We start from the raw sequence: 144,179 nt of genomic DNA, 5'->3' as shown, positions 1-144,179 counted from the left end.
GCTGAGCCTGCGCGTCTGGAGCCTGTGCTCCGCAACAAGTGAGGCCACAATAGTGAGAGGCCTGCGCACTGCGATGAAGAGTGGCTCCCGCTTGCCACAACTAGAGAAAGCCCTCGCACAGAAATGAAGACCCAATACAGCAAATAAATAAATAAAGAGAATGTGCATTCTTCGATGAGCACACATGGCATATTCATAAAAGGGGTCATTCTCTAAATGCTGGCACAGCTGAGGGTCACCTCCATCCCACCTCCTCCTGTGTGGTCTCCTCTCCTGAGCGACTTCACCCGGTTCTGGTTGTCTTTAAATACCAGGCATTTGCTGATGCTGTTCAGGTTGGGAGGATCTCTCCTAAACTCCAGATCTTGTACACCTGTTGCCAATTTAATATTTAAAAGACATTCTTGGACTCGGCATGTCCCCAAACCAAACATCTCCTTTTCCGCACTACCCCTAATTGACAACCCCATCCTTCCAATTCTGCAGGCAAAAAGGAAAACAAAATAAAGCATAAAACAAGCAAACGTAAACCTCTTTACCTTATGTGCCCTACTAAATGCTGTTGGCCCTCACTTCAAATTATCAATGGCATACTGGGGTTTGACAACCAAAGTGGATTTTTTTTCTTTTTAACATCCCTATTGATCTTGTATCCTGCATCTGTGCCAAACTTAATTACTAGTTCTAGTTGTGTAAATTTGTTGGAATTTTCTATGTGGCCAATCATGTTGCCTGTAAACAGAGACATTTTTTGTTATTTCTTTTCCTGTTATTATGACTTCTTTCCCCCTTTTTCTTGTCTTACTGCACTGGTTAGTTCTTCCAGTAAGATGTTGAATAAAGTGGTGAGAGGGAATATCCATGTCTTCTTAACTGTGGTAGGGATAAAGCATTCATGTTTTTACTAAATGATGTTAGCTACAGGTTTTATGTAGATGCCTTTTACTAGATTAAGAAAGATCTCTTCTACTCCTAGTTTGCTGAAAGTTTTTATCCTGAATTAATGTTGAAACTTATCCAGTGCTGTGTCTACATCAGTTGAGATAAGCATTTGTATTTCCTTCTTTAGTCTGTTAATATGGTGAATTCCTTTGATTTTTGAATGTGGAAGCAGCCTCGCATTCTTGGGATAAACTCACTTGTTAGATATATATTATCCTTTTTATATTTTTCTGGGTTTGATTAGCTAATACTTTATAGGAGATATTTGTATCTTTGTACATGAGGAATACTGTTCCTCTTCTTAGTTTTCTCTTCTTATAATGACACTGTCTCATTTTAATATTAGGGTAATGCTGACCTCATAAGATGCGTTTGGAAGTGTAGTCTTCCTTACCATTTTCTAGAAGAGATTTTGTAGAATTGGTATCATTTTTCTTAAAGTTCTGGTAGAACTCATCTGTGACAAAGGTTTTCTTTGTTGGAAGGTTTAACTGTGAATTTAATATTTTTATAGATATGTGCTATTCCAGTTATCTACTTATTTCTTGAGCAAGTATTGGCATTTTGTGTTTTTCAAGGAGTTGGCTTGTTCCTTCCAGGTTCTTGAGTTTATGAGCATAGAGTTGTTTATAGTAGTCCCACATCATTCTTTTAATAACCCTGTGGGATCTGTATAATAGTCTTCACCTTTCATTTCTGATATTAGTAATTTGTTTCTTCTCTCAGTTTCTTGGTTAGTCTGACTAGAGTTTTATTAATTTTTTGATTTTTTTTAAGAAAAGGAACAGCTTTTAGTTTCACTGATTTTTCTCTATTGCTTTTCTATCTCCAGTTTCACTGATTTCTGCTTTTTATTATTTCCTTCTGTTTGCTTGCTAAGGTTTAATTTAATCATTTCCTAGTCTCTTGAAGAAGAAGATTACTTATTTGTGACATTTATTCTTCTTTAAAATAAAAATTTATGCTAAAAATTTCTCTCCAAGCACTGCTTAAGTTTTATACAATAAGCTTTGATAGGTTTAATATTTATTTTCTGAGTTAAAAATATTTTCAATTTTCATAAAATACCATCTTTGACTTATGGGTTATGAAGAACTGTCTTTGTTAAATTTTTACATATATTTAAGGACTTTCCAGATAGCTTTCTGTTACTGATTCATAGTATAATTGAATTATTTTCCAAGAACTTAATTTTGTATGATTTCTATTCTTTCAAATCTGTTAAGATGTAGAATATGGTCTATCTTGATGAATGTTTCATGTATACTTGAAAATAATGTTCCGTCTGCTATTGTTGGCTTGACTGTTCTATAAATATCAATTAGATCAAACTGGTTTCTAGACTTAATCAGCTCCTCTATATCTTAGTGATTTTCTGTCTACTTGTTCCATCAATTACTAAAAGTGTTACAGTATCTCATTATTATTGAGAGTTTGTGTACTTCTACTTTCAAATCCAGAAATTTTTGCCTCATACACTTTGAAACTTTGTAGTTAGTTGAAACTCTGTTGCATGCACTAGTATGGAATTATATTTCACAGATTGATTTCTTTATAATTCTTAATGTTTGTACTGGATAACCCTCCTGGTTCTGAAGTACACTTTGTGTGATACTAATATAGCCACTTCAGCTTTCATTTGATTTATGTTTGCATGGTTTAACTTTCCCCATAATTTTACTTTTAACCTGTCTATATATTTATATTTAAAGTGGATTTCTTGTAGATGGTATATAGTTGAAACTTTCCTTTTTACCCAATCTGACAATCTCTTAATTTATATGTTTAAACTAGTCATATTTAATGTAATTATTGATATAATTGGTTTAAAATATATCTTCTTGGTAGCTGTTATCAATTTGTTACATCTGCTCTTTTTCCCCCTATTTTTCTGCCTTCTCTCTTGGGTTAAACATTTATTGTTATTCTATTTTATTCCAAATCTTAACTTATTATCTATACCTCTTGTTAAATTTTTTAGTGGTTGCTGTAGGGTTTACAGGATATAACTTTAACCAGAGTCTACTTTCAAATACTACTATACTACTTAATGTTTAGTTAAGGACTTTAAGAAACTTAAACAGTAGATTCCCAATTCCTCCTTCTCAGACTTTGAGCTATTGATGTCACACATGTTAGATTTATCTTTGCTGTAAACACACAATACATTGCAACCATTTTTGCTCTAAACAATGACTTATCTTTTAGAGCTATCAAAAAATAAGAAAAAAGAATTTTATTTTACTTTCGTTTATTCCATTTCTAGTCCTATTCATTTCCTTATGTAGATTCAAGTTTCTATTTGATTTCATATTCCTTCTAACTAAAGAACTTCCTTTACCATTCCTTTTATTTTTATTTTATTTATTTATTTTTTTTGCGGTACATGGGCCTCTCACTGTTGTGGCCTCTCCTGTTGCGGAGCACAGCCTCCGGACGCGCAGGCTCAGCGGCCATGGCTCACGGGCCCAGCCACTCCATGGCATGTGGGATCTTCCCGGACCGGGGCACGAACCCGTGTCCCCTGCATCGGCAGGCGGACTCTCAACCACTGCGCCACCAGGGAAGCCCTACCATTCCTTTTAGAGTAAGTTTGCTAGTAATGAATTCTTTCAGTATTTGTCTGAGAAAGTATTTCTCTTTCATTTTTTTTCTACTTCATTAAAAGTATTTTTTCACTGATGTAGATCCTGGGTAAACTTATTCTTAGTAAGTAAACCATTTTTCTTTCAGTACCCTAAAAATATCCCTTTATTATATTGTAGTTTGCATGGTTTCTGGCAGGAAATGGCTCTTAATTCTCATCTGTGTTTTGTATGTGTAACCCCCCCCCAACCATGTCTGTATTAGGATCTTCTCTTTATCTTTTGTCTTCAGAAGTTGACTAATATTCTTATATGTGATTTTTACATATTTATTTTGCTTGATATTCTCTGATACTCTTTGATCTGTGGCTTAGCATCAGTTATTCTAGAATATTCTAAGCCGTTATTTCAACAAAATTTTGTCTTGCCCCGTTATCTCTGTCTTATCCTTGTTAGACTAGTGTGCTATTTGATACCATTCCACAGTTCTTGAATGCTCTGTCCTGTTTATTTATTTAATTTTTAATTGAAGTATAGTTGATTTACAATGTTGTGTTAATTTCTGCTGTACAGCAAAGTGAATTAGTTATATATATATATATATATATATATATATTCAAGATAAAGAAGGATACTATATAATGATCAAATGATCAGTCATGTTTTATTTTCACACTATATTTTTGGCTTCAGTTTGGATAATTTCTAATGACTTGTCTTCCACTTTACTGATTCTGTCTTAGTGTATGTCAACCCTACTCATGAACCCACTGATATCATTCATCTGTTAGTGCGTTTTTCATTTCTAGTATTTCCATTTAATGATTTCTTATAGTTTTTGAGTCTATACTGAAATTTCCCATCTGATCATGCAGGTATTACTCCTCTTATATTAGATCCTTTAGCTTACTAATCAAAATTAATCAGAATTAATATTAATCATTTTATTTGACATATTAATCATAACATTTAAATTACCACTAATTTCCAACATCAGTGTCATATCTGTCTGATTGCTTTGTCTTTCAGCTGTATGTTGTTTTGTCTTGCCTTTTTTTACATCTCATGATTTTTTGTCAAAAATGAGACATCATGTGTTGGATAATAGCAACCGAGTTTTTACGCTTAAAAAAGGACATGATGCCTTTCCTTTTGCTAGGTCGTTTTACCCCCTGCTAATTCTTTTTTTTTTTTTTGTGGTACACGGGCCTCTCACTGTTGTGGCCTCTCCTGTTGTGGAGCACAGGCTCCGGACGCGCAGGCTCAGCGGCCATGGCTCACGGGCCCAGCCACTCCACGGCATGTGGGATCTTCCCGGACTGGGGCACGAACCCGTGTCCCCTGCATCAGCAGGCGGACTCTCAACCACTGCACCACCAGGGAAGCCCCCCACCTGCTAATTCTTTAATGTGCATGTTTAAATTAATCCAGCCAAGAGTTAGAAAGTTTTCCAGGTTTGCTATTACTATCTTTACCCTCAATGCCCCACAGGCTTTAAATTCCTTTGATGATACTTTATCTTTCAGGTGGGGGCTGGTTTGCCAGGAGGTTTTACTTAATATCTGCTTCATCCTCCAGCTTTAGGTCTTTCCTTTGCACTGTACCTCAGATAATGCCTGTTTCCATACTCTTTCAATTATTCTAGAAGTACTCTATTGTTACTTTTACAATTTATGCTTGTTGGCCTGGTATTCTGACTGTGTCTCAGTCATAGTCAGGTGCTGTGTCTGTTGGTCTCAGGTACAACCTTCCCAGTACTTTGCTCCATCCCTCAACTGTGGTTCTAGATCCAGCACACATTCCTTATCTTTCCCCAAAGATAGAGGGTTTTTTTTTTTTTCTTTCCAGGCTGCAACACCACTGCCCTCAGGGTGAGAGTGTTGGATGTCTTTCACTAGAGAGATTATAGATTTTTTTCCCCCCCACAGGAGAGACAAGGGAGAAGATTTGGGTTGGATCTGAGTTTCTCCCACAGTGGCTGCTATTTGACTCTCCTCAGCCTGCACCATGAGGGATGCTTTCTTGGGACTGTCACTGGTCATTTTTTCTGAGAGCATGATGGAGTCTGTGGAGGAGAGTTTGAAAAGGAAGCTTGAAATTTTCTATATCTTCATCTTCTATGGCTCCACAGTCTCTCACCAGCCCCTATTCAGCCTCCACCGGTTTATTTACTATACTAGCTGAATTATTCTTACCAGTGTCAGACTTCATCTGCTCCAGGTGAACAAGTATTCAAGTCCCATCTCTTCCTACATGCATCTGTCTCCTTAGATTTTAGCTGGTTGGTTTCTAGCAACATCTGCTTTCTGATGTGTTCAAGAAAACTTATCAACTTGCAGTTTGTATGGCTTTTTTTTATTATTATTATTGTGGTTGTAAGCTTGGGAGTACCACTCTCCCCAGATTTCTACATCCCAAGTGGAAACTAGAAGTTTCTTGACTCTTTCAAGATAATTTCTAAAATTAGATTTCAACTGGGAAAATAGAATTTTCAGCTGTTGAAGAAGAATTAGGTTCTACAGAGCTAGAAGGTTAGTGCTACTAGTATTTTTTTTAAATAAGGTTTTTCCACAGGCAAATGTTCTTCTTTTGTCCTTCAAATATAAAGGGCTATAAGACATATTCCATTGCACCATGACAAGACAAAGTAAGACTAATCAATGCTTTTTCTTGGCACAAGAAAGCAGAGAAAAATTCCTTGAAGAAGTGAATACCGTTCCTTATCTAAAAAGATGTCAAATGTTGAAATTCCTCTGATTTTGCCTTGCACCCATTATTCTTTACATTCTCTTGAATGAGCCAATCACATCAAAATTATTATTGAGTAATGTAAAATTTTTTGTTGATTTTATAGGGGAGAAAGAGAGGGTTTTCATTACACGTTGCAAGTATAGTTATATTATATTGCTCATAGTCTTCATAAATCCATTAGACAGCTGTCTTCATGGTCCCTCTTGTTTCCTGCATTTTCTTTAAGTAATGTTAGGATATTCCCTATTAGGTGGAGCAATTCAGCTCTGCTCTCATATGTGTGAGTCCCACTGACCCCTGTGCTCAAGGATCAAAATGCCCTTTAGTTGTATTTTCCTCTCCCTACCTCTTAGAAGATATTTAAGATATCTTGTTGATGTATGTTGCCTCTAGTATGCCTTTTGGGTCTTTCCTCAACCTTAAGTAATTTAGTAAAAGATCTTTTCCAAATACACACTGTATTTTTCCCAGGAATAATTCTGGGAAATAATTTTATCCATATTATTACAGATACATGCCAAGAAATAGGAATTTTAGAAGAAAAAAAATGACCTCTTTTATTATCCCCTGGGATCTGGCTTACAGAAATGAAGTGGAAGAAATATCCCCTCTCACATGGTGTGCACATACTGACAGCTGGCTCAGTAGTAATGTCTCCTGTTGGGAGTATAAGGACCTGATCTGTGTGTGAGGGTTTGGTAAGTGTCACAGATTTATCCATGAATTATAGCACCTGACAGATGGGGCAGTCTAGTTTAAAATTTATCCTCATTGTCATCATGATAGGGGATAATTAACTGAAAAAAAATTTATATTGTTGCACAGCTGCCCCCCACCCATATCGCACCTTCTCTCACAGTTTTGGAATATTGGGGGCCCTTGGTACTCTTTTGTACAAAGTCCTTTGTGCTCTTTAGATGAAAAATGTTACAAATACACAAGGTAAAAATAGCTTGGTAAAATGTAACAATTGACATTCAAGGTTTAACAGCCTTTCCTTCCTCTAATGTCTTGCAAAAGATATAACACTGCATCATTGGCCTGATGACATACCCCAAAGCATTTGAATTTTTTAAAGAAGGTCCTGGGATAAAAGAAAGTCATTCTGCATCATCACTTGGGATTGTGATATTTAAAGGTCATTAGAAAAGCATCTTCCTGACACATAACATCAATGGCAACCTCTTGGCATATGAGCTGATGGTATGTTGTTAAAAGCGTTGTGTGACAAATGGAAATAAGAATGTTTGTGTCAAATATTTTCTGCTGCTTGTACCAATAGAAAAGATAAGGTTCATGGTATTTATTCTTCTGTCTCCTAGTATATGTGAACATTCCTATCAGAGTTTTATCTTTATAGTGGTATCTCCAGTAGAGATATAATAACCTTGAATGGAGTTTTTAACCACTGGAAAGGTAAATTTTACTGTTTGTGGCCAATGTCAGAAATAATAATGATATATACATCTGGCACTAGAGTGACAAAAAATTTTTAAATAAAAAAAAAGTAGCTGCATGGGATCATATGAAATTATGTCTCCCCATGGGCCTCTGGATGATATGGCATTGCCTTTATTAAAAAGTAGCTGCATGGGATCATATGAAATTATGTCTCCCCATGGGCCTCTGGATGATATGGCATTGCCTTTATTAAAATCATCTGTAAGTAGTTTTATTTTTATGAAATGATAAATGATAAGAAATTTTAGGTGATTTTTAAATCTAAGAATGTCAGAAATATATCAAAGGAAAGGGGAAATTGCTATAGAAATTAGGATAAGTTGAAAGGTAAACAGTTTCAGTGTGTCTTCCCTGAGCAAAATTTTACTTTTTGTAGGTTCTACTTTACATATAATATAGTCTATTTCTCCAGATAAAATTGGGTTTGAATGGAAGTTTGTGAGAGCTCAGATTCCACAAGGACCATCAGACAGGGACAAATTAAAATAGAGTTTATCTCCCTGATGCAAAATTTCCCAATAAATAAGTCATATAACCTCCTGTATTGAAAATAATTTGCAATATGAATTTGCATTTAGATTAGGTTTTGATTGTTAAGGACAGTTCTGGTTTTGAAAACTTTGCAGTTCAATTAGAATCCAAAATATTGTTAAATATCTCATGATTCTATACTAGGTATCAAGCTATTTGACACTTTCCTTAATATATTATTTTTTCTATTATTCATTATTCTGTCAATATAGATTTTGAAACTGACTGAAATCGTCTAGGTCCTGTGTAGTACACTCAAAAAGTTTAATTGAATAAAATTAAATGAAGGAACTATTTTGAGGGGTATGAGCAGTGTTAGGGAAACAATTGATTGAGAACCTTGTGCAAAGCTACTGCCACTTCTAGGCTGGAAGGCACAGCCATGAGGGAGAGAGCTTGGAGCTGTGGAAGAGGGACATCCCTTCCATCAGGAGCTGTAAGCCTGGTGTTCAGCCACTGCCAGAGCCACAGTCAGGAAGAGATGGGGAAGGGGGATAATTTCTCCAACTTTGATTTCCCCTCCACTTTCCCTTGGTCCAGACCAATTGAAAGCCACAGAACTAGGGAGCCTGAGTAATGTAATCCATAGAGATCAACCACCACAAGGCAGAGGTGGTGGGAAGCAGATATGAAGGAGGATGGAAATGGATGTTTAAATATATTATCCACATATGAATGATATCTCGTATGTGCATGCTCTCGTGAGTGTGCATGATCATTCTTTTTGTGGTCAACTTGATCTCTCTGGACTTTGACCTCCTCGTTTCTGATCCTTTGCTCTGCCGCACTTATCCCCCACTCCCAGCGTCATACCCAAGGACTTGTCTTATCCTAACTGCAGGCATTCCAATGCTTAACCACCCTCTCCTACATTTCCAATTTGTTTATTGTAATATGTGCACTGCAAGAGTTCTCTGACCTCATGAAGACCTAAGATCACATATGACCCCCCCCCCACCATGTTCTCTTTCCTCTTCACTTTGCTTAGATTTTATGATCCTCATTATAATCATTTTTTTAAACACCGGAACTCCCTTGATTACTTTTTCCTTTATTATGATCACCTGGTAAAACCCCAGCCTTTGTTGAACCCAAGGTTCTCCATTACTTACATCTAAACTGACTCATCTGAACACTGCTGAAAAAAATATCACAACCCATGTGACTGGTTTCAATTTATGGAAGTGATTATAAAATTCAAATAGACACTCAAATAACAAGAAATAACAGCAAAATAAAACCATCAATTATGTATAGAAAGAGTCACACTTTTCTCATATACTGAGGCATCCAGCGGCTGGCAGTTGTAGGCTAATTCCAGAATCAAAAATGTCAAGGTGCTAGGTTAAGGTCTCTTGGTCTTTCCAACAGAGTTTTAAGGTGGCGGCAGCAACTTCAAGCACCACAGTACAGTTGACGCATTCACAGGCCAGCCACAGGAGGTTCTGTTGCAAAGAGCACTTCTCACGTAACCCTTCTCTTATTAGAAAGAAAATTCTTTCGCAGAAGATACCCCCTTATAACACATGAGCTCATGCCCATCCCTAGATCAGGGTCCACCTTCCCAGAAATCAAGTCTTCTCTGCCTGACTCCCAAACATAATGGCGTGTTCTGTTAGTGAGGGTGAAGCGTGTGGGAATGACTTGTGTGGGGAAACACGTAGTCAGGCAAATACCTTCTGGTGTAAATATATCATAGTCCTTTCCTTGTGGTACTGACACACATATGCACCCTCATATTCAGGCCCACAGTGGCTAAGTTTTGGTCGTGTGTAATAGCTGTAGCAAGAAGTGAGACTAAGGAATTCTGAGAAATCGTGACAGTCATTATTTAATCAGCACCCACTTTTTGTTCTAGGTGCCGTAGAAGAGAAGGAAAATGTCTTGCATAGTTAGGATTTGACTCCAGAATCGTCTTTCAGTGTGGTCTTACAGTTTATAAATCTAAATATTGCTTGAGCATATATGAAATTCATTTGCTGATAAATACTATTGATTTTTAATGAGGTTTGGCTAGTTCATTTAAAGTACAATTAGTAGATGTATATGCAAAAGTTTCAAATTGAACCTCCATGAATGCATTTACTAATTGTTAGTGCCTGCTATAGAGAATAGCTAGCATCTAATTACTTGCTACAATGTATGTACATGTTATTTTATCTATCTAGTATAATAAGACTGTGAGTTACTTTGTTAAAATTGATGATATTTGAAGAGGACCCAGAATCTCTTTAAATTTCAGTGGTGAGAATTACTCATCCATGTTTAGTGGCAAGTGAATTTCACTGGCATAAGTCTTTGCTAAATATCTCCAATGCCACCACCTGTTATGGATTTGAAGCTAAGTCCAAAGAAAATGCTAATTTCCTCAAAGGAGCCTCAGTCAAGGGGAACAGATCAGGTACTAGTACAGTACCAAAGTGGTATCAAAATTCAAATTTGTTTTGAATTCTCACAGTAAGTGAATATCAAATAAATGTTACTTCCTCTCTTGGCAAAGATTTGTAACCCATAATTACATTGATACATGTGCTGTGTCAGTGGCAGCAGTGAAATTCATAGTATTTTTATGTGAAATGCACTGTTATATTGCATTAATTCACATTTAATGTGTACACAGTAATAACCATAAAATATGATAACCAAAGTTATATATTTTCTTCAAATCATTCATTTAGAGAGCTTTCAAAAGAGTCTGAGGAAATTAAAATATCAGTCAGTTTACCTGCAGGATATAGAGCAAAAGCAGAAAGCAGTATCATATCTTTTATAAGCCACCCGTTCCTCCCCATATAATGTTCTTACTTCTGGCTGATAAAATACAATAGTCATAACTCTGTACATATTTTTTTAACTAGGGTACACAAAACAAAGGTTTCTGGAGAGAAGGAAAATATACCTCCATCAGTAAAATTGCATTACTCCCATGATTACAAGTCGAGGGTTGAAGGTAAGAGAAAGCAGTAAAGGTCCCAAAGCCCTTTCTTGGTAATGAGCTGCAGAAAGATGGCAGGAGAAGTGGAGGCCCAGGGGATGTTGAGAAATTACAAATGAGCAGGTACCCAGAAAACAGAACAAGAATGAAAAACCTTCGTCATACCGAGGACCAAAACAATAAGACACCGAGGACCAAAACAATAAGACACAGCAGGATATAATGTTCCAAAATCTGTGAAAGAGGAAACAAAGAAATGGCCAATTTAAACTTGGTGAACACAAGCGATACAGGAGGCTGCTCATACCTTTTTCTTCTTAATCTTCTCAGACTTGAACATTCTTGCTGTTCACTACTCTGCTCTAGTATACATATAAAAGTTGTTACAAATTAAGGCATACTTCAAGACCCAATATACTGTATCCTTCAAGAAGGCACTCATGACAACTACAACACCTACTGTTTCTTAGTTGAATTCTTATTGCCTCCATATCATTTACACAGTTTTTTTCATTAATTCATACTTCATTCATTCAACATTTAGGAAGCACTTTCCATGGGTTGAACGTGGCTATAGTTTATCACTGTATCATGTTCTAATTAAGACGTGTAATAGTAACATATCTACAATTGGATATTTTTGTCATTGCTTAAAGTCATTTTTAAAAATACAAATCATACACACATCATTAAAAAAAAATTTAACCAAAAAGAAAGGTTCAACACAAAGTGTAAAGCCTCTTTCCTTGCTACAGCTTTAATCGCCCTCACCAAAATATTCGCTTATTTTCTTGAGAGTTCACTAAGAAAAACAAAATACACATATTGGCATATGCTGTTGTAAAAGTATATTTAAAAATCTAAAGAGATGGAATCTATACACATACATAGGCACACACATAATGTATATACATACACATACACACACATGCAGAGGCTGCTCTGTACATTGCATTTTCCTCTTAACTCTGTCTTGAAAGGTGACTGCATTAAAGCATCATGGTCTTGAGTTGGTCTCCATCACCAGTCCAAGTCCCCTCCTTCCTAGGTTCATAGCCAGACTACATTTCCAACACTTGCTAACAGTTAGGTGTGACCTAACCAGAGTGAGTTCTAACCAGTGTATGGGAGTGGTAGGGATGTGTGCCCCTCCCATATTTAGTCCATAAAAATATCCATGCCTGATTCTTTCCCCATTTTCTGTCTGCCACCTGGATGCTAATGACCAAGGTGACCAGGAAAGCCAGGTGTTGAGAGCAGCAGAGCCTCTATCAGTCTGGATGTCTGAAAGAATGCAAGGAACAATCTCCCCCCAGCCTCCTTCCTTGACCCTGACCAGTGCACTCACACTGGGCTATAACATGAGCAAGAAATAAATTTCATTATGTTAAGACACTGAAATTCTGAGATCATAGTCAGCAGTTAGCGTTGCCACAAACCTATACACACAGGCAGGAATAACTAGTTGTTGTTGTTTTTTTAAATAAATTTATTTATTTTTGGCTGCATTGGGTCTTTGTTGCTGCTTGTGGGCTTTCTCTAGTTGCGGTGAGCGGGGGCTACTCTTCATTGCGGTGCGCGGGCTTCTCATTGCGGTGGCTTCTCTTGTTGCAGAGCACGGACTCTAGGTGCGTGGGCTTCAGTAGCTGTGGCACGTGGGCTCAGTAGTTGTGGCTCGTGGGCTCCAGAGCGCAGGCTCAGTAGTTGTGGTGCACGGGCTTAGTTGTGCCGCAGCATGTGGGATCTTCCCGGACCAGGGTTTGAACCCGTGTCCCCTGCATTGCAGGCGGATTCTTAACCACTGCGCCACCAGGGAAGCCCTAACTAGTTTTGTTTTACTGTCCAAGGAGCATAGTTCATTTTTGCAAGAACCATTATTCATTTAAGCAACCCCTTTTTGATAGGCATTTAAATTGCTAGTGGTGCTTGTTATTAATGATATCATGAATAATCTTGTACATACGTCCTTGTTTCTGAGTATCTCCATAGGGTAGTAGATCAAAGGCACTTTTAAAAACTTTGGTACTGTGGAAGCTATACTAACTTTTCCTTCAAATTGTTTCCTTTAGTAGTATTTGAGCATACTTCCTTCTTCACATCTTCATGGACACTTAGGTATTTCAAAAGTGTTAATTCTTTTTCAGTCTAGTTGGTGAAAAATAAGTTTCATAACTTGAAACATTGTAAATCAGCTATACTTCAGTTTTATTTATTTATTTTAAAAATTTTATTGGAGTAGAGTTGACTTACAATGTTGTGTTAGTTTCAGGTGTACAGCAAAGTGACTCAGTTACACATATACATATATTTATTCTTTTTCACATTCTTTTCTCATATAGGTTATCATATACTTCAGTTTTAAAAAAGAAAAAAAGAAAAACATTTCAGTGTTTGGATTCTAAAATTTTAAGTGTGATTGTGTGTCTTTTGGTATGATTTTGGCCACTCCATTTCTTTTTCTACACCTTGAATGCTCATGCCCTTTGCAGATTTCTCTAAAGGGCGATTTGTTTTTCTTGTATTGATGTATAACAGAACTATAAGCTGCTTGAGAGATCTCATCAGATATTTATTGGCTTAACTCTCAGTACAGGTGATAAACACATTTGAGCAGTTTTTGCATAATTAGAAATATTTACAGTCCTGCATTTCCTGCCATAGCTGTGTCAACCTCTGTGTTCAATGGAAGAAGAAATAGAGGCTAAAGGAGTTAAATGGCTTGCCAATGTCAAATAACCACTAGGTGGTGGAGCTGGATAAGGACCCAGAATCTCCAGCATGAGATCCTGTGCTTTTTCTAGAACATCATTGACTTTTATAGAATGTTTTTTCTGTATGCACCTACTAGATTTCTAAACCCAAAGTGCCCCATATAATCATCATCATCATCATCATCATCATTATCCATCATCTATCACTCATCATCAATTGTCAACAAATATCCATAGGAGAATGGTGCTAGCAACCAAGTAAAATGGCTGACAAGGGCATTCTTTACAGGTACCTATGGAAGACACTTTTTTGAAAAACATCCTTATTGCATTATAATTGCTTTACAATGTTGTGTTAGTTTCTGCTGTATAAGAAAGTGAATCAGCTATTTGTATACATATATCCCCATATCCCCTGCCTCTGGCGTCTCCCTCCCACCCTCCCTATCCCACTCCTCTAGGTGGTCACCAAGCACCGAGCTGATCTCCCTGTGCTATGCAACTGCTTCCCACTAGCTATCTATTTTAAATTTGGTGGTGTATATGTGTCCATGCCACTCTCTCACTTGGTCCCAGCTTACCCTTACCCCTCCCAGTGTCCTCAAGTCCATTCTCTACATCTCTGTCTTTATTCCTGTCCTGCCCCTAGGTTCAACAGAACCTTTTTTTTTTTTTTAGATTCCATATATATGTGTTAGCATACGGTATTTGTTTTTCTCTTTCTGACTTACTTGACTCTGTATGACAGACTCTAGGTCCATCCACCTCACAACAAATTACTCAATTTTGTATCTTTTTAAGGCTGAGTAACGTTCCTTTCCATATATATGCCACATCTTCTTTATCCATTCATCTGTTGATGGACGCTTAGGTTGCTTTCATGTCCTGGCTATTGTAAATAGTGCTGCAATGAATATTGTGGTACATGACTCTTTTTGAACTATGCTTTTCTCAGGGTATATGCCCAGTAGTGGGATTGCTGGGTCATATGGTAGTTCTATTTTTAACTTTTTAAGGAACCTCCATACTGTTCTCCATAGTGGCTGTATCAATTTACATTCCCACCAGCAGTGCAAGAGGGTTCCCTTTTCTTCACACCCTCTCCAGTATTTATTGTTGTAGATTTTTTGGTGATGGCCATTCTGACCAGTATGAGGTGATACCTCATTGTAGTTTGGATTTGCATTTCTCTAATGATGAGTGATGTTGAGCATCCTTTCATGTGTTTGTTGGCAATCTGTATATCTTTTCTGGAGAAATGTCTATTTAGGTCTTCTGCCCATTTTTGGATGGGGTTGTTTCTTTTTTTGATATTGAGCTGCATGAGCTGCTTGAATATTTTGGAGAATAATCCTTTGTCAGCTGCTTCGTGTGCAAATAAGTTCTTCCATTCTGAGGGTTGTCTTTTCATCTTGTTTATGGTTTCCTTGGCTGTGCAAAAGCTTTTAAGTTTCATTAGGTCCCATTTGTTTATTTTTGTTTTTATTTCCATTTCTCTAGGGGGTGGGTCAAAAAGGATCTTGCTGTAATTTACATCACTGAGTGTTCTGCCTATGTTTTCCTTAAGAGTTTTATAGTGTCTGGCCTTACATTTAGGTCTTTAATTCATTTTGTTTCTGCATCATGTTAAGGAGTGCTCTAATTTCATTCTTTTACATGTAACTGTCCAGTTTTCCCAGCACCACTTACTGAAGAGGTTCTCTTTTCTCCATTGTATATTCTTGCTTCCTTTATCAAAGATAAGGTGACCACATGTGCGTGGGTTTGTCTCTGGGCTTTCTAACCTGTTCCACTGATCTATATTTCTCTTTTTGTGAGAGTACCATACTGTCTTCATTACTGTAGCTTTGTAGTATAGTCTGAAGTCAGTGAGCCTGATTCCTCCAGCTCTGTTTTTCTTTCTCAATATTGCTTTGGCTATTCAGGGTCTTTTGTGTTTCCATACAAATTGTGAAATTTTTTGTTCTAGTTCTGTGAAAAATGCCAGTGGTAGTTTGGTAAGGATTGCATTGAATCTGTAGATTGCTTTGGGTAGTATAGTCATTTACACAATGTTGATTCTTCCACTCCAAGAACATGGTATATCTCTCCATCTGTTTGTATCATCTTAAATTTTTTCATCAGTGTCTTATAGTTTTCTGCATACAGGTCTTTTGTCTCCCTAGGTGGGTTTATTCCTAGGTATTTTATTCTTTTTGTTGCAATGGTAAATGAGAGTGTTACCTTAATTTCTCTTTCAGATTTTTCATCATTAGTGTATAGGAATGTAAGATATTTCTGTGCATTAATTTTCTATCCTTTAGTTTTCTGGTAGCATCTTTAGGATTCTCTATGTATAGTATCATGTCATCTGCAAACAGTGGCAGTTTTACTTCTTTTCCGATTAAGATTCCTTTTATTTCTTTTTCTTCTCTGATTGCTGTGGCTAAAACTTCCAAAACTATGTTGAATAATAGTGGTGAGAGTGGACATCCTTGTCTTGTTCCTGATCTTAGAGGAAATGGTTTCAATTTTTCACCACTGAGAATGATGTTGGCTGTGGTTTTGTCATATATGGCCTTTATTATGTTGAGGTAAGTTCACTCTATGCCTACTTTTTGGAAAGTTTTTTATCATAAGTGGGTGTTGAATTTTGTCAAAAGTTTGTCTGCATCTATTGAGAATATCATATGGGTTTTATCCTTCAATTTGTTAAAATGGTATATCACATTGATTGTTTTGCATATATTGAAGAATCCTTGCATTCCTGGGATAAACCCCACTTGATCATGGTGTATGATCCTTCTAATGTTTTGTTGGATTCCGTTTGCTAGTATTTTGTTGAGGAATTTTGCATCTATGTTCATCAGTGATACTGGCCTGTAGTTTTCTTTTTTTGTGACATCTTTGTCTGGTTTTGGTATCAGGGTGATGGTGGCCTTGTAGAATGAGTTTGGGAGTGTGCCTTCCCTTGCTATATTTTGGAAGAGTTTGAGAAGGACATATGTTAGCCCTTCTCTAAATGTTTGATAGAATTCGCCTGTGAAGCCATCTGGTCCTGGGCTTTTGTTTGTTGGAAGATTTTTAATCACAGTTTCAACTTCAGTGCTTGTGATTGGTCTGTTTATATTTTCTATTTCTTCCTGGTTCAGTCTCAGAAGGTTGTGCTTTTCTAAAAATATGTCCATTTCTTCCAGGTTGTCCATTTTATTGCCATATAGCTGCTTGTAGTAATCTCTCATGATCCTTTGTATTCCTGCAGTGTCAGTTGTTGCTTCTCCTTTTTCATTTCTAATTCTATTGATTTGAGTCTTCTCCCTTTTTTTCCTGATGGGTCTGGCTAATGGTTTATCAATTTTGTTTATCTTCTCAAAGAACCAGCTTTTAGTTTTATTGAACTTTGCAATTGTTTCCTTAATTTCTTTTTCATTTGTTTCTGATTTGATCTTTATGATTTTTTTCCTTCTGCTAACTTTGGGGTTTTTTTGTTCTTCTTTCTCTAATTGCTTTAGATGTAAGTTTAAGTTGTTTATTTGAGATTTTTTCTTGTTTCTTGAGGTAGTATTGTATTGCTATAACCTTCCCTCTTAGAACTGCTTTTGCTGCATCCCATAGATTTTGGGTCATCGTGTTTTCATTGTCATTTGTTTCTAGGCATTTTTGATTTCCTCTTTGATTTCTTCAGCAAGCTCTTGGTTATTTAGTAGTGTATTGTTTAACCTTCTTGTGTTTGTATTTTTTACAGTATTTTTTCATGTAATTGATATCTAGAGTTGTGGTCAGAAAATATACTTGATACGATTTCAATTTTCTTAAATTTACCAAGGCTTGATTTGTGACCCAAGATATGATCTATCCAGGAGAATGTTCCATGAGCACTTGAGAAGAAAGTATATTCTGTTGTTGTTGAATGGAATGTCCTATAAATATCAATTAAGTCCATCTTGTTTAATATATCATTTAAAGCTTGTGTTTCCTTGTTTATTTTCAGTTTTGATGATCTATCCATTGGTGAAAGTGGGGTGCTAAAGTCCCCTACTATGATTGTGTTACTGTCGATTTCCCCTTTTATCACTGTTAGCATTTGCCTTATGTATTGGGGTGCTTCTATGTTGGGTGCATAAATATTTACAATTGTTATATCTTCTTCTTGGATTGATCCCTTTATCATTATGTAGTGTCCTTCTTTGTCTCTTGTAATAGTCTTTATTTTAAAGTCTATTTTGTCTGATATGAGAATTGCTACTCTAGCTTTCTTTTGATTTCCATTTGCATGGAATATCTTTTTCCATCCCCTCACTTTCAGTCTGTATGTGTCCCTAGTTCTGAATTGGTGCTCTTGTACACAGCGTGTACACAGGTCTTGTTTTTGTATCCATTCAGCCAGTCTATGGCTTGGTTGGAGCATTTAATCCATTTACATTTAAGGTAATTATCAATATGTATGTTTCTAGTACCATTTTCTTAATTGCTTTTGGTTTGTTATTGTAGGTCTTTTCCTCTGTTGTGTTCCTGCCTAGAGAAGTTCCTTTAGCATTTGTTGTAAAGCTGGTTTGGTGGTGCTTAATTCTCTTAGCTTTTGCGTGTCTGTAAAGGTTTTAATTTCTCTACCAAATCTGAATGAGATCCTTGCTGGGTACAGTAATCTTGGTTGTAGGTTTTTCCCTTTCATTATTTTAAATGTGTCCTGCCACACCCTTCTGGCTTGCAGAGTTTCTGCTGAAAGATCAGCTGTTAACCTTATGGGGATTCCCTTGTATGTTATTTGTTGCTTTTCCCTTGTTGCTTTTAATATTTTTTCTTTGTATTTAATTTTTGATAGGTTGATTAATATGTGTCTTGGCGTGTTTCTCCTTGGATTTATCCTGTATGGGACTCTCTGCACTTCCTGGACTTGATTGACTATTTCCTTTCCCATGTTAGGGATGTTTTCAACTCTAATCTCTTCAAATATTTTCTCAGCTCCCTTCTTTTTCTCTTCTTCTTCTGGAACCCCTATAATTCGAATGTTGGTGTTTAATGTTGTCCCAGAGGTCTCTGAGACTGTCCTCAATTATTTTCATTCTTTTTTCTTTATTTTGCTCTGCAGTAGTTATTTCTACTATTTTATCTTCCAGGTCACTTATCCATTCTTCTGCCTCAGTTATTCTGCTATTGATTCCTTGTAGAGAATTTTTCATTTCATTTATTGTGTTGTTCATCATAGTTTGTTTGCTCTTTAGTTCTTCTAGGTCCTTGTTAAACGTTTCATGTATTTTCTCCATTCTGTTTCCGAGATTTGGATCATCTTTACTATCATTACTTTGAATTCTTTTTCAGGTAGACTGCCTATTTCCTCTTTGTTTGGTCTGGTGGGTTTTTACCTTGCACTTTCATCTGCTGCATATTTCTCTGTCTTGTCATTTTGCTTAATGTACTGTGTTTGGGGTCTCCTTTTTGCAGGCTGTAGGTTCGTAGTTCCCGTTGTTTTTGGTGTCTGCCCCCAGTGGGTGAGGTTTGTTCAGTGGCTTTTGTAGGCTTCCTGGTGGAGGGGACTGGTGCCTGTGTTCTGGTGGGTGGGGCTGGATCTTGTCTTTTTGGTGGGCAGTGGTGTGTTGGGGTGTCTGTGAACTTAGTATGATTTTAGGCAGCCTCTATGCTAATGGGTGGGGTTGTGTTCCTGTCTTAGTAGTTGCTTGGCATGGGGCTTCCAGCCATGGAGTTTGCTGGCCATTGGGTGGAGCTGGGTCTTAATGTTGAGATTGAGAACTCTGGGAGAGTTTTCTCCATTTGATGTTACATGGAGCTGGGAGGGCTCTGATGGTCCAGTGTCCTGAACTTGGCTTTCCCACCTCAGATGCTCAGGCCTGACACTCGGCTGGAGCACCAAGACCCTGCCAGCCACACAGCTCAGAAGAAAAGGGAGAAAAAAAGAAAGAAAAAATAAATTTAAAAAATTACAAATTAAAAGAATTATTAAAATTAAAAAAAATTAATAATAATAATAAAAAGAAGAGAGCAACCCAAACCAATAAACAAATCCACCAATGATAACAAGCACTAAAAACTAAACTAAGATAAACAAAACATAAAAATCAGAAACAAATCAGTCACAGACAGCAAACCCCAAGTCTATATTTGCTACCAAGGTCCACCACCTCAATTTTGGGATAATTTCTTGTCTATTCAGGCATTCCACAGATGCAGGGTACATCAAGTTGATTGTGGAGATTTAATCCACTGCTCCTGAGGCTGCTGGGAGAGATTTCCCTTTCTCTTCTTTTTCTCACAGCTCCTGGGGTTCAGCTTTGGATTTGGTCCCACCTCTGAGTGTCACCCTGAAGCATCTGTTCCCGCCCAGACAGGATGGGATTAGAGCAGTGGCTGATTAGGGGACTCTGGCTCACTCAGGCCAGGGGGAGGGAGGGGTACGGTAGTCATAATTGGGAAGTGGGGCGAGCCTGCGGTGGCAGAAGCTGCCATGATGTTGCAGCAGCAACATCACGACGTGTGTTCTCCCAGGGAAGTTGTCCCTGGATCACGGGACCGTTTCAGTGGCCGGATGTACAGGAGGGGAGGTGTGGATATTGACCTGTGCTTGCTCACAGGCTTCTTGGTGGCGGCAGCAGCAGTGTTAGTGATTCATGCCCATCTCTGGGATCCGAGTGATAGCTGTGGCTCACGCCCATCTCTGGAGCTCGTTTAAGCGGTGCTGTGAATCCCCTCTCCTCCCGCACCCCGAAACAATGGTCTCTTGCCTGTTAGGCAGTTCCAGACTTTTTCCCGGACTCCCTCCCAGCTAGCTGTAGTGCACTAGCCCCCTTCAGGCTGTGTTCATGCCGCCAACCCCAGTCCTCTCCCTGGAGTCTGCCCTCCGAAGCCCAAGCCTCAGCTCCCAGCCCCCACCCATCCCGGCAGGTGAGCAGACAAGCCTCTCGGGCTGGTGAGTGCTGTTCGGCACTGATCCTCTGTGTGGGAATCTCTCTGCTTTGCCCTCTGCACCCCTGTTGCTGCGCTCTCCTTTGTGGCTGTGAAGCTTCCCCCCAACCCACCCCCCATCTCCACCAGTGAAGGGGCTCCTAGTGTGTGGAAACCTTTCCTCCTTCACAGCTCCCTCCCACTGGTGCAGGTCCCGTCTGTATTCTTTTGTCTCTGTTTATTCTTTTTTCTTTTGCCCTACCCAGGTACGTGGGGAGTTTCTTGCCTTTTGGGAGGTCTGAGGTCTTCTGCCAGCGTTCAGTAGGTGTTCTGTAGGAGTTGTTCCACATGTAGATGTATTTCTGATGTATTTGTGGAGAGAAAGGTGATCTCCATGTCTTACTCCTCTGCCATCTTGAAGGTCCCCCCCAAGATATTTAAATGTACAACACTTTCTAAGAAAATGTCCAGCACAGAGATCTAGGTGAATTTCTAACAGTGCTCACTGGTTGATTCCAGATGTTATAAATGTACTTTGTATAAAATGTACTTTGTGTATATTTTATGGTAGGTGCTTGTCCTGGAGAAGCTTACATTTTTTTCTGAAGAAAATATGAAGCAAAATTGTGACTAAAATACAATCCAGAACTCCTTTTCTGTAGTTCTTTACAGGGTAACATGAAAACACTCAGAAAGGAGTCAATAATTGCATTTGGAATTTCTGAGCAGGTATACCTGAGAGATGACATTTGATCTGGGTGTTGGCAGTTGAGTAGGTTTCCTGCATAGGAAACTTTAGGTTCTTTGCTGAAAACCGAGGCATCATTTAGATCATTAGTAATCACCTATATCAGACGAAATGTACTGAGACACGTGAAGATAAATATGGTATGGCCACAGTGTCAGATACCACTTGGCCATATTAGTTCCCAGCATTTAGAATTTAGGAGATGACAGAGTTTTCTATTTATGATTTCCAGGGTGTGCAGCATAGAATAGACTCAATAAAAATTTGTTGAATTGAATTATACTGAATTGAATGGCTTTCTGAGATTCATGTGCACCATTCTTGGGGCTAACTAGAACTTAGCATGATAAGGAGTGCTATGTCATTAGGTACATCTTCTGATGGAACAGAATCAATTTAGAAGGAAAAAACTAAAAGCAAGGATGACATCACAAACCTCCCAGTGGCACTTGTTCTTTTTAGTGGCTCTCAGGAAGTAAGAGTGTCCCCTAACCCTAACTGTTTAACTCCTGTGCCAGGAAATAGATGTTCACCAATGATTTACATTCTCCCTACTTCCCCATTGCCTGTAACGTAAAGTTGTCATGAAAAGGCTCCCCAGCCAGGGGCTACATATCCCAGGCCCCTCTGCATCCAGATGGGGCCATATGGTGAGTTCTCAGCAGTGAAATGTGACTGGAATTGGTGTGTGTCACTGGCCCTCCTTACACTCACATACACATTGGTCCAACTGCCAACTGCCAGCACCTGCATTTCTTTTCCTGAAGACTTTGTCCTCCAGGGATTGCTTTGGCCACTCACACAAGCAGGTTGGAAATGCCTGGGAATTACCATCCCCTGGCAAACAGCTTTAAACAAATGATTGACAACATGGATATAAACCAATCTTCCTCATCCTTCAAGTGAGAAAACTCTGAGACATTGCAATTTACACTGGGTCCCAGAATTTCCCCAGCAGGATCAACCTCTGGTTGCCCATAGTGGCACCTTGCTTGATAATATACTCTTTATTTGTTTTCTTCCCCTTTTCACTTCCTGCATTGCCCTACCAGCATTCAAACCCATGTCTCAGAGTCAGATTCTGGACAATGCAAACTAAGATTATACATTTTCTCCTAGACCCCACGTTTCTTTCTCTTGTTTTACTCTTTTGATTTATTGGAGTACAACCTCTACTAGCTTTCTAGAAAAGATCAGTAGAAGGAACAATTTTTGATTTTGATCTCGTGTGTCAAAATATAGCCTTCACAATGGATTTTAAACTCAGTTATATGCATTAAGAGATAAATATTATATATAATAATTAGATAAAATTATAGTAATTTTCAAAATTATTTCCCTTCAACTTTGGAATGTATTAGTGCACTGTTTCTCAGATTCTAGTGTTGTTCTTGAGAAGGCCAATATCATTAAAATCTCTCCTCTTTTGTATGTGATTATATTCTCTTTCTGAAAGATTTCAGGATCTTCTCTCTATCCAGATTTCCTACAGTTTAATGATTAAGTGCCTTAGTGTTGTTTATATGGTTGTTTTTCCATTCATTGATCTGGGCTCTCAAGGAATTCTTACAAACTGGAAACTCCTGTCCTTCAGATCTGCAAATGTGTCTTATTATTTCTGTATAATTTCCTCCCCTTTGTTTTCTTGTTCTTTTTCCCTGAAACTCATTATTTGGATGTTTGAACTCCTGAATAGTTCTCAAATTATCTTTATTTTGTAAAAAAATTTCATCATTCTTTTATTAAATTTTATGGAACAACTCCTCAACTCTATTTGCTTATCTTTCTATTATTTTCTTTTAGATATATCATATGTTTGATTTCAAAAATCTGCCATTATAAGCAGAAGACCTGGAATCATATCTAAATATGTACAGTTTTTAGAGGAGGGTTATTAAGGGGGAAAGAACAAAAATATGGTTTCAGGTACTTACCTCCTATGGACACATCCAGTAGTCACTGCTACTCTCCTTGCTCACCTGGCTCCCAGCCTGAAAAAATTGTTACTGTCAATAATAACGATAATGGTATTGATACCTGTCAGTCTAGTTAGGAAGATGGAAATGCCTCTAGTTATTTCAAATGAAATTTAACCAAGGGAATTGTTTAGAAAAGCGTTGGAAGGACCAGGGAATCAAGAAAGAAAAGGACAAGATGTTACTCAGAGATTAGTACCTGAGAGGTGCTAGTACACCCCTAGAGCTGCAGGGACGAAAGGGACGGTGGTGGTTTGTGGAATCCACATGGGTTGTGCTGCTGAGGGTATTGGGCTGTCATTAGCAACACAGCTGTTAGCAATCCCCCACCACTGCTGCTCTGCAGGAAGTCAAGAGCCTGCCCTCCTGCTGAGTCTGCAGGGGCCCTGGAGCCCAGTCTTGCTGAAGCTGTTGGAATTGCTGCTGAGACTTTAGAACCCATAGTTGTTTGTTTCTGCTGCTACAGCTGCCATAACCATGCTTCTAGGGCAGCACCTGGCAGTCACCTGCATTTGCTTGCCACTGTCACTGCTGCTGCAGCTGCTGCAGGCAGAGGCCAGGAGCTCACGTTTCTGAAGTTTTGGGCGTTCTGCCTCTGTCACTTCTAGAGACAGAAGCAAAGGAAGGAAAATGGCTTATCTTTTCTACTGCCTTTTACTCCACCAATATCTCCCAGTGGTTAGCAGAGGATAATCAGAAACTGGCAAGGGAGTCTGGGGCATACTGCTTTGAGGTAGGAAGGTTGGAAATGGAGCTGAGAGTCAAAAGGCAAATAACCAACATCCACACTTCTTATGCACTAAATAGGTACCAGGACTATATCTACATCATCTCATTTAATCCTCACAACAAACCACTGAAGATGGCTACAGTTGCTACCCACATTGTAGAGATAAGGAAACTCAGATGTTTATGTAGCTGGGAAGATGGCAGATTCAGGATTCTAATGCAGGTCACTCTCCAGTAAGTCGTGGGCTCTTCATCACTTTGCTTCCTACAGATCTTCAGTGAAGTACCCTTCGTGCCTCATGGCTGCCCTGGGCACTGCTGTCATCCTCTGTATTAGTGATTGCTGTTGGTCTTCTCCCCTTCAGGCCAAGAAACGCCCCTTCTGCTTTTTTATGAGCAGCTTTTCACATAGTAAAGCTTTATCCTAAGTGACCCAGCAGCCTTCTTTTTTTTTTTTTAATATTTTGCGTGTATTTGTTTATATTTCACCTCCAGAAATTGATTGGTTTTAGGTGCTTCTGTTTTTTTTTTTTTTAAGATGTTGGGGGTAGGAGTTTATTGCTGTGTTGGATCTTCGTTTCTGTGCGGGGGCTATCTCCAGTTGTGGCAAGCGGGGGCCACTCTTCATTGCGGTGCGCGGGCCTCTCACTATCATGGCCTCTCTTGAGTAGCACCAGGCTCCAGACGCTCAGGCTCAGTAGTTGTGGCTCATGGGCCTAGTCGCTCCACGGCATGTGGGATCCTCCCAGACCAGGGCTCGAACCCGCATCCCCCGCAGTAGCAGGCAGACTCTCAACCACTGCACCACCAGGGAAGCCCCCAGCAGCCTTCTTGACCCTTGCCACTCCAAGTGGATCCTGTGTGCCAGCAGAACTGGCATCACCTGGGAGAAGTTAAAGTGCTGAATTTCAGTCCCCATCTACCCACCCTGTACTCTTGAATCAAAATCTGCATTTTCACAAGAGTGTCAGTTGATTTTCACGTTCCCTAGAGTTTGAGAAAAGGTGCTGTCTACCTCATCTCTCTCCTGCCCAGAGCATGTCCGTATATTCTGGGAGGGGGGGAAAGATGGTGGGGAGCATGTCACAGTATCACACCGTACTTGTAAATTCCCTTGTAAATTCTGCCTTGACCTTTAGATTGATCCACTTTGCCAAAGTTTTTCTTCATTTTGCTGATTCTTTTTCAGTTACCACAATGTCTCTGTTGTTGATCTGGCATGTTTGGGGAATCCCATTCCATCAGATGGTCTGACTCCAAGTGTTCCCTAGTCCAAGGTTTCTTTTATATATACATCCCTGAACCTTATATAGACCCACCCAGGTGTCTGCAGATATGATTCAATGCTTCTAGAAATGCCATGATAGAAAAGAATCCCACCCTCCAGCACTCTAAGATAGCAGGCAGCTTATTTTACCATGATCATATTAGAACACGCTCTAATTCCCACTCTAATTGCACTATTCATTCCCTATAGACGGGAAACAGGTGGTTGTGTAGCAGCAAGCAGAGAGAAATGAGAGAACATATCCTCAACAGCTCATATTCACTCCTGTTTCTTGTTCTTTTGTCTGCTCTATGTGTAATGCCAGCCCCTCCACCACGGGTGACAGAATTTATATATTCTACTTGTGTGATTAACTTCCCTCCATTTCCGGGAGCTGCTACCAAAATCCAGACATCTAGAGAGCATGATATGAATAGACTTTTCAGGGAAACCACAGTCATATTTTCAAGCAATACATCAATGTTTATTCTGCTTCTTGAACAGCTTCTTAATTCTCATTGGAGTTTATTAGTCACCCTTGTTCTCAGTTGATTAAATTTGTTTGTAGTTGCCTCCAATATTATATTGACAGATATTCCTCCTTACAATTTAATAACAACATTTTTGCAGGTGACAGAGTAAGACAAATAGAAAAAGTGAATGCACCACACTGTATAGCTCTGATTCGTCTTTCTTCCTGTCTCCTTATTTGTTTTTGCCATGATTGGGAGCCAAATGAACAGAGTGACGCTGGGTTTTAGTAACATAACTCTATTATTTTTGATTTATGGTTTCATATTTTTGAAAGCCAATACAATAAAAGTAAAGATGAAAGTTAGCTGGTGTAGTTTGTACAGTTACTATATTTTATGAGTTAGTTGTTTTAGAGTACATTATGACCGGCACAAATTAAAACAATATGGAGGAAAAAATATAAGGTATTTAAAAACTCTATTCTGGTTACAGTTAACTGGTTCTCTTTAAATACGGACACTTCCAAGGAGTAGGAAGTGCATATGACATGCAGCATGAGAGTGGCTGGTCTGTTGAGCAATTTTTATTTAATTTACACAATATAGTATATGTGTCTACTATATGCCCATTACTGGATTGGGGATAATTTTTGTAAGGTTGCAAGGAAGAGACAAAACCAAATAACCTTTTGTGGAATAATAGAAAAAAAAAGGCTGTCCTTTGTGGTCTTATAGTCACTTCGAATCACAGTTCTCCAAGATTAGTTGCAGATTGAGCCACGTGGAGAACCAGGTCATCAACTCAGCTACACTGTCTGCCATGACTTTCCCTTTGTTCTAGCAGGTGGATGCCCACAGTACTTATATGAATGAGCTGATTTCCTAATAAACACCACGAGTACCCCTAAAGGATGGAGCTAGTAGACACAGTTGGCCTCTTGGGCATTTTGCCTTTCTCTGGGGTTCTGGTCTGGTGCCCACATAAGCAGAGTTGCTGCCTCTGCTTGGCCCAAGTTACCAGCCATGGCAGCTTTGCTCGGAGAGCCCCAAATGTGTGATCATGAGCAACAGGCACTTATGCCTTTATGGATTCTTCTCCATCCAGGGATCAAGGAATCCATTTCCCTCCAAAGTCGAAGAATTTAAATAATTTTTTAATAAGCTGCCATTTGGGTGTTGTGTGAATCACACAGCATAAGTTCCAGAGGGGCATTGTTTTATCCACTGCTGTATCCTCAGTGCCTAGAGCGCCATCGGGTCATAATGGGCCCTCCATAAACATCTGTGGAAGAAATGTATACAGTTGGCGCAATGGTTATGTTTAACATTGTTGGCTAAAAGGTAGGGTCAGGATGTATGAGGTTACCTCAGTAAACTGGAGAGTCTATGTTCTGCCTTTTTTAGTATCTAGGATGAGGAGCGTTTATACCTGCCTGCCTCCTAGTTGTGCTGAGAGGATTATTTAGGTGGTGCAGTTAAGTACTACAGGGTTAGAGAATGCTCCACTCAATTGAATTCTGCTTAATTAGTGCTTATTGTGTTTGCTAAGTTCTTAGGGGTGTGAAGAAATGCAAACCCTTCTCAATGCCCTTTATAATCCCATTATTATTCTGATAGATGTAGCCCTAAGCTCACTCCTTCCCCAGTGCTTCACTCTTCCCTCTGTTCTCTCTTGTGGGGCCAGAGCAAGATGGTAAGAGTGCCATCCTGATTGGCTTGTGTGTGCTGGGGGACTGCAGGGGAAGGCGGAGGTGGTGAGTCCCAGGCTGTGTCAAATAGGCTTAACTATTGCCGTAGTGGACAGCCCAGAACCTGGAAATATGATGTGATGGTCTGTATGCTGAGCAAAAATAAAATAGGAGAATAGGAGAATAAGCTTAAGATCAATATCTGGGATGTCCCAAGAAGGGCAGATGTAATTACTGGAAATGGTCCGAACACAGTGGTCAGAAGTCAAGTTTTTAATAGAGGGCATTGGCTGATATTTAGGGACAAGGATGAGGGCTTCAAGTTGCCACTCACGGTGGACACTGTTAAGTGCTCACACACTTACAGTTTGGCTTCTTTTCCCATCAATGCAAACTCTTCTCCCATGGGCTTCCACTAACATTCCCGACGCAATGACATGTGCTCTCTCTCTCTCTTTTTTTTTTTTTATATTGGGGTATAGTTGATTAACAATGTTGTGTTAGTTTCAGGGGTACAGCAAAGTGATTCAGTTATACATATACATGTACCTATTTTTTTTCAAATTCTTCTCCCATTTATGTTATTACAGAATATTGAGCAGAATTCCCTGTGCTCTACAGTAGAACTGTTGGTTATCTATTTTAAATATAGTAGTGTGCACATGACATGTTCTCTTTTGCTCCAGTCCCTTATTTCAGAAAACCTTTAAAATATTTTCTCCTCAGTTCCTCCCACCAATACATAAAGATCCTATCTCAGATGACACCCAACTTTTCTTTGCTTAAAAATTAGTTCTTGGGCTTCTGGGTAAAGGTGATTCATTAGAAAGTGCATTTACATCCCTTCATATTAAGTTTACAGTAAAGGTATAAACCTGAGACACACTCACAAGAGCAAAGAGGTTGAGAGGAATGCCATAGCAGATAACACACCTGTATATTTCTGTAATTCAAAACTGCAAGGGTGACAACAAATGAAACTGAGCAGAGGAAGCCTCAGCCTAGAATACACACCATGGCGCTCCGAAGTGGTGTAGAATCCCAGAGAAGATTCACCGTATGGAGCAGAAATGTGATATGTGGCTAAAATGAGGGAAAATAATTAAAAGTCTGAACAGGCAGTCCCCACCTCCCTCTCCAACCTGCAGAGGTGAGGCACAGGTATCCTAGCAATTGGCCCCAGATCAAAGGATCGGGGGAATGTTCTCCTTAAAGGAAATCAGAATGAACCCTAAAATGAGTGGAAGTACCATAGATGAAAGCCCTTCCCACTCTGGCACATGGGATGGGCTCCAGTCATAACAGGTGCCTCCCCACCTGATCGTTCTGAGAAGCCTGCCTTTGACAAGCCCCTCAGGCTCACACAGCTGCCAGCCAGGCTTCGACCCATGACTGGATGCCCAGGGCCACCGAATATTTGAGGAAAGCCTAGATCATGGAAGAGAAAAGACCAGAATAAAGAGACTTGCAACCTGACCCCAGAAAAGTTATTTATAATTTCATTAATGTTCTCCAAGTGGATTTAAGAAGGTAGTGCACCTGTAAAACAGGAATAGACTTATCTTTAAAAGTCAATAAACTTATCTTTAACAGTCAAGCTTCCAGAAATTAAAACAAGGATTAAAGAAATTTTTTAAAAATCAAAATTCAGTTAAGGTTTTGAATGAGAAAATTTATAATATCCCTGAATATAGTTATCCATATAAAACTGAATTCCTACTTGCTACCATATACGATAATAAATTACATATGGGTTAAAGACTGAAAAGTAGGGCTTCCCTGGTGACGCGGTGGTTGAGAGTCCGCCTGCCGATGCAGGGGACACGGGTTCGTGCCCCGGTCCAGGAAGATTCCACATGCCGCGGAGCGGCTGGGCCCGTGAGCCATGGCCGCTGAGCCTGCACGTCCGGAGCCTGTGCTCCACAACAGGAGATGCCACAACAGTGAGAGGCCCGCGTACTGCAAAAAAAATAAAAAAAGAAAAAAAAAAGACTGAAAAGTAAAATCAAAAAATAGTTCAATTGTTTGAAGGCAATTTAGGAGAAAATCTTTGTGACTTGGAGAAGAGGTGGATTTCTTAAACTAGAAACCCCTATTCTCAGTATCTCTATGCCAAAGTAAACACAATGAACAGTTTACCTGTATGTGTGTGTGTATTTCTAGATTTTCATATTCATGCAATGTATTTGTATGTAGATACACACATTTGAACCCACACCTCCCTCATATATGTGTGTGTGTGTGTATATATATATTATATATATATATCATTCACTTTATTCAAACTATAGCACACTAGATGCATGTTGAGAACCTTGTTTTTATGTTTTGTTTTTTACTTAATATCATGATTTAGTAATTTTTTTCATGTTAATGTGTATTGATGAACCTCATTATTTTCAATGACTAAATAGTGTTCCATCACTTAATGTGTCATATTTACGTAACTAGCTTCTTATTGACTCACATTTATGTTGTTTCCAGTTCTCAGTGTTACAAATCACTCTTCAATGAACATCTTCATAAATGTTTAACAGTACATTTTTAAAAGTATATTCCCAGTTGTAGAATTGCTTTCATTTTATCATTCTAAAATACCATATTCCATACTATATTCCTGCTCAAGAATTTCAGAGGCCCTGTAAGATCTAGAATGAAATATATAAACTCTAAAAGCTGGCCAACCACAAACCACCTCAGTTTACTTTTCTATGTGTACTTCCCTTTACGAACCCCCCATGAACGCTCAGTTTGATCAGGTACCTCAGGAACTCTCATCTGGTCACATCATGCCCATTTCTGTCTCTGGGCCCCATCTAGGACTTCTCAGTTATTTTCCAGCCAGTCCAAATCTTCTAAGCAGCAGAATGCTGGGAGCTTGGCATCAAATAGACCAGGCCTGGTCCTGACTATCACCCCAGCCACTGGACCCTGGGCAAGTTACTTGGCTGCACCTTAAATCTATAAGATGGAGATAATAATGATTAATAATGCTGAATGAGATTATGCTTATAAAGGCTGGCATATAGTGCTTAATGAATCCTAATTTGCCTTCTCTGTGTATTCCTTTGGATTGAGAATAAATTCCCCCTTAGCTGTAAAAATCACTCCCTACCTCCCATCCTCATTTTAGACCATGTTACTTTCTCCACGTTTGTGACCTTGGGCACTTCTTGTCAGGTATATTCATTTCCTTTAAGTTAAAAAGGAATATCGAGCTCTATGAGATGGCAAAACTCATGTAAAGTGCTTCACACAAGACTCGACACATAGTAAGTGCTCTATAAATATTTCTTCAGCTGCTGCTATCGCAAAGGCAATGGTCACCCATGCCCCAGCGGTAACAGCACTTCCACTGATGACTTGTTTGTTCACAGAGAGAAAGACAGGCAAGTGAAAGTCATGGTGAAGTGCATACCCTCTGGACCCACTGCCTGGATTAGAATCCTAGCTAGACTATTTCCAGCTGTGTGACCTCTGGTTTCCTTCACCTCGCTTCTTTAGGATGCCCATAATAGTTATCCACCCTTAGAGTTGTTTTCAGGATCAAATGAATCAAACAATAAAAAGAATGTAAATACCTGACACATAAAAATACTTTGTATGCTTTCACTGGTGCTGATTTATTTTTAACCTTTTCAGTCCTGGCCGCCCCACCCCCTACCCCACCCCACCGCCGAGTATTTTCAAAGCTCCTAAGGACAGCAATGTATATTTATACCTATCTTATCACTTCATAAGGGAAAAATAAAACAACAGATGGAATAGGGTAGGCCTAGTACCATGCCTGGAGCACTGTAAAGGCTCTGTAATAGCTGGTTTCCTTCCCCTTATCTGATCTACCACACCTAGTAAGTAGTTCTAGGAATTGCTCTTTAAGCATTTTTGGAAGGGAATGAATGAATATCGATTTTTCCTATATGCCAAGGAACACCATTAAATATAGAGCATTATAATTCAAAAGACTGCCTGTTATTCCATGAAATTCTGGTTTGGTATAGTTATGCCCTTTTTTTTAACTTACATCATTTGCTATATCCTGACTTCCCCAAAGCTTCTTGACTTATTTTGTTCAAAGCCCTGAGTTGCAATGTAATGTTTAAATCAGTCATTGTCTTAATTTTCTTTTAGCTTCACCTTCATTTCCTTCCCTGTTTTCTCTGTTCCTTTCCTTCTCTCTCTGACCTACTTACATTCATATTTAAATCACTGAACTGTCACTAAATGGCAAAATAACTTTTCTTTACAAAAGACTAGCTAGAATTGTTCTCGATTGCTTCTATCTGCAACATTTTCAACATTTCAACATTTCACGGGTGAAGCTATGAAATCAACACAGGGGGAAGCAACCATCAAAATGCCTTTGATCTTGAAGTCATCTTGAGTTTGACAAGTATAATGTAAAGTTAACCCCTGAATAAATCTGAAAGGTAATAACATATAGGATGACCAAGACACAGATTGTTAGGTTGACTCCATAATCTTTTTGCCCCTAGCATTATTGAGATATAATTGGCATATAGCATATGTAAGTTTAAGGTGTACAGCATGATGATTTGATGCAACTATATATTACAAAATGTTTAACACAATAAGGTTAGTTAACACATTCATCACCTTACATAATTACCAATTGTGTGTGTGTGTGTGTGGTGATAACCTTTAAGGTCTATACTCTTAGCTGGTTTCAGGTATATAATAAGGTATTGTTCACTGTAGTCATCATGCTATACATTAGATTCCCAGAACTTATTCATCTTATAACTAGAACTTTATACTCTTTGACCAATACCTCCCTGTTTCCCCCAACTCCTAGGCCCTGGAAGCTATATTTTTATTCTCTATTTCTGTGAATCTGGCTTTTGTAGATTCCACATCTAAATAAAAACATTCAGCATCTCTCTTTCTCTACCTGACTTTTTTTCAGTTAGCACGACACCTTCAAGTTTCATCCATGTTGTCACAAATGTCGAGTTTGTATTTTTTTTCCTTTTTATGGCTGAAAAATATTCCATTGTGTGTATGGAATTACACATTGTATATATGGGGTTAGGGTTAGGAATACATATATATATATATATATATATATATATATATATATATATATATATATATATATATATATATCTCACTTCTTTTTTATCTATTCATCCTTTGGTAGACACTCAGGTTGTTTCCATGTCTTGGCTATTGCTAATAGTGCTGAAATGAATATGGAGGTGCAGTTATTTCTTCAAGATAATGATTTTATTTCCTTTGGGTATATACCCAAGTGTGGGATTGCTGGATCATATGGTAGTTCTATTTTTAATTTTTTGAGGAACCTCCATACTGGCTTCTGTAGTGGCTAAACCAATTTACATTCCCACCAATAGTGCTTGAGGAATGCCTTTTCTCCACATTCTCACCAACAGTTGTTATTTCTTATCGTCTGAATAATAGCCATTCTAACACGTATGAGGTGGTATCTCATGTGGTTTTCATTTGTATTTCCTTGGTGATTAGAATAGCTTTTCACTTACCTGTTGGTCATTTTTATATCTTCATTGGAAAAAATGTCTATTCAAGTGCTCCACCCATTTTTTACTCAGATTATTTGTTTTTTGTTGTTGTTAATCAGTTGCCTGAGTTCTTTATCTATTTTGGATACCAATTCCTTATCAGATAGATGGTTTGCAAGTATTTCCTCTCATTCCACAGGTTGCCTTTTCATTTTATTGTTTGCTACTTTTCCTGTGCAGAAGCTTTTTAGTTTGATGTAGTCCTACTTGTTATTTTTGCTTTCATTGCTTACACTTTTGGTGTCATATCCAGAAAATCATTGTCAAGACCAATGTCAATATCAAAAAGCTTTTCCCATATATTTTCTAGGAGTCTATGGTTTTGGGTCTTTAATCCATTTTGTCCTTTAATCCATTTTGAGTTAATCTTTGTGAGTCATATATAGTAGAGTTCCAGTGAAACTGGAACCTATGTTTCTCCAATTTTCCCAACACTATTTATTGAAGAAACTATTCTTGGCTCCATTGTGAAATATTAGTTGACCATGTATGCATGAGTTTATTTCTGAGCCCTCTATTCTGTTCCACTGATCTATATATCTGTTTTTCTGCCAGTACCATACTAGTATATAGTTTTGATTACTATAGCTTTGTAATAAAGATTGAAATCAGGAAGTGTGATGCCTCCAGTTTTGTTCTTCTTTCTCAGACTTGCTTTGGCTATTCAAGGTATTTTGTGGTTCCATATGCATTTTATGATTGTTTTTCTACTTCTGTGAAGAATGCAATTGGAATTTTGATAGAGATTGCATTGAATCTATAGATGACTTTGGATAGTCTGGACATGTTAACAATATCAATTCTTCCAATTTATGAACATGGGATATTTTTCCATTTGTGTCTTCTTCAACTTCATTCATCAATGGCTTGCAATTTTCAATTTACAGATTTTTCACCTTCTTGGTTAAATTTCCTCAATATCTTATTATCTTTGATGCTATTTTAAATGGAATTATTTTACTTCTTTTTCAGATAGCTCATTGTTAGTGTATAGAAAGAGAACTGATTTTTCTGTGTTGATTGTTGTATCCTACAACTTTACTAAATTTATTAGTTCTGACAATTTTTTAGTGGAGTCTTTAGGATTTTCTATATATAAGACCATATCATCTGGAAACAAAGATAATTTTACTCCTTCCTTTCTAATTTGATGCCTTTTATTTCTTTTTCTTGCTTAATTGGTCTGGCTAGGACTTCCAATACTGTGTTGAATAGGAGCAGTGAAAGTGGGCACCCTGATGATATAGAGGAAAAGCTTTCAACCTTTCAGTGTTGAGTATGATGTTACCTGTGGGTTTGTCATATATGGCCTTTATTATGTTGAGATATGTTCCTTCTATAACTAATTTGTTGAGAGTGTTTATAATCAAAGGGTGTTGAAGTTTGTCAAATGCTTTTTCTCCATCTATTTAAATGATCATATAATTTTTTCTTTAATTTTATTAATGTGGTGTGTCACATTTATTGATTTGTATATTTACACCATCCTTGCATCCCAGAGAGAAATCCCACTTGATCATGGTGTATGATCCTTTTAATATGCTGTTGAATTCACTTTTCTAGTATTTTATTGAAATTTTTTGCATCTACATTCATCAGATATCGGCCTATAATTTTCTTCCCTTGTAATATCCTTTTCTGGTTTTGGGGTGAGGGTGATGCTGGCTTTGTAAGATGAATTTGGAAACGTCCCCTCCTCTTCAGTTTTTTTGAAGGGATTGAGAAGAATTGGTATCAATTTTTCTTTAAATGTTTAGTAGAATTTACCAGTGGAACCATCTGGTCCTGGGCTTTTCTTTGTTAGGTGATTTTTTTTTATTACTGCTTCAATCTCCTTACTTGTTATTTGTTCAGATTTTCTATTTCTTCATGATTCTGTCTTAGTAGACTGTTTCTAGGAATTCATCCATTTCTTCGAGGTTATCCAATTTGTTGGCATAAAATTGTTTATAGTAGTCTCTAGTGGTCCTTTGTATTTCCATGGTGTCAGTTGTAATGTCTCCTCTTTCATTTCTGATATTATTTAGTTGAGTCTTTTTCTTTTTTTCTTAGTCTGGCTGAAGGTTTGTTAATTTTATTTATCTTTAAAAAAAACAGATCTTTGTTTTGTTGATATTTTATACCGTTTTTCTGGTCTTTATTTCATTTATTTCTTCCCTGATCTTTGTTATTTCCTTCCTTCTGCTAACTTTGAGCTTAGTTTGTTCTTTTTTTTTAATTCCTTGATGTGTAAAGTTGGGTTGTTTATTTGTGATCTTACTTTCCTTAATGTAGGCATTTGTTGCATAAACTTCCTTCTTAGAACTACTTTTGCTACATCTCCCAAATTTTGGTATGTTGTGTTTTCACTTTTATTTGTTTCAAGATATTTTTAATTTCCTTTTTGATTTCTTCCTTGACCCATGGGTTATTCAGGAGTGTGTTGTTTAATTTCCATTCATTTGTGAATTCTCTAGTTTCCCTCTTGTTACTGATTTCTAGTTTCACACCACTGTTTGTGGTCAGAAAAGATACTTGGTATTATTTCAGTCTTCTTAATTTGCTAAGGCTTGTTTTGTGACCTAACATATGATCTATCATGGAGAATGTTCCATGTGCTCTGGGAAGAATGTGTGTTGTGCTGCTGTTGGATGCAATGTTTTGTGTATGTTGGTTAGATCCATTGTTTCTGAGGTATAGTCTAAGTCCAGTGTTTCCTTATTGAATGTCTGAATGATCTAGCCATTGTTGAAAGTGGGGTACTGAAGTTCCCTACTATTGTTGCATTGTTGTCTATTTCAGATCTGTTAGAATTTGCTTAATATAGTTAGGTGCTCTGATGTTGAGTACATATATATTTACAATGTTACATTCTCTTGGTGAATTGACCCCCTTATCATTATATAATAACCTATTTGTACCTTGTTACAATTTTTGACTTAAAGTTTATTTTGCCTGATATAAATATAAATACCGCTGCTCTCTTGGTTTCCATTTGCATGGAATATCTTTTCCAGCCCTTCACTTTAAGCCACATGTATCCTTAAAGCTGAAGTAAGCCTCTTATAGGCAGGGTTTTGTTTTTTAATCCTTTCAGCCACTTGATGCCTTTTGATTGGAGAATTTAATCCATTTACATTTAAAGTAATTATTGGCAGGTAAGGACTTACTAATGACATCTTATTGTTTTCAGGCCTGTTAATAGATTCTTTTTCCCTTTCTTCCTTTTTTACTCTTACTTTGTGAATTGATAATTGGAATGCTTTGTGTCTTTTCTCTTATATTTTGTGTATCTGCTGTAAGTTTTTGCTTTGTGATTGCCATAAGTCTTATATAAAACATCTCGTACATATAACACTATTTTAAGATGATAACAACTTAACTTTGATTACATACAAAATCTCTACCTTTTACTCCCCCCATCATATTTTATGTTTTTCATGTCACAATTTACATCTCTTTATAGTTTGTATCTATTAACAAACTATTGTAGCTATAATCAGTTTTAATACTTTTGTCCTTTAACCTTTGTACTAGAGTTAGATGATTAACAAATCACTATACTACAGTATTAGAGCATTCTGATTTTGACTACATACTCCCCTTCACCACTATGTTTTATATTTTCATGTTACTAATTAGCAGTCTTTCATTTCATCTTGAAGAACTCTTTTCAGCATTTCTTATAAGGAAGGTCTAGTGGTGATGAATTCTTCCAGCTTCTGTTTATTGGGAAATTCTTTTCTCTTCTTCTTCACTTCTGAAAGACAACTTTATAAAGTATTCTTGGTTGGAAATTTTTTTTTCTTTCAACTCTTTGAATATATTATCCCACTTTCTCCTGACCTGCAAGGATTCTTTTGTGACGTCCACCAATTGTCTTATGGGTGTTCTTTTGTATGTATGGGACGTTTTTTTATCTTGCCACTTTAAAAATTGTCTCCATCTTTGATTTTATTATAATGTGTGTCTTAGAGATATCATTTTGGGTTGAAATTTTGTGGTGACCTATTAGCTTCATAAACTTAGACATCAAATTCCTCCCCAGATTTGAGAAGTTCTCAGCCATTATCTCTTTGAGTAAGTTTTCTTCTTCTTTCTCCCTCTCTTTTCCTTCTTGGATTCCTGTAATTCACAGATTTTTTTTTTCTTTTAATGGTGTGCCATAATTCACATAGGCTTTTTTTCATTCTTTTTTCTTTTTGCTCCTCTAACCCAGTGATTTCAAATTACCTGTCTTCTATTTCACTAATTCTTTCTTCTGCTTCATAGACTCTACTGGTGAAGCTTTCTGTGTAACTCTTCTGAGCATTCATTTTACTCTTCAATTGTAGAATTTCCTTTTTTTAAATGATCTCTACTTCTTTGTTGAACTTCTCATGTTGTTCATGCATTATTTTCTCCATTTATTTAGTTTTCTGTGTTTTCTTGCAGATCACTGAATTTTTAAAAGAGGATTATTCTGAATTCTTTGTTGAACAGTTCATAGATCTCCATTCTTTTTGGCCCAGTCATTGGAGCTTTATTAATTTTTTTTGGTGGTGTCATGTTTTCTTGATTATTCATGATCCTTGTGGCCTGTGTTGGTGCCTGCACATTTGAAGAATAGGCACCTCCTCCAGGCTTTACTGACTGGCTTCAGCAGGCAAAGGCCTTCACCAGTCAGCCTATCCAGAGATTTTGAGTGAACTGCCTTGTGCTGTCCATGGGTGGCCTTGCTGCTGGAGTCTGTGAGTGGGCAGATTTGGTTTCTGGGTCAGCAGGTCATCATGTCTTGTGTTTGGTTCTGTGGGGACCATTCTTGTGCCTGAGTTTGCAGTGATAGGCCTGGTACTTGGGACCTTCCATAGGACCTCACCTGAAGCCTGGGTCCTCAGGGGCTAGATTGACAGGTATAATTTAAACTCCTGAATGAATGTGAATGGTGATAATGTATAGGATGACTAAGATACAAGTTATTAGGTTGAATCCATAATCTTTTATATTAGCAGAAATAAAAAAGGCAGCGTTCAAATTATGTTCAAACCCTTGGTTTGCCACTTGCAAACTGTATATTTAAGGTCAAATGACTGAACCTCTTAGATTGCATTGATACATCTGTGAAATGAGGACAATAATATTCCTTACTGCACACAGTCATTGTGGGAATTAACTAACACTATATGCATTTATAATATACATAAAATACTTAATACATTGGTTGTGACATTGAAGGAGCTATACAAAAGAACTCATTCTAGTGCAGTGGATTTTCAGTTAGGTTAGTTTCCCTGAAACACAGAGTCTAAGATGGAGGTTTGCCTGCTAAAATTTTATTATGGAATCATTTGGAGATAACACCTATGAGGGAGTGAAGGAAATAAGTTTGGATAAAGTTGGGCTGTAATTAAGTCTCAATAAAGACTTCAGCTGATTGCATAGGGTTCTCCAGAACTGGGATGACCCTTGAACGAGGTCCCCATTGAGGCAAGAGGGCTGGTCCTTTATACCCCCGAATAGACCAGATCTGAATGTGAGCTATCCCCAGAAGGGGTCTGTTCTTGGGTGAGATAATTCTCTGCTGCTGAGGGCAAGCACTAGAGACAGATTGAGCTCACTGCTTTCAGCCACCAAAACTCAAAGCCCTTGGGGAAACGAGTGTCACAGTCTTGAAGGGGGATTGGGTTGTGCACCATAGCATCCAGGATGGGTTCCTAATTATAAATGTATAATAATTGTATATGACACATCACTTTATTTTACTACTTTTTCTAGACAATATGTTCCTATTGGGTAAGAGCTATGCCCTTCTTATCTGCCTGGTACATAGGAGGAACTCAAGAAATATGTCTTAAATAAATGGAATTATTTATAAAAACTTTTACAAAAACATACCCTATCCTACCTTTAAGGAATTAGAAAATCTATCCTCAGACATGCAGAAATTACTGATATTTTTATACTGTGCTGTCGATTTTCTTTATAATTTAACAAGGACACAAAATTCTGTGAACAAAACAGCACTCTAATTCCCCTTATTTTGGATATGTAAAGGCAAAAGGTAAACTGAATCTTCCCAAACAATTTATTACCATGTTTGTTAATTTGATCCAATTTATAATATTGTTTACTAAGATCCTTATCTTCTGAATTAATAGTTAAGTAGAGAGATGGGATGAATACTAATGTGATGTAGTGAAATATTGTTTGTAGAATCTAGAAAGTGCCCTTGTAGGTGATCAATACATTATTTTTTTCATCTTTTGCACATTTGAAAATTTTTATAATAGAATTTTGCAGAAAAATAACTTTTTTCATTAAGCTGGCTATATGTTTGCGAAAATATTGAACTGGGTTAGTCCTTAAGTGAAATAAGAGACAGAGCACTAGTGTAAGCCAAGCATTTTGGTATGTAGAGAGTTGTAACAAGTTAAGAACACCTCTGTTTGAACAGTGTCCACTATGTGTTCCTAACAAAAAATGCATAATAACTTTATTATGACACAATACTTTATTAATTTTTCTAGACAATATGTTCATGATGGGTAAGAGCTATGTCTGTCCTGACTGCCTAGCACATAGGAGAAATTCAATAAATATATCTTAAACAAATGAAATTGTTTATTAAAAAAAACCCTCCTTAAAAAAACATTCCTGAGTTTTTATTAGTTGTTCCTTTTAGAGGTAGTATATGAAGGACATCTTGTAACAGTGACAGGTATATTATGGAAGGAGACAGCAAAAGATTTAATTATTGAATACATTTGTTGGTTTATCCATTCATGTGGTTATTTCAGATTTACGACTTCAGATATCCTGAACTTCAGTATGTTACCCTCATGAGTCGGTGATATTTTTTTCTTTGTCACCTATTTGTACAAATTGAAAAATTCAAGGAAAAAGAAAGAAATATGCATAAATAAAAATGCATGCCCATTCTTTTAAATAAAATAATTTTGTTTAGTATTTTTACAAAGCATTAGGAGCTGTGCTTTTACCAAACTCAGTAAAATTTTGACCATTATTCTTTAAATATTTTTTGCTGCCATTATACTCTCTCCTCCTCTTCCTCTCCTTTTCTAACTTCTCTCCTCTTCTTCTAGAACTCCAATCATGTTTGTGTTATAACTTTTGATATTGTTCCATAGGTCCTAAGCTGTTCATTTTTTTAAATCTTATTTTCTTTCTGTTCTTCAAAGTGCATAATTGCATATTGGTATTTCATTGAATTCAGTGATTTTTTTAGGGTGCCAATCTGTGATTAAGGCTATCAAGTGACTTTTCTTCAAATATTATACTTTTCAATTCAGTTTGGTGCATTTTTATAGTTTCCATTCCTATTTTGAGATACCCTATCTGTTCATTCATCATGACTGTGTTGTCCTTTAAAATATTTATAAAAGCTTCTTTAAAGTCCCTGTCTGCTAATTTCAACATCTGGACCTTTGGTATTGATTTATACAGACTGCTTTTTCCCTCAAATATGAGTCACACGTTTTTGTTTTCTTACTTCTAGTAACTTTTGGTTATATGCTGAACATTATGAATCATAAATTAAAGGGAATCTGGATTATGCTGCCTCCCTTAAACAATGTTGACTTTTTATGGCTGACAGATAAATCACTTGTGGATACTTTTGTTCTCATCAGGCTTGGATTTACTCTTTATTAAAGCTTTATTTATATTTAATTTAAAACTTCATTCTAGGGCATGTCCTTACACTAGATCAGGGTCCTTACACTTAAGAGATCATTTCCATTAAGTCTCAACTGAATGACAAATTAGGTCACTTCACTTTGGCTAAGCTGGGACTCCAATAAACTCCAGTACTGTATGCCCTCTAGTATTACTGTCTAGCTCTCAGCCCTGAAAACACAATCTTTGCTAGGCCTTATGGGGTCTCACTCTGCACACATGCTGCCCAGCCATTGGCTAAGCACCCACAGTCCACCCCCACAAACACTGCTGGGTCCCTCATTAGTATAGCTCCTTTTCTCACATAACATGCCTTATAGGTTCCAGATGTCTCAGCAGCCTGGATCACCAATCTCTTCTTCTTCAGATCAGTGAGACCACCCTCCTGTTAGCTCTACTTTCCTGCCACTGAGAAAGCTGAGGTGATTGTGGGGTGATCATGATCATGCTCACGACTTCACTTTCTCTTCCTTCAAGGATCACAGTCTTATCCAGACTATTGCTTAATTTCTGAAACAATGACTTTACATATTTTCCAATTTTATAGCTCTTTTTGCAAAGAAGGTATGTCTGTTATGAGCTATTTTGTCAGGGTTAAAAATTGAATTTACTTTCAGGGACTTCCCTGGCAGTCCAGTGGTTAATACTCTGAGCTTCCACTACAGGGGGCACGGATTCAATCCCTGGTTGGGGAAACTAAGATCCCACATGCTGCGCAGCGAGGCCAAAAAAAAGAAAAAAAAAGTTGAAGTTGCTTTCAATACATATTTTATTTTTTATTTTTAATTAATTTTTATTGGAGTATAGTTGATTTATAATGATTTATAATGTTAGTTTCTGCTGCACAGCAAAGGAAATCAGTTATACCATATACATGTATCCACTCTTTTTTAGATTCTTTTCTCATATGGGTCATTACAGAGTATTGAGTAGAGTTCCCTGTGCTATACAGTAGGTCCTTGTTGGTTATCTATTCTATATACAGTAGTGAGTACATGTCAATCCAATCTCCCAATTTATCCCTTCCCCCCAAATAGATATTTTAAACCAGTTTCCTCTAACATTTCTGAACTTAACAGTAAAATCAGATAGCATGTTAGGATGTTTTAAATAACCCTCCAAAGAAACAAACAAAATCTAATAACCCCTAGTACACATACACATGCCCTATACCTTATCAAAATAGAGAATTCCTTCAGAATTTTTGTATAACATGGATTAAATGTATCTTTTTTTTTTTGGTTAAGGAAATTTTATTTATGTATGCAAATCCATTCAACTAAGAATTTGGATCTCTTTGGTTAATTTTATTTTTCTAATAATTATCTCACCTAACTGCTGACAATTTTTTTTAACATCTTTATTGGAGTATAATTGCTTTACAGTGTTGGGTTACTTGCTGCTGTATAACAAAGTGAATCAGCTATATGTATACATATATTCCCATATCTACTCCCCCTTGCATTTCCCTCCCACCCATCTAGGAGGACACAAAGCACTGAGCTCATCTCCCTGTGCTATGCGGCTGCTTCCCACTAGCTATCTGTTTTACATTTGGTATTGTGTATATGTCCATGCCACTCTCTCACTTGGTCCCAGCTTACCCTTCCCCCTCCCCGTGTCCTCAAGTCCATTCTGTATGTCTGCATCTTTTCTCCTGCCCTACACCTAGGTTCTTCAGAACCTTTTTTTTTTTTTAGATTCCATATATATGTGTTAGCATACGGTATTTGTTTTTCTCTTTCTGACTTACTTTACTCTGTATGACAATCTCTAGATCCATCCACCTAATTACAAATAACTCAATTTTGCTTCTTTTTATGGCTGAGTAATATTCCATTGTATATATGTGCCACATCTTCTTTATCCATTCGTCTGTCAGTGGACACTTAGGTTGCTTCCATGTCCTGGCTATTGTAAATAGAGCTGCAATGTACAGTGTGGTACATGGCTCTTTTTGAATTATGCTTTTCTCAGGGTATATGCCCAGTAGTGGGATTGCTGGGTCGTATGGTAGTTCTGTTTTTAGTTTCTTAAGGAACCTCCATACTGTTCTCCATAGTGGCTGTACCAATTCACATTACCACCAACAGTGCAAGAGGGTTCCCTTTTCTCCACACCCTCTCCAGCATTTATTGTTTGTAGATTTTTTGTTGATGGCCATTCTGACTGGTGTGAGTTGATAATCTCATTGTAGTTTTAATTTGCATTTCTCTAATGATTTGTGATGTTGAGCATCCTTTCATGTGTTTGTTGGCAATCTGTATATCTTCTTTGGAGAATTGTCTGTTTTGGTCTTCTGCCCATTTTTGGATTTGGTTTTGATATTTTTTTTGATATTAAGCTGCATGAGCTGCTTGTATATTTTGGAGAATAATCCTTTTTCAGTTGCTTCATTTGCAAATATTTTCTCCCATTCTGAGGGTTGTCTTCTCCTCTTGTTTATGGTTTCCTTGGCTGTTCAAAAGCTTTTAAGTGTCATTAAGTCCCATTTGTTTATTTTTATTTTTATTTTCATTTCTCTAGGGGATGGGTCAAAAAGGATCTTGCTGTAATTTACATCAATGAGTGTTCTGCCTATGTTTTCCTTAAGAGTTTTATAGTGTCTGGCCTTACATTTAGGTCTTTAATCCATTTTGTTTGTGCATGGTGTTAAGTAGTGCTCTAATTTCATTCTTTTACATGTAGCTGTCCAGTTTTCCCAGCACCACTTACTGAAGATGCTCTCTTTTCTCCATTGTATATTCTCACCTCCTTTATCAAAGATAAGGTGACCATACATATGTGGGTTTGTCTCTGGGCTTTCTAACCTGTTCCACTGATCTATATTTCTGTTTTTGTGTGAGTACCATACTGTCTTGATTACTGTAGCTTTGTAGTATAGTCTGAAGTCAGGGAGCCTGATTCCTCCAGCTCTGTTTTTCTTTCTCAAGATTGCTTTGGCTCTTTGGGGTCTTTTGTGTTTGCATACAGGTTGTGAAATTTTTTGTTCTAGTTCTGTAAAAAATGCCATTGGTGGGCTTCCCTGGTGGCAGAGTGGTTGAGAGTCCGCCTGCCAATGCAGGGGACACGGGTTCGTGCCCCGGTCCGGGAAGATCCCACATGCCGTGGAGCGGCTGGGCCCGTGATCCATGGCCACTGAGCCTACACATCTGGAGCCTGTGCTCCGCAATGGGAGAGGCCACAACAGTGAGAGGCCCGCGTACCGCAAAAAAAAAAAAAAAAAAAAATGCCATTGGTAGTTTGATAGGGATTGAATTGAATCTGTAGATTGCTTTGGGTGGTATAGTAATTTTCACAATGTTACTTCTTCCAACCCAAGAACATAGTATAGCTCTCCATTTGTTTGTATCATCTTTAATTTTTTTCATCAGTGTCTTATGGTTTTCTGCATACAGGTCTTTTGTCTCTTTAGGTAGGTTTATTCTTAGGTATTTTATTCTTCTTGTTGCAGTGGTTAATGGGAGTGTTTCCTTAAATTCTCTTTCATATTTTTCATCATTAGTGTATAGGAATACAAGAGATTTCTGTGCATTAATTTTGTATCCTGCTACTTTACCAAATTCATGGATTACCTCTAGTAGTTTTCTGGTAGCATCTTTAGGATTCTCTATGCATAGTATCATGTCATCTGCAAACAGTGACAGTTTTACTTCTTCTTTTCCAATTTGGCTTCCTTTTATTTCTTTTTCTTCTCTGATTGCCATGGCTAGGACTTCCAAAACTATGTTGAATAATAGTGGCGAGAGTGGACATCCTTGTCTTGTTCCTGATCTTAGTGTAAATGCTTTCAGTTTTTCACCATTGAGAACGATGTTGGCTGTGAGTTTGTCATATATGGCCTTTATTATGTTGAGGTAAGTTCCCTCTATGCCTACTTTCTGCAGGATTTTTATCATAAATGGGTGTTGAATTTTGTTGAAAGCTTTTTCTGTATATATTGAGATGAGCATATGGTTTTCATCCTTCAATTCGTTAATATGGTTTATCACATTAATTGATTTTCATTTATGGAAGAATCCTTGCATTCCTGGGATAAACCCCACTTGATCATGGTGTATGATCCTTTTAATGTACTGTTGGATTCTGTTTGCTAGTATTCTGTTGAGGATTTTTGCATCTATGTTCATCAGTGATATTGGCCTGTCATTTTCTTTTTATGTGACATCTTTGTCGGGTTTTGGTTTCAGGGTGATGTTGGCCTCATAGAATGAGTTTGCGAGTGTCCCTCCCTCTGCTATATTTTGGAAGAGTTTGAGAAGGAGAGGTGTTAGCTCTTCTCTAATTGTTTGATAGAATTCATCTGTGAAGCCATCTGATCCTGGGCTTTTGTTTCTTGGAAGATTTTTAATCACAGTTTCAATTTCAGTGCTTGTGATTGGTCTGTTTATATTTTCTATTTCTTCCTGGTTGAGTCTCAGAAGGTGTGCTTTTCTAAGAATATGTCCATTTCTAAGACATTTCTAAGAATATGTCCATTTCTTCCAGGTTGTCCATTTTATTGGCATAGAGTTGTTTGTAGTAATCTCTCATGATCCTTTGCATTTCTGTAGTGTCAGTTGTTACTTCTCCTTTTTCATTTCTAATTCTATTGAGTCTTCGCCCTTTTTTTCCTGATGAGTCTAATGGTTTTTCAGTTTTGTTTATCTTCTCAAAGAGCAAGCTTTTAGTTTTATTGATCTTTGCAACTGTTGCCTTCATATCTTTTTCATTTATTTCTGATCTGACCTTTATGATTTCTTTCCTTCTACTGACTTTGGGGTTTTTTTTGTTGTTCTTCTTCTTCTTTCTCTAATTGCTTTAGGTGTATGGTTAGGTTGTTTATTTGAGATGTTTCTTGTTTTTTGAGGTTGGATTGTATTGCTTTTAACTTCCCTCTTAGAACTGCTTTTGCTCCATTCCATAGGTTTTGGGCCGTCGTGTTTTCATTGTCATTTGTTTCTAGGTATTTTTTGATTTCCTCTTTGATTTCTGTAGTGACTACTTGGTTATTTAGTAGCGTATTGTTTAACCTCCAGGTGTTTGTATTTTTTACAGATTTTTTCCCGTAATCATATCTAGTCTCCTAGCATTGTGGTTGGAAAAGATACTTGATATGATTTCAAGTTTCTTAAATTTACCAAGGCTTGATTTGCAACCCAAGATATGATCTATCCTGGAGAATTTTACATGAGCACTTAAGAAGAAAGTGTATTCTGTTGTTTTTGGATGAAATGTCCTATAAATATCAATCAAGTCCCTCTTGTTTAATATATCATTTAAAGCTTGTGTTTATTTATTTTCATTTTGGATGTTCTGTCAATTGGTGAAAGTGGGGTGTTTAAGTCCCCTACTATTATTGTGTCACTGATGATTTCCTCTTTTATGGCTGTTAGCATTTGCCTTATGTATTGAGGTGCTCCTATGTTGGGTGCATAAATATGTACAATTGTTATATCTTCTTCTTGGATTGATCCCTTGATCATTATGTAGTGTCCCTCTTTGTCTCTTGTAATAGTCTTTTTTTTTAAGTCTATTTTTCTCATATGAGAATTGGTATTCCAGCTTTCTTTTTATTTCCATTTGCATGGAATATCTTTTTCCATCCCCTCACTTTCAGTCTGTATGTGTCCCTAGGCTGAAGTGGGTCTCTTGTAGACAGCATATATACAGGTCTTGTTTTTCTATCCATTCATCCAGTCTGTGTCTTTTGGTTGAAGAATTTAATCCATTTACATTTAAGGTAGTCGTCGATATGTATGTTCCTATTACTCTTTTCTTTTTTCATTTTTTGTTTTTAGAATCATCTCTTCATGTTGTTAAATCAGTTCAAGTTAAAGTAGGTACAAACTGAACAATGGCTAGGGATGTCAAATGTTTTAAAAGTCAACCAAGATATTCATGATCTTTAATTCAATGGACATACTCTAAAATATTCGCTCATATAACGGAAAGTCTCTTAAGCGAGGACTGGAGAGAGGGCATCAGATCCATGTTGCTGCTGGTGTGGGGACTGAGTGCAGTCTTGATTTTCATATAGAAAGAGAGAGTCCACTCTTAGCTTTTACTAGGGTAGCTGTTCTTCTAGCAGGCTCACCAGCTCGACTTCAGGGAGATCTTCATTAGAGCACACATCAGGGCTCACACAGTACAGGGAGTCAGATATAGACAAGGAACAGCACCCAAGGCAGATTTTGATAATGCAATAGGAGACCAGTGATGCTCTCTGAGTCTCTGTGATTGATATTTATGAGGTTTTCTTCACCCATCAGTGATGTAGAAGTGGCATTCTAGGATTGACTCATGCAAGATCCTTTCTTGTTTTGGTTGAGCAGGCAGCTTTGGTTTGAATCAGAGTAAAGGAAATCCATCAAGCCATTCAATAAAAAAGGTTCTGGTCAAATGGATATTTTCTTTTCAACAGATTTTTTTTTGATGGTCAATTGACATCTGGAGCAATGAGTGCTCTCATGTGATTATCACTCCTTGGATGGTCATGACAGAGCATGCCAAGATGTAGGCATAAGGATGCCCATAAAGTATTTTCTTTTTTTAAAGCACACGTACAGAAAGGAATGGTCTGGCGTCCTCCGTTCTTCGCATGCGCTTGCTCAGGGAGAAGCCTCTAAAGCAGCAGCAGTCTGAGAGGAGCAGCAGAAGCAGCCACCGCTGCCAGTAACTGCCCCGGCATGGCAGGGATGGACGAGCGATTTCACATCATCATTCGGCAACTTTGGTTTTGCAGCTATTCCAGGTCAGTGACAGCCCCCACACATTTGGGGAAGAGAGAAGGAAACCCATTCTCCCAGCAGCCTGCAAGGCACCAGCCCCATTTTCTTAATTGTTTTGGGTTTGTTATTGTAGGTCTTTTCCTTCTCTTGTGTTCCTGCCTAGAGAAGCTCCTTTAGCATTTGTTGTAAAGCTGGTTTGGTGGTGCTGAATTGTCTTAGCTTTTGCTTATCTGTAAAGGTTTTAATTTCTCTGTCGAATATGAATGAGATCCTTGCTGGGTAGAGTGATCTTGGTTGTAGGTTTTCACTTTCATCACTTTAAATATGTCCTGCCACTCCCTTCTTGCTTGCAGAGTTTCTGCTGAAAGATCAGCTGCTAACCTTACGGGGATTCCCTTGTATGTTATTTGTTGCTTTTCCCTTGCTGCTTTTAATATTTTTCTTTGTATTTAATTTTTGATAGTTTGATTAATATGTTTCTTGGCATGTTTCTCTTTGAATTTATCCTGTATGGGACTCTGCACTTCCTGGACTTTATTGAGTATTTCCTTTCCCATATTAGGGAAGTTTTCAACTATAATCTCTTCAAATATATTCTCAGTCACTTTTTGTTTCTCTTCTTCTTCTGAGACCACTATAATTCGAATGTTGGTGTATTTAATGTTGTCCCAGAGGTCTCTGAGACTGACCTCAATTCTTTTCATTCTTTTTTCTTTATTCTGCTCTGTGGTAGTTATTTCCTCTATTTTACCTTTCAGGTCACTTATTCATTCTTTTGCCTCAGTTATTTTGCTATTGATTCCTTCTAGAGAATTTTTAATTTCATTTATTGTGTTGTTCATCATTGTTTATTTGCTCCTTAGTTCTTCTAAGTCCTTGTTAAATGTTTCTTATACTTTCTCCATTCTATTTCCAAGATTTTGGATCATCTTTACTATCATTACTCTGAATCCTTTTTCAGGTAGACTACCTATTTCCTCTTCATTTGTTTGGTCTGGTGGGTTTTTACCTTGCTCCTTCATCTGCTGTGTGTTTCTCTGTCTTGTCATTTTGCTTAACTTACTGTGTTTGGGGTCTCCTTTTTTTTTTTTTTTTTTTTTTGCGGTACGCGGGCTTCTCACTGTTGTGGCCTCTCCTGTTGCGGAACACAGGCTCCGGATGCACAGGCTCAGCGGCCATGACTCACAGGCCCAGCCGCTCCGTGGCATGTGGGATCTTCCCAGACCGGGGCACGAACCCGTGTCCCCTGCATCGGTAGGTGGACTCTCAACCACTGCGCCACCAGGGAAGCCCTGGGGTCTCCTTTTTTCAGGCTGCACATTCATAGTTCCTCTTGTTTTTGGTGTCTGCCCCCAGTGGCTAAGGTTGGTTCAGTGGGTTGTGGAGGCTTGCTGGTGGAGGGGACTAGTGCCTGTGTTCTGGTGGATGAGGCTGGATCTTGTCTTTCTGGTGGGCAGGACTGCATCCGGAAGTGTGTTTTGGGGTGTCTGTGACATTATTATGATTTTAAGCAGCCCTTCTGCTAATGGGTGGGGTTGTGTTCCTGTCTTGTTAGTTGCTTGGCATAGGGTGTGAAGCAGTGGAGCTTGCTGGTTGTTGAGTGGAGCTCATCTCAGCGTTGGGATGGAGATCTCTGGGATAGCTCTTGCCATTTGATATTATGTAGAGCTTGGAGGTCTCTGGGGGACCAGTGTTCTGAATGTGGCTCTCCCACCTCAGAAGCTCAGGCCTGACACCCGGCTGGATCACCAAGACCCTGTCAGCCACATGGATTGGAAGAAAAGGGAGAAAGAGAAGAAAAAAGAAAAGAAAAGGAAAGGGAAAGGGAAAGGAAAGAAAAGAAAGAAAGAAGGAAGAAATTAAATTAAATTTATTTAAAAAATTATTAAAATAGAAAAATAAAAAGCTAATAAGAAAAAAGAAAGAAGAGAGCAAGCAAGCCAAAAAACAAATCTGCCAATGAAAACAAGCGCTACGAACTATACAAAAAAAAAACCCAAAAAACAACAGACAGAACCCTAGGACAAATGATAAAAGCAAAGCTATACAGACAAAATCCCACAAAGAAGCATACACAATAATGTTGTAATAAATAAATAAATAAAAATAAAAAATAAAAAAGAAGCATACACATGCACACTCACAGAAAGAGAAAAAATATATATATATATATAAAAGGAAGAGAGCAACCAAATCAATAAACAAATCTACCAGTGATAATAAGCTCTAAACACTAAACTAAGATAAACATAAAACCAGAAACAAATTAGATGCAGAAAGCAAACCTCAAGTCTACAGTTGCTCCCAAAGTCACCGCCTCAATTTTGGGATGATTCATTGTCTATTCAGCTATTCCAGAGATGCAGGGTACCTCATGTTGATTGTGGAGATTTAATCCGCTCCTCCTGAGGCTGCTGGGAGAGATTTCCCTTTCTCTTCTTTGCTCGCACAGCTCCTGGGGTTCGGCTTTGGGTTTGGCCCCGCCTCTGCATGTAGGTCACCTGAGGGCAACTGTTTCCACTCAGACAGGGTTAAAGGAGCAGCTGATTTGGGGGCTATGGCTCACTCAGGCCAGGGGGAGGGAGGAGTACGGAATGTGGGGCGAGCCTGTAGTGATAGAGGCCAGCATGACATTGCAACAGCCTGAGGTGTGCCGTGTGTGTTCTCCCAGGGAAGCTGTCGCTGGATCACGGGACCCTGGCAGTGGTGGGTGGGAAGGTGTGGACAGTGATCTGTGCTTGCACTCAGGCTCCTTGGTGGCTGCAGCAGCTGCCTTAGCATTTCATGCCTGTCTCTGGGGTCCACGCTGATAGCCACGCTCACGCCCGTCTCTGGAGCTCATTTAGGCAGCACTCTGAATCTCCTCTCCTCACGCACCCCGAAACAGTAGTCTCTTGCCTCTTAGGCAGTTCCAGACTTTTTCCCAGACTCCCTCCCAGCTAGCTGTGGTGCACTAGCCCCCTTCAGGCTGTGTTCATGCAGCCCACCCCTGTCCTCTCCCTGGGATCTTACCTCCGAAGTCTGAGCCTTAGGTCCCAGCCCCCGCCCACCCCGGCGGGTGAGCAGACAAGCCTCTCGGGCTGGTGAGTGCTGGTCGGCACTGATCCTCTGTGTGGGAATCTCTCTGCTTTGCCCTCTGCATCCTGTTGCTGTGCTCTCCTCCGTGGCTCTGAAGCTTCCCCCCCATCCAGCCCCACCCCCGTCTCCACCAGTGAAGTGGCTTCCTAGTGTGTGGAAACCTTTCCTCCTCACAGCTCCCTCCCAGAGGGGCAGGTCCCATCCCTAATGTTTTGTCTCTGTTTTTTCTTTTTTGTTTTGCCCTGCCTGGGTACATGGGGAATTTCTTCCCTTTTGGGAAGTCTGAGGTCTTCTTCCAGCATTCAGTAGGTGTTCTGTAGGAGTTGTTCCACATGTAAATGTATTTTTGATGTATTAGTGGGGAGGAAGGTGATCTCCATGTCTTACTCCTCTGCCATCTTGAAGGTCTAAATATATCTTAATAAAAATAGGTTAACCTATAAATTGCTTCACAATTGATTAGTGTCAAGGGCATGGGAAGCTTATATATTTATATTTATGTCCCAAATTAAGCATTATATTTTAAAATATTATATCATTTTTTAGGGAAGAAGACCTCAATTATTTTGATATTTCAGCAAATCACCACTACTTAGAGTCTACAAATTATGCTTTATTTTGGTAAAGTACTTTGTCTCTTAAAGACAGGGTTCAACTTACCAAATGAATTTCCAACAGGACCTGTACTCTCAGTGGAGAAAAACTCAATAAATGATTCTGTCATTAAGCTTTTTTATTTCTATAATATAGTAACAGTCTACTAAAATTTTAAATGGATACCAAAAAGACAGAATGTGGTACCTCAGATATTTAAGCTAAAATTTTAGTCAGAACACCCCTTGAAGAGGTTTTGAAAGTATTTACAATATATTTTACAGATTGTTGCTAAGAGCTTTGCACAATTCATCTTCCAGATGTAGACACATTAATGAATTTAAGTGTATTAATTTTCCTCTAGCATTCACAATTTATTATTGGCTTGCCTTGTCAGTGAGATGTTAAAAGGGGTTCAGGGTCCAAGTGAAATGATTTTTAAGTGCATTGTGAATGATGAGTTATATTCATTTTAACATCACCACGTCCTTTTAAAGGCTTTATGTTGTCAATGTTAAGGTTTTTAAATCAGAATTTCCTTTGATAAATGCCTCACTGAAACACAGAAAAGACTAAGATAGGCATTTAACAAACAAGGAAATACTTTAGACCAATAAACTGATGAAAATTCAGTGTTTTAAACATCCCCATAAATAACCAGGGAGATGCAAAGTGAAACTACAATGAAGTATCATTGTATGCCTGACAGATTGGCAAAAATTTTTTAAAGTTTGATAATACCAAATGTTAGAAAAGATGTGAAGCAACAGAAAACGCTCATACGTTTCATCAGAGAGTATAAATTGGTATAATCACCATGGAAAGTGATTGGACATTTTTCTATTAAAATTAACTGTATGCAGTTTACCCAACCACCCTTCAAACCCACTTAAAGTACATACATACCCTTGGAAAGGCGGTGGGATATTAACATCAGGATGGATATACAAGAACAGTCATAGCAGCATTGCTTGCAAGGCAAACCTAGGAGCAGTTCATTATCCATCCACAGCATAGTGGATAAGGAAATTGTGTTATTTCTATACATTGGAATACTGTACTGAAAAGCAATGAAAGAATTAGCTGCAACTATGGACAAATCTCACAAAACATAATATGATGTGAAAAAAGCAGTCAAAATAATACATACATTTTTATAATCAGATAAAATTCCAAAGAGTTAAATCAAACTACATTGTTTAAGGATGCATGTGTAAGTGGAAAAATTATAGAGAAAATCAAAAAAGTGATTGTTGTGGACATCAGGAGAGTGGTTATTGCCAAGGGGAAGGACAAGTGTTGTAGCTGGCGAGTGGGAAGTGGAGGAGACTGGGTAGCTGGCTATGTTTTCTTTCTTTTTTTAATTGAAGTATAGTTGATGTGCACTATTATGTTAGTTTCAGATATACATCATAGTGATTAGATCTTTAAATACATTATGAAATGATCACCACGGTAAGTCTAGTAACCATCTGTCACCATAAACGTTACTACAGTGTTATTGACTACATTCCTTATGCTGTATATTATATCCCTATGACTTATTTGTTGTATAACTGGAAGTCTGAACCTCTTACTCTTTCACCTGTTTAGCCCAGTCTTCTACCACCCTCCCCTCTGGCAACTACCCATCTGTTCTCTGTATCTATTTGTCTGTTTCTGTTTTGTTTTAGTTGTTCATTTGTTTTGTTGTTTCGATTCCAAATGTAAGTGAAATCATATGGCATTTGTCTTTTTCTGTCTGATATTTCACTTAGCCTACCTTCTAGATCCATCCATGTTGTTGTAAATGGCAAGATTTCATTATTTTTATGGCTGAGTAATATCCCAATTTGTGTGTGTGTGTGTGTGTGCATGTGTATATATATATATATACCACATCTTCTTTATCCATTCATCTACCGATGGGCACTTAGGTTGCTTCCATATCTTAGCTATTGTAAACAATGCTGCAATGAATATAAGGGTGATCATCTTTTTGAGTTAGTATTTTTGTTTTCCTTGGGCAAATACCCAGAAGTGGAATTGCTGGATCATATGATAGTTCTATTTTTAATTTTTTGAAGAAACTCCATACTGTTTTCCATAGTTGCTGCACCAATTTACACCCCACCAACAACGTACTAGTGTTCCCTTTTCTCCACATCCTCACTAACACTTGTTATTTCTTGCCTTTTGATAAAAGCCATTATGACAGGTATGAGGTAATATATGATTATGGTTTTAATTTGCCTTTCCCTGATGTTTAGTTGAGCATCTTTTCATATGCCTGTTGGCATTCTGTACTTTTCCTTTAAAAAATGTCTATTCGTATCCTCTGCCCATTTTCCAATCAGATTGTTTGTGGGTTTTTTTTTTTTTTGATATTGAACCATATAAGTTCCTGTTTTCTTTCCTGACCAAAGTAGTGTTCATAGTAATGTTTGCTTTATAACAATTCATTGTAGTCTACATTTCACATTTTTTAATCAATTTCTGAAAACGTTATCTTTCATAATAAAAAAATTTAATCATATCCAGAAGAGTCTATATAAATGATTAGAACCAGAGGGAAAAAAGAGGTTAGATAAAATAGCATTAAAAATGTGTTATAATGCTTTTGTCTGTAAGTAGAGTAAAACAACTCAAAATAATTGAAATAACTTGAATCATCTTATAAAACAAGAAGTTTAAAATAAAATGGCTCTAAGTTAGATAATATAGGGGCCCAACAATGTCATCAAGGTTTCTTTCATCTTTCCACCCTGCAGTTTCTGTCATATTACACTATCTGATTGTTATAGGATGCTTGTCCCCCAAAGAGAACAAACTGTGTATCCCTCTTTTTATTAGTAGAGAACTTTTTCCATGTGCCTACACACATACACATACACATAAACAGACTTTTCCTCTTGATTCATTGATTGAATTGCATCCTATACTCCTGCCCCCAAAGCAAGGAAAGGGCCCCCATGATTGACTTAGACCAATTATGTTTTACTCTCTTACTTTCCTTAAACACATTTGTGGGAAGGAGTACAGATAACTGAATCAAATCAAGGTTCTGTTAGATAGGAGGAAGAAGTGTGAATGTTGTCTGTTACACATTAAAAAATATAGAAAATTTCCCTGAAAATTTTGAGCCTTGGATGGAAGCACTCTTAGAGTACTAATCAACACATTACTGAAAATGGCCCATTATCAAGCATTTCCTAATGTACCTTTTTAATTTCAAGAATTAAATTACCAGTAGGTAGACACCATATTACCCAAAGAGGAAACACAGTCAGGTTATATCAAAATCCAAATGCTACAAAAGGGGAACATCTACAGACGCTTTAGGGGAAATACTCTTTGTTTCTGATCATATTTATTCCTGGTTAGGCTACTGTTTATGGTAAAGGACAACAAAAATACACTGTCAGACAGGTAATAAATGTTACCACCCCAAGAAACTTGCTGGAAAAAAAAAGGCCTGAAAAGGCTCTTCCTGATTTTTTTTTTTTCTGGTATGCGGGCCTCTCACTGTTGTGGCCTCTCCCATTGCGGAGCACAGGCTCCGGACGCGCAGGCTCAGTGGCCATGGCTCACGGGCCTAGCTGCTCTGCGGCATGTGGGATCTTCGCGGACTGGGGCACGAACCCGCGTCCCCTGCATTGGCAGGCGGACTCCCAACCACTGCGCTACCAGGGAAGCCCCTGATTTGTTAATCATGAAGAAATAACTTTCGATTTACAGAAAAGCTACAGTAGTACAAATTTTCCTGTATATACTCAGATTCTCCAAGAATTAATATTTCACTATTTTTGCTTTATCATTTTACACACACACACACACACGTACATTCACACATACTTATATAAACATTTGAGAGTAAGGTACACACATGATCCTCCTCTATCCCCAAATACACAGCATGTGTTTCCTAAAAACAAGGACAATTTCTTTCACAACTGCAGTACAATGATAAAAACCAAGAAAGCAACAATGATACTACTATTTAATCAGTAGGTCTAATTATTTCATTGCTTGTTTTAAGAAAACAGAAGGAAAAAGGCTAGTCCCAAATCAATGTTATGCACTCAGTTTTCATTGATAGTTAATACAAGGATAGTCAGGAAAAATTGTTTCTTTATTAGCTATAAAGCTATTATGGAAAACACAGTCTACTAAATTTTTAATATTTCCTTGCTAAGAACCCAGTGATAAGTTGCTTTTAGAGCTTAGTAAAAGGAAGATATTTGTATCTCTTAAAAAGTTTATACTTCAGTGTATGGGGAGGTTTCCCTCTAGGCCCTGTCAAAAGCTCAGAACTAACTTTGTGGCTTAATAACCACAACAATATTAGCTATCTATGCATTCTGTTGTGAGCCTATCTCCAGTGCAAATAGAAACAAATATAACAAATAATAATATATAAAAAAATTAATAATATGACAAATGATAAAGCCTCCCAGACTCTATATATACTTATTGTTCTTTAAGTTAGAAAAATACTAAATTCCAAGGATATTTTTGCATTGTAAAGATCTTTCTTAAAATTTATCAGGATTTGAAGTTAGTATAGAAGTCACTTAAAAAATAAACATCTACAAAAGTGGTCAATTTAATGAACGGACTATACTATTTATCAACTGCTGCATAGCAAATTACTCCAAAACTTATTAGCTGAAAATAAAAAATATTTATTATCTCACATCATTTCTGAGGGTTAGGAATCCAGGGAAGATGGGTAGTTCTGGCTTAGGTTGCAGCCGAAGCCACAGTGACCTCGAGAAGCCCAGGACCAGAGCGTTCATGCCCAAGTTTACTCAGGTGGTGTAGACTGCTCAGCTCCTCCCCACAGGGTCTCTCCAGAGGGCAGCTACTTCCAGCACAGAGAGAGAGAAAGAGAGCCCAAGACAGAAACCTCATCATGGAAGTGTCATATTGTATGCCAACATTTTCATCACCCAGAAAAGAAACCCTGAAAAACTTTTGCTCTGTAAAAGACACTGTCCAGAGAATAAACAGACAAGCCACAGGCTGAAAGAAACATTTTCAAGAGACACATCTGGTATTCAAAACATATAAAGAACACTTAAAACTAACTAACAAGAAAATGAATTAAAAAATGAGCAAAAGATCTGAACAGATACCTCACCAAAGAATATATACATATGCAAATGAGCATATGAAAAGATGCTCCACATCATATGTCCACAGGGAAATGCAAATTAAAACAATGAGATACCACTATACATCTTTATTTATTTATTTATTTATTTATTTATTTATTTATTTATGGCTGTGTTGGGTCTTCCTTGCTGCGCACAGGCTTTCTCTAGTTGTGGCGAGTGGGGTCTACTCTTCATTGCGGTGCGTGGGCTTCTCATTGCAGTGGCTTCTCTTGTTGCAGAGCATGGGCTTTAGGCATGCGGGCTTCAGTAGCTGTGGCACGTGGGCTCAGTAGTTGTAGCTCGCAGGCTCTAGAGCGCACGCTCAGTAGTTGTGTTGCATGGGCTTAGTTGCTCTGCAGCATGTGGGATCTTCCCGGACCAGGACTCGAACCTGTGTCCCCTGCATTGGCAGGCAGATTCTTAACCACTGTGCCACCAGGGAAGTCCCCACCACTACACATCTATTAGAATTCCCCAAATCTGAAACACTGGCAACACCAACTCCTGGCAAGGACGTGGAGCAAATGGAGTTCTCATTCATTGCTGGTGGGAATGCAAGATGGTGCAGCCACTTTAGAAGGCAGTTTGGCAATTTCTTACGAAACTAAACATACTCTTAAGATACCTTCCAGCAATCTTGCTTTGTGGTATTTACCCAAAGAAGTTGAAATTTTAGTCTACACAGAAAGCTGCACATGGACATTTATAGCAGTTTTTTTCATAATTGCCAAAACTTCGAAGCAACCAAGATGTCTTTCAGTAGGTGAATGGATAAATAACCCATGGTTCATTCAGACAATGAAATAGTATTCAGGGCTAAAAAAAATGAGCTATCAAGTCATAAAAAGGCATGGAGGAAACTTAAATGTATATTTCTCAATGAAAGAAGCCAACCTGAAAAGGCTATATATATATCCTAACTATATGACATTCTGGAAAAGGCAAAACTGTGGAGACAGTGAAGCGATCAGTGGTTGCCAGGGGTTACAGGGGCAGAGGGAGCACAAAGACTTTTAGGGCAGTGAACCTACTATATGGTGGATATGTGTTATTATACATTTGTCCAATCCCATAGAATGTACAACAGCCAGAGTAAACACTAAAGTATGGACTTGGGTAATTATGATGTGTCAATATAGGCTCATCAGTTGTAACAAATGTACCACACTGGTGGGGGATTTTGATAGTGGGGTAGGCCATGCCTATGTGGGCAAGAGGTATATGGGAGATCTCCATGCCTTTTCCTCAATTTTGCTGTGAACCTAAAACTGCTTTAAAGATAGTGTATTTAAAAACAAACAAGAAAGAGAAAGAAAGAGAGGTGGGGGAGGGAGGGAGGGAGGGAGAGAGAGAGAGAAAGAAAGAAAGAAAGAAAGAGGGAGGGAGGGAGGAAGGGAGGAAGGGAAGGGAAGGGAAAAAGAATGAGAAATCCCTGTATCTATTAGCCATCACTCACCCTTCATAACCTGCTACCACCAGCCCCTGGTAACCACTAATTTACTTTCTGTCTCCAGGGATTTGCCTATACTGAGCCATTCATACGTGCTGAACCATACACTATGAGCCCTCTCTGTCTTCTTTCTTTAACTTATCATAACGTTTTGAAAGTTCATCCATGTTATAGCATGTAGCAGTACTTTATTTTTATGGCTGAATATTGTTCTGTTGTATGGAAAGACCACATTTTGTTTTCCACTCCTCAGTTTATGGACGTTTGTAATGTTTCCACTTTTTGGTTAGTATGAATAATGCATCCCCAAACACTTATGTACACATTTTTGTGTGAGTATGTTTTCTATCCTCTTGTGTATATATCTAGGAATAAAATTGCTGGGTCATTTGGTAACTCAATGTTCAAGTTTTGAGGACTTTCCAAACTGTTTTTGGAAGTTGGCTGCACCATTTTATATCCCCATCAGCAATGTATAAAGGATTCCAATTTCTCCACATCCTCACCAGCACTTGCTATTGTCTGTCTTTTAAAAATTTATTATTATACCTATTTTAGTGGATGTAAACTGGCATCTCATTGTGGTTTTTTGGTTTTTTTTTTTTTTTTGCGGTACGTGGGCCTCACACTGTTGTGGCCTCTCCCGTTGCGGAGTACAGGCTCCGGACGCGCAGGCTCAACAGCTATGGCTCATGGGCCCAGCTATTCCGCGGCATGTGGGATCTTCCCGGACTGGGGCACGAACCCCTGTCCCCTGAATCGGCAGGCGGACTCTCAACCACTGTGCCACCAGGGAAGCCCTCATTGTGGTTTTGGTTTGAATTTCCCTGATAACTGACGATGCTGAGCATCTTTTCATGTGCTAATTGCGTATTTGCATATTCTTTGGAAAAACATCTACTCAGAACTTTTGCCAATTTTAAAATTTGGTTATCTTTTTTTTTTCTGTTGAGTTGTAGGAGTTATTTATATCTTCTTGATACAAGACCTTATTAGATATACTATTTGCAAATATCTTCCCCATTCTATGGCTTGCCTTTTAAAGTTTTGATAGTGTTCCTTGATGCTTGAAAGTATTCCATTTTGATGAAGTCCAATTTATCTATTTATTCTTTTGTCACTTGTGCTTTTAGTGTCATATTTAGGAAACCACTGCCTAATCGAAACTAAAAAATATTTACTCTTGTGTTTTCTACTAACAGTTCTGTAGCTTTATCACTTGTATTTAGGTCTGTGATCCATTTTGAGTTAATTTTTGTGTATGGTATGTAGTAGGGGTCCAACTTCATTCTTCTGCAAATGATTACCTAGTTGTCGGATTATCATTTGCTTAAAAAATTATTCTTTCCCCATTGAATGGTCTTGGCACTCATATCAAAAATCATTGAACATGAATATATGAATTTATTACTGGACTTTTTTTTCTAAACCATTAATCTGTGTATCTATCCTTATGCTAGTACTACATAGTCTTAATTATTGTAGATTTGTAGCAAGTTATAGTGGAAGTCCCCTAACTTTTTCTTCTTGCTCAAGATTGTGTTAACTGTTCTGGATACTTTGCATTTCTGTATTAATTTTAGGATCAGCTTGTCAATTTTGGCAAAAAAAAAGAAAAGAAAAAGCCAGTTGGAAGAGTCTGCACTCTGAACCACTGAACCATTATTGAAGATTATTTAGTACCACAGAAAAATGCCTACTGTGGTCCTTGAATATAAGATTGTATTATTCTCTGGTAGACATAGATACAAATTAAAAGTTAAAGTAAGGTGATTGTTATTAGGAAGATGAGATCATGCATTGTCTTCTTTTTCCTTTCATAATTTTTTGTTTTAATGCTATTTTATAATAAGGAAAATGTGTGTTATGTTCTTGAGGGAAGGATTTATTTCTAAACTCCTTAAAGTACCTGGCATATTGTATTGTACATAGTAGGCACTCAGTAAATATTTCTTGGAATGAGCTTTGCATGGCTCATTTGCAGATCGAAAAAAAGTGACTTCTTTTGTATTGCATGTAGCTCAAAGTTGCTCTTACAAAACAACTATTCAATCCAGCTAAATTCAACAAGAAAAGAAACTTTATGCCTACAAATGTCCTTGAGTCAATTGTATTAGAGATATAGTAGACCCTTCATAAATACTGATTTTTCTCAATAGATTCACAATCCACCCCCCATCAATATTATCAGTTCCCTTAAAACTGAGCCTTTAAGAAATAATTTTTGAAGTATCAGGAAAGAATTCTTTTTTCAAGTGGGCAGTGTGAGCTAGATCTTAAGATATTTTCCAAAAAAAATCTAATCTTTGGGAGATTAGTAATTGAACTCCCTTCTGAAGTGTCAAAGTCTAAGGCTGTGGTTAGTGAATAAACTTTGGCAACCTATTAATTTATTCTTGGAAAGCTTTACTTGGATAACAAGATGACACTAATTGACGCCCTCAAAAGTTATATCAGTAGGGGGAAAAGGATAATTGTAAGTTACTCACAGGTAGTGAATTGCTCTTAGCTTCATTACGGAGAGCAGGTGAGGGTTAGTGGGGGAGCAAGAGGGAGTGGAGAAAACCTATCTCCATGGCATCCCAGGAATACCACAAACCACTCCGCTTTTGCTTCCATGATTGATGATGCCACTAAAAACCTCCATGGGACCTCTGCACTTTCTTGAATCTCAAACTGTAGACCATTCATTATGCTCTATATTTTCTACCCTGACCTGATATTGACGTACGCTGTGTTTAATGAATCATATTTATCACGCACTGTTACAGCACAGAAAGTACTGTGTATCTTATCTTAGAGGCATGATCTAAGTGGTAAATGGAGCAAGTGAGGAATGGGAATAGAATCAGATGAGAAGGCAGGTCAGGGAGCTCAGGACAGAAAGGGGGAAGAGAGGGAACACCTGACCTGGACTCTACAGCTGCGACAACACAGAGCATTCGAAACATGGGTGGAAACCCACAGTGGCCTCCTGCCATCTGTGTGGTGGCAAAGTGGCAACATCAGCAAAACCAGACCCTCCCAGCTTCGGATTCTCATCCGAATCGTTTTCTAGCTGATGCTTGGAACAGTTTCCCCAAGTACTGAACTCACGTGTGTGTAACCAGAGCCAAATATTCTAACCAAAATAAACCAAGGTAATATTCATATAAATATTTTAAAGAAAAATGAAAAGGAGAGGAAACCAGCCTATGCATATTTCTAACTAGTGCTTTTCCTTAAAAGAAAGCAAAAGAAGTAGACTTATACATGGTGCTGAGCCACGTGTACTTTTATTTTGTTTTGCGGTACGCTTGCCTCTCACTGTTGTGGCCTCTCCCATTGCGGAGCACAGGCTCTGGATGCGCAGTCTCAGCGGCCATGGCTCACGGGCCCAGCTGCTCCATGGCATGTGGGATCTTCCCGTACCGGGGCACGAACCCGTGTCCCCTGCATCGTCAGGCGGACTCTCAACCACTGTACCACCAGGGAAGCCCCCACGTGTACTTTTATTGTAGCTTTTCCTTTGTGCCTTGCTTTGCTAATGTCCCCAACATTTCAGAGCACATGGTAATTGGGCAGGACGTGTCCCCAGCCAGTGCACCAGCCTTGCCAGGCCACAGCCATTGCAGTAAACACTGGTGTGGAGGCTCCCCTAAGGTAGAGGGAGTTACCTGAGGACACATCACAGGAGGCAGCCAGGAGAAGTAAACAATTCCAAATATAACCAATTGATTGTACAAACGTAAACATAAACATGAAATTACATTTTTCTCAAACCACTGGCCCCAAATGCATATGCCAAATCTCTCTCCTAACCAGGTAGAAGACCCCTTAATAAGACCCTGGGCAGATTCCATAACTTCTGGGTCACTTCAGTTATTCACTTTCACTTCTTAGAAACCTGTCAAATTTCAATTTCCAGTTTCTTCTCCAACTCAGAGTTCTCTCCCTGATCACAGGCCTGTGCGTCTAAGGAGCCTCAACTGGGAGGGGCCGTAGCCTGTGCTTACTTCTCTTCTCAAAACAGCATCCAGGGACTTCCCTCGTGGCACAGTGGTTAAGAATCCGCCTGCCAGTGCAGAGGACACGGGTTCAAGCCCTGGTCCGGGAAGATCCCACATGCCACGGAGCAACTAAGCCCGTGCACCACAACTGCTGAAGCCCGTGCGCCTAGAGCCTGTGAGCCACAACTGCTGAAGCCTGCCCGCCTAGAGCCCATGCTCCGCAACAAGAGAAGCCACTGCGATGAGAAGCCCACACACCGCAGCAAAGAGTAGCCCCCGCTCGCCGCAACTAGAGAAAGCCTGCGTGCAGCAACAAAGACCCAACGCAGCCAAAAATAAATAATTTAATTAATTAAAAACAAAGAACAAAAAAACAGCATCCAGGACTTCCCTGGTGGCGCAGTGGTTGGGAGTCCGCCTGCCGATGCAGGGAACACGGGTTTGTGCCCCGGTCCGGGAGGATCCCACGTGCCTTGGAGCAGCTGGGCCCGTGAGCCATGGCCGCTGAGCCTGCGCATCCATCCGGAGCCTGTGCTCCGCAGCGGGAGAGGCCACAACAGTGAGAGGCCCGTGTACTGGGGAAAAAAAAAAAGAAAAAAAACAAAAACCAGCATCCAGAATTCCAGGGGAATCAACGTTTGGTTTCAGGGTTTCTCTTTTCCTTCCGTTTTCAAGGCAAAACTCCTTTCTCCTCTGCTATTAGGGGCTGGGAGGGGAGGTGAGGAGGATGGGCAGATTCTCTCTATCACACTGCCTTTGTGTGGGCTGTCACTACTTCTCTGGCTAAGATGAGCTGGTCATCCATGCATTGTCATCCCAGGCGCCCAAACGCTGGGCTCTTACCAGTGACAGCATTATGAGGACAGTGCCAAGCTAGCCTAGAGCTCTGGTCCCTGCTGTGACTCAATGCCCTCAATGCCCCTACTACCTGACCCCATAGGACATCCCATAGAAGCTCGCTGGTGAGCTTCCTATTCTCAGTGTGGACCCGTCTGCGTGGGTCAGGGGCGGGGGTTCAGCCACTCAGCTCATGTCTGGTGTTTGAGCTGGGAAAACTCACATATTGAAACAAAGTCAGGACTCAGTTCAGATACTCTCAAATCTTTTCTCCTGTTTTTGCGGGATATCCCACCTCCTCCAAATTTCTGAGTTCCATTGGTTTCAAGAGCTAGCACCCTTGACTTTTCTTTGAAGGACGGCCCTCAAGCTACTGGAGCCAATGCAAGGGCCAAGGAGTTTATTCCCCTTGGGAGGTTGTTAACCAATAAACTGTCCAGCAAAGGAATATGAATGTCCAGCTTTCTTAACTCAGTTTGGGACAATTTCGAGTCTTAACTGAAATTCCAGAGCTTCCCTGCAGAATGAGGCCAAGGCCAGTTCGCTGTGGGACTTCTGGACCCTTGACTGGCTTTCTTCTTTTCCCTGTGCTGCTCACCCTAGTTCCCTTAGTGGTTTCCCCTGGAACTGCTTTCTTAATAAATCTCTGGTCCATAACTCCTCACTCAGAGCCTGCTCTTTGGGAACCTGACATGGCCTTGGGTAAGAATGGAGCTCGGCCACCGTGTTGCCCTTGTGATAATTTTATGAGTCAACTTGACCGGCTCACTGGATGCCCAGATTTCTGATTAGACATGACTTCTGTGTGTGTCTGTGAAGGTGTTTCTGGAAGAGAGTAGCATTTGAATTGGAGGACTGAGTAAAGCAGAAGGCTCTCCCAAAAGTGAGTGGGAATCCTCCAATCCCTTGAGAGCCTGAATAGAACAAAAAGGTGGGAGAATAGAGAATTTGTCCTTTCTCCTCCTGAGTGCTTGAGCAGGGACTTCCATCTTCTCCTGCCCCCGGGCTCCTAGTTTTTAGGCCTGCAGACACTGAGTAGAATCCAAGCCATCAGTTGTCCAGCTCCCAGGCCTTTGAACTACAGCACTGGCTCTTCTGGACCTCTGGCTTGCAGACAGGAGATGGTGGGACTTCTCAGCGTCCACAATGATGTGAGCCAGTACCTGATAATAATCTCATTCTGTACATCTGTATCTACAATATATCTGTGTCTGCACCTTATATATCTCCTATGGGTTCTGTTTCTCTGGTGACCCCGACTTAAAGCTCCTCCCCTCTTTACCCTGCCATCTCTTTCCAATTTTCTTTTTGATCAGTTTCTAAGGCCTGAGTAGCAGCTAAAGTTCCTTCCCTCCCTCCCTCTCCTCTTCCCTTCCTTTCTCGCTTCATTCTTTCTTTGTCTTTCTTTTCCCTTCATCTTTTATCTCTCATCTAGAATAAGCCCTGTGATACCAGATTTCTAGTCCTTTCTCTCACATCACTCTTGGAATCTGGGGGTAAGCTAAACTGTTTTGGATTCTTTAATGGACTAATTCTCTTAATAATAATTCTCCCGCTTTCATTACTGTACTAAAAATGGTAATGCCATTAGTGCTGAGCGCAGGTTGTCGTTTTTTATGAAAAAGGAACAGGAACAGGGCAGAGAAGAGGGCTCTTGAAGGCCCCCTTGCTCTGGGTACCACTGTCGAGTCTTCCTTGAGGACCAGACTTCCAGCTTCCAAATCTACCCAAAATAAGGGTGCAAAGCCAGAATAAGTCCCTGGAGAAGCCCCATATGTTCTCCCCTGGCAAACAATCATCAGTTCCTCTGGTGCTTAGTAATAGCTGAAGCTCTGGAAAATACAGAAAAGGATTAGGGCTCACTACCAATATAACTGTGAGGTGACTTCCATTTGGTGCTTAGAGTTTGAGTATAGTGGTGCCTTGGGAAGTTGAAACCAGAAGCCTGGACAACAGCTGTATAATTAAAATGGCTACGTGGACAGGGGTGGTCCCCCGTCTCTGATACACAGCACTCATGAATGGAAGTGCTCAGCATCCCAGTGGCACTCCTGAACTGACTCATCCATTACTGGGGTAATGATTTTCCGTCTGACCAACAGCAAAGCCAAAGGCCTATTACACAGGCAACATAAAGTTAAAAAGACATTATGAATAAAACGTTGGCTCTGGCAGGCTTTTGCCAACTCTTCTCCAGAGAAGATTGCCTGATGCCGACACGTGTTTATTACACTTAACAATGTTTACATAAGTCTTCCTTGAGCTCATTAGAGCTGTCAGATCAGAAGTAAATGTGCTCCCCCCTCGGTTTATCTTTAAAGACTTTGCAGTTAATAAAGCAAGATGAATGGCATCCAGGGCACAGACAACGTACTCTCTCCGGCTTTGCAAACACTGTGAAGTTAAACCCCTCGGTCCGGTTGGGCTCTTGGGTCTTAGACCTGCATCTGGTCAGTCCCTTCGTTCTTGAGCAAGAGAGCAGTGCTTCTCCAACGTTAAGGGGCTTGGAATCACCACAAGAGCTTGTTAAAATACTGCTACCTTCATCCCAGGTGATTCTGCATCAGTGGATCTGGGGTGGGGCTGAGAAACATGAATTTCTAGCAAGCTCTCAGGTGCTCTTCAAGTGCATTGGCCCTTACTCACCCTGTTCTAGGGGTCATTTGCCATCATCTCGTTTGTTGGGGTCAGGGGTGCCCCTTGACAATTCGGGGCATCCTGGCCTATGGCATGCAACAGCAGCAGCAGCGGCGGCCACGCAGCGACGGCCGCAGCGACTGGGCAGCAGCGGGAGGAGCAGCAGCCGCGCGGGTTGCCGCGGCTCGCGGGCAAACCCTCCTGGGCTCGCGTGGGTCCGCGCGGGGCCTCGGCCTGCGTGGAGGGGCGGGGCCTGGGGTCGGGGGCGTGGCCTGGCGCACGGGGGCGGGGCGCGGCGTGCGGGGCTCGCACTTCTGCTCTCGGAGGCGGCGGCAGGGGTTGAGGGCACGGCCAGCGGGCGGCGCGCCGCGGAGTCCCAGGCAGTCCGCCGAAAGGTAAAGCCAGGAGAGCGCGCTGGCGGGTCTTCTTGCCTGACCGCCGCATAAGCCCCGGAGCGTCCGGCCCCCAAACTAGGTTTGGGCGCCCAGGGCATTTGCCTAACATCCAGGGACCGGCTGCTGAGCTGGGGGTTTGCATGTACGGCGCCGCCGGGGCCCAGGCGGGGGTTTCGGGGTCTGCAGCTGGAGCCTGCGGCCATCCCGGGACATCCGGACTCGGAGACAACTTTGCGCAGCAGCGGTCCTACTCTAAGTTCCCTTTATTGCTATTGTCTTAGCGCCTCTGGTCCGACAGTCTTCCCGGACTCCAGCTTTGTTCTCAACAGGCCAAACCCGCGGTCCCCTAGGGCTTGAACCCGGGAATCGCTGGCAAGTTGCACCTGCCTGCCGGGTCCTCCCAGGCTCCCTTCTCGGCCCTGCGAGGTCCAGCACGGTCCTATGCCCACCAAGGCTGGGCACCTAGAGACCTGGCGCCCACGGGGCCAGCGGTTTTCGCCAGTTTCCCTGTGGTCCGGGATCAAGGGCAGAGGCGTCAGACCTCCGGGGTGCGCGTGATTTGAGGCTGGAGAGAGGGCAAGAAAAAGTTTGGAAGCTCGGCTAGTGCTGGAGAGCCGGCAGCGCCCAGCTGCCCATGGCGCGAGTTGGAGAGAGTGCTACGGGCTTGTCGCCGGGCAGAGGGACTCTGGGTACCTAGACGCCAGGTGCAGAGAGGGAACCTCCAGGGCAAGAGGCTCCAAGCTTGGACTATCGGCAGAGATGAGATGCTTGTTGTGTGCACTCATTGGCAAGAAAAGGCTGTGTGTTATTGCAAAGAAGATGGGCGAAAAAGAGAGAGGAAGAGGGAGGGACTAGGGATACACACACACACACACACACACATAATTGCATTGTACCCAGTGTACACTTTTTCTCCCTCCAGATATTTTGGGAAACCTATGCACGGGATGCCTTCTTGTACCCGAACTCCCAGAGGTGGGGGTGGAGGTGGGGGAAGGGATAAGTTTTCCCCAGTGCTGGAGCTCGTTTTGAAAGCGAACAGGTGACAGAAGCCTTCTTGGGGTGTGTGTGTGTGAGTGAGTGAGTGTGTGTGTGTGTGTGTGTGTGTGTGCGCGCGCGCGCGCAGCGGCGAGGGATGCTGGGCCGCCCATGGAACCTCCTCCCCTCCGGTCCCCCGTCCCTCTTCCCACTTCGAGCTCGCGACAGCGGTGTGAGTTTTCCTGCCACTCCTGGCCTAAGGCTGGCAGGCGAGAGGCGAAGTGATGGTCGCGGAGTGGAGCAGACAAAGGGTGCACTTGGACGACCCTCCGAGGGCGAGGCGGCTGGTGTGTGTGTGGGGGGGGAGGGGCTCCCTTTCCTGCCAGCTAGGGAGAAAGCATTGGTAGCAGAGGGATGAGGTAGAAGTGGGAGAAAGGTGAGGTGGGGCGGAGGGGAAGAAACCCTGCGGGAGGAAGAAGAGAGCAGAGATTTAAAACCACCTTGCATGATTGGCTGTAAAATTATAAGTTAATTTTAAAAAGAGTTGGGGGCGGGTGCTGAACTAAAATTTTAGAGGATAGGGACACAGTTTGATTAATAAAAGTATTTTAGCGAGTGATGTTAAAGTCTGAAACCTTCGCCCAAGTTTATTGCTTGTTTTAGATAATCTCCTTTGACATATCTTTCCAGCACCTACTCCGGAAGTATCTTTTCACTGTCTTAAAGAAGTAAAAGACATATATACACAAATAAAATGCAGCTAAAATGAAGTTTAAATGAAGCTTTGAGCAGGATTAAATGGCTTGTGTAACTGCTGAATGTTGCTAAAGTACTGTCAGGACTATAAAATAGCCAGACAAAAATAAAGGAAAAAAAATAATTGTAACAAGAAAACGAAGGCTTTACAAGAACTTCAGTGATTAACACATAACAATTGGTGGTATGACGCAGTAATTATTTTCGTATTTACGCCATTAACGATTGTCTTTTAACGTTAATGTCCTGATATTTTATTCCTTCTCATTTGCAGGCAAAAGCGCATCTGAGACTGCATCAGGGAGTAATTTGGTTATATAAAGTCATGAATAGAAAACACTAAACCATGCTCAGAACTCTGACAACACAGAGCCTGAGACATAACAACCTCATTTGCTGTTTATTATCTGTCTTTATAATTCTGTTTACCATCATTTGCATAAATGAATAGCTAAATTGTATAGTATATCCCTTTTAGGAAAATAAATACTTGATGCTTATAGAGAGACTGGGAGGGAGAGGAGGGCTAGCAGGTAATTCTTACATCAAGCACGAAAAAGATTTTTTTAAAACTTTGTGGGATTAGAAGCCTTCTGGAAATAATCAGAATGTAAATTCAGCCTACTTTAGGCATCCTTGATTTATTTAACTTGGTTCAAGTACTTTTTAACTATATATGTAATTCGTCAATGGGCAGATTCTAAACTTCTTTCCTAGCTAATCTTAACAAAACAAAACAAAACAAAGTACTCTATCTTACATCATAAAGCAATTTTTGTTAACATGAAAAACTTTTTTTTTCTATTTAGACTTTCAAAGGGTAAATTTTCTGAAATGAAGGAAGAGTTTTTTTCTGAAGGAAGCTCAAAACAAAATTCTTTCAGCAGAAATTTAAATTAATAACATTTCAAGACAAACATCAGAGGTCACACATTTTAAAACTATTGTTAATTATTTTAACCGTCGGATCTTTGCTAAAATTGTCTTACTCATATGATAAAGGGAACAACTAATAACTGTATTAAAAGAGCTCTGAAGTAACTTGCCAGCCAAACAGCTGAGCAAAACATGTAGTTGTTGGGGGGAATCAGTCAATCCCATGAATGTTTAAAAAAATCTATTTATTCTTGCCAGGCACACAAAATATCATGATGATTGAATGCACCATTTCCTGCCCATACAAATATGCTGGTCTCATGTGGAACAGCACAATGAAATCAGTATTACCTGAGAATGGATTCCGTGTGGGAGTAAGAACCTTGTATATATTTTAAGTGCAGGGGGAAGAAAAGAATAAGTGACAAGCAAGCTGTTCATTATAGTGGAGGCTGGTGTAAGATTGTGTAAGATCGGGGCAAGTTCTTACAGTTTCGCTGGTTACAAACTTGGGAAATGTAATCATGTGAATAAAGTACATTTTGAATACAGGTTTATTTATTATGTTCATTCTTAAAGCCACTACTCCTGTTATCACGTTTATATTCCAAACGTTTCAAAGGCTGCCCAATATCTCTATATTTCTATTGTTCTTTATATCATTGTTCTGTAGGAAAGTTGTCTATTTTTCTTTTTTTTAAAGGCTAAAATCTGACTTCTGGTTAAATGATATATTTCTGTGACATACATTTACTAAGTACCCATTATTAACTACCAGATACTGCACTAGGTGCTAGGGATTCAAAGATGAGTTAGACTCAGTCCTTGTACTTAGAAAGTGAGGGAGACAGTTATGTGGATAAACAAGTGCAGTAGAACGTAATCCGTGGCAGTCTGTCCTAAGGCTCTGGAATGACATAGATTGAGTTCAGGGCTTCCCTGGTGGCGCAGTGGTTGAGAGTCCGCCTGCCGATGCAGGGGACACGGGTTCGTGCCCCAGTCCGGGAGGATCCCACATGCCGTGGAGTGGCTGGGCCCGTGAGCCATGGCTGCTGAGCCTGCGCGTCCGGAGCCTGTGCTCCACAACGGGAGAGGCCGCAGCAGTGAGAGGCCCGCGTACCGCAAAAATAAAAATAAAAAAATAAAAAAAGATTGGGTTCAGCTTTCAGCTCTGCCTCTTACTAGCTGTGAGACCTTGATCCAATTTGATAACCTTTCTGAGCGTCCGTTTTCTTTTCTGGTCAATGGGGGAAGTAATACCATTCAGATCACAGAGCTGTAAAGATGACATGTCAACATATTTTAATGTCTTACATCTTAAAAACATACCCTGGATCCCGTAGTTCTGAGCACCCCTCACGTCATTTCTCTGCTCCATGCTGCCGTCAGATTTCTGAGGATGCTGTATCTTCACATCCTCTCTCCTTTACTGTTCATCCTACACTTGTGTGGCTTCTGCCACTACCACTTATGGAAACAACGTCTGTTGAGATCAGCAGTGACCTCTATGTGGTCAGACCCAGGGACCTACATGCTTCCTCAACTTCTTGGAGCATTTGAAAGGGTTGATTGGTTCCTTTTAATTCATAAGCTATTCTCTCGGCATCAATGACTTGGGTGGCTTCTGTGACACTAGACATCTCCAGTTTTCCTCATTAGGCTTTTATTATTTCTCAGCTGGCTCCTCGTTCATTATTTGTCTCTAAATGAAGGTTGGATCTTTTTTCCAACCTTGTGGCTTCATCCTAGCCCTCTTATAGCTCCATCCCACATCCAGATGAAGGTCCACCACTACAGAAAGTAAGTTTAAGTAATCGCCATTTGGAATGGTCTGCTTTTTCTCTTGGCCAACAGAGTACATTTAATCAAAGGCTAATCTAGACATATAATTAAGAGACTGAGTATCAAGCATGCTGAATGTTGGCATACAGAAATTTTGACAAATACTAGAAACTAAAGCACAGTAACCAGAGTGAGGTATACCATCGGGGCCGGCCCCAGGACCATTGGCTTTCCCGTCACCCCCCTTTGGTCTGGGAGGCTGCGTTCTTAGCACTGTGAGCACCCTTGAGTTCACTTCACTGTGCAATGGCCGCATTTGCGAGTTACAAGGATTTACTTCAAGAAGGTAGCAGTGATGTCCATGTAACTGCGTCAGCAAGACTCGGTGACGTTATTGGAACTCAAAGATCAAGCATAGTCTAAGCTTCAGTTTTCTGAAGATAGAGGCATTTTCTTTCACAAAAGAGGCACAGAAATGCAAGAATTGGTTCCATTGTAAGCATTCTCTATATTCTCTGGAAGCTGCTGGTGCTGACCTTGGCTTTTCCCTGGATGACAGCGGGCTGTAGACTCAGCCTCTTAGTGGTCCCCCTTTCTCCCTGTCTTCGCTCTTCCTCGTCCTTCCTTCCACTGTTTAGTTCCTTCCTTCCCCTTCTTCAGGGCTTCCTTTTTATTTCTTCAGTTTCTCTTATTCCTTTCCTTTCTTTCTCCCCTTCTCCTGTCCCTCATCCTTTTTATCGTCTTCTTTCATCGTTCTTATGTAAGCAGAAACAAAATAGAAAGATCTACATGAGCTTTTGCCCAGCTGTTACCACCATCAGAGGATTGAGTCTACCACATGGCCTCTGCCTTTTCTACTTGGTGGTCTTTGCATCCATCACTTGAAACTTGAAGAACCTTAAAATTCTTGCCTCAGTTTTCCCTACGTCAACAAATAAACATAGAAGAGGTGGAAGCAAGGGATTAGAAAAATTGGTTTGTGGATCCGTGCTTCAGAATGACATTTTCCAAGAAGGAGTCTTTACCACCAGGTGATGTATATAAAGGTGGCCTCCCTGCTTCCTGAGCTTGGGTACTGTTTATGTCCATCTTCGCAGTGATGACGACACCTAGAATAATGGTTTAAATGATGATAACTAATGTTTTGGAGTGCTTGCTACGTGCCAGATTCTGTGCTACACGTTTGATACATGTTTTATTTATTCCTCATGCCCAGTGGGCCCATATTAGAGGTGAGGAAACGGACCAAACAAGGTTCAATTGCTTGAGCAAAGGTGGCAGGACTCAAAGTATGGGAGTAGCAACTCAGCTCTTCTTAGCTGCCGTGCTCCATGCTGCAGCGACGCTGGGGTTCTTTGACTACGTTCGTATTGATGGTGAGCCGCAGGAATGCCCTGAAGCCGTAGTCTCTGATCTAATAACACTGCAAAGTAACGATGGGTGGGGAGACTGGCATTCATTGGCCCGTGGGCTCAACTTGTAGAGGAGGTCAGTTGGGTACCTCGTAGGATGAGAGCCTTTATAGGAAAGCGTGGTAAGGGCAGCTCATCATTGTCTCTCTCTCTCTCCAGTGTGGCTACTGGGGAAGCCTGAAAACTAAGGGGGTTTTCAGATGGGATGACCTAAGCACCACAGCTTTGGGAGAGCCTTAAGAGACTTCAGTGGCTTCTTGCTCTTCTTTCTAAGGCAACGCACTGTTTAATTTTTGAAAGAAAAACATGCTGTAGTTTGTCTTCAGTGCGAATGAATGGTACAAAACACGGTTGGAGCACAGGAGAAGCAGGATGGCCTTGTGTGGGTGAAGTGAGCCTTGGCCAAGGGATAAGCACAGAGGGACCTCCTCTTCTGCAAGTGAGGGTGGTATCTCTGATTCTTTGCAGAGGCAATGCCCAGGAGGCCGTAGATGCTGTACGTGGAGAACTGCATGTGAAGGAGACGGCAGCTGGCAGCCAGTGCTGACTGTCTTAGAAGGGCTTCCAAGATGTATCTTGTGCTCTGACAGAGTTCCTTCCAGCACCTAGTTAGAGCTGTATGAGAACATGGGCAGTCAAAAACAGGAGTCTTCCAACAGCTCCCTGACTGGTGACCTTGTTTCTACCTTTGCCTCACAAGATGGGCCTCATTCAGATGTTAATCGGAATAAGAAACTTCCTGAGTGATGGGCCACCCACGGCTTCCCACCTCTCTCTCTTCCTAAAAATCCAAGACCTCGCAGGGGCCTAGGAGTCTCTGCGTGCTCTGCCCCTGGTTATCCTTCTGACCCCCTCCACTGGCCTTCTTTGTTGAGTAAATGGATGACTCTTGAGTGAACCAGGGATCATCCAAGGTGCTCAATAGTGTCTTTTTAACAAATAAAGGAGAGACTTCCTGTTTCAACAGCGACACTAGAGAAATTAGGGTTAGAAACGAAAGGCATGGGGACAGTTTAGTGAGTGGACGAATGAGGGTAAATGCAGTCTCTCAGAACTGCTGGATGCTAACCTAGAATTGTCATCATCTATTTGTTCATTCATTTCACAAGAATTTATTGAGAATCTACCATGTACCAGGCACCAGTCTAAAGGCTGGCTGTCCATCAATGAACGAGCAGGCAAAGTCACTGGCCTCTTGTGGCTGACATTCTATTAGGAGAAATATATTACAACAAAGTAGACAAAATGATAATTTCAGGTAACAGTACATCCTGTGAAGAAAACTTCAGCACAGAGTTGCAGGAGGATAAGTTTAATTGCAGATCCCACACCTTCCTGGTTTTAAACTCTGTCCCCCTTTCTCCTGTGCTGAAAATGGTACTGATCTCAAAGATGAGTACGGTTTAAATGGTCTCGCATAGTGCGAATATATTGTCTTGTCTTCCTTAAGGTTTGTCCACTAGGCAAATAAGGCTTACTTTACAGATATTATTTGAAAAACAAACAGTTTGGCAAAAGAAGGCCCCAGAGTGGTGGCTTCTGTGAATCTGTTCTTTATTTAATCTTAAAACTCTAGTGAATGTTTCACGGGTACAAATGGCAATTTTAGGATTGTTTTGATAAACAATTTCATAAAGAAGTCAAACGTGGAGTAGAAGCTTTTCCTTGCCTTCACACGTTAATACATTCAACATTATACTTAAAAGAGATCATTCTGAAAAATTTAAATTGAAGAGGTTCAATTTCCATGTGATTTATCATTACTTACTTAATTTTCTCAGTACCGATTTTGGCCCCTTTATTTTCTGGTTAGTGTTAATTTGTTATGGCAGTGATAGAAAATAAATAACAGGCTCCAAATCAATAGGATTAGCTTAGAAACATAAATGATTAACAGCAAAGTTAATGGTTAACAACAAAGAAATAATGATTGCTATGGATGAAGCATTCAGAGCCTTTCTGATACTACCCACTGGGGTTACTAGTGACCATGGGGCCTTGGTTCATTTTCTATCACTGCCTTAATAAATTGACACAAACTAGTTGGCTTAAAACATTACAAATTTATTATCTCACAGCCTCCTTAGGTGAGAAGTCCAGGCAGGTCTGGCTGGATACTCTGCTGAGGGTCTCACAAGGCCCAAAATCAAGGGATGGCCAGCCTGAGCTTTCATTGGAAGTTCTGGGAAATAATTTGCTTCCAGGCTCATTCATGTTGTTGGGAGAATTCATTTCCATGTGGCTGTGAGACTGAGGCCCTCACTTCCTTGTTGGCTGTCAACTGGGGATCATTCTCCACTTCCGGAGGCGTTTCTCGGCTCGTGGACCCTCCCATCTTCCAAACCAGCACCAGTGGGCTCAGTCCTCCTCATGCATCAGACCTCTCTGACCTCGTTTTCCCACATCGCTCCTCCCTCCAGCCAGAGAAAGTGCTGTGCTTCAGAAGGGCCCCTGTGCTTAGACTGGGCTCGCCCAGATAATCCAGGATAACTCCCTATTTTAAGGTCAACTGATGAGTAATCTTTTTTCTTTTTTCAATTTTTAAAAACTGAAGTATAGTTAGTTTACAATGTTGTGTTAGCTTCAAGTGCACAGCAAAGTGGTTTAGTTATACATGCATATATATATATATACACATATATATGTATATATATATTATTTTCAGTCTTTTCCATTATAGGTTATTACAAGATACTGTGTATACCTGTAGTGCCCTGTGCTCTACAGTAATCTTGATTACATCTGCAAAATCCCTTTTCCCAAGTAAGGCAACATATTCACAGGAAAGACATCAGAGAGTGGGAGATATGGGGGCACACATTTTGTCTACCTGAGAAACAGCCTTGTCAACTGAGACAGACCAGATAACCTGACATGGAGATGGATTTGAAACCTATACACTTTCGGTGAAGGAGGAAGTGGTGTTCTTTAAGTAGATCTTCTATCCGAGCCATTGCAGATTAAAGACACCCTCGGTGTTAAAACAACAAAACAGAACTCGCTTATTTAGTAATGTGAGACGTGGCCATTGAAGAGCAAGCTTAAGTAAACGAGGAAATGCTCTTGTCCTGTGGTACAACGAGTCTGGATCAGAAGGCAGGCAGCAGGATGTGTGAGAACTCGAGAGAAGGCAGCCCAACTCCAGGTACTTGCTTTGCTCTGGAGCAATTTCAGCCTCTTAATGACAAATGTCTGACTTGAAATGATGGTTTAGAAATCTGGATTTTTCTGTGAGCCTGGAGCTCTGTGTAAAATCTCCAGGGTTTTTTTTTTTTTTTTTCAATGCCAACTAAATCAAAATTAAAAATAATGGGAGCACCCAGACTTAATATATTTGGTGCCTAAATTTGGCTCGTGGGCTGCCAGTTTATGTTTGAGTATTTAATATGATAGAAAATACTCGAATTTTCTATCGAACGTTGAGGAATACTCGAGGAATTGGCTTGGACAAAGATGTCAAAGTACTCCAATACAGTAAGACTAGGAAATGTTTGGCTTTGGCTTCCAGATGTGAGAGTGTGCCTTAAGGATGTACTTTTGTTTTCTTTGCCAAGCAAACAAACAAAAAACCAAGGAAGATAATTAAAGCTCTAGTGCTATTTCCTGAGGGTTTAGCCTTACACAAGTGTTTAGAATGCCACTTTTTCTTGGGTGATACTCCTCAAGTTTGCAAAAGCAAAAGGGACCAGGGAAAAGTGTGATGAATTACCCACGGAATTTGAAAGAGTGTGAAGGAACAGTTTGGATAATCCAAGTATAGCTCCCAATCTGCAGTAAATGACATTTGTCTTCAGAGATTGGGAGAATGTCCTTTAAAAACACTGATTTAAAAGAATAATTTATTTTACAATGTATCAAAGTGTACAAGGAGGCCCAGAAAGCTTGTTCTACAGATTGAGTTTCAGGTTCATAAGGTTTTTATAATTGTCTCCCACTGCATGGAAGCAGGGGTAAAAAGATGGTGTGGTTGTTAAGAGAATAGCTCTGAGTCAGACTAATTGAACTTTGAATTAGGGCTCTGACACTCACCAGATGTGTGACCCTTGGCAAGGTTATTTCACTTCTCTGAGACTCAGTTTCCTCACCTGCAAAATGGGATCATTAACACCTAACTCAGTGGTGGTTGTGAAGATTAAATGGACTGATGGGCTTAAAGCACTTGGGTTCTTATTACATGATTCTAGATTGGGACACCCAGCATTTTATCAACCACCATCACTTCTCATGCTGTGGATTTAAAAATGACAGAACGTGGAACTGCCCATATCAGACCAGTGTTTATCTGTTCCTTATTAAGTGAAGCAGTGAGGACATAAAGGAATGGTATAGTTAGAATTCGAATCTTGGGTTGAAGCTTCATCTCTTCTTGGCCTGTTGCTGCCTTAGTTGAGGTGGATGGAATTCCAGAAATCCCCAGCATGGAATGTTGCTTTTGGAATTTTGTGCCTAACAACCTGGATCCAAGCATCGCTTTTACAACATTCCAGCCTAGCTGTAGGAATATGGGAAAGACACACTGTATGAGCTCTAGATTCCCTTTGTATGAAATACAAAACCAAGGTTTCTTACTCACAATGGGTTTGAAAAGAATGGTTGAGACAACGTATATATAAATACTATTTATGGATTTGGAATCTAAATGGTTAGCATGTGCTCCTATACCTACTGGGCCATTTTCTTTGGTCTTGCATGAGTAAGAGAAAAGCAAAATGTGAAAATGACTTGAAGCACAAATGTGAAGATGACACCCAGCACAGCCACTAGTGAATCACTTAATAAATATTTATTGAGCATCTATCCTGTTTCAGCTATATGAGGTGTCCAGGATAAAAACAAAACACACACAAACCAATGACACAGCGCCTAACCTCTTGGAAGTCAGGTTCTAGCTGGGAAGATAAACATCATAATGCACTGTGATACACACGCTGATTCAGGTTCTTCAAAGTATTGGGCTGGCGAAAAAGTTTGTTCGGAAAACCTGAACGAACTTTTTGGCCACCCCAATAGTTTGGAGAGCAATGGGGCAATAGATTCCAGGAAGACATTTTAAATGAAAACCATTACAGTATTTTCCCTTGAGGTCAGTATCCATGAGATGCTCTAAAAGACGGAAAACAGTCAACAAAACAAAACCAGATGCTTGCCTATTGTTTTCTTGAACTTATTGTATATTCAAGTGAGCAATTCTATGGGTATTTCCCTAGTTTTTCCATTTAAGGTCATCTTTCTAAAAATATTACATAAGATTTCAAAATATAATTAGAAAAAAAAGAAATTTACCTGCCATAGCCCTAGAGGTGACATCAACATTGATTGTATACAAAAAGACATACAGAAACCCAGCTCTTCGGCCACAGCACATGGCCACGTGCTTGTAATTGGTCAGAACTGATGCCTAGGTGAGGGTTACCAAAACCTTCTCAAACTGCTGTCGTGAGTCAGAAAGTCCTTACTTAATTTAAGATATTACAGGGCTTCCCTGGTGGCGCAGTGGTTAAGAACCCGCCTGCAATGCAGGGGACACAGGTTCGATCCCTGGTCAGGGAAGATCCCACATGCCACAGAGCAACTTGGTCAAGGAAGATCCCACATGCCGCAGAGCAACTAAGTCCATGCTCCACAACTACTGAGCCTGCGCTCTAGAGCCCGCGAGCCACATCTACTGAGCCCATGAGCCACAACTACTGAAGCCCACGCACGTAGAGCCCATGCTCCACAACAAAAGCCACAACAATGAGAAGCCCATGCACTGCAACGAAGCCCACTCACCACAACTAGAGAAAGCCCGCACACAGCAACGAAGACCCAATACAGCCAAAAATAAAAACAAATAAATAAATATATATATTTTTTAAAAAGATATTTCAGAAGGTGTGTTGCAGTTTTGATGACTTATGAAATACCATAAAGTATTTTAGTAAGGTCAAGCTTAGAACTAGGTTTCAAAGAAAAAAAATTAAATTTATAGTAAGCTGTTAAATCAAAATTAAATGCTATTGTGTCTTCACCTTTTAGATGAGTAGAAAAATTAGACCAACAGCAGGCAAGTTAATTACATAATTCTAATACTAATAGTCTTTTATAATATAACAAAGAACAACTAATAAAATAATTTACTATCAATGAGATCATTAGCAAACATTTTATAGTTTTATAACTATTAATGATAATGGATTGCAATAGGTTTAGAAATAATTGAAATATAGACATTTTAGAAATTATTTAATATTTATTTATTAATGCATATTTTGGGGGGCTTTATATCTATTGCCTTTTATATTATTACATGGAGCTACTACATATAATTATACGTGAAAGAGTCGACTGAAAAATTGTTTCTTTTGAGTTTTAATAATCTGAAGACAGAAAATATTCTCCTGGACCCTTGTCTTTAATTGATGTCTCCTATTTTCATGCTCCAAAGGCCTAATGATGCATTAAGAGTTCTCCATTTTTGTTGGTTCGATTTTCTATTGAGCAACATTCCTGAGAGTAATAGAATGAAGTAGGGAGGGGAAAGATTGAGAACCACCCAAGACTGGCTGCAGTTATGGAAATAAGCAAATGATGGGAAATAATTCAGGTCATTTTCATTTTTAGTTCTTATCAGAGATTCATTGTATTTAGATATAAAACACATAAACTATCCCATTATAAATTCAAAGCTATAGTTAAATCAGCATATTAAGAACTACCTCAAAATGGAATTATTTTATCATTTTGACGTATTTCCCTTATAGAAGAAGAAATGCCAATTGGGCTGCAAATTATAGAGGATTATCTTCTCTCCTTAGAAGAGTTAATGATATTAATATTATTTTGTGAGGAATTTGATTTGGGGGTTCAGAGTGATCTTATTAACACCAGACTCCCTTGGCTAATAATCTCCTGACTATGGGATCTATATTAAATCCTTTTCTATTTATATTCCTTGGCAGGCTGTTATTCATTGCTATTGTGGAGATTTTGTTAAGTAATAGTTCTCTTGAGAAATCATGGGTGCTTTTTGAGGTCACGATCTCCCGTGAGCTTAAAGAGAGAGCTATACGTTCTCTCTGCAGTTAAGAATCCACTCCGTACCCATTTTCTTTAACACATACTTGATTTGTAAGGTTCCTGACACTCCTTTCTTCCAAGAACTGAAGAATGATCTATCACTCTTTATTTCGTGAAGTAAAATTGATAAGAGGAAACAATAAACATAATTCTTTAAGCATGAAACCCAATATATTTTGAATACTTGGCTGAGCTGCCATAGCAATCCTCGTGTGTTCTTTCTCTGGAGACTTGCTGGGCTGTGCCACAGGCCTCCTGGTAAACAGTCCTCACAGTATTTCTTTTAATGCTGGAAGGAATTTCACCCTTGGCCTTTGTTGTTATTGTTTTGCTCCGACATGACAAAAATCCATCACCTTCCAGATATTGATACCTGTACATTGCTGTCAGGTCATTGCCAGAAGGGGAAAACCTACCAATTCGGTGTTGTTGCTGTTCTTTAACATCCATATAGAGGCTTTAATGATAGCCATGGTTTTAAAAAATTGGATTAATTGAGCAGTGCTGGCGAGCGGAGAGCCACATATTAGATTTTACTGGGCTTCGAGGGCCATCTGAAAGGCAACTCCCATTTCGAAATCTGTGGACTTCAAGCCATCTATTTTGAGACAGAAGTCAGCCTAAATGGATGAGGGGACAGTATAGGAGGGTCAGTAAAATGTGGATTTTAAAAGGTATCTAGACTTCATTTCAAATCTTACCTTTACTACTAACTAGCTGTGAGGCTGGAGACAGGTTACTCCGTTACTCTGAATTTACACTTTCTCACCTGGGAAAGGGATGTAACGGCACCTACCCATGAGAATTTGTTGAATTTACATCAGCAGGGTACCTGGCATCTTACAGAGGCGTCATACAAAGTGAGTTCCCTACACTCGTTTCCATATGGGCACGTGTAGATTTGTATCAAATATATCCCCCCTACCTGCCCGCACAACAGCCAACTCCACTCTCAGAGCAGCATGAAGACCAGGTAAGCCTCACACTCCTCTAGGTCAGGTCCTCAGATGAACGGCATTGGCGTCACCTGGGAGCTGGTGAGAAAGGCAGAGTTTGGGGCCGGACCCCAGACCTGCGGAGTCAGAGACTGCATTTGAACCAGGTGACTGTGTGCACGTTGAAGTTTGAGGAGTGCTGGCATTTCTCTCCTGACCAAGTCCATCCCCTGTGCTCTGCGTTGTTGGTGTCTTTTTGGTGTTTCTTTGCCACTCATCTGTTGTTGGGTGATGCTGGGGGGATGGACACCTGCGGGTGGTGCCGAGGAGTGCAGCTCACGTCCCTACACGTCCAGAGAACAGCCCTCAGCTCCAGGCCTGGCACGAGGAGAACCTCAATAAATGTTTATGGAGTGAAATGGAGCTGCCAACAGGCAGACAAGCAGGCTCTCCCATCTGTTCTGCAGACACACGGCAGACCTCGATGGGCCTGGAGAGAGATGGATGTGCCCGAAGTCTTTGCCAGGAGGCATTACCCATGCCCGGCGGGGAGGAGGGCCTTGCCCACTGCCGCTCCTGCAGGGAGATCTGAAGAGCTTCGGGGAGCCTGGCAGATGTGTGCAGCCAGAGCAAAAGCCAGGGAGCGCCCTCTCTTCCTTCCGTGCCCTGCCTGGCAAAGGCGGGTGCCACCATGCTTCAGGGAGCAGTTTTCTTATGGTGATTGTCTTTCTTGCTCGTAAGGAACAGAGGAATGTGCCCAATGGCAGTACACCAGTGTCGTATTTTTCCACATCTGTGACTGACTGGCCTGTGTCTCAACTCTATTCTCTATTGGTGTCAAATTTCCAGTTTGCTGGTTCACAGGCTGGCACAGGGTATGGATGTGGGCACAGCACAGCGGGAATGGGAAGCTGATATTACCCCGAGGACGATGAAGTGGTGGGCAGAGCTTGCTGCCTTGGGCTCAGGGAGAAACAGGAAACTAGGATCCTAAAGGTTTGGGGAATGAATTGTATTGCATGATCTCAGGCAAATCACATGTGTCCCTTTCCTAATCTGTAAAATCATGATAAATATACTTAAGCCACGCTTCATCAACCTATACCGAGAGTATATTTCAGTGAAGTTTACTCCAAGGTCACTGGACCCTAGAGACCCAGAACCTGCCTCCCCAGTGGGTCAGTGCTCTAAAGCTCCTCTTCCCCTTGCTCTCAAGGCCAGTCTCGGCAACACCGTCAAGTCAGGAGACATCCTTCCTCACTCTCTGACTCTGCTCTCGCCTAAAGAATCTGCTGAACTCGGAATGGCCAAGTTCTTCTCTTCAGCAAACTCCTCCTCCATCCTTGCTGTACCATCTCCTCCTGGTCTGGTATCCCTCAGTCAGAACTCTCGTTTACCGACCTGGCCGATCTCAGCTGGGAGTCAGGAGGAAAACAGTCAGATGAGCACACATACAAAGTAGAATCTCCCCTAATTCTTGGAAGGACATATTTTCTTTCTAGATGGAACCTTTATTTACAGAAACATGCAACAATCTGAGTGACATTTAAAGTGGCACTCTAGTTAATGTTATTCATGCTGAAGTATTAAGGGAGAAATGTACTGATGTCTTCAATTTACTTTGAAACACATAAAACAATAAGATGGATTCATGAATGGGTAAAGGGATAGATGGATAGATAGATAGATAAATTTGTGAAATATCAAGGATAGTAAAATGTTAATTGTAGGATATGGATGGTGTAAAAATCTTTTAACCTTTCTGTATATTTGAAAATTTTTCATAATAAAATGTTGAGGGGGGTGTATACCAAACTTAAAGTTTCTAAGTCTTGGATATAAACAATTGATTTCTGAAGTGTAATTCTGCTTGATAATTATCCCATGGCAATTTATCGAACAGAGCTTGAAAAATTGATCTAAGTAAGGCCTTGAGGCACCAGCTCAAATACTTCCATGTTTATTCCAAAAATGCTTTTTGAGTTCCCATTATATGCTAGGCACTGGGACATAATGGTAAAAAGACAGACATGGAATTTGCAGTCTAATGGGAAAGAAAAACTAGCCAATCCTTGGTGAGTTTGAAATTCTCTAGCACCTACTGTCTGTACTACCCATTAAGCACTTAATGTTTACCATGATGTATCTGAGCCTCCTTTCTCACGGAGATTGCGAAATCCTTGAAACACAGGGATTCATGCATTGAGCTTAATGCCTTGTACATGGTATCCAACAAAAGCCTGCTGCCGTGTCTGTTCATAAATGAGGGCTCTGGATACTGGTATACGAGAAGGTGTTGCCAAGGTGATGATATGTCTCCATTCATATGAAGGGCAGACCTCTACTATCATGCTCCCAGCAGTTGTGCAATGGCTGAAGCAAATACCTTTACCCCTCTATGTGAGTAGAATCAATGAATCCTTGTCCTTTCATAGACTACACAGAGCCAGCAATCAAGAGTATGGTCATCTACAAATACCATATGATATCACTTCTGTGTGGAATCTAAAATACGACACATGGGCCTCCCTGGTGGCGCAGTGGTTGAGAGTCCGCCTGCCGATGCAGGGGATACGGGTTCGTGCCCCGGTCTGGGAGGATCCCATATGCCGCGGAGCGGCTGGGCCCGTGAGCCATGGCCGCTGAGCCTGTGCGTCCGGAGCCTGTGCTCCGCAACGGGAGAGGCCACAACAGTGAGAGGCCCGCGTACAGCAAAAAAAAAAAAAAAAAAATAAAAAAAATAAAATAAAATAAAATACGACACAAATGAACTTATCTATGAAACAGAAACAGACTCACAGACATAGAAAACAGACTTGTCGTTGCCAAGTGGGAAGGCGGGTGGGGGAAGGATGGATTGGGAGTTTGGGATTAGCAGATGCAAACTATTACATATAGAATGATAAAGAACAAGGTCCTACTGTTTAGCACGGGGAACTATATTCAATATCCTGTGATAAAGCATAATGGAAAAGAATATGAAAAGAATATATATATATGGGCTTCCCTGGTGGCGCAGTGGTTGAGAATCCGCCTGCCGATGCAGGGAACACGGGTTCGTGCCCTGGTCCGGGAAGATCCCACATGCCACGGAGCGGCTGGGCCCGTGAGCCATGGCCGCTGAGCCTGCGCGTCCGGAGCCTGTGCTCCGCAGCGGGAGAGGCCACCACAGTGAGAGGCCCGCATACGGAAAAAAAAAAAAGAATATATATATGTATAACTGAGCTACTTTGCTGTACAGCAGAAAGGTGAAGTTTCTGTGGTTTTGTGAGTACTTAATGCCTGGCTTAGTTTAGAGGGGTTAAAGTGTGGAATAAGAATAACCCCTAAGTTTTGAACCTTGAACCAGGAAAGTTTTGTTGGAACACAGCTGCACCCATTCACTTATGTAGTTTTTAAGGGTGCATTCATACTATCACCATAGAGTTGAATAATTCTGAGAGAGACTGTATGGCCTACAAAGCCCAAAATGTTTACTATCTGGACATGTACAGAATAAATCTGCTGATCCCTGTTGTAAAAAAATTAAAAATTATTATGCAGGCTGGGAGGAATCTGGAAATTAGAAGAATGATAATTCTAAAAAAATTTTGTCAGAGTTGGAGAACAGGACGATGTAAGTGCTAGAGAATTCAGATTTAAGTGTACCTTTCAATAATATTCATCCCTCTAGATATGCTCTTTCGTATTTTTTCTTTAAATGAAAAAGGGAAAAACAATAGTGATTCGATGTGTATCAGTCCGCTTATGCTAAAGCATGCTGTAACAAATGGACCCCAAGTCTCTGTGGCTTTCAACAGCAAATCTGTCTGCCCTCTGTAGGTCACCTTTGGTTCAGGTCCATGTTGTCTTCTCTGGACTCTAGTTGACAGAGCCTCCTCCATCTGGGCCATTGCCAGTCTTGTGATAGCGGAGAGAGAGAGGACAAAGCATCAACTGAATTGAGAGCTTCTGCCCAGAAATGACACATATCACCTTTGCTTACATTTCCATGGCCAGAGGTCATATAGGCAAACCCAGGTTCCACAGGATGGGGCTGTTTAATACTCTTACAGAGAGAGGAAGCAGATCAGTGTGAACAATAGTGCACTCTTCCTCATAGGGGTCACAGGGTTAAGAGATTTCTGTTGTTGTTGAAAAGAGAGTGACTTTAGTATGTTTGGAGACAGAGGGAAGAAACCTATGCAGAGAGAAGGAAATGCTTCTGCTGTTACTCTTGCTAGGGGTAGATTTTCAGCTGGGTCATGTGAGGTTCTGGGTCTGTGGGTTAGACCTGGAAGTCCATACTAGCTAAAGTTAATGATCTAACACATAGGAATCACCTGGGGAGATTGTTAAAAGGCAGATTCTGATCGGTAGGTTAGGGATGAGGCTTGAAATTCTGCATTTCTAACAGGTCCCCAGGGGATGCTGATGGAGGCCACTTTGAATAGCAACGATATGCATCACCAGATATTCTAAAACAGAAGAGGGAAACAGGCATTCATTTGCAAACCATGTGAGTCAAACAGGCCAAATAATGAATGCAAAGGGAATAAAGGTGTTCTGAAGAGTTGGGCGTTTCTAGTTCAGAGCATCCCCAAGGCAGAGAAGAGCTAGGCTTTGAGACAGCAGAATGGCCTTTTGAATGGCAGTGAACAGATCAGAGGGATTCATGATTGGTGATCCCAGAGTGGGTAGATCAAGAGAGTGGGTAGCCAGAGAAGAGTGAGTGAAGGTTTTGAGCTGGAGCAGTTCCCTCCAGCGGCTTTGGCCGTCACCGTCTGCCAGCAGCCTGCTTGAGATGGAGTGGGAGCCAGATGGGACACCAGTACTCTTCAATCACAGCCAGGGCTTCGGGAACTGCACTAAATGTTTTGTGAGCACTCAGACACGAACAGCAGTTGTCAGAATTCCCATCTTTAGGTAGTAGCACGTGATTCAGTACAGTTAATGAAAACCAGTCGGCAATTTCATGGCCACGAAGTGTTTCATTCGAGTTTTGAGTGTCCTAAATATCTTGCTAGTTAAATCCTGAATCACAACTACAACTATGGGATTTGACATTTGAAGAGAGAATTTTGAAGTGAAATTATTCTCTAGAATTTCAGTCTAATTTCTTTTTTTTAAAAATAAATTTATTTATTTAATTATTTTTTGCTGTGTTGGATCTTCGTTGCTGCGCGCGGGCTTTCTCTAGTTGTGGCGAGCGGGGGCTACTCTTTGTTGAGGTGTGCAGGCTTCTCCTTGTGATGGCTTCTCGTTGTGGAGCATGGGCTCTAGGCACGCAGGCTCAGTAGTTGTGCATGCGGGTTCAGTAGTAATGGCTCACGAGCTCTAGAGCACAGGCCCAGTAGTTGTGGCACACAGGCTTAGTTGCTCCGTGGCATGTGGGATCTTTCCTGACCAGGGATCAAACCTGTGTCCCCTGCATTGCAGGCGGATTCTTAATCACTGCGCCACCAAGGAAGTCCCCTCAGTATAATTTCTGAAAATTATAAGAAAATCTGGGGCTTCCCTGGTGGCGCAGTGGTTGAGAGTCCGCCTGCCGATGCAGGGGACACGGGTTCGTGCCCCGGTCTGGGAGGGTCCCACATGCCACAGAGCGGCTAGGCCCGTGAGCCATGGCCGCTGAGCCTGCGTGTCTGGAGCCTGTGCTCCACAACCGGAGAGGCCACAGCGGTGAGAGGCCCGCGTACTGCAAAAAAAAAAAAAAAAAAAGAAAATCTGTAGTTATTATATATGTATATGTATAACTAAATCACTTTGCTGTATACCTGAAACTGACACAACAATGTAAATCAACTATACTCCAATAAAAAATTTTTTTTTAAAAAGGAAAATCCACAGTTATTAGAAACAGTTGAATTTATTGTTTGTTGAGCCCTCTCTTTAATGACGTTAAGTGTCTTGGCCATATTATATTTCAAATATGTCTTGACTTCTGCGTGAATAACTCTTGTAGTCAACTTTTGTGTCACACACATCTGGCATTGAATTCAGATCCTGCCACCTGCTTCCTGGGATTCCATAGGTAACTGTTTAACTTTTCTGAGCCTCGTTTCTTTATCTGTAAACTATTGATAATAACTTGCTGACATAAAAAAAATGTACAACGTGAGAGTTGCGAGTTAAGCTTTATTTGGGGCAAAATGAGGAGTGCAGCCCAAGAGATAGCATTTCAGATAGCTCTGAGAAACTGCTCCCAAGAGGTAGGGGGAAGGTAAGTGTATAGTGATTTTGGTGAAGGGGGAGTACATGCAGTCAAGCCCATATTTTTGCAGAAGGTTTCTGCTGGTCACGAGGAGCAGACGTCACCATGAAGGAATTTAATGCTTTTCTAGATATGAGGAGATGCAAGAATTGAGCTCATAAAATCAGCTCCTGAAAATATCTATCTGAAGACCTGTTCTGCCAGTTTTTCCAGAACACAGAGTGCCTCATTTCTGCTCTGAGCCCTGAAGTCCCTTCAGGGTGTGTTGAAGTTCAGCAGCTGCAACAGCACCTGATTTAATCCTTGTAGAGGTAGATGGCAAGTGCCCATGGCAAGTGCCAATTTGTAGTTGACAATCTCATTGTGTTAATGATGGGTTAACAGTAATATATATAAAGAACATTACATAGAGTAGTCCCTCAATAAATGTTAGGTGTATTTTTATATTTGTGGTACAAATTTGAAATCACTCTTGTTTCAGCATTTAGAGTGAACCAAAGATGGGCAGTAACAAGTGTTGGAGAGTATGTGGAGAGACTGGAACCCTCATACATCACTGGTGGGGTTTTAATATGACGCAGCCACTTTGGAAAACAGTTTGGCATTTTCTTAAAATGTTAAAGATAGATTTACCATATGACCCAGAAAGTCTACTTTTAGGAATCTACCCAAGGGAAATGAAAATATGTCCCCATAAAGGCTTGTACACAAATGTTCATAACAGCATTATTCGTAGTAGCCAAAACAAAACAAAAGTCCATCAACTGGTGAATGAATAAACAAATTATAATATATCTAGAAACTGTTTGGCAATAAGAAGGAATGAAGTACTGATACATGCTACAGCATGGATGAACCTCAAAAACAATATTCTAGGTGAAAGGAGCTGGGCACAAAAGACCACATATTATATGATTCCATTTATATGGAATTCCCATAAAAGGCAAATCTGTAGAGACAACAAGTGGATTAGGAGTAGAGTGGGGCTGGTGGTGGGTGACTGCAGATGGGCATGAGGTGTCTCTTTGGGATGATGGCAGTAGTCTACAATTAGATAGTGATAGCTGCACAGCTTTGTAAACTTACCCAAAATCATTGCACTGTACACTTTAACAGGTGAATTTGAAACCGAGTCCCAGTAAAGCTGAATTTCTCTGCCTAGTTTATGATTAACCTCTTGATCCAAAACTTTATTCCCTTTCTTTTCCCACACTTGTTCCCCCTCAAGATTGAGGAGCATCAAAGAAAAGGGGAGATTGAAATAGAGCTGGACCCTGCAGGGCCCTCCCAGGTTCAAAAGTGTTTCCCTGCCCCTGTTTTTTGTTTGTAGGCCTTCCCTAAGTTCCAAAGGGGAGATTCAGACATCTGAATTAGGGAAGTGAGGGAATGCAGAAACAAAGGAAAAGCAGTCAAGAAACTGTAGTGCAGTAATGGTCAGAGTCCTAGTTCCTCCTCAAGGGATGCATATAACAGTATGATACACAGCTCTGAGTTCTTCTGTAGGAACTAAGGTCCCCACCCAGGTGGAGGATGGTCACTACATGCTGAGCACAAGCACTAGACCCCAGACTGGTTGGAACCAGAAGGCTGATGCTTGAGATTCCTGGAACCCTGTTACCTCCCACCAACCAATCAGAGAAAGGTCACACACCCTGCAGCCCTCCCCACCAAATTTGCTTTTGAAAACCCTTCCCTGACAGCCACTGGGGAGTTCTGGTCTTTTGAGCATGAGCCACCCATACTCCTTGCTCAGCCCAGCAATAAATCTTTCTCTGCTCCAGACTCAGAAGTTTCGGTTTGTTTGGACTCACAGTGCATCAGGCACGCGAACATGGGTTTTTCAACAAATTCCATAGCATGTAAATGACAACTCAGTAATGCTGTTTTTCAAAATAGTGAACTGTGTTCATTTTTAAGATGTTGATTATTTCTGTGTAGATTCTCATTGTTGTACGATGAAGACAATCAATGAAATACTTTTTCACTTTCTGAAATGTGTTGGATTCTCCAAGCCATCATGAATGCCTCAGCTTTCTCAATTCAGTGGACAGGCTTCACCCTGAAACTAATAGCCTGTGGGCACTGGCTGAGGATCCTAACATCTGAAAACAATAGAAAGTTCAGTCCTTAAATGCAAATCAATAGTGCTGGCTGATGATTCCACATGAGTGAAAAGAGATTTGTAAGATGGAGTGTCTTCACTTTAGCCATTAAACTTCTCATTCACCAGTTCTTCATTAAATGCCTGTCTTAAGCAGGGCAATTGAATCTGAGATATCAGACAATTTTGAATTATGGGGATCAACGGCTCCTCCACTGCTGGCCTTGGGCACAGGTTAAAAAGAACTGAATTTAATATTCCCCAGAACATGATGTAAGGAGAGGTAGTAGGCAGCACCTGGAAGATACCATCTTAGAACTGTTGCCATAGATGAGGTTATAGAAGCACGGGTGTATTCGAGAAGATGCCCCAAGTCCCATGTGTTAAAATGCTGTGGACCTCACTCAAGCATCAAATTTGAGAACTAAGTGTATGTGTGTTTATGCATGTCTCTGTGTGTGTATGTGTGTGTGTGTGTATGTGTGTGAATACTCTGGCCTTACTTTTTGTTTGTTTGTTTTTTTTGGCCGCACCGTGAGGCTTGCGGGATCTTAGTTTCCTGACCAGGGATGGAACCCAGGTCCCTGGCAGTGAGAGCCCCAAGTCCTAACCACTGGATGGCCAGGGAATTCTCCCTGGCCTTACTTTTTGAAAATAGGAATTGCTTGACAAGTGGTTATAGGACCATGTCGTACCATCATAAAGAAATAAATAGCAAATGCAGGGACTTGCATTTGGCTGATTTTTTGGAAGCTCTCGCTGTGGAGATGTACCCTGCACACCCTCTGGGCAGACAGGGGTGGCTGGGCTCACACGTGCACTCCCCTCAGACTTCTTTGAAGACCTGAGGAGTCAATGGGAAGAGAAGGGGTCTCAAAGTTGCTTCCGAAACAACAACAGTCAAAAAGAACTCTTGTTTCTCAGTGTCTATGACAAGGATCATTGGTATAAAAATCAGTGTATGGTTGAGGGGGGGCTAGGATAGGGGTCTTTTACTAAAAAATTAGAAACTTGAGTGACTCTGCCACACTGTTGCTGGGGAAACAACAGTGAGTAAAAGAGACCAAGATCCCTGCTTCATGGAGTTTTCCTGCTACTAAACTCTTCTCCAAGAGCAGGCCCTGGACCAATAGCGTCTCCGTTACTTGAGTAGTTAGCAGAAATGTACATTTTTAGACCTCCACAGCGGACCAACTTAAAAATCAGAAACTTTGGGGATGCAGTCTGACAATACAAATTTTAACAATCCTAGGTGTTGATGCATTGATAGTGTTTGAGCAGCACTCTTCACCAGCAGGGTTTCTTAGCCTTGGCACTACTGACATTTGGGGCTGGATAATTCTTTGACATTTGGAGGCTGTCCTGTGCACAGTAGGCTTTTTAGCATACAGGATGCCAAGTAGCTCCCTTACCCCAGTTCTGACAATAAAAAAAAATGTCTTCAGATAGTGGGTACAGTTCCCTGTAGGGCAGGAGAATCCTGGATGAGAAGCCTTAGGGCAAGGCTGTTCAAATGGCGGGCTGAGCATCCCTTCCATCAAATCTCTGGGGCATGAATGAAGAATCTATGTTCTAAAAAGTCCTTCTGGTAATTCTGATGCTGTTCAGTTTTGAGAACCACCTGGAGACATAGGCCATAAACAATTATGTGTATACACACATGTAAATCACTCAGAGTGCTTGGTGTCCTGCACCTAGCATTTGTAAGATGGAGTGTCTTCACTTTGTCCATTCCATGCCGTGCTTTGGAAGGACAGGAAAGACAAGGAAGGAGGCCAGGGTGTTCTAGGGGAGGGGAAGGGTATCATTTTAAAAAATATGGTTGTGAAAGGTCTCACTGAGAAGGTGATACTTGATCAAAGGCTGAAGGAAGTGAAGGAGTACATCCAGCGATGATGGGGAAGAACCCTTCGGGCATAGAGAAGAGAAACGGCAAAGGTCCTGGGGCAGGTGGTATATGTCTAGTAGGTTCAGAGGACAGTAAGTAGCCTGGAGTGACGGTAGAGGGGACTAGGACTAAAGCAGTTAGGAAAAAGGTGAGAGTAATGATGAATGAGTGAATGATGAACTTTCCTGTTTCTGGACTTGACTTCTGCACATACTAGTGAGTGTTTTTGAGTATATTCTGCAGTCTTTTATTTTTTTTTAATACATTTATTTATTTATTTATTTAGCTGCGTTGGGTCTTTGTTGTGGTGCGTGGGCTTCTCATCGTGGTGTCTTTTGTTGCAGATCACCAGCTCTAGGCATGTGGGCTTCAGTAACTGTGGCATGTGAGCTTAGTAGTTGTGGCTCTTGGGCTCTAGAGCGCAGGCTCAGTAGTTGTGGCGCACGGGCTTAGTTGTTCCACAGCATGTGGGATCTTCCCTGACCAGGGCTCGAAGCCACGTCCCCTGCATTGGCAGGCAGATTCTTAACCACTGTGCCACCAGGGAAGTCCCCTGTATGTCTTTGGAGAAATGTGTCTTTAGATCTTCTGCCCATCAAATAATTCTTGAATATGTACAATATATTGAGAATCTTCATTCTTACATATTTATTTGTATCCCAGTCCCCATTTAACTACTTGAAATGCCCTATCAGCAGAATTTTCCAGGTATGAAAATGAACACATGAGGTTCCAAAGGCCTTCCCAAGGGGGAGGCCAGGTGGTAGACCTACTATGGGATGCTCAGGGAATTATATTGAGGGGCTTTTAACTTCATGGTGGGGCTTCTTGGGTTGAACATTCAGGAGACACTACTCAGAGGGAACTAATTCCTTTTCCTTTTTGGTTTGTTCAAACCAATCAGTAATGTTAAGGCATAGAAACACTTTTTGATCCATTCTGTGATGAAAGTAACTCTGAGGTAAGTAAGGTCTTATGTCCCCCATGGTGTCCTTGAAGTTGGTTAAAGTCATCCAAGGCAAAATATTCCTTGATTCCTTGTACCCAGTTATCTAAGGGTTCTTTTGTTTGTTTGTTTGTTTTTGCACTGAACTCACTTCTCTCTGAAGATGACCTATGTCATTGTGCTTTGGTAACTTAATATGAGAACCTTGAACTTCTGTAGCTTCTTCCCTCCTATATGCTCTGTGTTTAGGGCCATTTTCAGTCCTTAAAAATAGATCATTCTTCAACATGTTATTTGGTTAACATGTTGGTTATTTGGTTATTTATAATAACATCTGGTTATTTTGCTCAACCTTATTTGCCTTAGGGAACCTCAGAGATTAAATCTTACCAAGTCTTGACAGGGCAGTGGTTTAAGCAGCTAGGTTTTTTTGCCTTAATTTCCCCTCTGTGAGTTCAAGAGGTCAGACATGGTCTGCGGCAACACTTAAGGAGTCTGTATCTTGAGAAAGCAATAGGATTAGTTGGTTTGAATCCCCTTCTTTTTTCTTCCTACATTGAAATGATGTGGCGGGCGAGTGTCAAGATGAGTTTTAAATTGATTTATTTGGTTGAGAAAAAAGCACCAAGGCTGAAGAAGAAAACGCCTTCTCGTTATTTAGTTGCTGCGCTAGACCGAATGGTTCATGATGATGGCCAAGAGTGGAAATGAATGCCCCCAAACAGTTTTTCCACTCAGTTCACTTCTATATTATAAGTATTATAAATTAATTACACTAATCAGTAAGATATGCATACAAGCAATTTAAGGATGTCAAAAAATCAAGGATGTTTATCTTATAATGGGGTTGTCATTACTTTTAATTACTTCTCAGAGCAGACCCATGAAACATTTACATACCCCTCCCCACATTTCACAGGTCAGAGGAATGAGGATTAAAGGTATTTGGGTCTGGTTCGAACCAAACCTGGTCACCATCCAGGAGCAGGCTCAACGTAGGTGCCAAATTTTCCCCACTACTTGTCCACTAAGAAGCATCTTGAATTAAACTTGTCCTAGGATTGTCAGAAAAATTACAGAATGCCCAGTTAAATTTGAATTTCAGATACTCAACAAATACATATTTAGTGTACATATATTCCATGCACCGTTTGGGATATACTTATATTTGGGGACATATTTATGCTAAAAATATATTTGTTGCTTATCAGAAATTCAAATTTAACCAGGCGTCCTGTGTTTATTTGTTAAATCTGACAGCCCTAGTTGCTTCTGTCTGGACTAATGCCGCTGGATTTTAGGAATGTCCAGTCGTGATCATTAAACCTCAAACCAAGAGTATCTCGGAGAAAGTTGTTTGCCTTTTCTACCAGAAGAACATTAAGAAAACTGAATTATATTCTTTAAATGAAAGATTATATGGAACCTAGGACTTTTTTTTTTGGAAAAGCTATGATTGGAAGCCACTGTCATGTTTCCCTAAGATGACAAGGCAGTAATTTTGGGTATTTCTCAGTAGACCCTAGGGCTTTTCTATTGTGTAAAAAATGAAGAAACCCAAAAGATCACCACATGTCTCCTTTTCTTCTTTAAATCTTCATGGGTCTGAATTATAGCAGAACTTCTATCCGGCCTCCTTTCACTTTGCTCTTGGGTCAAAGGTCCATCCTAGTGATGAACCTTTTGCCTGCCTGAGAACCTTAGCTCACACCAGTTCACAGAAAGCTCAGTGCAAGAGGCCTGCACCCCATCACTCCGTTTCCTCCCTGTTGATGGTCACACCTTCAGTGGAGGTGTTTCAGGTTTGCTTAAGATTTAGCAAAGGAGCTTGTTGGTTCCTCTTCATTGTGAGAAGGATAAACATCCACATCATGGAAAGAAGGAGGTATTGGGAAGAAGCAGGCAAAAACTCTGAATAATCAAATTTAATTTCTTTTTCTGCACTGTGCTGCTTAAGACTGCTAGATGAAGCTATTTGCTATTGCAGGATCCTGAATAGCATCATAAATATGAACTGAATTTCTCTTACAACTGCCATGCAGTCGGAATAAACAGTTAAACATTGGAATGACTTCAGGCGTCCTCTTATCGTCCTCACCTGGGAGGTAAACAGAACGTCCTAGAGCAGGTCTCTCACATTAGAGCATTTTGGTCTCCAACCACTGTATTCTGGCCATTCTAAGCAGGATTTAGAATTCTAAATCTTTCTGGTTTACAAAATCCTAAATTCAACTAATATCAGTATGCTTTGCTATATCATTAAACTTTCCCAGGGTGAAATAGGCACAGATATTAGAATTATAAACATGAACTTTATATACTTTGTGCTGGGGATAGGGGACTCAGAAGTATAGATCAGATATTTGTAAACATTTTCTGTAAGGGACTAGATAGTAAATATTTTAGGTTTTGAGGGTCATATGGTCTCTGTCATACTAAGCTCTGCCACAGTAGAAGCAAATCAGCTCAAGACAATATGTAAATGAATGAGTGTGTCATGTTCCAATAACACTTTATTTATGGACATACTGAAATCCGAAGTCTATATTTTCAGGTGTCATGAAATATTTCCTCCCTCCCTCCCTCCCTCCCTCTCTCTCCCTCTCTCTCTCTCTCTCTCTCTTTCTTTTCCCAGCTCAAAGCCTGGGAATACCAACAAAAACAAACAGGTAGAGCTCTGAATTTGCGACCCAGCAATCCCACTACTGGGCATATACCCTGAACAAACCATAATTCAAAAAGAGTCATGTACCAATATGTTCATTGAAGCTCTATTTACAATAGCCAGGACATGGAAGCAACCTAAGTGTCCATCAACAGATGAATGGATAAAGAAGATGTGGTGCATATATACAATGGAATATTACTCAGCCATAAAAAGAAACGAAATTGAGTTATTTGTAGTGAGGTGGATGGACCTAGAGTCTGTCATACAGAGTGAAGTAAGTCAGAAAGAGAAAAACAAATACCGTATGCTAACACATATATATGGAATCTAAGAAGAAGAAAAAAAAAGGTCATGAAGAACCTAGGGTAAGACGGGAATAAAGACACAGACCTACTAGAGAATGGACTTGAGGATATGGGGAGGGGGAAGTGTAAGCTGTGACAAAGTGAGAGAGTGGCATGGACATATATACACTACCAAACGTAAAATAGATAGCTAGTGGGAAGCAGCCACATAGCACAGGGAGATCAGCTCGGTGCTTTGTGTCCACCTAGAGGGGTGGGATAGGGAGGGTGGGAGGGAGGGAGATGCAAGAGGGAAGAGATATGGGGATATATGTACATGTATAGCTGATTCACTTTGTTATAAAGCATAAACTAACACACCATTGTAAAGCAATTATACTCCAATAAAGGTGTTTAAAAAAAAAAAGAAGCAAAGCAAGTTCTCCTGCGAATCTCTACTGAGTTTGTACTCACTAACACTGCAGAGACCTTATATTCTGCTCCTGTCATAGTAATGGTTTCCCAAAGAGAACTGGGCTCACATCAGGGGAGTGAGGGGCTCAGAGGGTCAGACAACACATCCTCACCCTACCTGTGGGAGAAGGAAGGGGTGTCAGATATGGCACACACCCAGTGCATGCATCCTGGGTGCTGGTTCTGTGTGATCCAGGACAAACCTTGAGCACCTGAGCCATCTCCTTCCCAGCCAGTAGCCTTTCACCCGCTTCCTCCCTCTTGCAGCCTTTTTTGAGCTTGTTAACTAGTTAGCAGGACTTGAGGGAGTTTTAAGACTGGTGGCTGCTCTTCAGCAGGTCATGTGGCAGAGGGTTCTTTATATTCTGTGTCTACTGCTTTTCTGTGATTAAAGCATTTCGTTTCAAACACTTGGCAAGGAGTGTTTGAACATGGATGTGCCCCAGTGTAGGCAAATCCAAGTGTAAGAAACAAACAAACCCATGCATCCCCGTCCCTTGATTCTCTACACATACCTACATAAATACACAAATAAGTTGGGGCATGAGCATTGAAAAACTAATTATTTTTTTAATTTATTTTTTTGGCTGTGTTGGGTCTTTGTTGCTGTGTGTGGGCTTTCTCTAGTTGCAGTGAGCGGGGACTGCTCTTCACTGCGGTCCGTAGGCTTCTTTCTCATTGTGGTGGCTTCTCTTGTTGAGGAGCACGGGCTCTAGGAGCATGGGCTCAGTAGTTGTGGCTCAGTAGTTGTGGCTCGTGGGCTCTAGAGCACAGGCTCAGTAGTTGTGGCGCACGGGCTTAGTTGTTCCGCGGCATGTGGGATCTTCCCGGACCAGGGCTTGATCCCGTGTCCCCTGTATTGGCAGGCAGATTCTTAACCACTGCGCCACCAGGGAAGTCCCGAAAAAATAATTCTTTATGAAAGAAATAATTGCAAGTGATCCTTAACTAATGTTTCCTTAAAATTGTTCCAAGCTTTCTCTATTATTTTGTTATGACAGCCTTCAAAACTCATATGCATGGGATTATAAGGGACGTGTGTAGGGGACTCCATCCCTGAACTGACTTCCTGAAGCAGAGGTCACAGTGTGAGCATGGTCCCCTCCTTTCTCCTTGCTGCCCCTAACTCAGGGTCAGGAGGATTTGGTGGGAGTGGATCTGAGAGCAGGGCTTGCATTTTCTGGATGCTTATCGCCATCCTTTGGAAAATGCTCAGTGTTCCAGACCTTAATAAGAGACAGAGTCATCTTCTGTTGTGGGTATATTTTTCATGCCTTATCCAGAATTCATAGTCAAATTTATTTCTTGCATTTGACAGATATTTATCTCATACCTTTACTGATACAGAGAGGTAGTTCCCAAATGTTTTATTCTTCTATGCTCTTAAAAGTTATTGAGGATCTCAGAGTTCTTTTGGATGGGGATTATAGCTATTGATATTTACATTATTAGAAACAAAAAACCAAAAAGCACATATTAGAGATATGTGCTTCTTGCTTTATTTAAAATATAAGCCTATTACATGGTAACACAAATAACACTTTTTTTTTTTTTTTTTTTTTCTTTTTGCGGTATGCGGGCCTCTCACTGTTGTGGCCTCTCCCGTTGCGGAGCACAGGCTCCGGACGCGCCGGCCCAGCGGCCGTGGCTCACGGGCCCAGCCGCTCCGCGGCATATGGGATCCTCCCAGACCGGGGCACGAATCCGTATCCCCTGCATCGGCAGGCGGACGCTCAACCACTGCGCCACCAGGGAGGCCCAAATAACACTTTTTTAATGAAAAATGATAGGCAAAAAGACTAGTAGAAGTATAGCATTTTCCTACATTTTTGCAAGTCTCCTTAATGTCTGGCTTACTAGAAGATAGCTAGATTTGCACGTCTACTTCTGCGTTCAAGTTGTTGTGATATCACATGTCATGACAGGCTCTGGAAACTTCAGTGTATACATATGTGAGCACAAGAGTGAGAAGGCCAGTGGGGTCTTAATATTACTAAGAGATTAGTCTTGACTTCATGGATGTCCTGCAGGGGTCCCCACCAGGACTTGCTAGATTACAGTTTGAGCACTTCTGATACAGCAGGACACCCCCCCAAAAAAGGTCTTTATCATTCCTTCAGTAAAACTTAATCACTGTCCTGTTGACCAGACATAAACTTCTCATTGTGATTGTGTTTTTGAAGTTGTGGCCTAAAGATGGTTGTCACCTGAACACTTTTATAAATGTAAGTGAATGTGTCAAAATTAGCACCACTACCTATGTATGACCTACATTGCTCTTCATAACTTAAAAAGGGTTGGCTGAAATTAAGAGAAATAAAGGAGAAGAAGAATTGTTGCTGGTGACCCACATTGCCCATTAGGTTTGGGGTTTGTGTGTTTTGGGTTTTTTTTTTTTTTTTTGCACTCTGGTTATAGATTTGTCTTTATTCAGTCATCAAGTGTTTCTTGAGTGCTACTAAAGACCGAAGTGATTGAACAGTCTAAGGCAGAAAATTACAGTCTTGTGGCTTTTCATCTTTCAAATGAGGAAATGAAGGTGCATAAAGGTTAGAGGTTAGCAAGGAGTACTGCCCTTGAAATAGAAAAAAAATCTCCTTTTAATATGATATTGTGTTTTACCTGTGTTACCTGCCCTTGGGCAGCTTAGAGTCTCAAACCGAATATAATTGTGAACTAAACCGTGGAATAGAGATTCCAAAGGTGTTCTTTCATCTCCAGGGAGACTCATGAAGGCTGGAATCAGCTGAGAAAAATACTGGGTGGGACTGGAGTAAAATTGAGGCACCCTTTGAAAGGCAGAGAGGGATTGGACTGGAGCAGGATAATCACAGTGGGAGGATGAACTTGGGAAAAGGAACAGAGGCCGGGAAGGAGAAGAGCTTCGTGAATAGGAAGGGATCTCTCTGAAAAAGGAGAGAGGAGGCTGCTGGATGGGGTGGTGGCCGCCACACCCTCTCCGAATCCGAGCCTCCTTTGTGGGACGTCTCATCTCACGGGGGCTTCAGATAAATGGCTTATCAACAGAGCCACACTAACAGAGCTTTACAAGGCTCCCACCTAAGACTCTGGTCATTTCACTTCACGGATGAACCAACCCAGCTAACCAGCCACAGATGTTTTGTTTATAACCGGAGGAATTCATGTGAGCTCGGTGATGACATTTCCTTGTCCATAAAATGCTGAGAGTTAAACAGCGATACTGTGTGAAACACGTGGAGTCTTTATCTGGAGAGGCAGTTCTTAAGTGGAATGGTTTAATAGTCATTTAGCACGATGGGCCTTCAGAGTGTAATATCATTTGCCTGCCAGTTAAAATGTACCCTTCTTGGTGGGAAGTCAAAGATCATGTCAGGGCTTCCCTGGTGGTGCAGTGGTTGAGAGTCCGCCTGCCGATGCAGGGGATACGGGTTCGTGCCCCGGTCTGGGAGGATCCCACATGCCGCGGAGCGGCTGGGCCCGTGAGCCATGGCCGCTGAGCCTGTGCGTCCGGAGCCTGTGCTCCACAACGGGAGGGGCCACAACAGTGGGAGGCCTGCGTACCATAAAAAAAACAAAACAAAACAAACAAACAAAAAAGATCATGTCAGCGTAACTTAGGTTAGGTGAAAGAAAGCATCAAGAAGTGAAAGCCAGAATAGAGGTTGGGGAATAGAATCTCCTGTGCACTTCGCCTGTTCATAAATACGGTGTTGTTAGAGAACACCACTAATTCTGACTAATCAGGGGAAATACACTCTGAATTGGTGAAAAGTTTGATTCATTTTTAAAGAACTGTGGCTTTGTTTTCCTCATAATATCTTTCTTTTTTTTCTGTTTTCTTTTTTTTAATTGAAGTATAGTGGATTTACAATGTTGTGTTCATTTCAGGTGTACAGCAAAGTGATTCAGTTTGCTGAATAAATATATATATATATATATATATATATATATATCCTTTTTCGTAATCTTTTCCCCTACAGGTTATTACGAACTATTGAATATAGTACCCTGTGCTATATGGTAGGTCCTTGTTGTTTATCTACTTGATATATAGCAGTGTATATCTGTTAATCCCAAATTTCCATTTTATCTCCCCCTCCCCTTTCCCCTTTGGTAGCAGAGATAGACCCGCAGACATAGAATACCTTTCTAATCTTACTTGAGAGCTCTACTTCCTGCTTTGTTGATAAAATTGAAATGATCAAAAATAAAACAGCTGAGCATCTTGCCCATCCTGCGGCCTCTGTCTCCGTCCTTCCTGCAGGTGCGTGGGGAAGGGGGCTCTTCTTCCTGCTTTGGGCAGCCCCTCCGCCGAGGCTCTGGGTGCCACCCTTTCCCATTCCTCACGGACCTCGATCCTTCCAGGGCTCCCCTTTCTCCCATTCTCCTCCCTCTGTCTCGGCTCGGGATTGTTCGTCTTCTCTTAGAAGGGGGAACCGTTTCATCAGGTTTTGCTCCCCTCTCCTCCTTTTACGGCTGCCACTTTGATGGTATTCACTGCCCCCTGCCCTCCCCCCTCCCCCCACGCCCCGGTGCTTACCTGTGAGTTGCGCACGTGATGCCCGCAGGCATGATGGCGTCTCAGCAATGCTTACACCGTTGCGAGGGCTGGGACCCATCATCGCCACCTTCTCTCCTCCTATGACATCAGGCCCCTATCCTTCCTGGTGTTTTCTCTTCCTATACTGTCCGGTGATGGAGGTCCTCTGGATGCCGTCGTGGCATCTTCCCTGCTCGTGCCTCACGTGCTTCGTGGGCAGTGTCCTTTGCACCCACCTTTTAAATAAGCCTCCTACCCTGACTTTTAAATCTGTATCTTAAAGCTGTTTCCTTCAAGCTCCAGAACCAGCTTACAAATTGCTCATTACTGCCCCAAGCTCACCATCTCAAACCCAGACTTAGTTTACCCTTCAGCCTTGTTCCTTCTTATTGAGTGCCTCAGCCACTGGCATCAGTATCCCCGAGCAAGGGTCCACAAACTATGGCCAGTTGGCCAAATCCAGCCTGCATGTGGTTTTGTAAATGATGATTTATTGGAATACGGCCATGCCCTTTCGAGATGTGTTTTGAAAGGGACCCTGTGGCCTGCAAAACCTAAAATATTTACTGTCTGACCCTTTATAGGAGTTTATCAACTCCTGTGCCAGAGCCGCAACATCATTTGAAGGGCTTGTGAAAGCGGATTGCTGGGTTCTACCTCCAGAGTTTTTGATTCAGGGACCTGAGAATTTGCATTTCTAACAAGTTCCCAAGGAATGCTGGTCCATGAACCACGCTTTGAAGAGACTCATAGAACAGTGTTCTCAATCACTGTCATTCACTTCTATCTCCTAAATAGGTATTAAATCTCGCCTTTCCTGTCCATCACGTCTATTCGATGAAAAGATTTTTCAGAAATACACATCTATCTGTAACATGACAAGTTCTTAGAGCCGTCTGCCTACCTACAGATATGTTTCATCAACTTGAGTAAGTTATCGATCCCAAGAAAATGACAACGATGACGACCACATAACATCAGTATGAGCCATTTCTATTTTGTGCCAAGCACTTCAGCATGAACTCACTGAATTCTCACAATGACCCGGTGTGGTAGGAACTTTGATGGTCCCCATTTTCCAGATGAGCAAACTGAGTTTCAATGACAATGTCATACAGCAGGAAGGTGATAGAATGAGAATTTGAACCCAAGCAGTCTGTCTGCAGAGCCCATGCTACACTGAGGCTCTCATAGCCCTACTCTCTCCACCACCCCCTCCCTGGTTGATTTTATTTTAATCATACATTACGTTAATACATACAATTGTAAACCTAGATATATTCTCCTGTGCAACTATAAAATCAAATCAGAGTGAATACAAGATACAACTCCTATAAAATCTAAGTTCACATAAAATTGGTATGATACGTGATTATACTGAGTATTAAATTGTCTCTTGCAACATGAATTGGTATTGGTTTGCCTTCTTGTGAGGTTCTTGTGAGTTTGGTCTGACTTGTGTAGCCTGAGGCAGTTTCTATCTATTACGCTTCTCTTTTTGAAACTCCTGTGAAACCTTCCGTTTTATACCTGAATGGGCCAAATGTTAAGATGACCTCTTTTCCCCTCCTTGAACTATTTCTAGATAGTATAACTTGCCACTAACACACTCAAAAGAAAAACATTGGTCCTGAGTTCCATAGGGACTCTGGGTTTTCAGGTGGTTAGCAGACCCCAACTGGAGGAACACTGTCCCCTAGGATGAAGTCTTATTCCTGTGCGATGTTCAAGGCCCTTCATGCCAGATCCCCGCCTACCTCTCCTCTTTTCATCCCCTTCTATTTTCTCATACTTCACATTTCATCAATACTCAACTGCCTGTAAGTCCAGGTACTCAATGAACTGTTTCGGTCCTTAGGCCTTTGTATGAAATTTTCTACTGAATGACTCACTCTTCCAATTCTTAAGTCCACCCCTCAAATCCACTCTACCCCAACTCCTATTCATTCTTTAAAACCCACTCCAACATAGCCACCTTGTAAACCATCAATCTGATGTGTGTATAGGGAAACCAGCTCATGACTCATTGTGATGGCAGTCAAGGCCCTTGTGAGCTGCCTCTTCTTCCGCATCGTGCTTCAAGATGAATTCCACAATGTCCCCCAGTGTGGCTTCAGAAATAGAGATTGTGGGGAAAGATAGAACTTGCAGAGTAGCAAGAGGAAGGGCCATGTGGGATCCCGACCTCCCTCACCCACCCAGATGTGCTGTGGGTCACAGTTCTGTTCCAATGCAGAGTGTTCTTCCCTGTTGTGCTTCCTTTTCCAGAGGAAGCTGACAGACAACCTTCTCAGTGAAGAATAACCAGAAAAGCTGAGCACCAGGCAGACTGGATTTGGGGGCAGCAGCTATTCAGAGTGGTCTTGGAAAGCCAGCTGCCCACAGCCTGGAAACCCTAAAGCCCCAGGGAAGCTGCTTATTCCTCCAGTGTACAGGGAAGGGAGCATGACAAGGTCAGGCCAGTGGTCTCACTGGAAGCTGATTTGGGGTGCACTCCCCTTCCTGGCACCAGGGGAGCTGGCTCAGTGTCCAGGCAACTCAGAACAGGGCCTCAGGGTCCTTTTCAGATGTGTTTGCTCACAGTGTTTGGGTCCTGCTATGTCTTTAGGGGTTCATTAAGTTGAAAAATCAACTTTGAGAATTCTCTCAAGAAAAATCTACAGAAAGACCAAGTGAATGAGTTTAGACTTGGGACACTTCCATTGACCGCCATTACAATCAACTCTACCACTGGGCAAATTTCCAAGTCAAGTGTCAAATAAGGATTCCCATTGGGATCAAAGTACTCACTGTGAGAGTACATACAGGTGCCTGTTAAAGTGATCTGTGTTTGAGACAATTCATCTCTACTGAGGAAAATGCAATTCCCTATCTCTGGATGGGTTGCAGAGAAAATGGGATTGGTATCTGTGTTGTAAGAACTATCAAATTACAATAATTTTGAAGGGCTGAGTTAGCACTCAAAATCCAATCTCTTCAATGATGATTCACTGAAGCAGTATAAAATGCATGTGTTACATGTGGATGTTAGCCTTTTTTAAGATATATCCTGACGATATTGTCTAGATGTGGAAAATCTAGGTTTTTGAGATCAAAAGAATTCATTTAATACACAACAAGAACAGAAGACACTTCAGAAACACATCTATAACAAATGATGCTAAACTTAGTTTAATCCATTTATAAGGCTAATAAGGCTTTTAACAAGTGAATCATTGTCAAAATACTTCCTATGTTAACTCCATTTGTGGCTACTTTCCATTTCTATGAAGCAAGAAATCAACACTTCATGTTATATTTCCCTTTTGTCCAAGAAATGGAATGATTCTTAATTAGATATAGCCCTTTATTCACTCATGTAAATGTTCTTTTAAATGTCTTACATTAAATATACATTTAAAAGTGCAAATTTTTGCAATTATTTGCATATGTGAGTTTTTTTATAATATTGTTTCCTGGGTTGTTTTAGAAATCTGATGAACTTTGTCATCTGTGTGAAGTATTGGAAAAGTGAAAATGTTGGAAAAATATGTTGATCTTAACAGGAGGTGCAAAGTACATGTTTAGAGTTTAGAATACATGGCTTTTGCACAAATAAGAAATGTACTTAAACCAGCTAAAATCATGCTTCACAATCCTTAGAAATTTGAGTTTAACCCTTATTTTCTTTTGATTAAGTAATTATAATGTGTCCAAATGTTAAACATTTAGAGAATAGAGAAAAAAATATAAAGGAGAAGACAAATCACTCACAAAACATTCCAGCTTTCTAAAATATACACATACTTGTTAATGTATTCCTTCCTCTAAATTAGAATCATACTGCAAGTCAACAGTTCTCTAAGCAAGAACGTTTCCTGTCATTGAATATTCTTTGAAATTGTGATTTTTTAAAAAAAAATGTCTGCATAATATTCTATCATATAGAAGTACAGTAACACAGAGGCTTTCCAGGCAGGGTGGGTGGGAACTACTCTCAGCCTCGGCTCTGAATTAATTCCCCTGACCTGGGCGGTAGCACAGGAACTCTCCACATGGTTCTGGCTTTTCTCGGGAGGCTGTCAGCCCTGCCCACCCACCTCTCAGCTCCTGTGCTGTTGGCCATGCAGCTTCCAGGTGTCAGCTCCTCTGGTGAGACGGGGCTGGGAGATGCTGTCCTCAACTCCCTGCCTGGGTGGACAAGTCAGGTTCTAGGGCTGTCAGAAATCCTCGTCTGAGGGTCCCACCGAGTTCCCCGGTCAGAGTGCTACAGCTGAGTGGAGCAGCTGCTTGGGACTACTGCTCAGGTGCTGCAGAAAGCCTTCTTGGAATCTGACATGTTATCACTTTGGGACAATTGGCCAGCTGCTCCTGACTGGCCACATGAAGGCTCAGACTGTCCCAGTCTCTGAACTGAAGAGAACCAACACTATTAGCATATCTCTTACCACCATGAATGCAAGGTATTTCAATGAAGAGTATGAGGAGGACATCTACAAATCCCAGACTAGCATGTGCAAGTTCTGAGAAATGGTGGAATAACCCAGAGTATCTGGGTGACCTTTGGCGACAGCTGAGACAGAACTACAACAGGGCAGTGGCTGACACCCAACCCATAGCCTATCTTCTCCAGCCGTTGGCTGACAGGGTCTTGGTGCTCTGGCCAGCTCTCAGTCCTGAGCCTCTGAGGTGAGAGAGCCGAATTCAGGACATTGGTCCACCAGGGACCTCCCGGACCCACGTAATGTCAGTTGGTGAGAGCTCTCCGAGAGATCTCTATCTCAACGCTAAGACCCAGCTCCAGTCAATGACAAGCAAGCTCCAGTACTGGACATCCCATGCCAAACAACTAGCAAGACAGGAAGACAACCACACCCGTTAGCAGAGAGGCTGCCTAAAATCATACTAAGTTCACAGACACACCAAAACACACCACCGAACACGGTCCTGCCCACCAGAAAGACAAGATCCAGCCTCATCCACCAGAACACGGGCACCAGTCTCCTCCACCAGGAAGTGTACACAACCAACTGAACCAACCTTACCCATGGGGACAGACACCAAAAACAATGGGAACTATGAACCTGCAGCCTGCAAAGAGGAGACCCCAAACACAGTAAGGTAAGCAAAAGGAGAAGACAGAGAAATACACAGCAGATGAAGGAGCAAGGTAAAAACTCACCAGACCAAACAAATGAAGAGGAAATAGGCAGTCTACCTGAAAAAGGCATTCAGAGTAATGATAGTAAAGATGATCCAAAATCTCGGAAATAGAATGGAGAAAATACAAGAAACTTTTAACAAGGACCTAGAAGAACTAAAGAGCAAACGAAGAATGATGAACAACACAATAAATGAAATTAAAAATTCTGTAGAAGGAATCAATAGCAGTATAACTAAGGCAGAAAAACGGATAAGTGACCTGGAAGATAAAACAGTGGAAATAACTACCACAGAGCAAATAAAGAAAAAAGAATGAAAAGAATTGAGGACAGTCTCAGAGACCTCTGGGACAACATTAAATGCACCAACATCTGAATTATAAGGGTCCCAGAAGAAGAAGAGAAAAAGAAAGGGACTGAGAAAATATCTGAAGAGATTATAGTTGAAAACTTCCCTAATATGGGAGAGGAAACAGTCAATCAAGTCCAGGAGGCACAGAGAGTCCCATACAGGATAAATCCAAGGAGAAACATGCCAAGACACATATTAATCAAACTAGCAAGAATTAAATACAAAGAAAAAATATTAAAAGCAGCAAGGGAAAAGCAACAAATAACATACAAGGGAATCCCCATAAGGTTAACAGTTGATCTTTCAGCAGAAACTCTGCAAGCCAGAAGGGTGTGGCAGGACATATTTAAAGTGATGAAAGGGAAAAAACCACAACCAAGATTACTGTACCCAGCAAGGATCTCCTTTAGATTTGACGGAGAAATTAAAACCTTTACAGACAAGCAAAAGCTGAGGGAATTCAGCACCACCAAACCAGCTTTACAACAAATGCTAAAGGAACTTCTCTAGGCAAGAAACACAAGAGAAGGAAAAGACCTACATTAACCCAAAACAATTAAGAAAATGGTAATAGGAGCATACATATCGATAATCACCTTACATGTAAATGGATTAAATACTCCAACCAAAAGACATAGACTGGCTGAATGGATACAAAAACAAAACCCGTATATATGCTGTCTACAAGAGAGCCACTTCAGACCTAGGGTCACATACTGAAAGTGAGGGGATGGAAAAAGACATTCCATGCAAATGGATATCAAAAGAACGCTGGAGAGGCAATTCCCATATCAGACAAAATAGACTTTAAAATAAAGACTATTATAGGAGACAAAAAAGGACACTATATAGTGATCAAGGGATCAATCCAAGAAGAAGATCTAACAATTGTACATATTTATGCACCCAACACAGGAGCACCTCAATACATAAGGCAAATGCTAACAGCCATAAAAGGGGAAATCGACAGTAACACAATAGTAGTAGGGGATTTTAACACCCCACTTTCACCAATGGGCAGAACATCCAAAGTAAAAATAAATAAGGAAACACAAGCTTTAAAAGACACATTGAACAAGATGGACTTAATTGATATTTATAGGACATTTCATCCAAATACAACAGAATAAAGTTTCTTCTCAAGTGCTCATGGAACATTCTCCAAGGTAGATCATATCTTGGGTCACAAATCAAGCCTTGGTAAATTTAAGAAAATTAAAATCATACCAAGTATCTCTTCTTACCAGAACACTATAAGACTAGATATCAGTTACAGGAAAAAAACTGTGAAAAGTACAAACACATGGAGGTTAAACAATACACTACTAAATAACCAAGAGATCACTGAAGAAATCAAAGAGGAAATCAAAAATACCTAGAAATAAAAGACAATGAAAACACAATGACCCAAAACATCTGGGACGCAGCAAAAGCCATTCTAAGAGGGAAGTTTATAGCAGTAAAATCCTACCTCAATAAACAAGAAAAGTCTGAAATAAACAACCTAACCTTACACCTAAAGCAATTAGAGAAAAAAGAACCAAAAACACCCCAAAGTTGGCAGAAGGAAAGAAATCATAAAGATCAGATCAGAAATAAATGAAAAAGAAATGAAAGAAACAATAGCAAAGATCAATAAAACTAAAAGCTGGTTCTTTGAGAAGATAAACAAAATTGATAAAACATTAGCTACACTCATCAAGAAAAAAAGGGAGAAGACTCAAGTCAATAGAATTAGAAATGAAAAAGCAGAAGTAACAACTGACACTGCAGAAATGCAAAGAATCATGACAGATTACTACAAGCAACTCTATGCCAATAAAATGGACAGCCTCGAAAAAAATGGACAAATTCTTAGAAAAGCACACCTTCTGAGAATGAACCAGGAGTAAATAGAAAATATAAACAGACCAATCATAAGCACTGTAATTGAAACTGTGTTTAAAAATCTTCCAACAAACAAAAGCCCAGGACCAGATGGCTTCACATGTGAATTCTATCAAACATTTAGAGAAGAGCTAATACCTACTATCCTTCTCAACTCTTCCAAAAGATACCAGAGGGAGGAACAAGCCAAACTCATTCTATGAGGCCACCATCACCCTGATATCAAAACCAGACAGAGATGTCACAAAAAAAGATAACTGCAGGCCAATATCACTGATGAAAATAGATGCAAAAATCCTCAACAAAATACTAGCAAACAGAATCCAACAACACATTAAAAGGATCATACACCATGATCAAGTGGGGTTATCTCATGAATGCAAGGATTCTTCAATATACTCAAATCAATCAATGTGATACACCATATTAACAAATTGAAGGAGAAAAACCATATAATAATCTCAATAGATGCAAAATAGGCTTTTGACAAAATTCAACACCCATTTATGGTAAAAAACCTCCAGAAAGTAGGCACAGAGGGAACTTACCTCAACATAATTAAGGCCATATATGACAAACCCACAGGAGAAATCATTCTCAATGGTGAAAAACTGAAAGTGTTTCCTCTAAGATCAGGAACAAGACAAGGATGTCCACTCTCGCCACTATTATTCAACATAGTTTTGGAAGTCCTAGCCATGGCAATCGGAGAAGAAAAAGAAATAAAAGGAATCCTAATCGGAAAAGAATAAGTAAAACTGTCACTGTTTGCAGATGACATGATACTATACATAGAGAATCCTATAGATGCTACCAGAAAACTACTAGAGCTAATCCATGAATTTCGTAAAGTAGTAGGATACAAAATTAATGCACAGAAATCTCTTGCATCCTTATACACTAACGATGAAAAATCTGAAAGAGAAATTAGGGAAACACTCCCATTTACCACTGCAACAAAAAGAATAAAATACCTAGGAATAAACCTACCTAAGGAAACAAAATACCTGTATGCAGAAAACTATAAGACACTGATGAAAGAAATTAAAGATGATACAAATAGATGAAGAGATGTAGCATTTTCTTGGATTGCAAGAATGAGCATTGTGAAAGTGACTATACTACCCAAAGCAGTCTGCAGATTCAATGCAGTCGCTATCAAACTACTAATGGCATTTTTCACAGAACTGGAACAAAAAATTTCACAATTTGTATGGATACACAAAAGACCCCGAATAGTCAAAGCAATCTTGAGAAAGAAAAACAGAGCTGGAAGAATCAGGCTCCCTGACTTCAGGCTATACTACAAAGCTACAGGAATCAAGAAAGTATGGTACTGGAACAAAAACAGAAATTTAGATCAGTGGAACAGGATGGAATGCCCATAGATAAACCCATGCACATATGGTCACCTTATCTTTGATAAAGGAGGCAAGAATACACAATGGAGAAAAGACAGTCTTTTCAGTAAGTGGTGCTGGGAAAACTGGACAGCTACATGTAAAAGAATGAAATTAGAACACTTCCTAACACCATCCACAAAAATAAACTCAAAATGGATTAAAGACCTAAATGTAAGGCCAGACACTATAAAATGCTTAGAGGAAAACATAGGCAGAACACTCCATGATTTAAATCACAGCAAGATCCTTTTTGACCTACCTCCTAGAGAAATGGAAATAAAAACCAAAATAAACAAATGGGACCTAATCAAACTTAAAAGCGGTTGCACAGCAAAGGAAACCATAAACAAGACAAAAAGACAACCATCCAAATGGGAGAAAATATTTGCCAATGAAGCAACTGACAAAGGATTAATGTCCAAACTATACACACAACTCCGGCAGCTCAATATCCAAAAAACAAACAACCCAATCCAGAAATGGGCAGAAGACCTAAACAGACATTTCTCCAAAGAAGATATACAGGTTGCCAACAAACACATGAAAGGATGCTCACCATCACTAATCATTAGAGAAATGCAAATCCAAACTACAATGAGGTATCACCTCACACTGGTCAGAATGGCCATCATCAAAAAGTCTACAAACAATAAGTGCTGGAGGAGGGTGTGGAGAAAAGGGAACCCTCTTGCACTGTTAGTGGGAATGTAAGCTGATACAGCACTATGGACAACAGTATGGAGGTTCCTTCAAAAACGAAAAATAAAACTACCATACGACCCAGCAATCCCACTACTGGGCATATACCCTGAGAAAACCATAATTCAAAAAGAGTCATGTAACACAATGTTCATTGCAGCTCTATTTACAATAGCCAGGACTTGGAAGCAACTGAAGTGTCCATTGACAGATGAATGGATAAAGAGGATATGGCACATATATATAATGGAATATTAACCATAGAAAGAAATGAAATTGAGTTATTTGTAGTGAGGTGGATGAATCTAGAGTCTGTCATACAGGTGAAGGAAGTCAGAAAGAGAAAAACAAGTACCATATGCTAACACATATATATGGAATGTAAAAAAAAAAAAGTTTCTGAAGAACCTAGGAGCAAGACAGGAATAAAGATGCAGACGTGGAGAGTGGACTTGAGGACACGGGGAGGGGGAGGGGTGGGCTGGGATGAGGTGAGAGAGTGGCATGGACATATATACACCACCAAATGTAAAATAGCTAGTGGGAAGCAGCTGCATAGCACAGGGAGATCATCTCGGTGCTTTGTGAGCACCTAGAGGGGTGGGATAGGCAGGGTGGGAGGGAGATGGAAGAGGGAGGAGATATGGGGATATATATATATGTATGGTTGATTAACTTGTTATCCAGCAGAAGCTAATGCACCATTGTAGAGCAATTTTATGCCAATAAAAATGTTGGGGGAAAAAAAGATGTACAGTAGCACATATTAACCATTCCTTTTTGTGGGCATAAAGATATTTCTAATTTTCATATTTCATAAATAAACAATAAGCATAGTTGTATTTATAGTGATTATTCCTTTAAGATGTCTTCTTAAAAATGGAACCACTGGATCGCCAAGTCAAAAAAGGAGCTTCCTTCATACTGACAGAATAGTTTCCAGATGAGGTAGACAAATTTACATTGCTATCAGTGATGTATGGAAGTACCTATTTTACTTCTTCTTTGCTGGTATAAAATCTTATTTTATTTATTTATTTTTTTTTTGTGGTATGCGGGCCTCTCACTGTTGTGGCCTCTCCTGCTGTGGAGCACAGGCTCCGGACATGCAGGCTCAGTGGCCATGGCTCACGGGCCCAGCCGCTCTGCGGCATGTGGGATCTTCCCGGACCAGGGCATGAACCCGCATCCCCTGCATCGGCAGGCAGGCTCCCAACCACGGCGCCACCAGGGAAGCCCTAAAATCTTATTTTTAAATCTCTCATTTGGCAAACCATCTTTTGCCAACTGTTGTGAGATACTGTAATCCAGCAGTCCCCAACCTTTTTTGGCACCAGGAACCGTTTTTTTGGAAGACAATTTTTCCATGGACAATGGGGGCAGGGGGGCAGGGGGAATGGTTCAGGCGGTAATGTGAGCGATGGGGAGCGGCAGATGAAGCTTCGCTTGCTCACCTGCCACTCAGCTCCTGCTGTGTGGCCCAGTTCCTAGCAGCCCACGGACAGGTACCAGTCCACGGCCTGGTGGTTGGGGACCCCTGGTCTTATCTGTGTCTATTTCTGGTTTCTCTAATTTGGTTCCATAGGTGTGTCTGTTGATTCATTAATTACTATAACTTTATAATAATACTTTAAAAATTGCAAGTGTCTGTCCCTCTTATTACTTTTTGTTGGTTTCAGCATTTTCCTGGCTATTCACACCTGCCTATTTTTTTCCTTACTTGAAGATCTGAATCAAATTTGAGTTACAATTATAGTTCAGGAAGAATTGTCATCATTGCAGTAATTAAATTTCCAAACCAGAATATATTTGTCTTTATATTCATCCCTGTGGTGGCCTATCAATTTTTTGTTTTGCCTTTGAAACCTGGTGACTTTACCAAGATAGCCATAGTGTTGATTATTTGTTCCATATCACTCCCCCCGCTCCCCCCACTATACCCTTTTCATTTCTTGGTTCAGACCTTCCCTATTTCAGAAAAAAATTCCTTTGAATATTGCTCACTTTATTAAGGGTATAATGTATGCATTTCTTGTATAAACTTGATCTGACTTAGACATCAGTAATCTTTTTCTCCATTTTAATACCTTAATTTTCTTTTGCTCAGTTTCTCTCAGCCTGTTTTTCAAGTTGCTGACTATTTTTTACTCTGCCTGTCTGGTTGATTTAGTGTAATTTCATTTCTGTAATAGTTTTTTCTTTCACTTCCATTCTTTCCAGAGCTAGGCTAGCTAAATTTTCATCTCTTTCTATTGCCTTATGGTTTTTTTTTTTGAAATCTTGCATTCCATCTTTGTATTCTTGTTTCAGAGAGTTCATTTGTTCTTTAACTGCTTTGAGATAATGAAGAGTTTTAGCTGAGAATTTCATTCTGCTTTGTGGGTTAAATTTCCATTGTTTACTTTTTCAGGGCAATTTATACTCATGAAGCTTAATATATGGAAGAATGTATATAAAAGATAATAAAATAGTGAATAAAGTATTTGAAAATAGACCACATAACAAATGCAAATAAGTATTTCTTTACTATAGAAATATAAAAAATATACTCAATGACCAAATAATGAAACAAACAATATAATGAAGTAATTGGTAATAAAATAAAATTAAATTAATAAAATAATAAAAACTAGAGTAATCAATAATAAAATAATCCAGGAGCAAAATATATAATAATACATACAACAAAACCTCCATTATCCACACTCAGTTTAAGAAACAGAATGTTGTCATCACCTTTGAAGCCCTAGTGTACCTTTTTACTATCTCTGCCACTTTTTGTAACACAGCCTTAGCACTCCCTGAGATTTGTGTTAATTATTCCCTTGTTTTTGTGTATGTCAAAATAGTATATTGTGTATATGAGTATTTCAGTTGTTTTATATATTCGTCAACACTTTGTATTGCTAAACTTTATTTTACCACACTTGCTTGGTGTGGAAAAATATCTCATGGCTTTAGTTGGCATTTACCTAATTTACTAATGAGGTTGTGTATCTTTTCATGTTCAATGAACATTTGTGCTTTACCTTTTATGAAACACCTGTGATATTTTCTATTGATTTCTAAAAGTTCTTCTATATCCCGTAGACGAATTCCTTATTAATGATATGTTTTATAAATATATACTCCCAGTTTTAAACATATCTTACTATCTTTGTGGTGTCTTTTGGTGAACACAGCTTATTAATTTTAATATATTCTAATTTTATTTTATTTTATGACCTCACTCAAAGAAATGAAAGTATTTTATTTTCTTATAAACATCTTAGTTTTGCCTTTCACATCATTTATTTGGAACTGATTTCTGTAACCGGTGTGAGGTAGGGATCTATTTTATTTCCTAATATGGAAACCACTTGCTCCAACACTGTTTATTTCATAGTCTATCCTTATCTCAGTGATTAATATCTTTTCTGTCATAAATAGAATTTCCATGTGTGTGTGTCCTTCTGGGTCCTTACTTCTGTCTCTTTGTTTATAAGTTTACTCTATATTAGTACTGCTTTGTTTAATTACTATTCTTTTACACTAAGTCTTGATTTCTTATAGGTTAAGCCTCCAACCTTGTACTTCTTTTTTTTTTTCTTTTCTTTTTCTACTTTGTACTTCTTAGGAACATTTTGATTTATCTCTGCTTTTCCTAATAATTTTCTGAAATAGCTCATCAAGTTCTATGAAAAACTCCATAGGGATTTTGGTTGGAATAGTTTTGCCTATATGGATCAATCTTGGCAGACATAATTCATGAATATTGGTATTACTCATTTATTTGACTTTTAATGTATTTCAAAAACTTTTATATTCTTCTTCATGGAAGTGACATAAATTCTGCTTGGCTTACTGTAGATACATTATTTTTATTAATATTTCAACAACAGCTTTTTAAAAATCACATTTTCTGCTTGTCCAGAGCATATAAATATGATTGATTTTTTATATACAGAGAAGTTTAGAAACTCATATTAATTTTTAAAATTTTCAGCTTCTTGGGATCATATTATATGTGATTCTTGTTCTTCTTCCATCATTTTGCCCTGTATGAATATGTTGGAAGAGGTGGAGAAGGGTGGATGAGTGCATCTTACTGCACTAAGACCTCTAGTAACATTTTCAACAGAACTCTGTTGTGTTTCTAACTTTTAAGGGAACATTTTAAATCAGTGAGTCAGAAGTTTTTGTATAAAAAAACCCTTATTAGGTTAAGGAAATTTGCTTATATTCTTCACTTTCTAATAATCCTTATTATGGTAGCTGATTTTTATACAATGTTTCTTTTCTTTTTTTTTAACATCTATTAGGACAATAATGTAGTTTTCTTTTTAAATCTTTTGGTGTTGAACCGAATGGTCAGTGTTCACCCTTTGCGTTATTTTATCTATCAGCCTGTAAGTCGTTCAGGCCCTCTTTCTTGATACACTTCTCGTGTTTGGCTTTTTAGGCCCCCCCTCACCACCACCTCTCTCCTGGGTTTCCTCCTTACTCCATTTCAGGTAGCTTTCTAGTTCTTCTCTTTTATCTTTATCTCTATCTTTGTTCTTCTCAAACTTTATTTTCTTGGTGATCTCTGGGTTTTTATGCCTACATCTCCAAATTTATATTTTCTGCCCTGACCCCTCTCCAAAAGGCCAGACTTGGATATCCAACTGCAGCTTAGCCCCTCTACCTAGATGCCTAGCAGATATCTCAAATCTAACAGGTGTAAAACTGAGTTCTGATCTCTCTCCCCCACTCACCAGAGCTACTCCACACATACATGGTTTCTTCACTTCTGCTGTTTGTGACTTTTTTCCTTGAAACAATCAGACAAAACCCTGGGAATTTTCTACTTACAGGAAGGTTGCAAAGATATTTCAGGGAGTTCCTATATATCTTTACAACAACTTGCCCTGATATTAATACTTTACATAACCATAGCACAATTACGAAAACCAGGAAAATAACATTAAGCAGTACTATTAAGTAAATTTCAGACCTTGCTCAGATTCTATCAGTTGTCCTTTTGCTGTTCCAGAGCACAACCCAGGATCCTACACTGCAGTTCTGTTGACGTGTGGTCTTAGTCTCCTCCCATCTGTGACGGTTCCTCAATCTTCCCTTAACACTTTTGAAGAGTACTAGTCAGTTATTTTCTAGAACATCTTTCAATCTGGAGCTGTCTGACAACTTGAGATTGGATTGAGGTTACATATTTTGACTAGAATACCATAGAAGTGATGTTTTTAGTGCATCATATCAGGGGTACATGATGCCAATATGTCTTATTACTGATGATGATGCTGTTAACTTGGAGCACTTGGTTAGGTGGTGTCTGATGTGTTTCTCCACTATAAAGTTACACTTTTCCCTTTGTGATTAATGAGTAGCTTGGGCTATGCAAATATCCTGTTTCTCCTCAAACTTTCAACTACTAATTTTAGCATCCACTTATTGATGGATCTTGCCTGAAAACCCCCGTTATTAGAGTGTTTGCTTAATGGTGATTTTTCTATGTTTAGTAATTCAAATTTTTTCCTAAAAGGAAGACCTGTCTTTCTCATTTATTTAATTCAATTATTATGGGTTATATTCCAATAAAAATAAATTACAGTAACAATGTGACTGTTGTGAAGGAGAGAACTACAAACAGCTCAGAATCATGAAGTATATCCAACATTAATCAAATCTGAAATGTTTGAATCTGTGAACATATTACTTAGCAAGCATTTAACACTTGATTTTTTAACCCATAATACACTGGAGCTGTAGATCTTCTCAACTGTACAAGCCTTATTTCTCAAACATCTCATGTAGTATAAACCAAAGTCTTAATTCTATTGCAATTTTTAAAATGTGTATCTTTAAGAATCCACTGCTAGAAGTTTTTAGCTTTTGGAAACATAAAACTAGCCAAGTTATATTTTACCAAAACACAGTACACATGAGAAAACAACATTTTCTCATGAATAGAAACAGTGCCAATTAGAAAAATGAAATTTAGACAGTAGTATTTTATTTATCAAGTATTTATTGCTCTGGGTTGATGTAAGAATTACAATGTATAATCTCATTCTCAGGCATAAGCATATTCAGAAGCAAAGTTTACATAAATTTATCATAAAATAGTAAGTAGCAAGAGAAATATAATTTTATTAATCCTGAGGCTATCTGGGAATATTAATAAGAATATTTAGGACTGAGAGCTAATGGTACAAATTGGAATGACAATATATGTCTCTACTAAATGCAAATGCATTTGTTCTATCATATGCCTTTCCTCTAATTTTATGAGCAGTGCCCTGAGTTGGAAGAATGTTTAATAGTTAGATGTGCTATGTAAAAGTAACACCTATACAATTTTTTGAAAGCTGTTTGTTTCAGTTTAAAAGGAAACATTCCTTAGCTGCACAGTGATTCTTAGCACCCTCCTTTTAACCATTTATCTCAAAAAGGATAAATACATTAAACTGGAAAGTTTTGATACATTTCCTTGTAACATCTGAAATTAGTCATAATAAATTTTATCTGATTTAGTCATTTTTTTCAAAGAAAGTAACTTTGCTTTTTAAATATATAAATTCACATAATCTTTCTAAAATTCTAGAAAGACTTAGGAAAGTCCCAGGAACCTTCACATAATCTTTCTAAAATTCTAGAAAGACACAGAAAGTCCCAGGAACCTTTAAAAAGTGGAGTGCAGATGTGGCTGAAATAAGAAGATTTACTGAAAGTCTGTAAAAGGAACAATTACAATGACTTCAACCTCCCCTGCAAAATCCTAAAGGTCCACTGGTAAAGATGTTGATCCAATGAGACCACAAGACTGCAGCCAAAATGCCAAGTACAGCTAGGGTTGAAAGAAGACTTATAGGTAGTGATGATTGAGGGCCTGTTAATGGGAAATCTCCCTTTCTGCAGGCCTCCAAGATGCATGTGGACTCTCTAATCAGCTTTTAAAGATATCATCAGATTTTTCTTTTTATTTAATTTTCAAAATATATCATATACTAGGTATTTTTACAACACAGACACACATTCAGAATGAGAGGGAAAATGGCCCAATTTACCACCCAGACAGCCCCCTGCTGACATAAAAGGAAAATAAAAGTAGTATATGTGCAAGGTTTCAGAATGAGAACAGTAAAGAAAGGCACAAAATGAGTGCTTTGAGGCTATGTTGTGAGCTGCATACATGTTTAGAATTGTTATTTTGTCCTGGTGAATGAAGTCTTTTATCATTTCGTAATAACTACTCAAGTCAAACTTTTGTCCTTATGTCTCCCTTTGTGTATATTAATATAGCTAGACCAATTCTCTTTTTTTTTGGTAGTTTCCTGCTATGTCTTTTCCCACCATTTTTAAAATGTTTCTGTGCTTTATGTATGTCCCTCATACATAGCACATAGTTGGATTTTGTTTTCAAAATTTTCTTCTTCCTGCCTGACATATTTCCTTCACGTTGCCCTTTTTGTTCTCTCTGTTTGCTTTCTTCTCTACTTTCTATTTTCAGTGCTTTCCTTGCATACATGGTAAAAGCCTTGGTTGACTGTTTTATGAGTTATAGTGGGAAACAGGCAGACTGGAAGCTCTGAAAGGGTAGTCGGGCATATCAATGGTGAGGATTGCTTTAAGTCAGAAGTTCTCAATGCCAGCACTATTACATTTGGAGCCACATAATTCTTTGTTGTCAGGCACTCTCCTGTGTTTTGTAGGATGTTGAGCAGCATCCTTGGCCTCTACCCATCAAATGCCATTAGTATTCTCCGGTTGTGATGACCAGAAATACCTCCAGACATTGCCAAATGTTCTCTGGAATGCAAGGTAGGGTGCAGAATCAACCTGGTTGAGAACCACTGCTGTAAGATGATCTGCATGTACTGTTTACTGGGGAGCTCCTGGTGTCAGAATACTTGTGGGTCCTCTTGAACTGATAAGATTTCCAGGGGGGGAGAAATCCTTACTATCTACTACCTGTAAGATAAGGACCTGGTTGAAAATATTTCGTGTCTCATTCTCCACATCCTCTCTTTGGCCAAATGCCCATTTTGGTCAGAAACTCCACCCTCCTCCTCATGGACATATGTTTACCCAACACTGGCATTCCCATTCTCCTGACCAATGCTGAGTTGGCAAATGCACACATGACAAAATTCTGACCAATTAGACCTGAGGGAGAGACTTCACTGCTGAAGGTGTCTGGAAAAGGTTGCCTTACTATGAAAACACAAGGACAGATAGTGTTCTGATCTAATGGATGGTGTTGACGTGGGTTGTGTTCCCTGGAACTGCAGGCAGCACCGAAGGGAGCTGAAGTTGAGGATGCAGAGCAGAAATAGGGTGAGACCATGAGTCCCTATGCTACTGTGGGACCATGAAATTAACCAAGCCTGGGAACTAAACCCTGTTTTTTTTTTTAAACTTAGATTTTATAAATCTTAAGTCAGTCAGTTGAATCTGAATTTTTAAAACTTGCAACTGAAGTCATTTTAATTGATATTTTTCCAAAAGTAAGTTTCATTTTATATTTACATTGACCTCTAATAATTATATCCTTTTATATGTGTTATTCCTTTGATACCAGGGGTGGAAGATACATATTTACTTGGACATGATTGAAGCCAGACTTTCCACAGTCATAAAGTGGTATTTTTTTAGGCTACTAAAGGAACACTTTTAAACTCAAAGGAATGGTGGTCTATGAAGCAAACAGAGGGTTTTTTTTTTTTAATTTATTAGTTTTTGCTGTGTTGGGTCTTCGTTTCTGTGCGAGGGCTTTCTCCAGTTGCGGCGAGCGGGGGCCACTCTTCATCCCGGTGCGCGGGCCTCTCACTGTCGCGGCCTCTCGTTGCGGAGCACAGACTCCAGACGCGCAGGCTCAGTAGTTGTGGCTCATGGGCTCAGTTGCTCCGCGGCATGTGGGATCTTCCCAGACCAGGGCTCTAACCCGTGTCCCCTGCATCGGCAGGCAGACTCTCAACCACTGCGCCACCAGGGAAGCCCCCCGCAAGCAGACTTTTAAATATTATAAAGTGAAGTAATCAAGAAAGAGGGCAGGGCAGGAGCACTATTGTTTTGGCATTCTAATTATAAATACATTAGACGGTGCAGAAAATTATCAAACCATCAGTCTTGGCGATGGTTAAGTTAATTCACTTTTTGAATTTCAGTATTTCATCTGCGAAGTGTCAGCCACTGAGTCTTGTTAATTGTAAGCCTTTCATTCCTGTTAAATCAATTGTAAATAATAGAACCCCTCAGAGAAAAATGATGAAATAAGCATTGATTTCCAAACTGGATGTCAGATATAGAGCATTAATAAAACACATCGCAAGCAAACAAGTACCTAATATACTCAGATCACTGAAATTGTAATCAGAGGGGAAAAAAATCAATGATCTTTGTGTAAGTTGCTAGTATTTTTACATTTCATTTATATCTGTGTATCATCATATCAAATTTCTCATTTCAGGCCCTATGTGGCTATTTAATTTTTATTATCCTTACCAGCAAAACCAGGTAGTTTTGTGTCCTGTTAGATTTGTTTCTCCCTTGTAAATAGGTGACAAGTGTCTGGTCACATAGTTTTTTAGTTGCCTGACACCAATGATTCTGTTGTGTTTAATGCAATACAATAATCATTTACAGGAAGTCACATAAAACACTGCAGAAAAATGTAACAGCTTTAATAAAACTTTTAAGGAAAATAAAGCTCTCTAGCAGGTGTCCATAAAAGTGCTTTACGCCTGCAAACTCTATTAAATGTTAATGTTAGTGTCCTGTGAATACCACGTATGGGGTTGGCTGAAAAGAAAATGTGTCAGTGAGACAGTGTTGATTCTCCAGGAAAGGCGGGGGTGGAAGGGCAGTGCTGTGCTCTCCATCAGACCGAAATATGAACGTGATCAGGGGCTCTACTCAGTGTACATTTTGTGAAGAACTAGTTTGAAGGAAAGTATGTAGATTTATTTTTTAAAGCCATACATGGGCAAGGATGGAAATACCAAGTGCACACATTTCAAAAGAGCATTCCCAAACTCTCCTAAGTTATATAGCACAGTTCCCCTGCCCCCCCACCCCCACGGATGGTCTCTAAAGATAAAATAGCAGCAACATAGTGATAGTAGATTTGGGCTTGATTTTTCTGGTGTAGTGCTGGTTCCTCACATTTCATGACGAATTGCATTCTGACTCTCAGTCTCTATTGTGCTGTCATTTTTATTTCTATATTTCTTTATGAAGCCCCCTTGTGAAGTTATTCAAATAGTTTGAACTGTTGTCAATGGTTATATACCATTGAGTGGGGTCTAATGTTGCCTTTGACCTCAATGACAGGCTGACTTTTTGTGGGAATCCCATTCTGAAGAGAGACCCAAATGGTCACTGCAAAAATAGAAACGGAAGCTATTACTCACGAGAAAGAAAATATTACAAGCTGAATGCAAGATGTTAAGTGTCTGTCAATGTAAAACAACACATTTACAGAGTACAGGAAACTTTGAGATCTGTCATCTTTTCCCCAAACCCACGCAGAGACCAACTGCTTGTATTCAAAAGAGGAAAACAGGAAGGTTATAGAACTTATGCCAGGTGGACTATTTGAAGGATCTTGAAAAGTTTAGCTGGGAGGAAAGGAGACTCAGGTAGTCTACCAACTGGTCAAGACCTGTTATATTAGGATGACCATATAACTGATCTTCCAGGAGGGCACCTTCGTGAGTAAAAGGAAGGAAGTCCTAATGATTGAGTGGGGACAGCCATCGTATACAAGGACTGCACTGAGCAAACAGACCATGCACTCATCCTAATTTTTAAAAAGAAGACTTTGACTGCTGGCCTCAAAGGGTTCAAGTAGGATCCATGAGAGAGGGACAGACAGACCTTGGCTTGCTAGACAAGGAAGAAATTTGTAAGGAACTCTGTGTGCCTGAAAGGGGATGCCTGCCTTTGGGAACTGTCAGTTGGTCAATGGAGTTGCTCAAATAAGATTATGAGGCCTTTGATCAGGGTCATCTTACTGGGGATTTGAGGGTCAGGATTATGGTTGGACTGTATGAGCTTACTGTTGTCACAAACCTTGAGTGGCTGTGGTTCTATTAAAGGAAGAAGTTCCGTGAAGAGCTGTGGATTCTAACGCAAGTTGTTTTAAAGATCTGGTCCTACAATCGTACTCTAGAATGAATGCAATCTTGCATGGCTTAGTGTAGTCTAAATCACTGACCTCAGAATGAGCTGGGCAGAAACCTCAGGATCCTAAATTTGGGTGACAGGACCTAGTGTTAGGTCCACTAGAATTGGGCAAGATACCAAATTAAGGTATAGGGAATTCCCTGGCAGTCCAGTGGTTAGGACTGCATGCTTTTGCTGCCATGGCCCAGGTTCGATCCCTGGTCAGGGAGCCAAGATCCCACAAGCCAAGTAGCCTAAATAAATAAATAAATAAATAAATAAATAAATAAATAAATAAGATTATGGTATAGACTTGGAGACCTTGGGACATGGAGAAAAATTCTCTTTGAAGCCAAGTCGGCAATGAGAAGCCAGAATGATGTTGCAAATAACCAGTTTGAAATTCCTTACAGTGACGTTGTATCATGTGTGCGTTTAATGTAAGCAATTTGAGCTATATAGGTATACATTAACTAGTGCTATAAAACTGTCCTCTATATTTGTACTTTATCGAGTGGTTTAGGGGCTTTTCAAGAGTGATCTTAGCTTCATGATTTTAGCCTCCTTTGCTGACATAGATTCGAGCTCCTGTGCTAGGGTACTGCTGACTTTTATCTGGCCAACAACTCCTTTTCTTCACAGTCACCTCAAGTCGCATGTTCTCTGTGAACCTTCCCTGCTAGCCACGGCTAAGGCTGGGTCACCCTATCTTAGCCTCTGGTGGGATTCCTTGTCTGCAAGGCAAATTTTAGCATCGAAATATCCCTGGCTTTGTTGTCTTCTATTTGTAGATTGGGTCCATCTGGCCTCTCTAATTAACACTGCTCATCCCTTGTCCGAGGGACTGAGTCACTCATCTCATTGGAGTCCTCTGAGCATGGTACATCCCACGGATGGTTGTTTAGTTGAGATGGGCTCACCTGATCCTTAACTGAGAAGAGGGGCTTGCAGGAGCCTCATGTGACCTCCCAGGTGAGAGTGTCTGTAGATGAGTGTCCACTCTTACATTTAGGTCTCTAGTCCATTTTGAGTTTATTTTTGTGTATGGTGTTAGGGAGTGTTCTAATTTCATTCTTTTACAGGTAGCTGTCCAGTTTTCCCAGCACCACTTATTGAAGAGACTGTCTTTTCTCCATTGTCTATCTTTGCCTCCTTTGTCATAGTTTAGTTGACCATAGGTGCGTGGGTTTATCTCTGGGCTTTCTACCTTGTTCCATTGGTCTATATTTCTGTTTTTGTGCCAGTACCATATTGTCTTGATTACTGTAGCTTTGTAGTATAGTCTGAAGTCAGGGAGTCTGATTCCTCCAGCTCCATTTCTTTCCCTCAAGACTGCGTTAGCTATTCGGGGTCTTTTGTGTCTCCATATAAATTTTAAGATTTTTTGTCCTAGTTCTGTAAAAAATGCCATTGGTAGTTTGATAGGAATTGCATTGAATCTGTAGATTGCTTTGGGTAGTATAGTCATTTTCACAATATTGATTCTTCCAATCCAAGAACATGGTATATCTCTCCATCTGTTTGTATCATCTTGAATTTCTTTCAGCAGTGGTTTATAGTTTTCTGCATACAGGTCTTCTGTCTCCCTAGGTAGGTTTATTCCTAGGTATTTTATTCTTTTTGTTGCAGTGGTAAATGGGAGTGTTTCCTTAATTTCTCTTTCAGATTTTTCATCATTAGTGTATAGGAATGCAAGAGATTTCTGTGCATTAATTTTGTATCCTGCTACTTTACCAAATGCATTGATTAGCTCTAGTAGTTTTCTGGTGGTAACTTTGGGATTCTGTATGTATAGTATCATGTCATCTGCAAATAGTGACAGCTTTACTTCTTCTTTCCCAATTTGTATTCCTTTTATTTCTTTTTCTTCTCTGATTGCCATGGCTAGGACTTCCAAAACTATGTTGAATAATAGTGGCGAGAGTGGGCATCCTTGTCTTGTTCCTGATTTTAGAGGAAATGCTTTCAGTTTTTCACCATTGAGAATGATGTTTGCTGTGGGCTTGTTGTATATGGCCTTTATTGTGTTAAGGTATGTTCCCTTTATGCCCACTTTCTGGAGAGTTTTTATTGTAAATGGGTGTTGAATTTTGTCAAAAGCTTTTTCTGCATCTATTGAGATGATCATATGGTTTTTCTTCTTCAGTTTGTTAATATGGTGTATCACATTGATTGATTTGCGTATATTGAAGAATCCTTGCATTCCTGGAATAAACCCCACTTGATCATGGTGTATGATCCTTTTAATGTGCTGTTGGATTCTGTTTGCTAGTATTTTGTTGAGGATTTTTGCATCTGTATTCATCAGTGGTATTGGCCTGTAATTTTCTTTTTTTGTAGTATCTTTGCCTGGTTTTGGTATCAGAGTAATGGTGGCCTCATAGAATGAGTTTGGGAGTGTTCCTTCCTCTGCAATTTTTTGGAAGAGTTTGAGAAGGATGGGTGTCACCTCTTCTCTAAATGTTTGATAGGATTCACCTGTGAAGCCCTCTGGTTCTGGACTTTTGTTTGTTGGAAAGTTTTTAATCACAGTTTCAATTTCATTACTTGTGATTGGTCTGTTCATATTTTCTATTTCTTCCTGGTTTAGTCTTGGAAGATTATATGTGATGTTTTCCTTTGAGTCTTTGCCCTGTGACAGACCCCTGCTGCTTCCTGGGAGGAGGATGTCACTGACTTGTGCAACTGGGCAGGGTTTGGTCCTGCCAGCAGTGGACTGACCGTGGTGTTAGCCCTCTTGGCCTGCAAGAGAAAGCTGACTGCCTCAGGGGAGGGGGCAGCACAGTGGGGAGTGAGGCAGCGTAACTCAGTGGGCTTTATCTGGACCTTGACCCCTAGGTACTGTGTCACTGCCTGACCCATCTTCATTGCTTGAGTGCCCATGGCATACAGGCATGTGCTGGATACTGTTATAATTACATGACACTCAGCGACTAGCCTGCCGTGGGTCTTCATTTTTCGGATAAGAAATGTTTCCACCCTTGTTGCATAGAAATACTAGAATAGTCAGGTATGACCCTTTCCACACATCCTGAAACCTGAAAGATAGGCTGTTCTACATAAAATAAGAATTTCTTTTTTAAAGTATACTAACAATAACAAGGATAAGGGTAATAGCAAATACTTGGTAGTTTTCAGTACATGCCTAGCAAATGATTCATATATATTAACTTGATAAACACTCACCACAACCCTATGAGAATTGAGGACAGAAAAGGAAAGTAACTTAAACAGGTACTAGTGGTAGAGCTGGGATCTGAACCCAGGTAATCCCAACCTTTTTTTTTTTTTTAAGAACCATGCCTAGTGGCTAAGGCCCTGTGATCAAAGTTGGATTTAAGTGCTGGCAGTCTAATACTTAACATGAATGCTTTTTAAAAAAAAATTAACCTGTAAAATAAGGATAGTAAGTAATAGGATCTAACCCAAACATTGTTTGGGAATTGTGGTATCTCTGGCATATACTAAGTGCTCAGTAGATGTTAGCTTCGTGTTATTTCTAACAATGGGAGTAGCAGGGCTATCAATTGATGGGTATAAAACAGTCTGGTATTTTGTATATTATGGGCACAGATGAAAGGGGGTTGTAGAATAAGAGAGGTGGAAGGTGCCCATATTCTTGTTTCAGCTTCTGTAGTTGAATCTGCTGTGTAGGGTTACTGTAGCAGGCCTGAAGTTCAACTTTCACTCCTAGCAAGTTCACCTCACTTTTCAGCTGACAGTCCTGGATCTTATTTAACTGGAAAACAGCAACTGTCAGACTAATTTCCTCTTGATAATATTGTGTATTTCCTTCTCTAATTGGATAATAGAATTATTGAGAATTTTGCAAATAGAAGTGGGGGATGATCTGCTGAGGGCAGGCTGTGACAGCCATGTGCCGGATTCCATGAGAGCTCACTGCACACGATCCAACCCACAAAGTGTGGATTCATCACAATCCTCGGGCTGACATCCCTTTTTCTTTGTTTTTACTTCCTTTCCTTTCGCTGCTGATGTATGTGCTATCACCACAAACCATCATCACCTCTTTTAGGAGCCTTGCTTCCTTTGAGTAATTCTTCCTGGGCAGTTGAATTTCACTCATAAGAGAGTCAACTGCATGCATTCAAATCTAGGTTTTTCATTGGTGAAACAAAGCAGGAGAGACAGTCAAGATTTTTGGAAAAGCCATGTTTTTTCAAACTCCAATTACTGCAGTGTTTACATTTTTTATTACCTTATGTTTGTTAAAGGGGTGAAAATCAGTTCAAGAAATAACAGGAGCAAATCGTAATTTTTACTATTTCCGAAGAAATTTTTATGTTGATGAAATTATATGGTACTAGTTTGCAATTTTTGTGCTCCTGAAATCTTCATAGGAAACATTTGCTAAGAATATTTTTAAATTTTCAATATCTAGTACTAGTGTTTGGGTTGTGTGTCTCTCTCCCCTCTCCAAATGCATTTAGTTACCTCTTAATATATATATGTATGTATATGTGTGTGTGTGTGTGTGTGTGTGTGTGTTTCTGCAATAAGGATACAAATTCTGATTTTTTTGAGGGTTTTTTTTTTAAACATGTGGTCCAAGATATAAATGGTTTCTGGAAATAGGAAAAGTTTCATATTATTAAAAGGGTTGTTGAGAATTTGGGGATACCATTCAAAGACATTACCTTCAGACTAAGAGTAAGAATGTAAGAAAAGAAGTATCTGAACTCAAAAGTGTATCTTGGATTGTTGTGAAAAAACCTTTAATAGTAAATGTTTGTGTAGCCAATTCAGTATTATTGTGTGATCAGTAGTACATACAGTAATTACATTTATAACAATTCTGCATTACTAGATGACAATAGTGAAGAATTAGGGTAACCTAGGTGTGATTATCGTTTACCTCTGTCTTAACATGGATGCACTCTTTTCATCCCCGAGGGGTTATTATTCTTTTTTTGATGGGTGGCACTTATCTTTCAAAAAAATTTTTTATTGAAGTATAGTTGATTTACAGTGTTGTGGTAGATTCAGGTGTAGAGCAAAGTGATTCAGTTACATATATATGTGTGTGTGTGTATATATATATATATTATTTTTCAGATTATTTTCCATCATAGGTTATTATAAAATAATGAGTATAGTTCTCTGTGCTATACAGTAGGTCCTTGTTGATTATCTATTTTATATATAGTGGTGTGTGTATGTTAATCTCAAATTCCTAATTTATCCCTCCTTCCCACCTTTCCCCTTTGGTAACCATAAGTTTGTTTTTTATGTCTGTGAGTCTGTTTCTGTTACATAGATAAGTTCATTTGTGTCCTATTTTAGATTCCACATGTAAGTGATATCATATGATACTTGTCTTTCTCTGTCTGACTTACTTCACTTAGCATGACAATCTCTATGTCCATCCATGTTGCTGCAAATGGCATTATTTCATTCTTTTTTTTATGGCTGGGTACTATTCCATTGTACATATGTACCACATCTTCTTTATCCATTCCTCTGTGGGTGGACTCTTAGGTTGTCATCACTCTTCTGTGGTCTACAGCACTGGCCTTGGAAGTTGCCTTGCGGGCGCCGACCACAGCGGTTCAAGGAGAGGGCTGGTGACGTTTCCCTCTTCCCAGTTGGTGCTGAGCCTCCGCCTGCTCACGTTTCTCCCTTGTCAAGTCCCTTCCCTCTTCCCAGTTGGTGCTGAGCCTCCGCCTGCTCACGTTTCTCCCTGTCAAGTCCCTGACCGTGGCTGATATTGAAGTTCCTTAGCTTAGTCTCTCACGGTTACGGAAGGGGAATTCCAGGAAACTCAAGACCCACTTTCGTTTCTTCCAGAAGCAAGGGAAAGCTTTATCCTTTGCTCAGAGCATGAAGAGGTGGGAGCCGCGCTCTGGAGCACAGGCTCTCTCTGATAGGCCGTGGGCGGGGCTGCTTTCCAGGGATCTCGTCAGTGGGGAGAGGGGGACGGAGTTCTCGTGGGGCGTCGCGAGGCTGGCGCAGCGTCTCTGCACGCAGCCCGCCGCCGCCATCTTGAGTTGAGTGTGCTGCGAGGCTTCTGCGCACGGTCCCGAGCTGAGGTGTCGGCACGGCTGTTTCGCGCTGGGAACGCTGGTCTGAAGGGCCGGGGGTGAGGCCTCTGCACGCGACCTCCTGTGAGCAAGTGAAAGCAAACCAAGCACCAAGGGAAAAAGAAGGTGAGACTTTACTGTATTACCCACATGCCCCTGGAATCGCTAGTGGGTTTGCCGGTGAAAAATCCCTCCTGTGACTTTCGTCTGGCTCCTCATTCTTGAGGGTCGAAGGTCCGTCTTCCGAACTGGTTCCCGCTGATTTTGGTGTTCTTACCGCGGGGACAGGAGCAGAACTTGCCTCCAGCTGCCTTTAGATGTGCTTGACGGTCTCCAGGCCTCGGCATTGACTGCTCGTGTCCCTGAGTGCCCACCATTTGTCTGAACTTTTAGAGACAAAGGACACCAGATAATTTAGGATGCATGGACCCAGTGTTAGCAAGAGTCATGGCCACATGTCAGATTTCTCCTAAAACTGAACGTATCTTTTGCCTGTGGGGAAGGGTGCCCTGACGCCGAGGCTCACTGCCGCGGCCTGAATGTTGCCAGTCACGTTTTGGTGGTTTTTTGGAAGAGAAGCATCAGGTCAGAGAGGGGTTCACACGAATGGTCCAGGGGGCCATTGCCCAAGTTTGCATCTCTTGAAGTTGGGGCTCTGGGGCCTCTTCCCTCGAGTGTGCTGTCCCCACGGAGTGACTCCTGCAGCTTCAGGGATGGATGGTTAGGGTCACCAGGTGGCGTCGGTCACACTCAGCAGTGAGCTGACCTTGTGGCTGCCATTTTCCAGTTTTTTAGGTTCACCTGGTCTCCTGGCCCAAAGAGGGGGGAGAGCCAGGTGGGTGGATGCAGGTGGCAGCTGGTCCCCGTATTCCGTGAGGGCTCTCATGGTTTCTCCCACCTGGAGAGCACTCTTGAGTTGTTCCATTTCAAGGGGGCTAAGGTGTCCCTTCTCTCGGGCTTGGGGAATGGGTTTACCATCCACGACTTCAAACGACTGGACTTTTCACTTACGCCTTGGGGCTACTGCATGTGGAGCAGGGCAATCCGAAGCAACATAACTTAGAGACCCATTGATGGGCCAACTTTCCCCATCTCCCAGGGCCAGGCTGTGTTACACAGGAAGATTACATGTTTGGGGGTCAGGAAGCAATACCCTAGAAACTTCCAGTTCTGCCGGATGCACCCTAATGAGCATGGTGGATGTTTGGTTTCCAGTGCCTTAGACGTTCTGTCTTCAGGGTGTAGGGATTTGTTTCCAACTACTGAGGGGGTAGTTGGAGTGATTTGTTGGCACACAGATGCCAAAAGATATGAGCCAAATAAGATATCTGGTTCTGGAAATTTGGAACCAGCACCAAACTGTTAATGAATTCCTCAAAAGACTCAAAAAGGAGGCGTCCAATGGGCTTAGACTCATATAACTGGGGGTCCCCCTTGAATTTGTAGTGACCCATGCTTTAGATAGTCCCTCCTCCATCAGAATATTCCACAGGAGATTGGAGGGGATGCCTCCGGGCCAGAGCAGCTTAGCCACGTTAGTTCTTGACTTCTCTGGTCCTTTAGGGAGTGGCAGGATCTTCTCTTTCCTCCTTTCAACCAAAAAGGAGGAGTTTTCGGACTTCCCACCAGGTGAGGGCTAAAAGTACGAGAGGTCCCCATGGGGTACTCTCTAGATCACCAGGGTGGCTGGTGTTCTGTGCTGATACCAGGAGGAGAGCCCCTGGGACCTTGGTCGAGGTCGAAGAGAATCACCCAGGATTCGCCTCACCAGCGGAGGGGGATGGAGCAGTAACGGGGTTCCTAGTCTCACAAGCGGCTTGCAGGACCCCTCAGCCCACTTCAGAGAAGCCAGTGCTGACTGCAAGAGGTCAAGTCACCAGTCAAGTACCTGCTCTGGGACTGTTTCACACTTGGGCATCCCCGGTGCCTGTTCCTGAACTCAGATCGATTTGTCAGTGGTCCTCGTTATCCAGGGCTTTTCACAGTCTTGCCTCTTGGCTCACGGGGCTGGCCACTTTCCTTGACCAAATGGAAAGTGACGATGGAAAATGCTGCTGTTGACCCCTGGAGATTGGCGAGGAGGGGAGAAAGCCCTGGTGCGGCCGCTCTTGCTTTGTACCAGGGTCAAGCGGTCAGCTCTACTGGTGAGACGGTGGGCAAGACTGCATGGCTCCCTCTTGTCCACAGACCTGTCCTTAGGTGTCCAGTTCTGCAAGAAGGCCAGCCAGAGGCAGACACAGGCGAGTTTCATTCTCTGATCCCCAACGATGCAGCCCCCTCATGGGAGCGTGGTCCAGATTACCCTGGAGGCTATGTTGTGTATGCACCACACCTGGGTATCAGTTGCTGGGCAGAGTTGCTCTTGTTATTGAAGAAAAGTTGGGTTGTTTGTGTAGGTGCTTCCACACGCCTCTGCACTATTGCATGACAGATGCTGGGGGCTCTGGAGTCTGACAGATGTAGCTTGAGTTCGGGTTCACTTACCAGCTGTGTGACCTTGGACACGTTACTGAACCCTGCTGAGCCTCCATTCCTTCATCTGTAAAATGGGGATAACAAGGGGGTTTTGGGATAGAGGCCTATCAGCAGCCTTGGTAAACTATGGCTTAACCCTTGTGAGTAAAGTAGCACCAAAGTTAAAATGAACATGGAAAAACTCAGTTCATTTGAATCTGTTGGCAAAGTTGTGACCAATATAGCCCATAAAATTTGATTTTAAGCAAATGAAGTACTGAATGAAAAAAAGTAACCCTACCAAGGACTGTACATTTTAATTTTCGATGATATTGCATGACATTTTACCTTTGAAGTCTCTATCTGCCCATGTTTGTATCTTTGATTTTGACTGTCCTCAAAGCAAGGCTATGTTTCAGTCATGCTAGAGGTGGTCTGTGGTATGTATCTGTTAACACTGTGGGTTCTGGAGCTTAGACGGCCTGCACTTGAATCTCGTCTGTCCACTTGCTGGCCGAGTGGTCTTGGGCGAGGTACTTAGCCTGGTTGTGCTTCAGTTTTCCTATCTCCCCAGTGAGAATAATAATATCACCTCCCTTATGGGTTAGTTGTGGGTATTATGAGATACTATTTTAAATGCTTCATATGCATTTTTCAGCATATGGTAAACATCCAGTAAATATTACCCACTCCTTACCCATCCCCATTCCTGTAAGCATATAGTTAATGCTAATGATCATTTGCCTTTATCAGAATTTCTCTTTATGGCTAATTAAACATTAGCTTTAATAGTGAAAAAAAGTCAGGCAACAGGAACAGATACAGGGGTATTAAAGAAAAGTCTAACCATTTTCTGGCCTATGAGAAATGTGGAAAAAACAGTCAAACATTCTAGAATAGGTGAGTAGAGAAGAAGTAAAGACAGAGCCAGAGCTTCTACCTGTTGACCTACAGGAGATGGAGGGGAGCGCCACCTCCCAGGCTGCTCACAGCTGGGTGCACACCTCTAGGGCTCAGGTTTCCTGAGTCACCCTTGATTCTGGAGATGCACCCATAGAAGTGGGTGAGATGGTGGCTGAGAGCTTGTCAGAGGGCATCACTAGCATGTGGGGGTAGAGACCTTCTGAGAAGATTGGTCCAGGCCCAGTGGCTGCCCAGCTAGACCTCTGAGGGAGTAAGAACTTGTGGGGAGACAGGTGGTGGGTTAAGCCATCCCCTGCACATCAGCAGGGGATGTTCCAGGGCTAGAAGTAGCCAGGTGGACTAGGACATGGTCCCCAAGGAGCCTGACTCATCACACTGAGATAGGTAGAAGGTGACATACCTTCTCCAATTCACTTGAATGTCATCTTAGGAAAAAAGAGGAATGTGGATGGCCTTCCCTAATCTTGCACCTGAGGCTCTCCTAGGGAAAAAATAGGCTGGAGGTGGAAGACTGAGGACGCTCTGAGAGATGGTATATTGTTATAAAGTGGAGCTGACTGCGATCCCTAGGGACTGGTTAAAGCTTACTCCAATTGGTGGTGTAAACTGGTCAACTGTTTCCCTCCACCAACCAAATGGAGGGGACTGACAGAGGAGGCTAGGTTAATTGAGATTTAAGATATGTTCTCTGCATTTTTTTCAAGTTATACTTTGAATTAAACTTTGCAACATAAGCCAGTAGGCAAAATGTGTGTTTTTCGTGAGTTTTTCAGTAAGCATTTTCCAGGGAAAATAACCAAAACACATTCATTGCCTTCTCAAAAGAATCGGTGACCCCCCAAATCAAGGGATTATGACTTTGCCAAAGATTTAGAGAGAAAATTGCTGAAAGTGCTTTCTTATCTGTAAAAGGCAAGGGACAGTAGTTACCTCTGTATTTTTTTTCCAGCATGGATTCATGTGTAATATATTCCATTAAAGAAATATAAAAGATGCACATCCAAAGCATGATGTTAAATTCAGTCGATGATCTAACATGATATGTAGTCAGATGTTAGAGATTGGAAACTCTCCAGATACCATGTTGTCAGTGATCTTGTGATGACTGCTTTTCATTCAGGATGCTGTTCTCTGAGTCTGCAGAGGGGCCACATTCAGAGTAGCTTGATTCAACAGAGTTTTGTCTGTTTCCCGTACCACACACGTACAGCACCAGGGTGACATTTAGTTATCAAGCCAGATTCCCTTCCATATCTGCCTAAGGGGGGAGCATTTGAGCTCCAGTAGTGGGACACCTGCTTACTGACAACTTTACAAAGGTTTCTCACCAATCACATGGGATTAATGTGCACCTGAATCATGTTAATTCATTTGCTGTCTTAACCTTGACAAACATTGGGGTGGTCCCTGGGAGAGTTTTGTTTCAGGAAGGACAACATTTACGTATGGTTGCCCAGATTTGTTAAGTAAACACAATCTCAAAATAGAGGAATAAAAGGAATGTTTAGAATGGATTGCCTGGTATTCACCTAACCATTCAAGAAGTTATTCATAGCTTTAATTTTTTGACCACCCACTCTGTGCAAGGTATTATAAGACAGAGATGAATACAATAGGCCTTTTTACCCCAAATGTCTTCCCCTAATGTAATAAAAATACCTGCGTACAAAAAATTGCTTTTATGCATGTAGTCATGTGCATTTTCTAGGAAGAATGTTTATAACACTTTCATTTGCTTTTCAAATAAACCAGTGACTTCAAAAGGGCAAGAACAAAGGTAGTTTTAATCTACTAAATGTAAGCCTGTGCTTTTCGGTGATAATTATTCAGAAAGTTCTGCGACTTAGCTAGTCAGTCTGCTTTTGGTTAGCAATGATAAAATTATATCAAAAAGAAAGAGAAGTCAATTATTTAGCATATTTGTAGAGTAACCACAATATATTAAGAGTGTGTTAGATGCTAGAGAAACAAAAATAAGGAAGATGTAGTACTTGCCATTATGGAGACCAGTAGCCAATGAGAACAAAACAAAATGGTACAAATTATAGGAGAGGTTTGAGCTAAGTGTGTGGGATAAAGAGGAGAGTTGGTGAAGCTTCTCAAAGGACTGTCATTTAAACTGAGCTGAAGAACATATATAGAGATGCTTTTCCTTCTGCCAGTGAGACGTACAGGTATACCTTGCTTAATTGCACTTTGCAGATATTGTATTTTTCACAAATTGAAGGTTTGTGGAAACACTGAGTCTATCAGCACAGTTTTTCCAATAACATTTGCTCACTTCGTGTCTCTCTGTCACATTTTGATAATTCTTGTGATATTTCAAACCTTTCCATTATTATTGTATTTGTTATAGTGATCTCTGATGAAGGATCTTTGATGTTACTATTGTAATTGTTTTGAGGTGCCACAAACTGTACCCATGTAAGACAGCTAACTTAGTCGTATGTTCTGTGTGTTCTGATTGCTCCACCGATGGGCCATTCTCCCATCTCTCTTCCTCCCCTGGGGCCTCCTTGTTCCCTGAGACACAACCATATTGAAATTAGGCCAATTAATAACCTTACAGTGACCTCTAAGTGTCCAAGTGAAAGGAAGAGTTGTGTAATTCTCACTTTAAATCAGAAGCTAGAAATGATTACGCTTAGTGTGAGGAAGGCATGTCAAAAGCTGAGACAGGCTGAAAGCTAGGCCTCTTGCACCAAACAGTTAGCCATGTTGTGAATGCAAATAATTATTTGATTTACTGAACCATTTTTTTTTTTTTTTTTTTTTTTTTGCTGTACGCGGGCCTCTCACTGCTGCGGCCTCTCCCGCTGCGGAGCACAGGCTCCGGACACACAGGCTCCGCGGCCATGGCTCGCGGGCCCAGCCGCTCCGCGGCATGTGGGATCCTCCGGGATAGGGGCACGAACCCGTGTCCCCTGCATCGGCAGGCGGACTCTCAACCACTGCGCCACCAGGGAAGCCCCCATTTATTTTTTTAATTAAAAAATTATTTTATTGAAGTATAGTTGATTTACAATGTTGTATTAATTTCTGCTGTACAGCAAAGTGATGCAGTTATCCATATATTGATATATACCTTTTTTTTTTGTATTCTTTTCCATTGTGGTTTATCACAGGATAGTGAATATAGTTCCCTGTGCTATACAGTAGGACCTTGTTGTTATCCATTCTATATATAATAGTTTGCATCTGCTAATCACAAACTCCAAATCCATCCCTCCCCCACCCCTGTCCCCCTTGGCAACCACAAGTCTGGTCTCTGTGTCTGTGAGTCTGTTTCTCTTTCATAGATAAGGTTATTTGTGTCATATTTTAGATTGCACATATAAGTGATATCATATGGTATTTGTATTTTTATTTCTGACTTACTTCACTTAGTATGATAATCTCTGGTTGCATCCATGTTGCTGCAAATGGCATTATTTCATTCTTTTTTATGGCTGAGTAATTTTCCATTGTATATATGTACCACATCTTGTTTATCTGTTCATCTGTCCATGGACATTTAGGTTGTTTCCATGTCTTGGCTATTGTGAATAGTGCTGCTATGAACATAGGGGTGCATGTATCTTTTTGAATTATAGTTTTGTCTGGATATATGCCCAGGAGTAGGATTGCTGGATCATATACTCAATGATTTATGATAAAGGAACTGAGGCTCAGAATCTTGTGGACTAATATTACACAGCTAATTCATTAAATAGGTAGAGTAAAAATTGATTTTATCAGTCTATTTAGATTATAGGCAGCTCCCAGTTAGACTTGGATTGCATTTTTTTTTTTTTTTTTTTTTGCGGTATGGGGGCCTCTCACTGTTGTGGCCTCTCCCATTGCAGAGCACAGGCTCCGGACGCGCAGGCTCAGCAGCTATGGCTCCCGGGCCCAGCCACTCCGCGGCATGTGGGATCTTCCCGGACCGGGGCACGAGCCCGTGTCCCCTGCATCGTCAGGCGGACTCTCAACCACTGCACCACCAGGGAAGCCCGGATTGCATTTTTTACAAGCTGCTTCTTAGTAATCCTGAGCTCTAGATTAGTGGTTCTTAAGCTTTTGCACATCAGAATCACCTGGATGGCTCATATAAACAGACTGCTGGGTTCTACCCACAAGGTTTCTGATTTACTAGGTCTGGGGTGGAGTCCTAGAACATGCATCCACAGACCACACTTTGAGAACCAGTGCTACAGATTAAAAAAAGGCTTATTTATCTAAGTGTTAATGTTTAAAATGCACTTATGGATTAATGGAAATTTACATCTTTTTCTTTTTCCATATACCAATTATCTCTCTCCCATTTGCTCCCTACAATTGGGTCTTTTAAAGGAAGCAGTGAGGCCTTTAGGATGACTATTGTAAAATACAGGTGTTGGTGAAAATGCAGAGAAACTGGTATCCTTGTTCGTTGCTGATGGGAATATAAAATTGTGCATCTGCAGTGGAAGCCAGTCTAGTAGTTCAGCAAAAAATTTAAATGTAGAATGAACATGTGACCCAGCATTTCAGCTCCTAGGTATATGCCCTAAATAAGTGAAATCAGGGATTCAAACAGATATTTGTTCATAAGAGCAATATTTACAGTGGCCAAAAGGTGAAAACGATTAAAATATCCATGAATGGATGAATGGCTGAACAAAATGTGTCATATAAATACAATGGAATATTATTCAGCCTTATTTGGGAATGAAATTCTGTAACATGCTACAGCGTGGATGTACCTTGAGAACATTATGCTAAGTGAAATAAGCCAGACTCAATAGGAAAAATATTGTATGATTCTACTTATATGAGGTACCTAGGACAGTCAGATTCACAGAGACAGAGTAGAATAGTGGTTGCCAGGGCTGAGGGGAGGGACAAGTGGGGAGTTACAATTTAATGGGTAGAATTTCAGTTTAGGATGATAAAGTTCTGCACATGGGTGGTAGTGATGGTTGTACAGTATGGTGAATGTGCTTAAGGTCACTGAAGTGTACACTTAAAATCATGAAAGTTATAATTTTCGTCATGCACATTTTTTTTTTTTTGGCGGTACGTGGGCCTCTCACTGCTGTGGCCTCTCCCGTTGCAGAGCACAGGCTCCAGACGCGCAGGCTCAGTGGCCATGGCTCACGGGCCCAGCCGCTCCGCGGCATGTGGGATCTTCCTGGACTGGGGCATGAACCCTTGTCCCCTGCATCAGCAGGCGGACTCTCAACCACTGCGCCACCAGGGAAGCCCCTATGCACATTTTATTATAATAAAAAAGGACTTTAAAGAGTATAGTCCATACCCTCCCTCTTGCTTATCTCAGTATTTCTCCAAAGCTTGCTAGAATAACCTAGACTTTGATTGACTGATGAATTTAAAATGGGGCAAAACTTACTCCTAGAGTGGAAAGATAACCTCTATTTTAGATATGTCTCCTGCCAGAATTTGAGCTGTTATAGAAACTGACCCAGAAAAATAATGCACACATTGAACTCACCCAGAAGTTAACCCTTCACATCCAACCACTGGCCAGACTTCGAGGAAAATAACACGTCTCAATTTGTCTGAATGGGAAGCTGTTGTCTGTAAGTTGAGCTCGTGGAAAATGGCTGGGAGTCAGAGACTGTCTGATTTGGCATCCCTGATGTCTGTCTCTGACACTTATGTCTAAATTAGACTGCTGCTAATTAAATAAACGTGTAAAGCCAGCATCATGCCCTATCTTTCCTCCTTCATAAAGCAGGGCATTGCCATTTGGGGTAGTTGTTCGTATCCATAATTTCATAATTTCTAACCTTAGGCATAACTGTTTAACTCAATTAAATGGGACAAAAGTGAACTTCGTTGAAAAACCTAATAGTAAAATAAATATATGGAGTAAAATGCTCAGGATGATTTCTGCAACTCAAGTTAAGGCTATTAATTTTGGGTAACATGTGTAGTTCTTGATCATGGCGTTTTTCAAAAGAAATTTCTTTTGTCTGGAATTATGCTTTTGTAAAGGGGAAGAGTGCTCCAGGATTTAATACCCCACTTTTTTTTTTTTTTTTTTCTTTTTGCGGTATGCGGGCCTCTCACTGTTGTGGCCTCTCCCGTTGCGGAGCACAGGCTCCGGACGCGCAGGCCCAGCGGCCATGGCTCACGGGCCCAGCCGCTCCGCGGCCTATGGGATCCTCCCAGACCGGGGCACGAACCCGTATCCCCTGCATCGGCAGGCGGACTCTCAACCACTGCGCCACCAGGGAGGCCCTACCCCACTTTTATTTTCATAAAAATTTCATGACATTGAGTGACCAAGTTTCTTAATCCTTACAAAGGCCATAATTATACACTATAAAAGTATATTAAAAATATAAAACTATATTTTAAAACTATAAATTATATTTATTTCGATAAAATGTTTTGGGTACAAAATTAATACTTGATAACTTGATGTGGTCATTCCTTTTCTGGGTCTTCCATTTCTTGTACTCAATAAAATCTTAAAACCAGAAGGGTCTTCTATCCAGAAAATACCACAACAGGTTCCATAGGACACCATGTGCTGAGAAATTCTGATGAGTTTTTTCCTTGAAGAAAGTCTTCTGTGGTCAAATAACTTTGACGAATTTTGGTTTAAACAAAACTTAAAAAGAAAATAACTACAGGGCTTTTAAGAACCTTTACTTTATAATTTGCATTGTGAACTGCCAAGAAGAAATTTGTAGAATTCAGACTTCCAGCACATACTCATTATGGAACCTCTTTATTTTCCCAGAGACATCTCTTAGAATTAAGGGGAAGTGAAAAGCTAGTACAACTTCCTTCATTGGACAAATAGAGGAAGTAAAGACTTTAGACCTCATGGCTTATTTGGTGTTGTATGACCTTGAAAAGAGATTATTTTTCCCTTTGGAGTGGACAGGTATGGGGTTAGGAGTCAAGCCCAGAGTTTGGGTGCCTACTCTCTTAGCTGGTGGGCTGGGCACCCTTGGATGTTTCTGTAGCTCTGATGTTTCATCACTGCACTGGGGCCTTGCTCCCTCTCATGCCCAACTCATAGGACTGTTGTCAGCAAGTGAGAAAGTGCTTGTGAAATAGCCTTGCAAACGGTGAAGCACAAACAATTTCAGAGCATTTTTATCATGAGAATGATAAGTACAATTAGACAATAGCCTTGGTAATTACTATTTCTATGATTACATTAAGATACAAAATCTAATATACAGTAGGATTATACAGTATGATCACAGCAATGTCCAAAAATAACCCTTTGTATAGAACGAAAATATCAGAAGGCACAATGCACAGTTGTTTACAGTGTTTTGTTTTGGTAAGGTTTGGGATGAGTACTTTTTTACACATTTGCATTTTACATAATAATTGTAGTACACAGATTTCTTTTTCTGGTCAGCTCTATTTCCTAGGAATTCCTCCTTTCCCTAGGGTAGAAATCTGCTCCAACATGTTCAGCTTTAACTCTTGTTGCAAAGTGGCTGCTGTGCTGCCAGGCCCTACCACTGCATTCCAGGCAGGAAGGATGGGGAACAGTGGAGAATCTATTTTTTGGAAGGGTTATGTGGGTGCAGGAAGGGAGGCCCTCCTTAGTAGAATTCTATTCACAATTCATTGGCCAGAATTATGTTTCATGACCATCTCTTTCTTGAGATGGCTTGGAAAATCAAATATTTAGCAATCTGACTTCTAGCAGTAGTTCTCAAAGTGTAGTCCCCAGACCAGCAGCATCAGCATCACCTGGATCTTGTTAGAAATGTCATTTCTGCTGTACCTGTGAACTTCTGTGAGGACCAGGACTTAATTTGTAGGACTCATTGAAAAATGAAAATGTGGAGCCCTTAGTTCAAAAATTATTTAAAATTTCAAGACAAAAACAGAAGAGCTTTAAACCAAGCAGGAGGCCCTGTGCCGAAAGTTCCCGTGACCATGAAGCTGGCCTTACCTTCTGGAATGGAAAGAGTAGCAAGCTTTCCAGATGCTTAGGTTTGAGAACCACTGAAGAAGATTTTGCAGCCTAGAATAGGTACTTTATTTCCGAGACCTTCCAGCCTCTTGAGAAACCTGCTGGGCTGTTTGTCGAAAGATCCAGTCACTGGTCAGTCATGTGAGAGGCAGAACATTGCCTGATTTTCTTTGCCATTGGTGAAAAGCATCTGTTGACATCTTCCTCTCCCCTTAATTGGGGACAGAAGCCCAGTGGGATCTGAGTAGGACCCAGAGGAGCTTCTGCCAGCCAACAGCTGTGGCCGAGGATAAATTCCAGACTAATAGCCTGGGTAGTGTTGCTCCCTGATGAATGGTTGTTTCAAGGGGTAAAAAAAAATTGCAGATGAAGCTTAAATGAAAGTGAAATTAAAGTCATTTATCGCAGATCATTTGGAAATATCAACTCTCTTCTTAAAGAAGGAAAATATAATAAAGCTCCCTCATAAAGATATAAAATATTTAACATGTGACTTCTGCTTTGTACCAACATTACCTCTTAATGGTTCCATTATTTTGTTATGTTTAACCTCAATGAAAAATTTAGGAGGAAGGATGGGCAAATGTTTAACCCAAATCAGGATTTTTTTTTTTTTGCCTGAAACCTGTGATTACATCATTAGCACATTTATATTGCAAGACATTTTTACGATATAAGCATTTTTTCATTTGGACAGCAAACATAATAAATTGAGATAAAATTCAGTCTTGATTGATGTTGTAAGTGTCATGTACAGGGCAAGTACCATCTGTTAAGTGTGGCATTTGAATGTTTTTCTTATTAAGGAGAAAAATGGTTACGAACATTGGTTTGGTGGACTCCAAGGACGGTGCTGAATGGAAATTGCCTGCAGCATGTGAGACTCCTTCCCTGGCTTTCGGATGAAGGTGGTCCAAAGGCTGCAAGAATTGTTTTTCCTTTTTTAAAAATTAGGATTAACTATGACAGTTTGTGGAATGAAAGAGAGGGGCTGATTACAACATAATGGAGTGTACCATATTCATCTCTTTGAAATATGACCTCACCTGGCCTTTTCCATTTTACAATCGATTCTCTCATTCCCTTAATGAACCTTTGCATTCATGAGTCTTCCTTGGAAGTATGCACATGAAGTATTGCTGGAGCAAAGAATAATTGTCTGCCAAGTAAGTAAGAACAAAGTGCCTCTCTTGTCGTTCAGTTCAATAACATTAGAAACTGTTAATGCATCATGTTGAGCCCCATATTGTTTTGCTTAATAATTACCTAATTTGCCAAAGCTTGCTTTAAGAAATATTTTTTGAAAACTGGTACAATAGAGTTGTTTGCCTGTTTCTCTAAAGATGAGATGAGAGGGCTGATGTAAATGCATTTCAGCATAATTTTAGTTCTTAAAAATGTTGCTAAGCGGGTCTAATTTGAGCAAAGTAGCACTTGCAGTTTGAACAGCCATACTGTGAAAGTGATGGTGTAATAAAATTATAGGGAAAAGGTGAATGCTGATAACAGAAAGAATGCAAAACAATAAATAACTCTTGAGTTTTAAAATAATAACCCATTTACATAATTTGGAATACATGCGTACAAGGTTCATTGATCCAATATTGGAAGACTAAAATATGATAGGTTTCTCCATAATCCAAGACTTAAAATATTCATCTTATCTTTTACTTTCTTCCCTCTACCAGTAGGAATTTATGTTCTGTTAAATATCTTAGGGATAAGACTCAGTGTAAATTGGTAAAAATCTTGGTGTGAATTGATGGCAGATGGCATGAAAAAGGAAAGAACAGGATCGCACCATGATTGTACATGTCATCCACAGAACAATCTCAAAGGCTGTGCCCTTTCCTGGTATACTGGGGACTAGGATTGCTCGTGTGTGATGGGTTATTCAGTTGAGTCCAGGAGCATGATGGGTAGACAGAAACCAATGAAATTAAGAATATCTTCAGGGGACTTCCATCATAGTCCAGTGGTTAAGACTTTGCCCTTCCAGTGCAAGGGGCGCGGGTTGGATCCCTGGTTGGGGAACTAAGATCTCACATGCCATGCAGTGCAGCCAAAAAAAAAAAAAAAGTATCTTGAAAGCAAATAAAAAGGATTGGGAAGTAGTGGGCATTATCATGGGGCCCTTATCTGAAAGAAAGAGAACAGAATGAGAAGAGAACAAAATCCAAAGTTAGGGGGATTTAAAAAATAATAATAGGGCTTCCCTGGTGGCTCAGTGGTTGAGAGTCCACCTGCCGATGCAGGGGACACGGGTTCGTGCCCCGGTCCAGGAAGATCCCACATGCCGCGGAGTGGCTGGGCCCGTGAGCCATGGCCGCTGAGCCTGCGCATCCGGAGCCTGTGCTCCACAACGGGAGATGCCACAGCAGTGAGAGGCCTGCGTACCGCAAAAAAAAAAATAATAATAATAAAAATAAAAATAAGCACAATGTCACCAAAGCCTGTGTTAACCAGTTCTTAAGACCATACATAAGAGATTTCAAATACTTGCCCAGCATGTCTGTCAGCTCCTCTCTCTTGTCCTAAGTCTTCTGATGATGCCCAGGTCACCTTCCTTTGGGGAACCTCTTCTGATTGGTAGTGGGAGGGAGCAATTCCTCTCCAAGTTTTCACTTGTTTGGAAGCACTTTTAAACTATATAGTCATTAGGTGTTTATTGTGCCTTGCTGATATCTTGTTGAGCATTTACCAGGTACTAAGTGTTTATACATATATCTTCATGTAACCCCTTAACTGTCCATATGAGATTGATGCCGTTCCTGAGATTCAAGAAGGTTACACACCTCGTCCAAGTTCCTACAGCTGGGAAGTAGCAGATCTAGAATTTGATCAGATTTACCAGTCGGTCCCCAGAGATGATGAACACTGCTTCCAAAACACATCTCCTTCTTTCTGTTAGACTTTTTTTTTTTTTAATTTAGGCTGTGATGGGTCTCACTTGTGGCACTTGGGATCTTTGTTGTGGCATGCAGGCTTCTTAGTTGCGGCATGCATGTGGGATCTAGTTCCCCGACCAGGGATTGAACCCGGACCCCTTACATTGGGAGGGCAGAGTCTTACCCACTGGACCATCAGGGAAGTCCCTTTGTTAGGTTTTATGTGTGGGGTGTGCCTCTCTACCTAACCTGTAAACCCTCTGGAGAAAGTAAATGATGGAGCAAAAGTGTGAGTTTCCAGGGAATTGTTTCCAACCTCACATCCATCCTTAGTTGAAACCAGTTCTTCCCCAACTTTTTCCACTTTACAAAAGAAAGGAACACATCGGACCCTCCAGAATCCTGCCCGTGCTCATTGGTAGAGCTTTGAGATTCAGTCATATCCTGTTGAGGACAATCTGAGATGATAGAAATGGATAAATGGGTTTGTGTCGAGAACTTCTGAATTTAAATATATTGTAGAGTCAAATGAGAATGAAGAGACTGTTCCGCAACCTCCCCTTTTCATCTCCTGACTTGTCGGAGATGGCTTAACTCCCCGCCCATCCGCCTCTCTCTCAGAAATAGGGTTCTGGTCACATCAGGAATGTTTCTTACCATGTTTATTTGAAACGAAAAATGATAAAGTAAGTCAGTCTCATCTGGCTGATTGGTTTGACAGTGACTTTGCCATTCTAGTTATATGGTAGCCATTTTACATAAATTACAAGCACTGAATCTGTAGTTTAAAGGTTGGTTAGCACAAATACAAAGCACTTGATAAGATCAAAGTATTTTATCATCTTTATATTGGGAAGGGTGTTTTTAAGTTAATACTTGATTTTTCCAAATCTTTCAAAGTATGTTGAGAAAAATGAGGTATCCCTGAGCAAAAGAGTAAGAGGCATAATTCATAGTCATTTGATAAGTCTTAGAAAAACCATCTGAGATGCTTCCAAAGTTGACTAAAAAGCTTAAAGCTCCATCTCACTAAAATAATTTTTTTTTTTTTTTTTTTTTTTTTTTTGCGGTACGCGAGCCTCTCACTGTTGTGTCCTCTCCCGTTACGGAGCACAGGCTCCGGATGCGCAGGCTCAGCAGCCATGGCTCATGGGCCCAGCCGCTCCGTGGCATGTGGGATCTTCCCAGACCGGGGCACGAACCCGTGTGCCCTGCATCGGCAGGCGGACTCTCAACCACTGCGCCACCAGGGAAGCCCTAAAATAAATTTTTAATACAGTTTCTCCTTATGTATAATAGCTATAAGAATTTTTTTTTTTTTTTGGCCTTACGGCTTTCAGGATCTTAGTTCCCTGACCAGGGGTTGAACCCCAGCCCCCTGCAGTGGAAGCACAGCATTCTAACCACTGGACTGCCAGGGAATTACCAAGAGTTTTTAATATTTAATTTCAAAAATACAATAATAACTGTAATGATAATTCAACCCAAAAGAATTTTTGTTTTTCACAGTAGGATAGCGTGTAGACCACAGGAAATAAAATTAAAATGCACTGTGGTGGAGAAGTAGCATGAGACCACAAACATAAAAATATATTAAGACAAAATTCTGAGGTTCCCTGGTGGCGCAGTGGTTGAGAGTCCACCTGCCGATGCAGGGGACACGGGTTTGTGCCCCGGTCCGGGGAGATCCCACATGCCGCGGAGCGGCTTGGCCCGTGAGCCGTGGCCACTGAGCCTGTGCGTCCGGAGCCTGTGCTCTGCAACGGAAGAGGCCACAACAGTGAGAGGCCCACGTACCGCAAAAAAAAAGACAAATTTCTATGTGAACCGGGTTGCAGGAATGCAGTAGTCCAGGTCCGATGACAAAGAGCTTCTCTAAAATACTCAGTGTTTTGTGTAAATGATACATATGTCTAAAAGCGTTCAGATGATTTGACATATAGTATAACTGTAAAGTTATAGGCAGATTTTCAACTGCGGGGTGGGGCGGGGGGTTGGCTCCTTAATCCCCACATTGTTCCAGGGTCAGTTGTGTATGCTTCATCTTTGTTCAAAATCCTTCCGACGTCCAGGACAGGTGATGTGATCAGGCTTTTCAGAAGGGGCCACCAAGGCCCAGGAAAGCCCTGATTGACTGGAGGGATTTGCCCTGGGACTGAGCCCCAGACTGGAGGCAAAGGCTCAAATTCTCCTGGTCCTTCTCCAAGCCAAGATGCCTTTGCTTATAAAACAGAAAAATAAAGGGGAAACTGGACCCAGAGTGACTTTTTAAAATGGCATAGATTAAAGTAACCATGAAAATTACCAATAATGACAAACACTTGAAAAAAAAAGTCAATATACTAAAAAAATGTTAACAATGCAACTCTTAAGATGGCAGAATTCTCCAGTAAATCTCTGTTCAGGGCCTTGATCTTCAAGTGGAATGAATCATGTTTTCTGGTGAATTTTCAGGTCAGGGCCAGTAAAGGGAGCATATTTTGAGAAACATGTATATTTTGTGTCTGGTAACACGGAGGAACCGTGCATTTTAAAAGGCGATTTCAACTTAATTGCAAAAAACAGACATTTAACTGCTACAATGTAAAATAGTTTTCGGGAGATGTCACGTTTTATAGTCTCTCTGGTACCAAAGTTACAGGTCCTGGAAGTGAGAAGAGTGTTTCTGAAGGAATGCTACCACTCTGTCATTTATCCCCAGGTCACAATTGCAGTCTGATTGTGAAGCTGACATCTGTTTCCATGTGTGTCTCGTGGAATCTGTCTTTTTCCTTAAGGTGGAGAAAAATCAAATGTTAATTCAAAAAAAATACTGCAAGTCCACTACCTAGGAATGAGTTCGTAAGTCCAATTTGTCCGTAAATCCAACAAAGTTAGCCTAGGTACCCAACTAACACAATCGGCTATATAGTACTGTACTGTAATAGGTTTATAATACTTTTCACACAAATAATACATAAAAAACAAATTCAAAAAATAAAGGAAACATTTTTAATCTTATAGTACAGTACCTTGAAAAGTACAGTAGTGCAGTACAACAGCTGGCACTTCTTAGCAGTACCAGCTACATCACTGCTGCTTTTACACTGGTTTCCAGACACCCTGGGCTTAAAATAAACATACTGTACTACTGTACTCTGTACACTACTGTACAGTAAAGTACACAAAAGCACAACCACGTGTAGAGGTTGCACACAGGACAGTGTATGACAGACAGGAACTAACTTACATGATTGGACACGCGAACCCACGTTCACGTCTTTGAAAGTTCACAGCTTGAAGGTTTGTATGTAGGGACTTACTGTCATAAAATAGTTGGACACTTTACTCTGGTGCTAACTAACTAAACGGGGGCCTATGGTTGAGCAAGTTCTTTAACCTTCCTCGTCCCTGAAGTGCAAAAGGTGGCATTGACCTTCTAGGACTGTCTGAGGACTAAATGATGTAACGTGTGTTCTTCTGAGCCCTCTGAGAAGCAGACACCAAGATGAGGTTAAACGTGCAAGGATGTCATTGGGGAAAAAGCCTGTGAGAGACGGTGGGGAGGGAGCCTGGGAAAACAAAGAGGGCCAGAGACCAGGGAAGGATGGAGGGAACAAGGCTGGGGAAGCGGTACCTCCAGGCTGTCTTAAGAAAATCTCCACACAGCTGTGGAGTCCTGGCACCGGAACTGTCCCCGTTGCTGGAGGTTGTGAGGTGAATCTGTGGCTGCCACAGTATGTGAAGATGTCTGGCACGCAGCAGGTACCCTGCTCCAGTTTGTTTTTTGTACTTTTATAGTCATGGCTCATTCTTTCTTGGCTACAGTTAATTTTCTTTTTTTTTTTTTTTCTTTTTTTTTTTTTTTTTGCGGTATGCGGGCCTCTCACTGTTGTGGCCTCTCCCGTTGCGGAGCACAGGCTCCGGATGCGCAGGCCCAGCGGCCATGGCTCACGGGCCCAGCCGCTCCGCGGCATATGGGATCCTCCCAGACCGGGGCACGAACCCGTATCCCCTGCATCGGCAGGCGGACTCTCAACCACTGCGCCACCAGGGAGGCCCTACAGTTAATTTTCTTAAGCCATATTTCCCTTTACTTCTCTCATTCTCTTTTTTTTTTTTTTTTAATTTAACCGAAGCTTCTACCACAGTGCTAACTTAGAGAACGGTGACCCTGTGATTTACTCATTTCACAGATGATAGCGTGAAAAGCTATCTCTTCCTACCCTGGGCCCTTGGAAGTTCCTGATTTGGTAGTTTCGGATGTGATTAGAATTGTAGTGAAAATTAGCTTTCTAAAACACAAATCCATTTGTATTTCTTCTTGTTTTTCTCATTGTCTAAGGCTGGGTTTAGCACAGTCTGAAAAACTCTCTGCTTACTTTATGCCTCTGAGCACATCTGTTCTCACTCTGCTCATCTTTCTGCTCTGGTGATTGCGGTGATGGTACCCAGCAGTGACAGGCAGACTCACCTCTGACCACAGCCCCCTGCTCTTTGGGGATGCCCAGGTGACATGGTTCTGGCCAGTGCAACACTGGGGGAGATTACTAGAGTGGTGCTTTTGGACACGCCTTCCTTTCTCCATTTAAAAAGAAAAAAAGAGTTTGGGCTGGCAAGCGTTTTGTCCTTTGCCCTTCTTTCCTTCCTCCCACTTGAAAGCTGGAGAAGCAGCAGTCATCTTGCATGAGACAACAAGAACAAGGAACAGTCCTGCACCACAAGGATGGTAAATCGTAGA

The sequence above is a fragment of the Mesoplodon mirus genome (assembly GCF_964341445.2).
Source record: "Mesoplodon mirus genome assembly, chromosome: 6".
Classification (NCBI taxonomy): Eukaryota; Metazoa; Chordata; class Mammalia; order Artiodactyla; family Ziphiidae; genus Mesoplodon; species Mesoplodon mirus.
The sequence above is the reverse complement of the archived record's forward strand: the minus strand, read 5'-3'. Positions refer to the sequence as shown.